The 142,154-nt window shown below is 52.0% G+C and overlaps 1 protein-coding gene across 1 annotated transcript; it reads left to right on the top strand.

Moving 5' to 3' along the window:
* The first annotated feature begins 44,438 nt into the window (after positions 1–44,438).
* On the top strand, positions 44,439–116,810 carry CHST15 (carbohydrate sulfotransferase 15). The gene is made up of 8 exons (XM_069459914.1): positions 44,439–44,513; positions 86,701–87,767; positions 88,541–88,880; positions 90,593–90,739; positions 93,970–94,126; positions 108,880–109,036; positions 112,381–112,528; positions 114,291–116,810. The coding sequence occupies exons 2-8, from the start codon at positions 87,222–87,224 to the stop codon at positions 114,476–114,478; spliced, it is 1,683 nt and encodes a 560-aa protein (XP_069316015.1). The 5' UTR covers positions 44,439–44,513; positions 86,701–87,221; the 3' UTR covers positions 114,479–116,810.
* Positions 116,811–142,154: the final 25,344 nt, after the last annotated feature.

Raw genomic sequence — 142,154 nt, 5'->3', positions numbered from 1 at the left:
CCAGACGCAGTTGGTTCCTGCTAGGTTCTTCCTGGGCCAGCCAGGGAGCCGAAGCCATTTTCCAGCCTCTCTGAGCCTCTGTCCCGGCTGTGAGGTGGGATCAGTGGTCCCTATTTAACAGGCTCCCTGTAAAAATTGGATGAGAAAAGTACACGTAATTCCAGTGTAGCTGGGCCCCCTTGAGCCTGGTGTCTGCACGCTGGCCCCTGGAAAACACACAAGAACACAAGTTAGACTCCACGAGTGTCGAGGAGGATGTCTGCGAGGATCTCTTGGGGAAACACAGGACAAAGGTGACCCAGCAGGATGCAGCAAATTCCCGCCTGGGCGTTTCTCTTCTCGTACAGGTCCCCCTCCCTGGTCCTGCCTCCCAGCCCTGCGCTAGTCCCGGCGTGAGGCCGTCCTCTCTCTGACGCACCTCCCAGCCACCTGCCAGTGAAGGACAGCCATCTCGCCCTCTCTTCGTCTCTCCCATTGGCATTTCCTCCAAAAGTTTGATTTCTGAGCTGCACTAACAAAGGATCCCTTTTCCTCGCTGGCTGAGGAAGGGGTTCCTGGAAGCACCTGTGATTCTGTTTTATTTCTCTGCGGTCACATACGTGGGATTTCTCAATGCTGCATGGCCCCCTGCAGCTGTTGGATCCATAGTGGCTCCCGTGGCAGCTGTCACTGCGGCTGCTACTGTCTTTGTGGTTCCCAGGGTGAGTGGCCCCTTCCATCCCTGGGGAAAGGGACCCTCCAGAGGTACAAGGGCTGCCATGGAGTCTGATGGCTGCACAGAGGAGTGGCTTTCGGGGCCCAGCTGCCCTTGGCTTGGAGTCTTCCCTCTGGGTTTGCATGCAGTTTCTGCACCTGACCCACAGATTTATTCTGGGCCTGGGTCTTCCTTGTACCCAAATAGTCCAGCAGGAAGTCGGGCTCATTATGCTTGAATTATAGGTTTTCATTCAAGTTCATTATGGAGAGTATGTTGATGTCAAGTGGGACTTCGAGCTGGTCACACCTCTGCCTAGAGTCTTCACTGGCTCCCCAGCACTGTCAAGACAAAGGCCTGGCTCTTCAGAATGGAGTCCAGCACGCTGGTGGTCTGGGCCCCACTTGTCTCTTGGCCGTCCCTGCACTGCCACCTCAAGCCCTTTGCATGTGCTGTTCTCACTGCGTGCAACAGTCTGACCACCCTCCCTTTCTCTCTCCCCGGCCAGCTCTGGCTCACCCCCACAGTCGGATTATTCATTCTCAGCTTCATGCGGCTCTGCCCGGGGACGGGAGGCCTCTCTTGTCTTCCAGACCCCATCGGAACACTTCTTGGCCCAGCTCAGAATCACCTGCTTTCTTCACTGGAGGCCCCGACCCCCCAGCCCCACTCTGAGCTCCGTGAGGGCAGGGACTGCCCCTCTCTCGCCACCATTGCGTCCTCAGTAACCGCTGTGTGGTTGGCACTCACTAAAGGTTCGAATGAAGGAACAAGTTTTTTCGTTGTTCAAATTCCATTCTTTTAGCCAAGAAAGTCTGAGTTCTGGTTCAAGAGGATTCCCTACATAGTCCTCTTTTAAGTGCTGTTACCTCTGGCTTTGAATAACATTTTAAAAATAATAAACACTTTGTTTTTGGTTCTTGCTTCAACATAAAATATGGTTTGTCAAATTTCTGGAATCCTACTTGGGTCCAGTCTCTGTACAAAGTAAAACTTCTCGGTCAGATCAATTATTTGTTCATCGTGAAAAAAATCCATATCCAGCGTTTGGTTAAATTAGACAACGCCTCCCATCCCCTGTCCCCCTGCCTTGGATCCAGATCAGAAGAGCCACTGCTGGAGGCCCCTGAGGGGCCCCACACAGCCCCGCCCCGGAGCAGGTGGGAGGGAGGCCTGTGCCGGTCCATTTTCTCTTTTCTTTTTCAGATGATTTAATGCTCTGGGGAAAATGCTTTGAAAAGAACCCTCCTCCCGCCAGCCCTTCAGCAGGTTAGTTTAGCTTAGTAATTAGCAATCACAATATGAGCTAGGATAATTATCCCCAAAAGTCAAAAGAAAAACACAGATGTTTTTAAAGCTGCATGGTAGAGATTTTGCCTTTCGATTGTGATAATTTAGCATGCAAAATGAATTACATGCCGGCTTTTCCTGGGACTTAATTTCCAAGGTAGGTTAAGGAAAACCCTGCTGTTTACAGAAAGAACAGTCTTGGATTGTGTTGTGTGCCGTGTGTGTGTTGGGGGGTGGGCGGCAAACACACATGACAATTTTCAAAGTCTAGCAAGAAGCAAGGGAGGTTGGATTGAATAAATTAATGAGTTTTTTTTTTTTTGATCCTGGGATTTGAGTTAAAGCTTTCTCATAATTGAAAATTGTGGGATGCTCCTCTGTACTGAAATACAAAACTACAGGTGTGTGCTGGTGTGGCTGTGAGGTTCCCCGCAGAGATTGAGAGTGAAGTGGGTTGGGACAACAGAATGGATCCCCCCCCCCCAGCTCTGAGAAGGCCCAGGGCTGCTCTCTCTGGGATGCGCACGGTTCCTGGGGCTGCCCGACAGCTCCTTCACCGTGCTTACCCCACAGTTGTAACTGCGCGAGGGTGCTCATCGGAAGGACCCTCAGCAAAACTGCATTCCTGGAACTGAATAGGACAGATTGTTGGGGAAATAGAAGAGGCTTAGTGAATGGGGCCCCTGGGAAGGATGGGTCGACTCTCATTCCACATGGGGTCCTTTCCAGGGCTCCATCCTGTGCTGCCCTACAAGGCCCTCGGGAAGTTTAATTTCCCTGAGGACATGGGCGTGAGCTTCAGGTCTGCTACTGACTCACTTGGCTTTTGGGAGTAGACTAGGTCCTCTCTCAGGGCCTTAGTTCACTCAACTGTAAAATGGGTGCTAATTTTGATCCAAGTTCTTCAAACTTGTCCTGCAGAGTTCTAGTTCTGAGAGACGTTACTAGACATTGCATGAAAAACAAAAGGATCCAGTGGACAACATCCTTCCCTTGGTGCAGTGGGGCTGAACGCCCCCTACCCCTGGGGACATTTGGCAAAATCTGGAGACATTTTTTTGGTTGTCATAGGTGGGAGGTGCTGCCGGCGTCTAGTGGGTAGAGGCCAGGGATGCTGCTGAACATTCTACAAAGCCCAGGACAGGGCCCACGACAAAGAATTATCCAGTCCCAAAGTCAGTAGTGCTGAGATGGGGAAATGCCGCCCTAAGGTCTTAGGACTATTGGAATATTAAAGACTATGAGCAGGGCTGCAGTAGAGTGTCATTTAACTTTTAAGCCAGAATTCTGGACATTTATTTGCAGGCAGATTCCTTTTTGTTTTCCCACCCAGCCTGGGATTAATGTTCCTAAGAGCAGATGCCAGGAAATACTGAACCAGACGTTGTCTATGGTTTGCTCCAGCTCTGACCATCTTGGACACTATAGCCAGGGAACAGAAACCCCAAGAACGATCCAGGGGCTTGGGTGCAGTGCATCTTCCAGAGAAAGCATTCAGAAATTGCCAGGGAAGTTTGATCAAAGCTGGTCTTAGCGTAGGTTCCCTCACGCAGAGCCTGAAACACAGATACTTATTCGATTGGTTTATTAGAAAAGAGCTCTCAGGAGGAAAGTGACAGGCGGGGAAGGAGCTAATGTGGCCTCTGCTGGAGACGTGCTTCTGCCTGATGTCTGGGGGATTTCGGGGTGCTCAGAGGCATGAGTGGATTACAGTGTTGGAGTCACCTTGAGGCCAGTCTATCTTCCCCTCCATGGGGTCCGTCCAACTTTGGCTTTGGCCTGGGGAAGGGCATGGCCTCCCAGGTAAAGCTTCAACACTCTGGAGTTGGGGAAGGCTGTGAGTTATCAGACAACCCTCACAGCTTGCAGGGACTGACTGCGAGGGCAGGTAGAGGGGACCCGGGTGAGGTACCAACAGCTACCACTACTATGTAACATGGTGTACAAGTGCTCAGGACTCTCAAAAGCAGGGAGCCCCACCGGCTGGAGGAAAAGAGTTGTCTGCACTTAAACCACCTCCTTGGTTGGTAAACACTGTCCCATTTTGCTAGGATTGGGGAGAGACTTGGTGGGTTAACTCCACTATCATGTCTCTGAGTCTGTTCCTGTCTGAAACTTACTAAGAACAGTTGAGAGGTATGTACAGTGGATATTTGTTTCTCTTCTTTTAGCCAATGTTTGGGCCTTTAAAATTTCTCTCCCCAAGCTTTCTGAGATGCTATTGCTGCTGAAAATTGTGGGAGCCTTCAGGGGTCAGAAGGCTGACAGGGAAGATGTTAGAGGGGAAAACCAGCCACTGGCAACATCAGCCACTTGCTGGGCACCTGCATAGGTCAGGCCCCAAGCCAGGGGCTGTCTCAGAAGAGGAGCCTCAGTTCTGAGTGGTCCAAGATCACACAACTCATAGGTGCCAGAGAATCAGTACTACTGGTCTTCTGTTTGCACCATTCCCCATGTGAGCCATGTGCCCTCTTCAAAGTGGCAGGGTGGGGCTGATGGTGAAATAAACAAGGGTGAGATATGCAAGTACATGATGGAATTATTTAATTAGCCTCACATTTGAAAACAGGTGGCTTCAAATTGAATGCCAGGAGAACATTCTGGCTCACATATCCCACTCTTCTTCCCAGCCCGGAACCCCATGTTACCGCCGCGCACCATTTCATGGGTGTTAGCTGCTGCCACCTCCACCCGCTCACAGCCACGGCAAGGTGCAGGCACTTCCCGGGCAGACTTGAGAGACAGGCTCCCCTTGTGGGAGGACCTTGAACTTGGAGTCAAAGATTCTGCTACCACGGAATTTCTAATAGCAGCATTATATCCCTTCCTGTGGACTTACTTGAATTTTCATGAGGAGTAATTTATTGTTAGATGTTTGGGCTATTTTTTCCAGATTTTCCAATATTGTAAGTAAGAACACAATGAATATCTTTGTATATTCAGCTCTGTTTACATCTTGACAAATTCCCTCCGGATAAAGTCTTTAAAATAATTACAGGGTCAAATTTACCCACATCTTAAAAGCTTCTTCCAAATACTGCCAGGTTGCCTTTTGGAAAGACTGTGGCACTTTAAACCCCGACATTAATGTGTGTGGGGGGCATTTCTTTGCTTCCTCACCTGGACTAGGTATTATCTTTGCCAATATGCTAGGAAGAAACTAACATCCTAGTGTTTTAATTCGCCTTTATTTGTTTACTGGTGTTAAAAAAACAAAATGTCAACACATTTAAAGATCTGATTGGCTTTTGTTAATATTCGCAGTTCACAAATCCGACAGCATCTCACCCAAAAATTTAGAAAAGGTGCTGCTCTGAGCTGAGCAGCGTGGTGGACGTTGTAGGCAGGGAAGGGCTGAAGAAGCAGAAACAGGGAAGGAGGAACAGATGCAAAGTGACCTCCTCGCAGGGTTGAAGCAGAGGGACTTCTCACGCCAGCTAAAACTGGCCTGTCTGGGGACTTGGCGCTCATCTCTCTCCCGATTTCCTGGACGGCCAGAACAACCACTTTTGGTGACGTGGAACTCGAGCGTGAGCAACTCCATTTTGGTTTGGTCTTTTGGGCCCAGTGCAGGAGCTGGGTCCAAACCAGTGGGCTCCCATAAATATTATTAGCAGTCGTGGGACTGACATTTGTCCCCTGTGCTCCGTGAGCATTTGTATCTCTTCTTTGGTGGCTTCCTACTTGCAGCCTCAGCCCACGCTGCCCCTTGTCGTCTGTCTTACAGGCGTCCTGCACATATCGAGGACATTGACCCTTCCTGAGAGTGCTCTGCCCACATGTTCAAGTTTATTGCTTGTCCCGCTTTCATTTGACTGGATTCTGGTTTTGAAACTTCAGCCTCCCAGGTAGCCATGGTTCCCCAGGAAGTAGCCACTGGCGGAAACGCTGGTTTAAGGAACTATCTCCTAGCCCACCCCACCCCCGCTTTTAAAAATTGAAGCTCAGCTAGAACTGGAGAGTTCAGTGGGGAAGAAGTTCAAGAGGTCGGAGCATATCCTGTTCCCCGTTTCACAAATCATGCTGCTAATTGCCCAATTTAGAGTGATTTGGTGGCAGCGCTTGGCGGCAGGATGCGATTGCCTCACACGCAGGACAGCTGAGGATGTTTTCATTCTGCTGGGTGGTGTGTACAGGAAGTCCCACGGTGGCCTCCGGGCCCCGAACGCTGGTCTTGGAGCCTGGAAGACCCAGGTGTGAGTTCCGGCCCCACTGCTGACTAAGCTATGTGCAGCCTCGCCTTGTCATTTAACCCCTCTGAGCTTTCCGTGTCTGAGCGGGGCTGTGCGCATGCCCCGCAGCGCAGGCGGGACAAGGACGCGGTTGGCGGTTGGCGGTTGGCAGATGTGCACCAGTCCTGCTGATGTGTGATCTGAGGCGTGGGGAAGGACTCCCCGGAGGCCCCCAAAGTTATGAAGTGTGGTAGGGTAAATCTTTATTCTTGCCCTCACTCTGTCTGCTGTGATTCAATTTCCTCACTCCATCTATAAAATATAATTGTTTTGCACAGTGCTGAACGGAATGTGGCCACTGTGTCCCTCGGGCTGTTTGGGTTCTCTCGGAACAGAACTCTGGGTCGTGCACTTCCCAGGAATTCCCGCTGTCTGCAGAGTCGCAGGAAAGGACCCTGCAAGTCCCCACTTTGCAATCGCGCCTCCTACGGGAAATAGAAATGCAACAGGGGCCTCCGCTACTGAACACATCTGAATCGCAGCTGGCCTTGTCCTAACAGCAGGGCTCACAGTTGCTGGCGCTTCTGGGGGCCAGGCCCTGTGCTGAGGCCACTGAGGCGGACGCCACACTTGTGCAACTGTCCACCTGGAGGCCCCACTGGTTCTCCTGCTGAGGGACCCCTGGGAGAGGACACACAACACACACACACATTCACACAGGCTCACATAAACACACTCAGACACACACTCTTACACACTTACACAGATACACAGGCACCGCCAAACACACACAGATACATGCACACATGGACACACAATCACACACTTAAGCAAACTCTCCTGTACACTCTTAATACACAGATTCACACACATTCTCATATATAAATACATTCACACTCACACAGGCACACACAGACACACCCATACAGTCTTACACAGTCACATAGATACCCACACAAACTCTCACACACAGACACACAGACACACATAGACACACACAGTGACACACTCACACAGTGGCATCAGAACCTGTCAGTTCTACGCCCTTGCACATGACCTGGTACCTGGGCCGTCACACATGAAGGACACACACAGACTGGGGCCCATTCAGAGGAGGGGGACAGAGTGGCCCTGTGCCTCTGAGGAGACTACGAGGACTCTGTGTGTCAGCTGGGAGAAGAGATGACTCAGCAGGGCCACCGAATGCTCTTCCAATGGCTCATGAACATTCCTGTGGACGATGGGTCATTCTGGGAGGCCCAGAGACCTGGCGAGTGCAGGCTGGAGGAGGGGCGACTTAAAGGAGCAGATCTGGGCTCAGAAAGGACTGTAATTATTTGTTAGCCAAATATGTATTGAGCACCTGTTATGGTTTGAATATGTGTCCCCTCCAAACTCATGTTGAAACTTGACCCCAAGGTGGCAATATGGAAAGATGGGGCCTTTGAGACCCACGATGGGGTGGTGGGGGCTCTGCACTCGGCAGTGGACTCGTCTGTCGTGGTGGGTGGATTGGTGGGTTACCGTGGGAGTGGGACTGCGGCTGTCTAGGAGAGAGACGGGAGCCAGCACGCTCAGCCCCTCGCCACGCGATGCCCTGCACCGCCTCAGGGCTTGCCCACAGTGTGAAGGCTCTCACCAGATACAGCCCCTCGACCTTGGACTTCTCAGCCTCCATAACTGTGAGAAAGAAATTCCTTGTCTTTACACATTACCCAGCTTCAGGTATTCTGCCGTAAGCAAGCGAAAACAGGCAAAGGCAGCGCCCGTCTGTGCCCGGCACTGGGATGAAGTGAAGAGGACGTGGTGACTCCTTCCTGAGGTTCACGTTCTTCCAGAGGGGAGACTCAGGATGGCTCAGTCACGGTCTCTGCGAGGCTGCCGGGCTGTGCAGGGGCTGAGCTGAGGGCGGTGCCTGAGGGCCCACCAGCGGGAGTGAGCTCCCTGTCACTGGCTATGTCCAAGCAGGGCTGGGCAGCCGGTTGACAAGGGTGCTGGGGAGGGGCTTCGAGGCTCTGGTGGAGGGTTGGATGAGACACCCCGTAAGGTCCTGCTCATCCCTGACTCACAGGTGGCTGATGTTTTAGGTTTCACGTTGGGTGGTTCTCACAGAAGAGAGATCACAAAGAGGAAGTAACCACGGCTCCCTCCTCTCTGTACCCCCGACCCCTCTTCCTCAAGTGGTTTTATGTGAGCACATCACTAGTAGCAGCGTCAGGGAATAAAGAGTGGTCCTGCAGCCCAGGGAATCACTGCCTTTTCAAAAAAAAATTAAAAAGGCACAACACACCTCATGCGTCAGCAGACGATCAGTGCAGTTGGGAGGGCCAAGGGACAGAGAGGCGAAGGGGGAAGAACTCTGCTCTCAAATTGTTTGCTGTGCTTTTAGGCAAGTCGCTTACCCTCTCTGGGGCTCTGCTATGATTTGAGGGGGTTGTTTTGGTTTTATAGCCACTCTAGCCCCGAAGGTCTACGAGTAACCCTGTACTGAGGGAGCCCTCAAAGGGTGGGTGGGCGGACACGCCCTGCAGCCGCTGCCCGGCCAAGATCAAACGTCTAGGCAGGAATGTTTTTGGAGTGCTGCTATTTATGCCTTTCTGGGTTTCTAAGCAAAACCCCAGAAGCAGAAACCACTTACTTCTCAGCACCCAGAGGTTTCTATCCAAGGCTGATATATGCTAACCAAAGACAGCTGCATCAGAACCGAGATCTTTCCTTAACCGCTCCTCTGTAAACCTCCATGCTGGACACACCATGTGCCTGCTGCAAAGCTTGGACTTTAAATAGACATTCTCAGGCCCTCTGATTTCAGCTGAGACAAAATCTACAAGCGGCCAAAAGTAAATGGGGAAATTAAAAGCTTTCAGAAACTTACATTTTAAAAATTGCAAAGAGCATGCAGCGAGTTTTATGAAATAGCTCAGTGTTACTAACTTGTCTCCAACCTTCCAGTCCTTGCACTAAATTGATGCTGGCAACACACCACCAATCAGGCATGAACTTTGAATTTTGTCTCCAAAGGTCATAAAGTAGGTTGAGATCCACTCCTTCAGCCAGTCCTCACGCCAGGTGACCTGGCAGGGCCAGCTGTACAGGTGGGCACAGGGCCTTGTGCTTAGAAGGGCCCCCTGCTTGGTTTAATGTTTGCCGTCACAATCTCAAAAGTCTTAATAATTTTTGAACAAGTGGTTTCACTATAATATAATGCATATTGAACTTTAAAGCCAAAGAAAGGTGTCAAAATGTATAAGATGAAAACAGAAACATAAGGAGAACTTGAGAAATCCACATTCATAGATTAATACACCTCTATCGATCAAACAGACAACAAAAGTAGTACAGATATTGAATTAAGTTTGATTTATGGAAGAATATATAAATACAGCTGATATATATTTATAATATTTTTAAGAATGTATGGATGTTTATAAGAATTTATATTGTAGTAAAATCTTGAATAAAGTCTCAGCAAATACCAAAGTATTAACATCATAGTAACTCCATCTCTCAGCACAAGTAATTAATTAAAACTCAACAGTAGAAAATAAAAAGTATGTTTGGAAGTTGTTATGGTGTGAATGTTTGTGTCCCTCCCCAAATTTGTATGTTGAAATCCTCACCCCCACGGTGATGGTTTTAGGAGGTGGGGCCTTTGGGAGGTGATTTGGTTATGATACACAGCAGGACCCTCATGAATGGGATTCGTGTGCCCTTATAAGGGGCCTGAGAGAGATCGTCTCACACCTCCAACAGGTGAGGACACAGCAAGATGGTGCCATATACAAGTCAGAAAGCAGGCACTCATCAGACACTGACCTTGCCAGCACCATGATCTTGGACCTCCCAGCCTCCAGAACAGTGAGAAATAAACTTCTATTGTTCATAAGCCATCCAGTTTATGGGATTTTGTTATGGCAACCCAAAACTTCTGGACTAAAACAGAATTTTTAAAATGATGCCAAATAACTCATGAATTAAAGAGAAAATCACCATGGGAATTACAAAATATTTAGAACTGAACAAGAATAAAAGAAAAGTACAAGCAAAACTTGTGAGATGTGTCAAAAGCAGCACTGGGAGGAAAATGCATAGCCTTACCTACAAAGGAGTTAAGGGTCCAACTCAAGTGTCTAGGAAAACTTTGAAGTAAACCTAAAAAAAAAGGAAGAAGCAATGATAAGTATAAAAGCAGAAAAAATAGAAAACAAAATGATCAATTGTTATACTTGAGAAATATATGAACAAATTCTGGACTTTATTAAGATTTTTTATTGGCACAAATAATTTCTTCAGAAGTCATATCCCACGCATGGTTATTTGCTGCGTGGCTGTCTTCCCAGTAAGAATTCCACGTTCGTTTCATTCACCATTTTATCCTCACAGTCTGGATCTTGACCAACATTCATTAAATATTTGCAGATTGAATGAGTGAAAGGAGTCCTGGCCCTGCCACTTACTCTGTGCCTTTGAACAAGTCACTTAACTCATCTGAGCCTCTCTTTCCTCATCTGTCAAGTGGGGAGAACAAAGCCTCCCTCCCAGGGCCGTCGTGAGAAACCGTGTGGTAACAAATGATAAGTCCCGCAGTTCCTGGCCCCAGGGGAATAGTCCATCCATGGCGGAAGGTGCAACTATGAGATGTGGAATTGGCTGAGACACTGGGGAGTGACATGCCTGCCCAGTGGCCACCCCTCCGACGCCGCCGCCACACACTCCCCCAGCTCTCTGCAGGGCTGCATTTCACTCTGCCACCAAGGCACAAAAAAGGCAAGCTTGAGAGGGGCAGGAAAGTCTGGCAAAAGAAAATTGCAGGGGGCTCAACCAAGTGACCAGCTGTGAAGAGGAGCCAGTGCCCCTGTCCCTGCCTCGGCTGCCTGCCTCCTTCCACTGGAATTCTGTCCCCTAGCTCACTGCATGGTCCCCTCCTTTTATCACACGTGTCTTGACTCAGTTGCTACCTTGTGCACTGGCCATTTGCCTGTTTGCCCTAAGATCTTTCCTCCACTCTTCTCTGTCGTGCTGTGTATCACATGGTGGCTTCTGCAAAAAGTTTGCATTTCCCTGGAGAAAATGTATTTTCCAGCCTTGCTTGCCTTTGGTTTCTGGTTGGGTTCAGCCAACAGGAAGTGCCAGTGGCAGATTGGATGGCAGGAAGAAGGGAGATGCCAGGGTGTCTCCATCCCCCGCCTGCTCCATGCTTCAGGTGCCATCTCCAGCAGCTGCTCCATCTCCTCTGGGCTCCAGATCCTGCTGGGCAGCCCTTCCCTCCGCCACATCCCCTCCCGGGCTCGGGAACCCATCCCCCTTGGTCTCTCCTGTTATTTCGCATCCCTGGGTAGCCACACCGTCTCCTTTGTCCCTTCTGCCCTTCCAACACCTTTGGAGCTAGTTCTCAAGATTTTAATATCTCTTGAACCGCCTGGTCGGGATCCACTTTCTTAATTGGAGACTGACTGATGCTCCTTCTCAGAGAAGCCATCCGTCACTGTCCTGGGCAAAGTAGCTCCTGGCTCTCTGCATCTTCTTAGCTGTTTGGTGCTCTTTTTAGCACTGACTGGTACCCGCGGTGCTGGATTCTGTGTGATCATTTCTGTGTCTATCGTCTTTCTCTTGCAGTAAGAGCTCCTCGAGGGCGCCAATGTTGTCTCATTCACTGCCATATCCCCAGCACCGTGCAGAGTGCTTGGCACATAGTAGGTGCTTGATGGATGTTTATGGCCTGTCACTGGGTGCCACTAATCTACTGTGTGGCCACTAACCTAATGTCTGTCCCAAGATCTCATCTTCTCACTTGTCAGTAAGAATTGGGCTTAATGTTAAATATCTAGGGTTAAATGTCTGGGATTCTGTGACTTTGCTTTATAATTACTATTATAATTCAGCCAACTTGGAAACAACTCAAAATTTCTAATTTCCTTGTCCAGAGTTGTCAGCCCAGCTAATAAAAGTTAGAAATCACTAACTCCTTAGAGTGCTTTGTTCTGCTGGAAGGCCATTTGTCCTGGGAAGCCATTGCTCTATATTAAGTGCTCAAGTGTGTGTACTCATTAGGAAGAAATGGAACAGAGAAGCCATCACTCAGCCTCAGCAATGACCTGACAACACAGGCAGCTTGCACCATCCATTCCAAATACCAATAAATACGTAATTAAGGCTTTGGAGGCCGGCACAACTCAGCCAAGTTCATTGGAACCTGCCCTTCTAAGCTGTCTCTAGCAACACATGGGAAAGGCTGGAGCCTTTGTGTTTTGAACTTGAAGGCAGACACATACTGAGCGGTTATTTCCACATGGACACACCACGAGCATTAGCATTCTTTTGAAATATGCATTGAGTACTTAGTATTTGATTGGCTTCTCTCACCCCATTGCCACTGTCACTGCTCAGAGCCCCACTGCTTCTGGTCTGGACCCCTCCCCAGCTTCCTACCGTGTCTCTTGCTTCCAGAATGCCCCCTCCTCTGTCCCATCCCCCGCAATCCACCTTCCACACCGCCAAGAGAATGGTCTTTTTCAAACGCTGAGAGGACTGAGTCACTTACCACTTATTACCCTGAGATGAGTCCCTGGCTTTCTGGATAGTCTCCAGGCTCCTCGGCGTGGCATTCAAGGTTACTTAGGACTGGCTCCCGACAACCTCTGCAGCCTGAACTTTAACCAGCCCCCAATATATGCTGTAAACCCCACTTTCCTTGTGGTCTCCCCTTTCTACCCGCTGCCTTACCCCTCAGTGTCTTCGCTCATGCGCCTCCTGTCTCCTACAATACCCTTTTTTTCCTTCTTCATCTGTTGCTAACTCACACCTTTCTGTCCCTCAATTTTTCAATAAAATATCTGGCATCCTGGAGATTTGAAGAACATACTACCAAGTGTAAGAAACAAAGTATATCAACACAGCCAAGGCTCTTTGTGTATCTCTTCCTAGTCCTCTCTCTCCCTTACTTCCTCCAGGTAACCACCACGCTAAATTTGGTGTTTTATTCTTTCATGAAGATGTTTATACATGGATGTAGGTCTGCACCTCTAAGCTATATGCACTGTTGCTTTAAGTGTTCTAAAATGTTATATAAACGATATCATGCTCTATGTATCCTAAACATAACTTGTTGTTTTGGCCCAACATCATGTTTTTGAGTTGTTCCGTCTTGATGCACGACCCTACTTTGTTCGTTTTCAGTACTGTGCAGTATTTCAGCGAGTGTGTGTGTTCGCGTGAGCGAGTGCGTTTGTTTTCTGGAGAGACATTTAGGTCGTTTCCTTGTTTCAGCTATTACAAACCTTAGTGCTGTGCACACCACTAAGCACATCTCCTTGTGCACGTGGGCAAGAGGTCTTCAGAGGGTCATGCAGAAGCACCATGGCAAGTCCTAGGGCCGGCACACCTTCAGTTTTACTGGATATTGCCAAATAGTCTGTCAAAATAGAGCAGTCGATATGCTCACCATAGTACGTAAAGAAAATTCCCCTCAGTCTACATGGTTGCCTAGACTTTCTATTGATAGATTTGAAAATTTTGATGGCAAATGGATGTGGAATAGGATCCCACTGTAGTTTGATATGGCATTTCTCTGATTATAAGTGGGCTGGGAAATGCCTGTGCATAACTTTTGTTCATATTTCTGTTTTTTCCTCTAATGACTTTTTGGATAATAATTTTTTATTGTATGTTTTTAGAGATGGGGGTCTCACTTTTGCCCAGGCCAGCTTTGAACTCCTGGGCAAGTTCTTTCTGCGTCCCAAGTAGGCAGGACTACAGGCTTTTGCCACCTTACCTGGCAATAATCTTTTTTTTTTTTTTTTTCTGATACATGTTGCAAATATTTTTCCTCTGTTTGTGGTTTGCCTTTTTCTGTCTATGGTATCTTTGACTGACAAAAGATTTGTTTTTAATTTAGTTAAATTGTTCTATTTTTTCTTTGATGGTTTATGCTTTTTGTCTTTTTCCTCCCATATACTCTGAGGTAGGGAACCAATTTATTTTTCATGTGGATAACCAATTTTCCCAGCACCACTTATCAAAGTGTCAATCCTTTTACTTCTAATTAGTCGACTTTCTCTGTTGAATAAAAGCAATAATCTTAGACATTCTTGCCTTGTTCATAATTTTGAAAGGAATGGTTTTAGTGCTTTATTATCAAATATGATGTTCATGTAGTTATTTTTAATTTATCTCCCCATCTGATTAAGTAAATTACTATCTTTTTCTAGATAACTAGGAATTTTTATTATGAATGAGAGTTAAATTTTATCTAATGCCTTTTTCTGCCGTTAATGAGATACTAATTTTTCTTCAATCTCTTTATAGTGAAATTATCAACAATATGCTAGTAATACATTTTCATTTTCCTAAGATAAACCAATTTGATGATGATGTATTATTATTTTATAGGCATTGATAGATTTGGGTTGTTGATATCCTGTTAGGATTCTTGTATGTATGCTTGTGAGAGGTGGTGGCCAGGGACTTCTCCCTTCCATACTGTCCGTATCTGGTTTTATTATCAAGGTTATACTTCCTGCAGACCTCACACAATGGTCTTCCTTTTTCTAGTCTGTGGAAGAGTTTATATGAGATTGGAATTAGATGTTTGGTAGAACTCTCCTGTGAAGCCATCTGGGCCTGGCAGTTATTGGTGGGTACTGATTCCATTTATTTAATGGTCATAGAACCACTCAGGTTTTCTATTTCCTCTTGCGTCAGTTTTGGTGAGTGAATTCAGTAGGACATTAGGACATAAGAATAAGCTCAGGGCTCTTATCCTACAGGAAGCCTCTGTGACTCTCCCCTTCCCATAATGGACTAAGTGATCTTCCTATTAACTCCTACATAATACTGTCATTCATCCATTCAAGCAATATTTATTGACTGTCTACTATATGCAGGTGCTAGGCAAACAAGACAGGTGAAAATCCCTGTTCTTACAGAATTTATACCCTAGTAAGGGGAGGCAGTCAATAAACAATATAAATGAATTAATTATATGACACACTGAAGGAAAAAAACAGCAAAGAAGAGGTTCAAGGAGTGCCAAGGCAGGAAGGGCTGCAAGCTTTAATATAGCAGTCAGGGACGTCATTGTGTACATTCCTCCATCTCGGAAATATTTATACAGTACCTACCATGGGCTAGGTACTAGGGCTACAGTGGAGAACTCCCTAGGTAATATTCTTGCTTTTGTGGAGTTTATATTCTAGTGGGGGACATAGGTACATGTACATAGGTGCATACATAGGCAAATAGTCCAGTAAATAGAAATTATAGCTACTGATGAAAGAAATCTATAGGTGCTTTGATAGCAATAACAGAGGAAGCTGGTATTAAATAGATGTTCAGGGAAGACCATTTGCAGGAGTGGCCTTGAGGCTGAGACTTGAAACCGGGAAGGAGCCATGTCAACATAATCTGTTCACCTCTTGTCACATCCCTGAGACTCTGAGCTCCTGGAGGGAAGAAATCATGAATCATTCATTTCTGCATTTCCAGCATGGCACCAGGCCTGGCACGTTATAGATGCTCAAACAAATGTTTGTTTACCTGTTAGGTAGAAGAAATCAAGACTAAGCGTTGAAAAACATTTGAAAGTTGCCATTAGCTGGCTGGAAGAAACAACATTTATAATGCAACTAGCTGACATCTACTCAATAAACACTAACAAGCAGCCCAGCACAGAGAGGTGGGTGTGTGGCTGGGAGCAGGTCAGTGTCACCCAGCCTGGGTGTGCCACGTCCCATGGGATGGAAGGCTGGATGTGGTATTAGAGCCGGCCTGGGTCCTTCCCTGCCCAGGGCCTTGGAGACAGATTTGAATAGTGACCAAACTCCAGTGGAGGGCAGCTCCGGGGGACGGTCAGCTGGGCTCCTTGACGACAGCAGGACACGGACAGCCCTGTTGGGAAGACAGCCACTGCAGATGTCACAGAGCACCCGAACCCTGCTTCCAACTCATCCCACGGCACTGGGGACGTGCCACTGGCCATCTGGTTGCAGCGTTTAAATTGCAGAAACATTTGCTACCTTGTCTCAGGGAGTTTGATAGGACTAATAGGTTGATTTACACTCTGCAAGGGAGGAAACAGGTTCTCCACTGAGATGTGTCATCAAAACAGTGACAGCATTTGAAATGAACTGGGCGGGCCCATGTTTCTTCATTTCCTAGCTGAGTCCAAGGGATATTTTTGCCCATTTGCTTCCGCAGCCCTCCTTAGACGGTCAGAAATGTGCTTATGTGCTCGGGCGTTTGCGTTGTCTGACTAATGCCTCAAGGGGGAAGTCAACGTGTACAGGAGCCAGAAAAACAAACTTTTAAAATACCTAAATAATAGCAGGGCCTTGTTTGAATATTTACCTACACTTTGTAAGTAAGGGTTCTTAAGACCTTACAGCCTGCTAATTTCTTCCAGATATTATCAGTAAGTATTACATATATTGAAAATAACAAACCTCTCCTCTACTAAAAGAAAAAGCAAAAAGGAATCTCCAACTACTATGTGCTGCTGGCTGTGGGGTCACTAGACCCCCCTCCCACCGCGCCTGCCCCCACCCCACAGCCAAGAGATCCAACGTTGGGGACTGCAGGTGACCACCTGCCCCTGACTCTGCTTTCTGCCCAGGCTGGCTCCGTCTGGGTATTTCACACTGGAACAATGCTTTTGTTTTTTCTCCTGAGATGACAAATTATGGGATTAAACTGACTGGTGGTTTGGGACGTATGCAAATGGTAAAAATATATAAAAGTACCCAAGCAGCTTTAAATGGTGCCATTACCTTCAAAACCAAGCCAGGCACGTAGCAGGAGCTCGATAAACATTTGTGCAGTGAATGAATGAAAATGTCAAACCCCTGAACCATGGGGCAGGAAAAATGATCACACGGTAGCTGACTTCTTAAATTCTCTATTTTAGCTTGTTCTCGCTTTAAGAAAAGTGCACGTGCTCATGTTAATTTTTAATATCTGGGAACTTCCAAGTCTCAGCCTGAGGCTAACTAGAAATATCAGTGACTGGAGAAATCTGGCAAAATGACAGGAGAAAAAGTTGTCTGAAGGGAAGTCCCAAGATGCTGAATGAAACGCTACCAATGATGCTATTTCAAAAGACTTTTCCTTCATTTTTTGAGCTCTTTGGCTTCCTTCTTTATTTTCTCATTTCATTGCTCATTCGTGGCTCCCAGAGTCTCATCGCCCCTTGTTATTTCCTATTTTCTGGGTTCATTTCCATCCTCTGGGGAGTGCACTGCTCTACACATTCCTGGCGGGGACCCGAGACACCAGGAGCACAAGGGAGGCAGAAGAAGAGTGAGCGGGAGACAGGGAAGCTGAGCAGGGCAAGGCGAGTGGGAAGAGGAGCTTTCTACCTGTCCGTCCTCTTGTCCCACGCTGGGGTCCCCTGGGCCTGTCCCTACAGCATCAGCCCCCCAGCCCCCACACAATGGGGCAGCAGCTGAGAGCATGTGACCGGCCTGGTGTCTGATGTGCTGGCCATGAGCCCTGGGTGACTGTGCCTTTGCACCATCCCAAAGCGTTGGGACCCTCTGCATGCCTGGGTGGCTGCCTCAGTTTCCCTGCTCGGCAAACCAGGTCTCAACCTGGTCCTGAAATCTGTCCTGAGCTGGGGTCTTCTTGGCTGGCTCCCTGGCCCCCAGGCTTCCCTCCTGCTGAGGTAGCTGCCTCTCTCGTAGCACCACAGAGGAATTATTTTCCAAAGTCCCTTTACACTTCCCTGTGACTCCAGTGGGAGAATCTAGAGTTCTGAGGTTCCTGCGTGTCTCAGACCCAAGCCCATCATGTGTGGGGTGGGCAGGGAGAAGAGAATGGCATTTGGAGACCTTGGCTTTAGTCCTGGCCCTGCTATTCCTGCGTATGTGTGTGTGGGGTTGGGGGCACTGTGTTAGATGCCCAACCTCTCTGGGGCTCTCAGGTGGCACACCCGTAAAGCCACTGCTCTGTTGACGGCCCACTTCCCCGGGCTGCTATGAGGGTGGCCTGTCTGGGGACAGCACTGGGGCTGCACCCAGCCTTTCCCTGCCCCATCCCCCACCCCGACAGCCAGGGCCGGCCAGCCCTGCCCCTCCAGCTCAGAATCTGCAGCTTAGCTTCACATAGACGCTCTTGAACAGTCTAGTTTCATGGCCTGCCTTTGCAGACCAAGAGTCAGTCTTCATAAAAAGAGCCAAGCCTGGGAAATGGCCGCCCAGCCCTTGGAGAGAAGCCAGGCAAGGCCTTCAGGTGGGTCTGTTGCTGGGACGATGGCTGTCTCCTTCCTGGCGTGTGCCCCAGCATGCAGGCCTGGCCCCCAGTGACGTGGGCCTCTTTCTTTCATGGGATATCGAACAGATTCTCATGGATGGGACTCCCTGGAGGAAACAGGCAGGAAAGGCCTGGGTGCATCTAGGATTTGCAGGGGATCAAAGTTGCAGCAAGAATCATAGCTGGAAACCCCTTGTTACATGAATGACCCCCTGGAGACGGGAGCAGTGGCTTCGCGGGAAGCTTTTAACATCCTGCGCTATGGCCACAGATGTCTCAGGGATCCGCCTGGGGAGAAGGGAGGCTCGTCAACTGCACATGGCCCTGTGCAGCGGAGTCAGCTCCCCAGGTGGGACTCGGTATTGACAGGTGGAGCCTCTGGCCAATCTGCTGGGAGAGGGGAGGGGATGCGGCTCCCTCCCCAGGCTGCCCCTGCCCGGCTGTGCCCCACACAGGCTGTGCCTCCCCTCCGGAGTTACTTGGGAGTGGAAAAAAATCATTTGAGGGTTAAAAGGGAAAATAATCGGAAATGTGTGCAAAACAAGGCTAGTTAACACGTGTGAACATGGAGAAGGAAGAGCTTGTTTCTCCGGCTTTCCTCGGCCTGTGCTGGATCCTGGATCTTTGGTCTTTTGTCACCACAAATGACCCTCAGTCCCTCTGACCACTCCTGCCATTCTAGGACCAGGGGTCTCTGGGTAGCCTGTGCTTCTCCTGTGGTGGAGTTCCAGGGCCAAGGGCTCTAGGGCCAGGTGGCTGGATCTGGCCTGGGAAGGCTCGGATCTTTTAGAATGGGAGCAAAATGAAAAATTCAGAGAACAGGACACTTAGAAAACAGCTGCAGAGGTGTCTTGTGCTTGCCTGGATATGGGGCAAAGGTGAGGGAAGGGACCTCTGGCAGGCTGGGTGGACTTTGGCCTCTGTCCTAGGACATCGAGCTATAGCAATGGGGGCTGGTCCCAGCTGTGCCACTTGCTAGCTGTTATGCACTAAAATCTTGTGTCCCCCACTGCCCCCAAATTCGTATGTTGAAGCCCTAACCCCCATCATGATCATATTTGGAGATGGGGCCTTTGGGAGGTGATTAGGGTTAGATGAGGTCGTGAGGGTGGGGTCCTCATGGTAGGATTAGTGCCCTTATAAAAAGAGACACCAGAGAGCTTGCTCTCTCTCTCTTCCATGTGAGGACACAGTGAGACAGTGTCCATCTGTGAGCCAGGAAGACAGCCCTCACCAAAAAGCAACAAAGCTGACACCCTGACCTAGGGCTTGTAGCCTCCAGAACTGTGAGAAATACGTGTTTGCTATTGAAGCCACCCAGTCTATGGTATTTTGTTATGACAGCTCAAGCTGACTGGCCTTCATTGATCTCTGAAATCTCTCTGAATTTTAGATGGCATGTTTTAGAGAAGAAGATGCAGTGTACTTTTATATTTGGGTTTGCTCAGAACAGAGAACCACACTCCCTTCCTTTTGGGGAAGCTTTTCTTTCCAGTTACTTGGCTTAGAGGGGTACAATGAAACAGAAATTCTGTTATGAGAATCGACGGCTTCTGAACACTTCACAACATTGGCGCTAGAGCAGGGACTTGGTAAACACAGTGTTCCTGGCAGAGCTGTTCTCTCCCCACTGCCCCCTGCCCATCTACTGCCACAAGGGGTCTGTGGCCAGGAGGCAGAGAGCTGGAGCAGGAGCCTGGGGAGACCAGGGCCAGCGTTCTCCTGCGCTCAGGAGGTGCCCGGTGAACACTGGGTGGGTGGAACGGCGGTGGAGGGGGAGAGCTTGGAGTCCAGTCTTGGCTGTGCATCCAACCCACCCTGGAAGGCTGCTCCGGGACTCCACTTCCTCATCTTCCACCAGAGGGTGGAACAAGGCGACCTCTCAACCTCCTTCCATGGGCTCAAAAACTTCCGCCTGCTGTATCTCCTGCCGTCCCCAAGTGCTCGGGCTGGTGTCCACGCGGGTGCCCAGGAGGGGCATCCTCAGGAACTCTGGCAGGAAGGCCTAGGCCACGGGCATTGCAGGGCTCCGGCGAGAGCCCAGGGAGCTCACCGCCGTGGAGCGTGATCCGATGCATCTGCAAGCTCTGGTTCCACGTGTGCTCAGCTCAGCCGGTGAAGGAAGACAGGGCTTTGTAGCTAGGAGGTCATTCCGCTAAACTCAAAATAAGAATAGATTTCGTGTCTGGCAAGAATACCCTATTAAAGAGTAATTTTTTTCCTGTTATAGATCCATTAGGAAATTAAAAATCTAGGCTGTGACTTTAAAATATGGAATGGAATTTTCTTCAGAGCCCCCTAGGTAATTTTTTTTTCCTTGTTAAATGCAGAAATCTAATGAATCTAAATCTTCTCCTTGAGGATAACGTTCCCAGAGGCAACTGCTATGCCTTGACTACTCACTGACTTGCAGCTAGGATCATATTTTCAAAAAACGTTAACATAAATCTGACAGTGTTTGCCCTAGGCTGGAACTGAAAGCTGTGGCTTCTAGGTATTCAGAAATATGTACTGTGTGCCAGGACACACTGGGTGCTGAGCAGGGCAGGGAAGGGGAGGGGAGGGGAGACAGGTGGACTCACAGATGGCCAAGATGCACTCTGGCCTCAACAGCTCACAGCTCAATTTGGGAGGCATAGACCCAAGAGAAACAGGACAGAGGTGGTTTGGTGAATGAGCATATCAACCAGAGCAAGTTAGAGTACAGTCCGGGCAAGTTGGTGTACAATGAGGACAAGTTAGTATACAACCAGGGAAGTTAGTTAGTGTACGACCAAGACTAGTGTGTAACCAGGACAAGTTAGTTGCATACTAACAGGATGAGTTAGTATATAACCAGGGAAGTTAGTGTACAACCAGGAAAGTTAGTATACAACCAAGACTAGTGTACAACCAGGACAAGTTAGTGTACAACTAGGACAATTTGGTGTACAATTAGGACAAGTTAGTATACAACCAGGGAAGTTAGCATGTAACCAGGGAAGTTAGTCTACAGCCAGGAAAAGTTAGTATACAAACAGGACTAGTATACAACCGGGACAAGTCAGTGTACAACCAGGAAATTAGTGTACATGTGAATATTCTAATACTCCACTAAGTCAGAAATCAGACTTTCAGCAAACCTGGAAGTGCAGAAAAAAGTCAAGTCAGGCTCTGCGAAGCCCAGCACTTGATTTTGTGGGAAGAGCAGACCCAGCCCCTCCCTTGGCATCCGTGCTTCACCCGGGGCCCGGGAGAGAAGCAGGAGCACATCAGTAGTCATGAGCTGTGTCAGGGACAGCAGAGAAAAGACCCACTCCGAGGCCTGCGGCCTGGGGCTCAGGGCCTGACACGCCAGCACAGATGGAGCAGGCGTCTCGTGTTAGTTCATGTCCCTGGAAAAGACCTTGAATCATTAAGAAAACCATAGTCATTTACTGGTGTAAGAATCCAAGAAATGCATAAAACGTTTTATTGAGGTTTTTGACCAAAGTGTCAAGTTGAAATTTGAAAAATGTGTGTCCTGAGGGTGAGTATCGCTGGCCTGGGATATTTGATTCGTTTGGCACATTCTCCAGCCATGCTGGGGGAAGCATGAGTGTGTGTGTGTTTGCCGAGTATTGAAAAAGTGCCAAGGGGATGTCAACCACGGGCGTAAACGGTCAGGTAGGGTTTTAGAGAGAACGGGAACGTGGGCTGACGCCGGTGGTGGGGACAGGGCATGTAAGTGGGAAGGCATGAGCAAATGAACATACAGTATTGATCCCCCAAATCATATAACAGTTTTCTCAAACTATTTTTGCACAACCTGGTTGCATGTAAGCCTTAGTAACAAAAAGACATCTCCTTGGCAAATATCCCAACAGTGCCATTGGAGGTTTAGGAGTGTTCCACAGAAATAGTAGATGTACCTCTTGAACAGGTGTTAGGAGACCAAGGTCTGGTTCCGTATCTGCCCCTGACTAGCTGGGTGACTTGGTATAATGTCCTCTCTGGGTCTCATTTTCTATGAAACCTGTAAAATGAAGGAGTTTGACTAGACACCAGGGGATCATAGCCAGAGTTTGTAAGAGAATCACTTAGGATTTTAAGATGTGCACACCCAGACCATACCCCAGATCTACTGAATCAGGATACCCGGGCTGGAGCTCAAGGGATCTGGATGTCAAAAGGCTCCACACGTGATCTTAGTCACGCACCAAAGGTGGGAACCGGCTGTGTTAGGTAACGTTACTCCTGTACCAATGCCCCGAATTTCACTGTTTGATCAACATGATCAAAGTTTGTTCCCATTCGTGTGACAACCTATACAAATGTGCCAGCAGCCAGACAGGCTCCAAGTGGTGATTTGGTGACCCCAATCCCTTCTGCCTTGTGTCTCTGTCATCTTCAATGTCATCTTCAGCCACCTCTGTGGTCTCACGGGAAGCCATTTCCATTCTGGTGAGCAGGAAGGGGAACGGGCGTGGAAGATACTGTTGGAACGTCTCAAGGGGCCAGGCCTGGAAGTGGCGTGTGTCACTCCCACTTACACCCGGCTGATGAGAACACAGCCGCAGGCCACACCTGCTGTGAGGTCGGCTGGGAAGGTCACCACAGAAAGCCAAGGAAGCGGGTTAGGATAACAGCTGGCAGCCTCTGCCACAGTGCTGGTACGAAGAACTTCTCAGTCTTCTCGGTGGCAATGTTCCGGAACATTATCCCGTTTTGCCACCACAGTCCTCTGTAAGAACCTCTATGCAGAGCCTGGCATTCCGGTGTTTATCTGCCATTATCCACCCCAGCTGGGACTCTCCCTGAAGCAAGGGCTACACCTGATTCATCATTCTTTCTGTTCCCCAAAGCACCCAGCCAGGATTTTCCACAGATTATAAACTCACATGTTAACTGGGTGAATGAGGCTGGGGCCCTGGTCTGCAGACCGAGGTTCTACCACGGCTCTGTCTTATACCAAATGGTGGGGACCACCCCAAGCCTTGGTTTCAGTAAAATCGGGCAACAACAGAACCAACCTCATTAAGTTGTTGGAAGGATTAACGAGATAATGATTACGAAGTGCTGAGCACAACATCTGGGTGAACAAATGCACCTCTGTGCGTCTTTGCGTGGGTTCATGCCATCTTGAGACGGTCTCAGCAGAGATCATATCAACAACCAGTGGGACGGGGACAGATCAGCTCCATTTTGCATTTGCAAATGGCCTGGAAGTTTGGCACCACGGAAAATAACATCTAGAATGGTCCATATTTTATCCAGGGGGTCCAGCTGACTCTCATGAAGTCCCAGCAGGATGAGGGACAATGTAATTGTCACTATAATTTCTTACATCTATACGGTGCTTTGTGGTACTCATGGGTCTTTTCCATCTATTGTCCCAGCTCAGGGTTTAGCAAACTTAGTAAATATTTTAGGCATTGCAGGGCATATAGTGTCTGTCACCGCGGCACAGCTCTGCTGTTTAGCACCAAAGTCGCCACAGACAGTATGTGAACAAATGGGAAAGGCCCCATTCTGACGAAACTTCCTTTACAAAGACAGGTGGCAGGTGTAATTTGGCCTGATCGCAGCTCCCCGGAAAGTTCAAGCTTAGTGATGTTGGTGCCATGTGGCTCTTCTTGCTGTGGCTGATTGGACGGGGGGTGATAGAACCCAAAGCCAGCCAAGCCTTTGGCCAGTGACCACTCAAATTCTTTCCCTTGAGAACTGAAAATACAAAGTAAGCCCCAAGGGTCAGCCCGCATTGCACACCTGGGGCCCTTCGCTTCTCAGCACCTGGCTCTTGGCGGGCACCGTGTGTGTGTGTGTGTGTGTGTGTGTGCGCGCGCATCAAGGGAAGGGAGGGCCCAAGCAACCTGCAGACTGGGCAGCGCCTGGGGGACATTAACCCTGCAAGGTCTACACACTGGGGCAGAGCAAAGGGACAGAAGGGGGAGAACAGGAAAAGAGAGAGAGAGACAGAAGAGACAGAGACAGAGACGGGATTGGTGGGGGGAGGGGAGGTGGGGTGACTGCCAGCGCTGCCTGAATTCTGCTGACCCTTACAACAAGCTTCTAAGCTTTCTGAGCTTTCTGGTGTGGATTTCCTTTCCAGGACAAGGCAATGGTGTGGCAAGAATTAGGACTCAGGCTTCCTAAACTCTGTCCCTCAGCCCTTTCCTGCTAATCGACAATTCATAACCTATTTGTCTTTTACCCCAGTAGTGCCCGTATCTCCTCCATGGCGGAAACGGAAACCAGCTTTTCTGACAGCATTCCCGAGTCCTGACCTCTGTGCCTTCCACACGCTCCCCACACCTGACGCCTCCCTGGACACCAGCCCCTCCCGGGCTGCCCCTTCCACCTGCGCGTGAGGAAGCAGCGCTCCGCCCCCACCCGTGGGTGGGGCTCATTCCAGAGCCCGTCCATACACACCACACACACACCACACACACCATACACACCACACACACCACACACACCCCATACACACCACACACCACACATGCCACACACACACCATACACACCACACACACCCCACACACACCATACACACCCCACACACGCCACACACACCCCATACACACCACACACCACACATGCCACACATGCCACACATGCCACACACACACCATACACACCACACACCCCACACACCCCACACACACCACACATGCCCCACACACGCCACACACACACCATACACACCACACACCCCACACACACCACACACACCACACACACACCACACATGCCCCACACACGCCACACACACCCCACACACACCACACATGCCCCACACACGCCACACACACCATACACACACCATACACACCACACACGCCACACACACCCCACACACACCATACACACCACACATGCCACACACACCCCACACACACCATACACACCACACACGCCACACACACCCCATACACACCATGCACACCACACACGCCACACACACCCCACACACACCATGCACACCACACACGCCACACACAACACACAAACCCTACACACACCACACACACCACACACAAGACACAAACCCTACACACACCACACACACCACACACACCCCCCACACACCCCACACACACCACACACACACACCCCATTTCCTGTTTCCTTCGCTGTCAGCACTGTCAGGCCTGCCCTCTGGGCCTCCTCTCCACACCAGGCATCCTAAACACAAGGCTTGTGAAGAATTCAGCAGATTCCGGCATGTTCCGTTCCCCCTCATTTCCTCCTATTGTTCGGGGGAATGTGTTTGATGCACGTGGGTTTGTGGGAGGAAATGGCTGAGAGTGGCTGCTTGCCGGGTTTATTTTATCAGTGATGTGGAAGGTGGCTTCCACCTCTAATTTCTGGGGAAGAAACAGAGGGGAGGCAATCCCAGGCCCTCTGCTCCCGGGCGCCTTTAATGAATTTAACACACATTTGCAGAACACGCACCGCGTGGGAGCACTTTGCCAGGCACGAGAATGTGCTTGGGGGAAAACAAAGGAAACTAAGAGGGCCCTGGACCCGCGTCCTGGAGGGGCTGACTATCCGTGGCCGGGGGTGGGGGGTTGGTTACGGGAAACAACTGCCATTTGCCGGCACTTGTGGTATGCCCGGGACAGGACAGTGCCAACCAAACCTCTTCTCCTTGCAGCCTGGGAGGTAGGTGCCATTTGATCCCTAGTTTAGAGATGAAGAAATTGAGGCTCTGACAGGAGGTGACATAGCCATTAAGTAGGAAAGCTAAGACTCGAACCCAGGTCTGCCATGACCGGGTCACCAGCCCAGGCTGACTTTGGGAATAAACAAAACTAGCAGAAGAAACATGCACAGCCAGTTATGACTTCAGCTGGTGCACGGATGGATTCACGGTCTATGTTTTGGGGGGAGCCTTGGAGCCCGCGATTCAAATTCACTCCGCCTCCCAGAGATGCTGACAGATAGCACTGCAGAGACCACGCGCCCGTTTACGCAGGCCAGACTCTGTCCCAAACCCCGTGTGTGGACTGTCTTCCTTAGTCCCATCAATCAGAGGGAGAGAGGGAGGGAGGAAGGGAAGTGGGGAGAAAGAGAGAGAAGAGGAGAATCATTCCCACTCTGCAGATTCTCCAGTAATGTGGACGTGGCTTGGGCGGGAGGGGAAATTCTTTGTGGATGAGCGATCTCTGCAGCGGGGCCAGATCCCGCCTTCTCACCTGCTCTGGAAGATGCTGTTCTAGCAATTGCTGCCTCCTTCTCCCGCACCAAGGTTTTCCTTCCTCACGGTTCATGCCATCCGTATCCAAACATGCCGTACATTCTCCTCGTGAAACAAACTCATCTTGTGACCCCACATCCCTTCTGTCTAATCCCACCCAGCCCCCTCACGGTGGACTCCCTGAGGACACTGTGCTCACTGCCTCCGGCTCCTCTCCCCCATCCTCTCCCTTCCTCCTTCCCGGACGTACTTTTCCTCTTTGCATTTGCTGCTTGCATGCCACGCGTTTGACTTATTCTGGAAGGCAATTTCTCTGCACAGGGATTCAGGCTGGTATGTTCGCGATTGTAACCTCAGTGCCTAGGGCAGCGATGGTGAGGACAGGGCCAGATAAACATGCCTAGATGAAGGAGTGGATTACAAGACACTTTCACCTACGCCAATGAGTTATTTCATCAGACCTCCACAACTGACGTCCTTCTTAGTCGGTTTCGTTTTGCAGAGGAGGGGACAGAGGCACAGGGGGTTGATGAACTTCCCCAAGGTCCCTGGGCCAGGGTGAGGGGAGATGCAACCTCCGACTGCTGTGTCTGACTCCTGGCTCAGTGCTCCATCCTTTACCCAAGGCTGCCTCCAGCAAAGGGCCCCCCTCTGTTTCTAGGCCTGCTTTGCTGATGGGCCAGGAATGAGGGGGAGGCCCCTGCACTGAGCCCAGCACCCAGCGCCCCTCCCCCACCGGGGCTGAGCGTCCGTGACCTTCCGAACCTCCCTGGTCCAGCAAAACATCGGCTGCTTGATGCGTTGGTTAAGATATTACATGTGGGGGTGTCATTAATGCAAAGGCAATTAGGTCTTCGATATTTCTTATTCTGCCTGCCAGTAGGAATTAATAGAAAACCTTTCAATCAGCGACAACTGCAGAACGATTTCTGGCCCAAAGATGATCAATACCACCTAGCAAAGCGCTCCCGGCCTTTGGGAGGTGGTTTGCTCCCGCTGCTTTTTAAACCAGAGTGGAACGTCCATTTCCATTTCCTTTAGAAGCACCTGCCTGCATCCCTCAGGTAGGGACATGGTCGTCCATACGGCTGTCTCTGTCCATCCCTGTGTAGTGCTCCGGGTGCTAGGAGAGCTCACAGAAGACCCTGCCCTGTGGCAGAAGGCAGCGATATTTGCGTTATGTGGCATGTCAGCCACTGCCTCCCCTGAGCCACCCCACCAGAGCTGGTGGCCCCGTGATGAGGATCTAAGAATGTGAAACCCTGAGTCTGCCCCTAGGTGGTGTGTCCTGGGCGACCCAAAGGACCCGGCAGCCTCTGAGGAGCACCGCTGGGGCAGTTGGTGGCATCTTCCCTCCCCTCTGCCATGCAGGCCCAGTCCCAGGGCCGGCCCCTGCCTCAGTTTCTCTGCCACCACAGGGACTGCAGTCCTGCCTGCTTGGCAAGGTACCTGACTTCCTGTCCACTTCTCGCCGGCGTCTCCCGGGTGGTGCCCGTGGGAGGGGGTGAGGAAAAAGAGTTTCCTGTTGGGTCCTGCTTCTCTATCTCCTTGTCCCCAACCCCCTTTTCCTGTGTTCGCACCATGTCCTGCTCCTAAGCAGGCAGGAATTATGAGGGGCTCTTGAATAATGGCCACCCATGGCATGGGAAGATTTTTCATATGCCAATAGGCACAGCTGATCTCAGACCTCCATGTGTACAGCAGGGTAAGGGAGACTAGGTCAATCAGGTCATGGAGGAGATGTAGAGAATGTTCTAGAACAAAGGCACCTTTTGTATCAGCTTCTTGGATATGAGGATTTACCGAATCCAATGTCATTTCTGCACTTTCAGGCTTTACCATCTGCTCGTGGAAACTCCAGAGTGTGAATGCCCAATACCTTGGGTTCCTCCCAGCATCGCCGAATAGGCTGCCGTCTTGGAGACGCTGTGAGAATTTGAAAGCTGATGGAAAATGACCACATAAGCATAAGGGCGAGGGACACACAAGCCTCAAAAGGTCTGAAGTCGGAGGTGAACAGTGAGGGTGTCTCTGTGGCTGGCTGGGCCTGTGGGCGCCGGTGAAACTGGGCGCTCAAAGCCCCGGGTTTTGATATGGTGGGTTCAGGAGGGGCGCAGCTTAGCTGGGCCCACATGGAGAGTGTTGCATTGGAGTCCCACGGGTGAGTCTCAGTGGGCCTCATTTGGCAGATGACTGAGGAACAACGTATTTAAGCAGAACCCAACGATGTCATATTTAATCTATGAAAGATGATAAAATTTTAGGAGGCTAAAAAGCCTGGTGAGAAACCCTCATTTCTAATGACAGACAAGCATTTCCGGCTCTGCCAGCCCTTCTCTCCCCTCACGTCACCCTCCTTCCTCCTCGTCTTAATTCCCTGCTTTCAATTCCTCCGGGGAGCCCAGCTCCTCCCTCTCCCTGACATGGCTGTAACCCTGACGACAAAGAGGGCTGCCCTGCCATGCTACTGTCGGGGAAACTGAGGTAAGAGAAGTAAAGAGGCCACCTCAAGGTCATCAGCTGGGAAATGACAGCGCGAAGACCTAAGCCCAAGGAGGTGTGATTCCATGTGCTTTCCCCAGTAGGGACTCCTAGGAGATTTGGATGGACTCTGCGCCAATGTCCCTACGTTCCCTGAGCATGCGCCATCCTTGTACTGCACAGGTAATGAGCATTTAGGATGCATTAGGCGGCGGCCTCAGGCAGTGGGGCTCATCTGAGTAGCTTGTAGGAGACGAAATGCCCTAATTTTGTGATCTATTCCTTGGAGTCCCCACACTGACATTTCTTGGGCTTTAGGTCTGAGATTTCCTCCTTTGTTTATTAGCAAGGGGAATAAGGAGGTGATGGCTGTGATTATGTGGTTGTGTTTTCAATTAAGCGTGCTTTCTAATGACTATGTGTTGACACAGTCAGACACGGCCTTGCCTGTGGGTGGAGAGACAATGCCTGTTGTGCCTCTGGGGAGTTTTAGTTGTACCAGCACGACACCACCAGTGGGAGCTGCATTGCTTTAGGTATCTGATGTCCTTCTAGGTTGTGGCACAGTCTCTGTGGCTGGATGGACTGACTGCTCCATGGGTGGGTTCCCATGCCTGGGGAAGGCTCTTTGCAAGGGTGGGGGTGGCATGGACTGGTGGGCCCCCAGCTCCTACCAGAGTCCAGTCCTTCCTGCTCCTGGCTCCAAAAGCCTCCTTCTGACAAGATTGTTTCCTTTACAGTAGCCTTGTGGGTTTTTTTTTTTTTTCCCTTTAGAGATGGGGTCTTGCTATGTTGCCCAGGCTGGTCTCAAATTCCTGGTCTCAAGAAATCCTCTTGCCTCGGTCTCCCAAAGTGCTGGGATTACAGGTATGAGCCACCATGCCCAGCAGCCTTGTGTGTTTTGACCAGGCAGTGGCCATCATCCATTCATTTATACATCTGTCCGTCTACCTACCCACCCACCAGCATGCACGGTCTATTCCCCATTGCCGATAGGATAAGGCCCAGACTCCTGGTATACAGATTTAGGATTATTTTTGCTCTAAGTAACAGAAGGCCTCAACTCAAACTGGTCTAAGCCATGAGGACGTTTGTCATCTCACAGCCCAAAAGCCCAGGGCAGGGCATGCTCTAGCAGGATGTCAGATGTCTGACTCCACTGCTCCCCGATCCTGAGCATTGGCTGCACCCTCAGGCTGGAGGTGAGAGGGCTGCAGCCCCTCTGAGCATCACAGCCAGACACACACATGACAAGGATGAAGAGGGCCCCTCTCTTCCTCTGTCTCCTTCCTGCAGATGGTGGGGTGGGCGGGGCAGGAGATGGCCTATGGCTGTGGATTTTCTAATCCCCAGGAGAAGCCATGGGTCGATCACGAAGACTGAATTCAAACCCAGCTGGCTGTCTCGGCGGGTCTTAAATCAGGCCAGGCTGAGTGGAAAAAGACAAACAAACAACCAGCTTCAGTGGGTTTCTGCAGTCTGCGTGACCGGCCAGCTAGGTGCCGTTGTGCCAACAAGCCCCTGCCCATGGACAGCACAGAGTCTCTCTTCTCCCCAGAGCTTGGCCGCACACAGCCAGTCACCAAAGGACAGACTCCAAACTGCTCCCCTCTCCGGCCTCTCCCTCCCCCTCCCTGGGGCTTTCAAACAGGCTTCTCGCTTGTTACCTTTGCTGCGCTTCTCATTTTGCCCAGGAAGGAAGACGGTCAGCATAACAGCTCCCTTGTGCTGAATGTGTCACCCTGCAGAGGCTGCCAGAGCCGCCTGCGAGCTCCTGTCTCTGCCCTTGCTCCAGCGCCCGCACCAGTTGCCCTCTGCCCCCTTCCCTAAACAGAGGTGGTGGCAGCAGGGGACGCGTGGGCTCTGATGGCAGAGTCCCTGAGGTCAGACCAAAGCCTTCGTATTGAGTGTGGAGGCAGGCGAGCAGGACTGTGCCCGACCCATCCTTCTTTAGTTTTCTTTCCAAGGAAAAAGAAAAGGCTCCGTCACAAAGGTGTTCCGCTACTGCAGTTGAGGGAAAACGTCTGGAGGCGTCTGCTCTGGAGGGAGAATGCAGGAGGGAGATATTTCTGGGCACAACTTGCCACGTGCCCGGGCACCCCGCCCCACCTCCCCCTCGAGACTCTTCTGCATAAAAGGAAGGTCAGAAAGTGGAGCATAATTTAGGTATTCACTCCAGGAATCCCACCAGGCACCTACTGTGTGCTGGTACCTGTGCCGAGCTCTGGCTGGGGACACCAAAGTAGACAAGGAGGGGCCCAGCAGTGATGAGGCATGTGGGCTTGGACAGACTGCCCTTAGCAGCAGGGCCACTAAGCAAGACACTTAGCCTCTCCGAACCTCAGTTTCCTGGTCTGCAAAATGGGAACACTACCTCAGAGGGTGACTGTCAGGATTAGAGGAGATACAGTACGTGTAAGGCATTTAGACAGTAGTGAAGGAATGATAGAAAATGATGATGGTGACGATGGCATCACAGGACACCGTGGAAGTGCAGGCTGGAAACGTGCGCTTAGCTGGGGCTCCCAGAGGCAGTGGCTCTCGAGCTGTGGTTCACCAGTCGGGGGTGGGGTGAGGCTTCTGCTAGTCACTCACAGCCCTCAAATCTCAGCAGTTTAACACATACAGTTTATTTCCTGTCCACACACAGAGACTCAACATCCACGTGTCCTTGCGGTGACGCAGGGATGGAGGCTGCTTTGGCCTTGGGGGTCCATCATTGCATCCCCAGGGGAGATAACACTTGGGAAGCTCTCACCTGCTCTTCTGCACCTCAGTTGGAAACGACACCGGCCATCCTACTCCAGTCCCTTGGCCAGAGCTCACCACATGGGCCCCTACTGTGGGGGAGTAGAGGGCAGGGAAAGCAGGAGCACTCATGGATACCCCACAGACAATAAATGTGGGCTGCACAGAAGGTGGGGGTGGGGGAGCTGGGACAGGAAGGTGTTTGGGAGCCATGAGCAGCTCACAGTGCTTGCAGGATGAGAGCAGGGGGCTGGGCGCTGGGGAGGGTGAGCCAGCGGGCAGGGGGGGCTGGAGGACATGGACTGCAGTGGAGACGGCCATTGGGAGGGGCAAGGCTGGGCCAAGGAGGCCCCTCGGGGAGGCTGCTGCAGGGGTGTGGGCAAGGGGGACAGAGGCCTGACCTGGGGCTGTGGCACTGGAGCAGGCGTGGAGGGGACAGATCCACAAGCTGTCAAGTCTGGGACGGGGCAAATCCCAGACCCCTCCCTCGGGGGACTGTCATTCACTGAGCTGGGGATCAGGGAGGCTGGGCAGCTCTGTGGGAAGATGAGGGGTTCGGGTAGGGGTCTGGGCCTTGCAGGGCCCGCAGAGACCTGGGCTGCAGAGTCATTCACCCGGTGACACAGGCGCACCCTGCAGGGCACCTGTGTGGGCTCAGCCACCCTCCTGCCTCTGACCCCAGGCACAGAGGCGAGGCCGACTGAGTGAAAGCCCTGCCTGTCGTCCTGGCATCTGAAGCTCTGCAGCTGCTGACCACTCCCCAGTCTGGGCAGGAATAACCCCAGGAAGGGCTGGGGTGGGGGCCGCAACTCGTGCTGATTACGGCAAGTGGAAGTGTGTTTTCAACACAGCGCGGGGCCGGCACATGACATAAATATCATGCTTTGCAATTGTTGAGGTAATTGAAACATGATTAACCCCCCGGGGTCTCCGGTGTTTGGGATTTGGAATCCAATATAGTATAAACTGCTCTGTTCTGAGACTGGCTCTCTCAGCCCCTCCTCTGCAGACAGGAGCTGTTCTCCTAAGCATCGTAAAAAGCCTCGTGCATTATTGAACGGTGGAGGTAGCCTGCAGTCCTCCGCAGGCTTCACCGCCGCACCCTGGTGTTCATTTCAAAGGCTCCTTTCAAGCCAACACAGACCCACGCGGTCAGCCTCCAGGAAGGAGCCCCCCCCCCCCGGCCCTGAACATGAACTGTCACCTCTCACTTCTGGGAAGAACTGGGTTATCTGGAGATGAACGAGAGGTGAGCGCCTTACAAATCCGTCCCTGTCTCCAGCACATTCTAGCCATTTGACAGACAGGTAGAGGGAGGTTGCAGGGGGTTAAGTCATTTGCCTGGTTCACCAAGCAAACCCATCCTAGGGTGAAAACAGAAACTGAAAATTCTGTGCCGGCGTATGTAAATCCTGCTGCCCCATTGCAGGGAGGAGACAAGCCCTGCTAGAAGGCTGAGGAGGACGCCACCCCCGAATAATCCCACCGGAAAGCGGCGGGCCTGAGAAATACAGCCGTGCTCGCCGGAGCCACTCTGCCCCGTGGAAAGGCCCGAGTGCCTTTTATTAAACAGAGCACTATTCAACAATAAATATTTCTCATGCAAGGCCAGAGAAGTTACCACAATTGGCTCTTTCCCAGCATGATTGAGTCAGCAGGAAGTTAGCCAAGGTGCAGAAAACTTGTGTTCTGCGGTTTTGGTGTGTTGATATTTTTTAAATCCTGAGCTGGAAAGGCTACAGACTGACAACACACGTGGATGCTCTGCCCTCGTGGGTCCCAATCCCGGGAAACACCAGGGTGTGCTGGAGATGACACCGGAGTCCCCTTCTCCACCATCCACGATTATCCCCCTGGAACCCCCACCGTGAGCCCCACGTGTGGAGCGCCGGTCCCTTCCCATCAGGAAACAGGCAGGGATGCTGGGATGGAAGGGTGGGTGGCTTGGCATTACAGGGATTTGGGAAGGGGGCAAAGGCAAGACTCGCTCAACTATGAGTTTCCTTTTCTATAAGGTGGGTGGAATAACATGCATTATTATTCGGGGCTGCTGTGAGATTAAGATTTGCTAAGCGCAGAGGCTTTTTTGGGGAAGGCGTTAGACTTGGATGATTGAAATCCTTCCCTTGTCAGTTCTGACTTATCAGCTCTGAGTCCCCGCAAGAGGCTTCCCTCTTCTGAACCTGTTGCTCCACTTGTCAGATGAGGTAGAACTGGACTGATAGGAAAGTGTTTGTGAATTGCAAAGCCCCAGAGATACGCCAGGCGTTCTTATTTTGGGTGTGTCGTTACTGCAGCGCTTTGCCTGGGGCAGGTCCTGCTCAGCCAGGGGATCTTTATTTATTTGTGTTAGGCTTTTGGACGAGATAGTTAGGGCTTAACAGAAGAGGACTAGTCTGTCCGTGTCTTCACATAATTAATACTCCAAATAAGAATTACGTGGCCGTTTCTATGAATATTTGATCCCTAACTCTTCAATTACCAGCTCAGTTCTCTGAATTAAAAGAAGAAATAATTGTTTTTACGGCTACCCCTGCTGGAGAGGCAGCTGCAGACCCTGCTCACAGCCTGAGAAGCAATGACTGAGTTTGGTCGGCGAGAGGACAAGGTGACGCAGACCTCGGTGTCCGTGGTTCCCGAAACGAGAGAGGTCTGTCCGCTCGGCTCCTTTTGAGGCATATACTGAAGGAATCGGCTTCCGAGCTCTGAGTTTCTTGGAGGCAGGTGGGAAGAGCTGCTTGAAGGCTGGTTTCTGCACCCCCTGACGGGAAGGGACTGGCGCTGTACAGCCAGGGCGCACAGCGGGGAATCATGGGGGGGTGGTCAGTGGATGGTAGGGAGGGGGACTCCGGGCGTCATCTCCAGCACACCAGCGTGGGCACCTGGGGAGGCAGACAAGGACCCGGGCTCGGAGTGTGACCAGGCCCTGCCTCTGTAGCTCCGCGCACAGCCAGGTCCTCCTGCCACCGGGCAGGGCCTAGGGGCCTCCTCGGTCCTGGAGGTGTCCTTCTCGAATTCCTGGCTTCTCAGGGGTCCTGGACTCCTCCCTCCTAGAATCCCCCCACCCCACGCCAGCCAGAGGCCAGACACACACTAAAGGGGTGCAGGGGAGCTGCCCCCAACCAGGGTCTCCGACTATAATGACTTCTGAGAAATTTACGTTGCCTGGGCATCCATTTTGCATACAAATTTAACTTTCTCACACCAGAAGCAGGGCTTAGACAGCCTTGACAGGGTTTCCAGTTCTCCACCTTTTCCCAGTTCCTCAGTGTGGCTGATCCAGACACCTGCCTTATACGACCCCCTCCTGGTCACCCCCTGCCTATGGGACGGCTGGACACAACCTGCCTGCCTGACCTCTGACTCCCACGTCCCGCATGGGCTGCCCAGACACGCCACAGTGACCCTCTCTGAGCCATAGCTGACCCCAGGGAGCTCGCACCTGCCTGCTTCAAGCCCACCGTGAGAAGCCCCCACTGGAAACCTGCTTGGGGGACACCCTGGGCCCCAGGAAAGGCTCCGGCCCACAGGTCCCTCACTTTCTCCCTTGCCCCCGATTGTGATTGAGCCTGCATGTCCCAGATGGCCCCCTTGTCCACTTGGCCCCGCCAGGCATGTTACCCTCTTCTCTCCGGGATCTGTAAGGAGTAAAAACCTGCTTCTGTTGTGTCACGTGTTTGTAGAGTTGCCTCCTCCGAGTCTCACCTGACCCACACCGGAGCCTAATGTCTTTCCCGGCCAGGGCTCTCCAGGAGAGGGGCTATCTTGGCGGGAACACACTGGACACAGGTCAGAGGAGAGCCGCAAGGGCGTCTGCCAGATGAACAATTCCCATGAGAGGGACCCCTGGTCACAGGTCAGACACTTAGGCAGTAGGCTGTCCACCAGGACAAGGACATACCCGTGGAGGCACACCCACCGTACACAGCCACGGCCACCTCCCCCAGAGCCCTGTCAGCGCAGGGCCATTCACAGCCACTCTTCTAGGAGAGAGCTCAAGACCAAACTGGAAGAAAATTCAACACCAGCTTTGGAGCCTTTTCAAATATTGTTCCAAGCGAGGAGTCATTGCAAAGCTGGGTTTAGAACCAGGTGGCCCGGGCAGCAGGGCTGGTACCAAGGTGGTGTCTGTCATGAGCGCCCCTCTGACCTCTGCTTTGTCCTGGTCTCGGCTCCATCACCTGGCCACCTGCTGCCATGACAGAGCCTGGGGAGGCCAGGGAGAAAAAAGAGAAAACAAAAAACAACAACCTCTCTGAGAATTGTAATCACAGCATTGTCATCTGAAAATGCTTCCCGTCCTTGTGCTATGCTGCCGGAGTGTAAGTGTGCAGATCTGGAGCGAGGTGGCCGCTGGCCCCTCAGGCTCCCGGAGGAGGTCGCTGGGGGTTGGAAGTGGGCCTCGGAGAAGAGGGTCAGGTGCCAAGGTCAGGGGTCTCGGAGGCTGTCGTTAGCCCACCCTTTCCTCGCTGATGCAGAGCCTCCCTGGATGCTTCGGGCTGCTCCTGTTCACTGTCTGGCCCCTTCTGCTCCGCACCCCTCCCTGCGCACACAGGCATGTGCCCACAGTCACAGACAGGCACCGCAGGGCTGGCAGGGGCCTCAGAGCTCACCTGGACCACAGGGGCTTGTGGGAGACCAAGAACCGGGCATGAAAGACCACCAAGCCACGGACTGACAAAGTAATTCCTTTGTCGGCCTTCCTAAAATCAGAAGTATTTAAAGAAAACTGATGAGTCTTCTTAAAAATTATCTCCTTTAGCAAGCCCAGTGGGCCCTAGACCTTCAATTCTGACACTCACTAATCTCCCTGTTACCAAGGAGAAAGTATTCATCAGCACTGGCTGGAATTGAATGACTTTGTTTTCTTTTAATTATATTTATTTTGTGATAATTTTTGTATGGTAAATGATAGTGGTTTTTCCACTTGTGATAAAAACGTAAATTGTCCTTTAAAAATACATCTTTAGGCTGGGCGTGGTGGCTCACGCCTGTAATCCTAGCACTCTGGGAGGCCGAAGTGGGCGGATCGTTTGAGCTCAGGAGTTCGAGACCAGCCTGAGCAAGAGCGAGACCCCATCTCTACTAAAAATATAAAAGAAATTATATGGACAGCTAAAATATATATATAGAAAAAATTAGCCGGGCATGGTGGTGCATGCCTGTAGTCCCAGCTACTCGGGAGGCTGAGACAGGAGGATCACTTGAGCCCAGGAGTTTGAGGTTGCTGTGAGCTAGGCTGACACCACGGCACTCACTCTAGCCTGGGCAACAGAGTGAGACTCTGTCTCAAAAAATAAAATAAAATAAAATAAAAATAAAAAAAATAGAAAAAATTAGCCGGGCATGGTGGTGCATGCCTGTAGTCCCAGCTACTCGGGAGGCTGAGACAGGAGGATCCCTTGAGCTCAGGAGTCTGAGGTTGCTGTGAGCTAGGCTGATGCCACGGCACTCACTCTAGCCTGGGCAACAAAGTGAGACTCTGTCTCAAAAATAAAATAAAATAAAATAAAAATACATCTTTAGAGCCTCTATTATTATGGACATTCCAAACGTAGACTGGAAATAGAGATGGGTGCCCAGCACCCCACCCTCCAGCTCCACCACCATGGGGCCCACGGCCCCACGCGTCCCACACCCCGCACAACTTCATCTGTGTATGTGTCAGGGTGTCAGTTGCTTCTACGTGGGTGCATTGAAAGAACATGGTAAGTAAATCATCACACGGGGAGTCCCTTGATAAAGCCAACTCCTGAGTGTGGCCTGGCGTGGCTGTGGCTGGGGAAAGCTCACCCAGGCCACTTATTAGGTGTGGGAGAACCTGCATCCTGAGAGGAGGGGACCACCTGCCCTGAGCTGGGCTCCTGCCCCAGCCCTGGCATAGGCACAGCACCTGGTTCTTCTCTGTCTGTATCCTTTCACACTCCCAAGGGTGGTGTGGGAGTTCTGGAGGCTTGGGTGGTGTTCCTGTAGCCTGCTGAGGAAATACTTGCTGAAGAATTGTGACAAGCCAGCTGGTTAAACTTCCTAATGCCGATGGTGAAATAGGCTGAATTTTAATTGCTCCTGGTGATGGTTAATTTTATGTGTCAACTTGACTGGGCCATGGGGTGCCCAGATATTTGTTCAACATTATGCCTGGTGTGTCTGCCAGGGTGTTTGTGGATGAGATTAACATTTGCATCTGTAGACTGGATATAGCAGATACAAAACTGGATACAAGCCCTCCCCAAGTGGATAGACTTCATCCAATCTGCTGAAGGCCTGAACACAACAAAATATTGAGTAAGAAAGAATTCTCTCTTTCTCTCTCTCACTGTCTAACTGTTTTCCACCTGGGACATTGGTCTCCTGCGTTCAGGGTTGGACTTGGGCTGAGACTTACACCATTGGCTCTCTTGGGTCTGCCCCTTCTTAGCTACCATAATTGCATGATCCAATTTCTTATAATAAATATGCACACATATACATAAATATTTCCCATTGGTTCTGTTTCTCTAGCAAATTGTGCCCTTTGCCCTATCACCTGCATCACCTTTGCCCCGGTGACATGTCTGTGAATATGCTAGGTTACATGGGAAAAGCGACTTGGCAAATGTAATTAAGGTTACTAATCAGCTGGCCTTTACAGAGGGAGATTATCCTGGACTATCCTTGGTGGGCTCAATGTCATCCCACGAGCCCTTAAATGCAGGCCTAAAAGGAAGGCAGAGGGATTTGAAGAGTGAGAAGGACTTGAAATGCTGTTGCTGTTTTGAAAGTGGAGGGGCCGTGTGAGAAGAAATGTGGGTGGTCTCTAAGACTAGAGAGTGAACACAAGCTGACACTCGGTCTGCAAAAACCTGAACTTGGATTCTTCCCCAGGACCTGCCGATTAGAGCCAGCCTGACTGACACCTTGACTGTACTCTTGTCGGGCCCAGACTTCTGACCCACAGGCTGTGAGATAGAAAATGGGTGCTGTTTTAAGTCACTAAGTTTGGGGTAATTTGTAACTCAGCAACAGTTACAAATCACCCCGATAGAAGGCTGATCCTGAGAGTGAGCAAATCCCTTTCTGTTCAATTCTGATGACACATGAGAGAGACGACAGTCCCAGAGATAATCCAGTTCCACTTTTCATGTCACAAGGAGGGCGTGAGGTCCAGAGTGGGGTCACAGACAACGAAGAGTGGGGCTGAGGTCAGATCCAGAGGGGTTGCAGCCCATGTGCCGAGCGCCCCAGTGCGCCTAGCAAGGTTCTGGTGGGGGCAGTGGGCACGCCCTTGGGTGGGATGCTCCCACCCTCCCAGCCCCGCATCCGCACCCACAACCACACCCACACTGGCTTTAATTTCATCAAAGTAACTTGTAAGGAGCCAATCCCCGTCCAAGAGCAGAGACCCTGGAAATGGACACCCGTGTTTCGTGATGCCCTCGTCACAGAACTCATCTTTCAGAACCACCATGTCCGTTGCCCCTGAGGCACCGTGGGAAGCCCTGTGAATGAAGCTGACCGGTGTGTGGGAGCCGGGGGAGGGAGATGGGCCCAGGGAACAGAAGAGGCAGGACCACAGCCGCAGGGCCTTGGACCCTGCCTGGCAACGTGGACTTGGACTCAACTCACCTTGCTGGTGCAGTGGAGGTGCTGGGGATGGGTGTCAGAGGGGTTTAATTATGGGCCTGACAGAAGCAGACCTGTGCTTTGGAAGGGTCCTGGCTATGCATGTATAATAGAACAACGGGTTAGTGGACGTCAGGAGAGGAGGTAGGGGAAGTAGCAGAAGGAAGCAACAACCGAGGGAGACGTGCAAACTAGCAGGTCTCAACTGTCAATGGGCAGTGGGGAGCCTGTTAAACATGCAGATTCCCAGGCCCCTCCCCAGACACTCCCGAGGCACTGAAGTACTGGGGCCCAGGAATCTGCATTTTTGAAACTCCTTAGGTGCTTCTAAGATGAGCCAGGCTCAGGAAGAGGATGGTGGCTCACTGCAGCTGGGGTAAGGGAGCACCGAGGGCAAAGACCACACTGGGGCCTCTCAGGCAGGCACCTGGGCAGGTGCAGGATGGACAATCACGGGTCTGGGTTGGACCCGGCAGCAGAGTTGGGCTGGGAAGGGTGCAGATCCCAGTGAGCCCCTCATAGCATCTGCCTGGGGGTGTTCATGCCTGTTCTCCTCCTGAGCGCCGCTTGGTAACATTTCACTGCATTAAATGCTCAACCTGGAAAATGAAATTTATTTAGAAGGCTCAGGTATTTCACATCTAGGGCAGGTGATGTTGCTCTAAATTTACCGAGTCAACAGCTCATTTCTGCTGCTGAATGGGTTGTAGATCTTGTGACAGAAGCAAGTAAGTGAAAACGCTACCAGCTGTAAACTTTATCTTATTGGCGAAATGTCTATTATGCAGCTAAAAACATCTAGTTAATAGGTACTGTCCTTCAACAATTGGTAGCAACAGAGTCTTAGGCGGTGATAACAATGACATTATGTCTCTTTCATCACCTGTAGGTTCTTTGTACTGTCAGTTACTGGCCGTACATTCCTTCTTGGCCTCAGCGACTATAGGATAAACATGTACCATTCTGATGATGCCAACACCACTAATGTCACTGGGGTCCACATCTTATTTTCCTTCAGAGCTTCTGTCTATGCCTTAGGATCCCTACTCTTCATCACTGAGGAGGACATTTGATTTGGGGATATAGTGAAAATCCTATGAAGCTAAGTCTGATAATCAAGTGCTAATCAAGCCAGGTGATTGCAACTGAGTTGGTCGCCAAATATTCACTGGGCTCTGAGCTAGGCACTGGGAATGCAGGAACGTGCATGACCCCCTTCCTCTGCAACAGAATTCTGAAAACTTAAAGCTGCAGCAGCATTTCTGGAACAAGGGAACTCCCCTGGGCACCCTGGTAGAGCAGACAGCTCTCATATGAACACACAAGTCTGAATGTTCCTTTAAAACTAGCCATATGCCTTTCTTTGCCGAAGGTTTGATGCAGAGTCGCAGTCTGCTGATTTTAGGAACCGTTAGTTGTTATTATCCTAAATCCTGTAGAGGTTTTGGATCGGGTGTAGGAAATTTTCACAAGAACCCAAATTTCACGTCGATTTGTGATGGATTAGCATACCAAAATTGGCTTAAAGTGCACTTAATGGATGCATTACTGCAGAAGGGAGCTGCCTAACCAGAGTATTTCTAAATTTATGAAATTGAAATGCACTTCAGGTTACCGCGCAGTCTAAATTTGTCAAAGTCACAGAGTGGGAGGCAGGTCGTTGCTGGTGGCAGAGGAGGTAGAATCTAAAGGCAGCACTGCCAAAACGAATTTGAGAGCCTTTGCCATGACCCTGGAGGCTCCCTCACACCCAGGTGCAGCCCTTTCCGGTGGCAGAAGCAGAACCTGGGTCTCCCGAGCCTCAGTGTTTGCTGAGCTCCTAGCACATATAAGGCCGTGTTCAGACAAGCTGTGTCCATCCTTTCCCCTGCCCCACTGTACTCTCCTAATGGGTTTGCCCACCGTCAACCTGAATTCATTGGCACTAGCACACACTAATGATTCGGGGGTGGCCTTTGGTCTTTCCCTAAGTGTTTGGTTTCTGAGCCTCAGTCTCCTTACCTGAAAAATGGGGATAAGTAATATTGGCCTTGCAGGCTGTTGTGAGGGTCAAATGATGTAGCATGGGAAGGTGCTTAGCAGAGTGCCTGTCACATGGTGAGGCTTTGCAGGTCCCCCTCCTCAGGAAGGACCAAGTCTCAGTCATCACAGTGGTTCCAACATTCAGCCCAGTGTGTGGCACATAGCAGGTGTTCAGACAATGTCTGCCGAATGAATGAATGAGTGAATGAATGTGATTTTAAGGATCAGGGTAGGTCCCTGACCTTCTGGTTTTCTGATGTCCTCGCATTGTCTCTTAGAGAATCTTTATTCAAGTTATATGTGTTCCCTGATTCAATTAATCAGTTAACAAACATTTATTATGTGACTACGATGGGCAAAACTACTTTCCATAATGATGATTACTAATAATAACTAATATTTTGAACTCTCACTATGTCCCAAGAATTGTGGTTAGTGTTTTTCAAACATTCTGTCTTTAATCTTCACACCAGCCCACTGAGGCAATGTATCAGTGAGCTACAGACACAATAATGCTGTGTAACAAAACTTTGACATTCAGTGGCTTACAATGACCGTTTTACCTACCTTCCTCATGTGTCTGTAGGTCAGCTGAAGTGGCCCTGAGGCCTGCTGTGGGTGGGGTGACGTGGCTCCAGGTTGCAAGTTGAGTTTAGTCTGCTCCATGTGTGTTCCTTCCGCAGCCTCTCTGGAAGAGGCAGCTACTCAGGACATGCTCTTTTCGTGGGGGACCAACCAGAGCACAAGAAAGCAAGCCCAGCCCTGCAAGCACACTTCATCCTCTGAGCCAGTTACATTCGCCAGTATCTCATTGTCTAGGGCAAGTCCAAAGTCAAGGAATGGGGAAGAACAATCCACGCACTATGCGGCTGTGACAGGGGTACGGATGTGCAGTATCACCACAGAATGAAGAATTGAGATCAATAATTCAACCCACCACTAGTAGGTACTACCGTAAGCCTCAAACACAGAAGTGACTTGCCCAAGATTACTCAGATAGTGGGTGACACATAGGATTTGAACCCAGGCGATGTATTAATAACTCCACAATAATGCAGGCCTAGAGTACACACACAGGAAGGGGGTATTTGTCTTCTTAAATTATCTACATTTTTTTTTCACTCACGAGTTGCCAGTGCCATGTGGGCACCAAACTCTTTCATGGTTACACATCCCTCTGTCCATCCATCCACCCATTCACACAGGCCCTGCATTCGGGTGTTCTCTCCACTCTCCAGAATAACAAGCCCAAGTGCAATTCTTGGGTAATTTTTGGAAATTAATGTTGAGGGGAAAAAATCACCCTCCAGTTAATCTCAGGCACGTGTATAAATACCTTCGGAAAGTCCCTGGTGGAATTCGTATCAAAGCAGCACCGTGATTTTACTTAAAAACAATTTGCTCCATGTCAACCGTGATTTCTGACACCTGAATTTGAAAGTGGTCTGGGTGGGCCCAGCGCCATCTCCATAACAGAGTCATGTGTTTACTCGGAGGGAGGGGAGGAAAGACGGCAGTACGTGTGGCCGTGGAATAATCCCACCCTTACAGGAGGGGATTTCCTCCTTGGCGTTTCCGTAGAACCTTCCTTGTGTTTGTTTAAACCCGTTGCACACTCTGGTCTGACAGCTGCTTGGCCCAGGGCCTTCCTTGCAGACGCGTGTACAACCAAGCCTCTTTAACAGCAACCTGCACTGTGTCTCTTGCTGCAATTACTCCAGTATATAAACCTCTCTGAAAGGCAGGCTTTTCTTGGGAGCTAATAAATAAGCCCCAAAGCCACAACATGTGTAAGACCTTGAAAAATGGCATCATCATCTATTGGGAATTGTGAAACCTGCAAAAAGCAGCTCATTGTATTTTCAGAAAAAGGTTTTTGTTTAAAAAAATAATAAAGAACAAAAATCACCAAGTGGAGTCTATATGGAAAAAGCAATCTAGTCTGAGATTCTGAGGCTGGTCTCCTTGCTGCGTTAATCTTTCTTTGCAGATTTTATGTAAGAGGCATTATTTGCAGGAAAACAAAACAGGGTTTTAAAGAACTCCTCTCTCATCCCAGTTTCCCATGTGCAGTTATAATCCTCCGATTGTGACCTCTGCATTAGTTGCCATGGATGCTGAGCAGAAGTTTACGACCTCAGGGTGAGTTTGTGGCTTCTGAGGGTGAGATGAAGCTTTAAGCAGTAAAGAGAAAAGGGGGGGGGGAAGGCACTGTCAGGAATCGCCCTTCACACGCGTGCGCTGGTACTCTACAATCTGCAAACACGTTCAGCTCCACTTCTGGTTGCTTTGAGGAACAGGGTGCGGGACTCTGGCCATGGGAACGTGGGCAGTCAAAAGACTGCGGATTCTTTTGTCCCCTGACCTTAGTTTCTTGAGAGGCTGGGCTTGGTGCTCCAAGCGCCCCTTCAGCGAGCCTTCCAGAATTCCAAGTGTCTTTTCTTTAGCTGATGGCATTTTCAGCCCAGAGTCCAGGGAGCCACTGGTGCCGCTTCCTTGCCCTGGGCTGCCCAGGTGGTTCCCTGGAGCAGCCGCCTCTGGGCCACTGCGGCAGGCAGTGGCGCTCCGGTCCCGCTAAACCTTCCCTCCCCGCAGAAGCAAACACACTGGGCCGAGGAGTCCAGGCTAATCTTCGCGGGATGCAAAAATACAACAGAGGGCGCCGAACCCACAAGCGCCATGGCCTTGAATATTAATGTATGGGCTGGCTTCAGACCGCCAAGTTCCTTAAAAATGTCTCTGGCTAGGTGTCACTGCCAGACTTCAGAGGTTTCGGTTTACTTCTTATTTGGAATCACCGCATCACACAAACCGTGTTTACTTGGAGGGGGAGGGGGCGGGACCAAACCCACCGCTCGGCGCACACGCCTAGATCTCACATTCCAGACTCGAGCTGATGTGTGTCAGCGCGACATGGGGCGGGGGGAGGGTTCTCTTCGGATATTTCATTCGCCATCTGCACGTCACTCCCAAACTTTTCCTCCCTGCGCTCGGAGAGTCAGGTTGATGCGCCCTGGATGCGGGGCTCGAGGCGCGGGGCTGGGCGCGCTCCCGCGGAGCTGGAGCCGCAGAGCCTCCCGGGCTGGACTCGGGCTTCTCAGGTACAAGTTGGGTGCCAGGCGCCGGGGTGGGGGCGGCGAGGAGGGGTGGCGGTCTGGCTGCGGGCTCGGGGCTGCGGCGCCCCTCTGCGGGTTCCGGCCGGGCAGCGGCGGCGGCGGCCCGGCTGGGCGATGGGAGTCCGGGCGGCGGAGGCTGCGCGCAGCCTCACTCCCCGCGGCGCTCCCGGCGCGGTGGTGGCGGCGGCGGCCCAGGCAGACAATGAACTTGCGAGCGCGCCGAGCCGAGGCAGGTTTGGGCCCCGCACCCCTCTACCCGGCCTCTGCGAGGTTTCTGAGAGCCTCGGCGGAAGGCGTCCCTTCGCCATGGGTCCTGGTCGCTCTCCCAGCGACCTGCGCGCTTAGGGACCCCGCGGAAGGGCTGCCCGGCGGCGGCGCCAGGGCTCGCACGCCCCTTCTCTAGCCCGAGAGAATACGGCCAGAGCTCGGGGACGGGGGACCGGCGGTGGCGTGGTGGCGCTGTGGACAGCTCGGAGGCCGGCAGGAGGGGGGGCGCACGTCGCGGGGCACGCATTGGCTGGCTGTCCCGGAGAACGACCCCAGGAGTCGGAATCGGACAGACGGACCGACAGACCAGCGCCTTCGCGGTGTGAGCGCGCTCTGGGCGGCGGTGGGAGACTGGGATTTCCCCGGCCGTGCGCTCCGTTCCCCCCGCTCCGCCGCACTTCGGGGAAGTTTCCAGGCGTGGCCCGGGGCAGGTAGGTGGGCATCACCACTCTGTCCGGGCTCTGGCTCGGAGCCGCCTCCAGAACCCTGACTTTAGCTCCGCGGCCGCTCTAGGCGTGGAGGAGGGGGCTCTCTGGCGCAGACGCCCGTGGGACCCGGCTCCCGGAGGGGAGCCCGCGGGGCAGGCCTGGGAAGAGACCGGGGCGCGGCTGAGCCCCGAGCGGTCTGAACTTTTGCTCCCCGCCCCCTCCTCCCCGCCCTGCCCCCGCCCCCGCCCCTGTCCCTTCCCTGCGCCCCGCCGCGTCTCCGGAGGCGGCGTGACTCGGGAGTTGCCGGCGCTTCCCGGTGGCTGCGGCGGCGTCCCCGGCCGGCCTGGGCGCGGCGAGCCCAGCGAGGCAGGTCTGCGCTGCGCGGTGGGCGGCGGTGGTGAGCCGGGGCTCCGGGCGGCCGAGCTGTGGGGAGCAGGGTGGCGGCGGCCCCGGCGCGGGGGCGACGCCGGCGATCGTGATGGAGCGCGAGTCTGTTGGGTTGTGTGTGCCGGTGGAGAGGACGCGGTGGCGGCTGTGGGTGGCTGGGTGGGAGGTTGTGGCGCAATTGGCCCCCCTGGAGCCCTCTGCGATCGTGGGATGGAGGCGCCGGGCGGAGGGAGCCTCGCCTTTGGGGGGAATGAATGAAGAGCGGTGGAAGCGCCTTCCAGACTTCTCTGGGCGAACCGATTGGCCGGCGGGCGCGCGTGTGTGTGCGTGTTTAGGATTCCGAGCCGCCTGGGTCCTGGGCACCGCGGCTTGACCGCCCCGTCGCGATCCGGGTGCCCACTTTGCCAGCCCGCCCTGCGCCCGGTCGGTCGGCGGGCTGGAGCGGCGGGAGTGGACGCGGAAGGCTGGGGCTCGGTTTCGGGCTGCCGGCATAGGGAGATTCTCCAAGGGGGGCGACCAGCCTAGGGGCTGAGGCCGGCTACTCGGGCCCCATCCTGGTTCTCTGGTCTCCTGGAGGGCGCAGAGCCTCTGTGACAGCTGGGCTCCTTCGCTGTATTCATGTTGGGTGAATTGATGGTACCGAGTTCTCAGGGCTGAAGTATGGCTCCGGGAAGCCCTGAGAAGGGACGTGGCGAGCCGCTCAGTGGTGCTGAGCGGAGGGGTTGCTCTGGTTCTGGGCTCCCCGGCAGTGCCCGTCCTCTCTGTCAGCTGCAGTTCCTGAGTGGGTCGGGACGCCTCGGTGGATTGTGGTGGCCACCCAGTGCTGGAGCAAAGAGGCCGCCAGAGGGAATCTGCACCCCCTGAGGGGCCCAGGGGAAACCGAAGCCTAGAGATTTGCTCAAAGTTTCTCTTGGACGCTCTCATCCCATTCTCCATCCCGGCCTTTCCTACTCCCCTGCCTCCAACTATTGCAAAATCAGGACCCCTCCCTTCCAGAGCATGGCACTTGTTAATTTTATAAACTGTATGTTGAGCTGGGATCTCTGGGTTGATACATAAAGACATACAGATCACATATTATTTTGTTCCAAATAGCACAAGAATAAAAAGGCCTTCTAATTAGGTGGTTTTTACTAAACAAGTTTTTCTCCCCCAAACTCCTGAAAAACTGGCAGGAAGATTTTATTTCCCGCCACCTCCTAGATGGGCACACTGAGCTCGGAGGTGAGGTGGCTTGTCATGGTCTCCCCATCAGCACTTGGGGAGGTGGAGCTGCAGGTCTGGGCTTCCCTCCGAAGCCCAGCTCCCCAGGAGAGCCGTCCAGGGGCCCTCTGTAGGAAGTCCAGCAGTGTCCTTGCATCTTTTCCCTCTTGGGTATTGCGTGACCGCAGCGAGCCGGCTCGTGGGTGAAGCATGCAGGATTAATTAATTCAGGATATTGTACGTTGGATGGGGAGGCAGGTCTGCTAACAGTGGATCACATGCATGCCCTGCTTTTTTCTTCGATGATTTGAGCTCACTGTGTCTGAACCACTGTCCTGGCCAGGGACACAGCACTGTCACTGTGGCTGCTGTGAGGGCGGCTGTTTCCTTCCACACTCTTCTCATCCCATGTTGCTGCTGCCCCTGGCCAGGAAAGGTGAGATGTCAGAAGAGGTGTTTGGTTTTTCACATGCCTGGGAGAGAGACAATTAATCCCTGTGTCAGGAAAAAGCAATGTTTGCAGGAAAGGTTGGGAGAGGTTGGGAAGCAGACTTTGCTTATTTGGTGTCTTGAGAAAGAGCGGAGAAAAAACTCTGGGCCCCAGGAGCCTCAGGCCCTTTGACCTGTATGAGGGGAACTGTAGATTAGTGCTGGGTTGTGCTGGTCCGAGCCCTTTAGAGTTTGACTGGACGGTGCCTTGCTGGTGGAGGGGGCTGGGGAGAAGAGGGCAACCCTGGGGCTGTTTGAACAGGTGAGTGAATGCCCACCCGCAGGGGGTGACCTCACTCAGCTCCTGACAGTCGAAGGGAAAAGCAGAGTTGACAGGTCTTGTGAATTTTCGAGAGAGAATTCTCAAGCCTGGATATGTAAGTGTGGGCTCAAATTCTGAAAGTATGGTAGAGGGTTAGGGGTGAGTGTCCTTCCAGGAGGTCTGAAGCTTGACACCTGTCCCCATGTGTACATATTAGGAAGGGTGTCACACCATCATAGAGCCATGACATGTGACAGGATGCAGGAATCACAGCCTTGTGGGCCAAGGGACTAAGAGTGGATGGGTGCCCATCGTGGTGAGACCCCTTCAGATGCCGTGTGTTATGCATTCATTCAGTAGCTATTGTATTTAACACAGTGACAGCTGCCACACACAAGAACCCCAGAATCTTTTCCGTAGGGCCACAGTGTTTTGTTATGAAAATAGAATAAAAACTTTGAGTGTAATTTAAAGGTAAACATAAATAGAAAAACAAAATTTGTTGACTTCTATTCATTTAATCCATGTTTTTAGATTAAATCGTCACTATTAATTGTAACAAGAACATCAACAAGTAAGATTTTATATATGCTTCATGCAGCCCCAGGGTCAAAACTAGAGTGAGTTAAATAGAACTTTCATGGCAATTAATGTGTTAATGAATTCCCATCATGTGTGAAGTCAGATTCTGCATAAAACTGTTCATATAGTCCCACTCCCCTGATAGATCCCACAGTTGAATCTCTGAGATGGTAGGGTGGGGACAGGACAGACAGGGTCCCAGCTCTCATGGGAGGGGGACAGACAGAGTCATCTGCACCAGACAGACAAATGGTCTATAAGCTGCCCTGAGTGGTGGGAGGCAGTAAGGCAAAGCAAGGCACCGGGAGGGCTGGGTTGAGGGGGAGGGGCGAGGAGCCTCCTTTTCCAGTTGTGGACCTTGAGGTTCAGAGCAATGCAGTGACTTGCCCAAGATCACACAGCTGGTAAGTGGAAAGTCAGTGGGTCTCTGATCTCCAGCTCTTGGGCCAGCTCCTTCCCCTCCACCACGCCAGGCTGGGGCCTTTTAGAAACGCCCAGATGAATGGAGGCTCCCTGCAGTTGTCAGCTCTCACTTTTCCTGTCTACACGTCCAGGCCCTGTCCCATCCCCGGGGCCTCAGCAGACCTAGGATCGCAGAGATGCCATTTGGAGCCCATTTGTATGAGAGAGGAGTTGTCTTAAATTCTAAAAGCAGAAACTATTTTTCAAAGTAAAAGTAGTAGCAGACTTGGGAGTGTCATTGATCAGGGCAGTCAGTCAGCGGACTTGTCTTTAGTAGCATGTGACTGAGAAGTGACTCAGTTACTGGTGAGAACAATGCAGCCTAGCTGTCCTCTGGTCTGTAGAGTGGGATGCTCAGGTGTGATACTAAGTGACTTCAAAGGGTAACTTTGTTGGTGCTGTGAATGAAAACACACATTCTCGCTTAGCTGGCCGAGCATTGGGAGGCTGTTTCCACTTGCACAATGTCGTTCTTTATTGGCCTCTGTCATTAGGGTCTGATTTCTTTACTGCGACAGCTTCTCCTTTCAAATAAAGCACTGGGACAAAATGATTTGGTGTCGACCTATGTCTCCACGGCATGAGCTGAGGCATAAAGGGAGCAGTTATCTAGTTAGTGTGTCCAGTTAGTTATCTGGTTAGTAGTTAATGTCCAGGAAGAAAAGTGAAGGTTTTGTGTTCATTTGGACCAATGTAGAATTTTTAATTTGAAGTGTGGGAGCCAGGGAGGGAGACAGTTGATTATAACAGCTGTCATGTGTCATGTCCCTACAGGCTTGCAGCTGGCCCTGTGGCAGGCAGGTCACACAGGCATATCTCCTCATGTTCCTTAAGGGCCAGGAGGCTGTTGGAGATGACACACCCCCAAGCTCGTACCATCCGGATGTGCAGGAGGAAGCATCAGAGAATGACAGTGGTGGCAGGAGCTCAGAAAGGGGGTGGGGGAGCATAGCGATTGTGGCTCCAGCAGGCGAAGGCAGGCGTGAATCAGCAAGTGGTTCAGTTGGGGGGGGGTGGCAAGTGGGAAGCAGCTTCTCCTCTATGCTGGTTTCAAAGGGATGTGGAGGATAGGAGACCATCGCCAGCAGCTCTCTGCAGCATTTATGCGTCCCCCAGGTGCAGCCTCGAGCCAGGTGCATGGGGGCAGAGAGTCAGCACTCAGCATGAGCGCAGCACTCAGAGCAGTGGGCGAGGCAGAACTTGTGCAAGTCAGGATTACATAACGCTGCTGACAGGAGCCTTCGCGGGGCCTCAGGAAAGTGCAGCAGGAGCTTTGGGGTTGGACTGTTCTGGGAGACTTCACCCCCACGCCTGAGAGCTCGTGTCCTATAAAAGAGTTAATACCTGCTAGGTGCTTGGAACAGCGCCAGGCACACAGTAATTGCTCAATAATTATTGGCTCTTGTGGTATCCTTTAGCTCTAGCGGTCATAGCCGGAGATGTCTCCATATTCTATTCCAGCATGTTCTACCTCAAAGAGCATAAGCCTGGAGTCCTTGGAAGCCTTGGATTCTGGCTGGGTTTCTGTAGGTGGGTTGCTTCACCTCTCTGGGCTCTGTCTCCTCCTCTGTGGAAGGAGCGTACTGAGTAAACAGCTGCCCTCCAAGACCCTTGAGCTGACCTTGTGGGCAGGCTGTGGATCAGTTTGATGCAATTAAGCAGAGAGTGGAGACCTGGCAGCTCTAGGTGCAAATGTGCTGGCATGGTTTGCTTTTGGATGTCACATCTTGAGCCTCCCTCCAAGCTTGAAAGAGTCCTGGGGTGGGTGTGGGGGGCCTCCTGGCTGGGGCAGGCTCTCCCTGACACCTATTTTACATTTCTAGAACTCATCCTGGTCCAGGCTTTTAGGTCTCTGAAGAAAGTGAGGCTGGCAAATCCTCAAAAGCAGAGGGTATCATGATAATGGAAACTTGGACACTTTCCAGAATTGAGTTTGTGCTGAAAGTATTGAAACAGCCCAGGCACCCAGGTGCCTGGAAAATACCCCAACATGGGCAAATAATTAGATGCAGGCCAGGCACACTTACGCTTTTCCTGCACTGTGCTGGATCCTGGTGGCTTAACATCTTCTCTTGAAATGGAACATGCTCCTGCTGGACCATTGTGCCCCTGTGGCCAAAAAGACAGTGGTGTGGCTGCTGGTGGGAGGATGTGCCGAGAGAGGTGGCGATTCCACCCCTTCCAGGTTCTGTCCTGCATTTCTGTGTCTTTGTACACAGCTGCCGCAAGGGACTGGGCCCATGGCACCTTTGCTAGGTGGTCAGAACCTGCACTACAGAGTCTGAGGGGTCTGAGGAGATGTGAGATGTGTCATTATCTCACCCCTCGTTGAAAGGGATCTGGGCAGCTTGTCCACTCTTTCATGACCTCTGTTTGCTCACTGGCACTGATGGAAGGAAGTTCACCAGCACCTTCACACTGCCGGGCAGCAGAATATTTGGCACTCATGACAGATGTTCTTTTCCCACAAGTGTCGGATCCCTTAGGCACTTGGAAGGGCAGCGCAGGTCGTGGGCTGAGCCTTGGCTCCATGCTGACTTGGGTTCAAGTCCCTGCTGTGCTTTGTTCCATTACTGTGATCCCGGACAAGTGGCTTAATCTTGTGCCTCGGTTTCCTCATCTGTAAAGTGGGGTTAATGATCTCTACCTTGTCGGGTGGCTTGAGTATTAGAAACAGTATAATTTTGAGTTCAGGGAAGCTCTGCAAATGGAAGCATTCTTTTCTGGCCAAGTTCTCAACCTGTGGAGAGATGGGCCAGGAGGAGGACAGGTGGAGATCACATGTGATGCTCGGTCCTGCCTGAGCTGATGTCAGAGAACGTGGCTGAGCTAGTGGGTGAGGGAGCGGAGAACTAGGCAGTGAGGTGGACTCCCCCCACCTCCCCCCAGTCACCTGCAGAGTCGGAAAATGGCAGCCTGTCCTGTGGCTGCAGCCAGCGGAGGGAAGTTCCTCTCCTGTGGCGGGAGGCAGGGCCCGGCTATGCATGTCCACACTCCTGGGATGGTGTAGAGGCCACCAGGTGTAGACACCAGGAGATTACCTGGGTGGAGCTCCCTCCGTGTGGAAGAAAACACCCGGAATGGGCAAGCAGAGTCGCCCATAACAGGGAATATGAAGTGTTGAGCTTGGTGCCTGGCCCATGTCAGGGGTTGGCACATGGCGGCTGTTAGGTGTGCAGTTGGTGGGGGCATGTCAGCTAGGTGGAGTTTTCTGCTGTAGGAAATAATTTGGCTTTAATTCAAGAAGAATGCCTCCTTCTCCCTCCTTGGCAGAGCGTGGGAGTGATTAGCCAAATTGGGATAATGACTAGCCCTGGACACCAAGGCTAGTCCACCGTGAACACAGTTCACAAGGAGCCGAGGTAGCGGTTGACTCCTAGCCTGGGCCTGGGGAACATCTTCCAGCTCCTCTCCCCTGGCCCCTGGCGTGGCCTGCACTTCTACAGACTGTGCTCTGCCTTCGCAGAGAGGCCCCTGGCCAGCCGGCCTGGACTGGGCTGCACTTGGGTCCCCGGCCACTGGAGTGGGGGGCCTCCCACATCCACCTGCCGTGCCCCTCCATCGCACCCCTGCCCTGCCACTGTGGCTGCCTTCCTTCAGGGAGCCTTTGCCAGTCACTCTTGCCACCCTCCTCCCCTCCATGTGCCTTTCTACCCCGACCCAGGTGTAGCCTTTGTCCTCTGAGCTGCTGCAGCCCCACTCTGTTGCACTGAACCTGCTGCCCGCCGTTCACTGTGCTCCAGTGACATGGGCCTGGGTCCTGGGGGCTCACGGCGCGTTCTCATAGCTGGACCCACACATAGTTATGAGTGACTGCCATTTGTAGAATTAATGCATCAGTTAAAAATTATTCTTGCAAAGGCTACTTTGTCCTGGAGAGTTTATGTGGGCCTCTGAGTGTGCACCCAGAAGACAGAAAGGAACCGGAAGTTTAGTAGCATGGCACAGGAGAGTCAACAGTTGTCATTAAATTTTCAAAGGAGTCAAGATTTCTCGGATTTACTGGCATCAGGTTTTTGGGCTATTAAAGGGTAGTGCTGTGGTTTTTTTGTCTTGAGAGTCGTGGGGAACAGTGTTACAGGAGCTTGGCTGGTGTTGCAGGAATCCGAGCAGGAGCCGTCTACCGGGGCAAGAAGAGTGGGGGCCGTCAGCGGGCCTCATAGCTGGTATAAATAGCTTGGCTTTAAGTTCCATGCGCCTTTGTTTGGAATGTAAATATTTGCATTAAAAATATAAAGTATGTCCTGGCGTGTATTTTTAGGGACTATAATTGCCAAACCCCAAATCAGACTATTGGTCTACAGAGGATTAATTTTCTCTGATTTGTGAACCTGTTTATGTAAAGAGTCTTCCAAATGTACACACACCGAGCCATGTTTGCTTTGTGCACACGAGGATTGCCGGGATCACAGAAAGCAGCGTTGCCCTGGGGAGTCTGGGCCGAGGGGGGTGTTTGTCTACATGCACTCTGATCACTCGCCGGGTGGTTGCAGCAGTGCCGGGGGTCGGGGGTGGCGAGGGTTGGGGGGAGGAGTTTCGCCGAGGTCCCTGCGCGTGGGGTCTCTAGGGCCTGGCTTCTCTGTCCTCGGTTTCCTGGACACCCAGGTGGGGGTTTGGCTGCAGCTGGCTGACCTCTGTGTCTTGTAACCAGATGCCGATCGTAGAGTTGCTTTAGGAAGATGTTGCGAACAGGGTTCTTGTGCCCTTTCTGTGGTCTGATGGAGGCAGCAGGAAGTTCTCGTTTCTGGTGGAAAGTTGAGCTGGGAGGTCCTCTGTGTGATGTTTCCCTCCAGTAGATTCTTGGGGCAGTTTAGCTTTGTAATTTTTTCTGTGAAGATCCACGCAGACTTGTCAAACCCTCTCTTTACTGCTGTTCTGATAGAGAGGGGCAGGTAGAGAGAGGCCGGGTCGGCGGGAGCTGGGCGGGCCTCCTGCCCTGGCACTGGGAGGTTGTTCTTGAGGCTCCCTGGGCAGCCCTCCATGGAACCTTCCTGGCCCGGAGGCTCAGATGGAGAAAGCTGTGGACGTGGGGGTGAGCTGGCCTGCTGGGGAGGGCCAAGTCCAGGCTGGCCCCCAGGCCCCCACAACCTCCCTCTCGTCACAGGATGAAGGGCAAGTGAGAAGAGGGTCCTGGCCAGGGACACTCAGGGGGCCCCTGGCTCCCAGCTCTGGCTTCCTGCGAGGCTGGTACTGAGGCCTCCTTGGTCCTTGCTTCCCAGCCAGCCTGTGGCCCCTGCCCTTGGGCGGGGACACGACCCCACATCCCACTGAACACTGAAGCCTTAGGACCAGGAAGGACTCTTTGGGACAGCAGGGTCCCTTCCATCGATCCTTTCCCGTCTCATCTTGCAAAGGGCGTGGCATCCTGAGTAGTGGAAAACCGTCTTTCTGCTTGGGAACTTTTCCTTCCTTGGGGTCCTTATCCAAAGAAACCTTGTGTGTGCTTAGAAACGGTGAGCCTCAGGGAGGACCGTCTTCTTGTGTGTTCTGGGTGTCGTTGAATTCTGCAGACCCACGGTTGCCTTTCCCGTGGTCCCCTCGAGCCTGGCCCACAGTGCTGTGACCCTCCCTCATCATCTGTCACAGTTTCTAATAAAGACAATACTCTCCAGAAAGGCCCCGTCCAACACCACAGCAGGCCAATCATTCAAGTGTGTGACACTGAAATCCAGAGGAAATAGTTGCTTAGAGGACACTCTGCACTTGCCTAAGAAAGTTACCAGCAAGAATAAATGAGGGGAAAAGGAGGCTCCGACTAATGAGAATGGTATCAGGCTGACGTTTAGTGTTGTCCTAATTTTGAAAAGCTATTTGCACCCACTCGATGGCTGTGTCTGTGAGAAATTAGCTGGGGAAGAAGTACAGAGGAGAAAACTGGGGTCATAGTGAACCTGAGCTCCTCCTCAGAACTATCTTCCAGGCCAAAAAAGGAACATCATCTGCTTGCTGCTCCACACTGGAAGATCCATGGATCCTTTGCGTTGTACATGATTAGGCTCCGAAGAAAAATGATGTATTAAAAATAAGATGAAGCTTCAGTTGCCATTTGAGTGGCAGAAAATAAATTTGTTTTTGGCAGTTAAAACTGCAACAAATCAATAGAAAGTGGCCGGCCTGCCCACTTCTGAGTCAGCAGTTATTTGGTTTATGGAAGGGTGAAAAGATTTGCCCACTGAAAATCACCTCAGGATCTCAGAGGAAGCTGCAGAACTGTTTAGGGGGACCCGGTACATACATGCATGTGTGCATATCTTACAACGGTCTCATCTGGTTTATTTAAAAAATCATGAAACAGACTTCTTTTAAAACCCATTCGACCCATTCTTTTTAAAACAGCATTACTGAGATAAAATTCACATACCATACAAATCACCCATGTAAATAAAGTATGCGATTCATTGTTTTTCAGTATATTCACAGACGTGTACAACCACCACCACAGCCAATTTTAGAACATTTCATTATCTCAAAAAGAAACCATGTCCCCTTTAGCCGTCACCCCCATCTCCTCATTCCCCCATCTCTACCCCGTAGCCCTAGGCAACCACAAATCTGCCTTCTTCTCACCCAGACTCTTCTACTCTGGAAAGAGTCATGGGGAATGTGGCCTTTTGTGACTGGCTTCTTTCACTTTGTGTAATGTTTTCATGGTTCACCTGCCTTGTGTGACAGCACGCGTCAGAACTTAATTCCTTTGTAGGGCTGCGTAGTATTCCACTGAGTGGACAGGCCACCGTTTCCTTTCTCCATTTGTCCACTGAGAGACATTTGGGTGGTCTGCACCCTCAGCTCTTGTGGCTAATGCTGCCACAAACATTTGTGTGCAAGTTTTTTGTGTGTGGATACATGTTTCCCATTTCTAGGGTTATATTTTATGAGATGTTTTTCATTTTTCCTCATAATCAGAATCATTTGTTTTTCTACACGCTCCTTCCCTGGTCCTAGAGAAGGCGTGATTCTCAGAGGGGTCCTGACCTCTTGCTGACCCTGGCTGAGACACTGAGTTGTCTGAGTGTTAGAGCTGGAAAGGCCTGCAGGCGGACATGGTTCAGCTTTGTGGTATAGATGGGGAAACTGAGGCCCAGAGAGGCCACACATAGAGTCAGGATTGAATCCAGGTTTTTGGAGTCACAATCTGATTACTCTGAATGTTCTCCCTAAACTCTTAGTGAACCTACTGGCCTGGGGCAATAATAAAGGCCAGTGGAGGTGGACAGATGGTGGCCGGCCCGCCAGGGGCACTGTTCTACCCTCTTCTGATCTGACAGAGGCCCAGAAGGCCTCGGCCTCCACCAGCTGTTAAACAACTGCAACTTGTGGCGCCAGCATCTTTCTGGTTCTTCCTCCCCTGCAGCAACAGGAGGCCGACCACTTATCCGGGGAATAATTAAATTAGGAACCAATTCGGAGAATGAAATTTTATCTGATCTGGCCGAGCCCATAAACTAGGGGCTGTGATTGTGACTCTAGGATACATTATGAAGTTGTTTTTTAAAGACTTATGCTAGGCTAAAGCACCGAAAGAAATATGTGGAGGCCAGGCTGGGAGAGCTCCCGGGCTGGGGGTGTGGTCCCAGGGGGTTGGCTTTGTCCTCAGACTGGTCCTTCCAGCGCTTTGTTCCCAGGTCCCATTTGAGCTCTGATGAGAGAGATAGACGTGTTTTGTGGCTGGAATGTTCTCTATGCTTAGGAAAGTTCTTTGGTTAAATCCTCATGGCTGTTATTAATACCATTGACATCCTAGAGCACCTTTACAACGGCAATAAGAAGTAAACTTGGCAGGAGGCTCAGTGGCTCTAAATCAGGGGTGCCGCTTTGGAGCCCCACGGAGCTTTGGGAAGAAATGCACATGCGCCCGTCCTACACCGGATCTGTGGGTGTGGGCGCTGGGCACCGGCGTGCGTGCACGCGTGTGTATGTGCGTGTGTCTGCCTAAGTGGACCCGCAGTCCTGAAGCTCTTTAGCTAAGAAGCACAGGTGGAACTAAGCAGTGATTGTCATCATTCTTCTCAGGGGACTTTTCAGCTCTTCCATAGCGAAGATGAGGGACAGGTAACCAGCACGGTGACCTCGGGAATGAGCCTCGCTTGTCCTCGGTCTGTGTTGTCTTTGGGTGTCATGTCCAGATTCCGTGGTGTAACTGGCACACATTTTCCCTCCCTCTGCAGCAACGGTGGGATTTGGGATGTTTTCCTTCTCTCTGGGAGTGACCCCACCCTCATCCCCACAGTGGCCCCGGCCAAGGAGGCTCCTTTGACAGCTGGTCCCTGCAGAACCGCCTCCTTTCTGTCTCTGCCGCTGGAGGCTCATCTGTCCCTCAGAACAGGTGTGTCTTATTCGGGTTGTATCCCCAGGGCCCAGCCCGTGGGAAGGAGTGACTGGGTGGATGGTTGACCGATGGCCGGACAGACAGACAGTAAAAGGAAGGCAGGCAAGTGTGGGCAAGGGCACACTGGGTAACTGAAAACCATGACCCGTGGTGTGGGGATGGCAAGGGTCTTGCAGAAGGTCTGGTTTTATAGCTGGGGAAACCGAGGCCTGCAGAAGTCAGTGGTTTTCCCTGATCCTTCAATATCGCTAATGAGGAACACTGACCCTCCACTTCTCCAACACTTCTGACTCCAGCTCTGCACATCCTTGGGAGAGTCACCCTCCTGGGAAGAGAACTCTTTGTTGAGGACCTTGTGTGTGCCCCATGCTGTCCTTGGGGACACAGCAGTGAACTACAGACGGGGCCTCTGTGCTCACAGAGTGTGTGTTCTCATGGGGAGAGGACGGCAGTGGACAAGTTCACAGATGTCAGAGAACAGAAAGTCTAAAGGCCCGTGATGGTGTGACTGGCTGCGAGATCAGGGAAGGCCTTGCCAAGCAGGTGACATCTCAGCTGATCCTTGAATGACAAAAAGCTGCCACTGCCTGAGGTGTGGAAAGAGGGAACACCCAATGCCAAGACCCCAGGTGCGGAACCAGTTGGTGGGATGGGATTCCTTTATGCTCAGGAGAAAGATTCTTAGTTTGTAGCACACTCGGGTCGATTCTCTTCTGTTCTGCCTCCTCCAGATTGTCATTTGCGGTTTCGCCTTCTCACTGTTCCGCCTCCGGGTGAAGAACACCTGTCGGAGGCTGGTTGGCCAGCAGCTGCTGCAGAGTTTCAGAAAACAGGGCTAGCGAGAAACAAAGAAGAACCCCAGCGTCCTTGTCCTCTCATTTAGGGTCTGGCTTAGGAGAAGTTATTTTTATGTAAGCAGATGCTTGAGGGGGAAGTTTTGGGGTGTGCAGCTGAGACCACACTCACAAAAACAAGACTGAAATAGAGCTGCGGAATCCCAAAGGTGAGCATGGGCTGGTAAGTTGAATTTGGTGACAATTTCAAGCAGTCCAGTTCCCGAAGAAGGGACACCTTGGAGAGGGACTTCCCTCTGCTGCAGTTCTCTCTCCCTTCTAGGTAGTGGACCCTCTGCTGCCCCCTGCCCCAGGTCCTGCCATCACGTGGGTAGCCGTGGTCTCCATCGGGCAGCACGCTGGCCGCCCCGGTCCTCCGTCAGGATGCTGTGGACCTCGTGCACACCTGGGCTGCTCCACCCAACATGTAGTCAGTCCACGTTAATGACGGGCCAATGTAGTCTTCCCTTATGGAAACCACACCCAAAGCACCAGCCGGCTAACCTGACACACAGTAGGGCCTCAACCGATTGTTTTCATCAGTTATTTTCATAAACTTTAATTCTCTCTCTGGTCCTCCCTGGATATCCTTAAGGGTGTCACATTACAAAGTTTTCCCAATAAATATTTATGAGTAGTTGTAGCAATAATATACATCTTTTATTTTATGTCAGTTATGATTAATTTTTAAACTGTGTACAAAACATAAATTTCCCTGCTTTTTAGTAAATGGAGAGATATAAGAAATAATTTTTTTTTCTGAATAGTTTGCAGATGTTCATTCAGCCTGTCTCCCCCAGTCATGTGAGGCCACACTGCCTGGAAGCTGTGACTATATTGACATTGCTCAGAGTCCCCTTAATCTCAGTACTCCTAGATGCTGCTTCATATTTTATTTTTTTTTATTTTGAAATAATTTTAGACTCACAAGAAGTTGCAAAAGTAGTATAGAGTTCCTGTGTGCCCTTCACCCAGCTTCCCACGGTGATAACATCTTACACAACCCTGGGACGTTGTCCAAGCCAGGAAATCGACACTGGTACAACACCGTTAACTAAGTCACAGACATCGTGGATCTGGATTTATTACATATCCGTAAAATGCTCCATAAAATTATGGATCCCTAATTTTATTAAACCTAGGGACCCACTGCGCCTTGGAAGCATTTTAGACTTTCATAAACCTTAATCTTGTTCATCTTTCAGATTATTTTGGAATCCCTTCCAGTTGGCAGCCAATTAAAGTTAGTTTCCATCAGGTCAACAAGTACTGGAAGATGCATTTCATACGTTCCATGAGCCCTCATGGTGCTTTGTGGGTGCATCACCCCTGGCGTGTGCCCACAGGTAACCTTCTTCCCCAGATCTGAGAGAGTCTTGGAGATAAGGAAAGCAGTTTGGTGTAATAGAACATCGGGCAGGGACTGGCGAACTTGCGTTCTGATGATAGCAACCCACCTGTATCGAGTACTTTGTATGTACAAGCCTCTATCTACTTTATTTCATTTGATATTCTCAGCAACCTTTGAGGCAGGCACAATTAACATCCCCATTTTACAGAGGCAAACACTGAGTTCAGAAGGGCTCACCCTGCCCAAGTTCCTGCAGCCCAGTGGTAGAGGCAGGACTTGAACCCAGGCTCCCTCCTTGGCTCATGTCTGCGCATCTCTGGCCCCAGATCTCATTGACTGCTCTGTGTCCTGGGGCTGCTCACCTGACTTCTCTGAGCCTCCAAGATCTGTCCCGTCCCTTCCATTTCTGTGGGAAGTTGGTTTTATTGGTGCAAACAGTTGTACCTAGAGAGCTAGAAACACTCAAAAATCCAAGCAAAATTTCTACCTTGCCCCTTGTAGGTGCTTTTAAGGTTGGGAAAATTTCTGTAGCCTAATTTGGTTTGATGGGAGCCTCAATTCCAGTTGAATTATGCTCTGGTGTATTTTAATTAAAGCGTCTACAAACTGATTTCTTAAAGAGGCGAAATCCCCATGCAGCGAGCTGTACCTGCGTCCCCCTCCAGCAGCTCTGAGTCGAGTGAGGCTCGTAACAACCAGAGGACGGCTCAGTCTAGGCCTCATGGGCGGCATTAATTGTGAGATGCCACCGGAACGAGATGCAAGGGCATTATCAGCATATACTTAATTGATTTTGCATTCTCCGCAAAGGAAGGTTAAAATTAAGCTTGTTTGTAAATGGTGTTTAAACAGCGCAGGCTTGGGGCCGCGTCGTAGAAACTAACAGAGCAGGCACTGGTGGCTGGGCTCGATTTCCTCTTCAGGTGCTGGCCTGAGCAGATCACTCAATGAAGGCAAAGATTTTCCCCTCTAAAGGGGCGGAAAGAGCCTAAGCCTCTGCTCGTAAATCTCACAGACAAGCCCTCCGCTCGAGTGCCTCTGGGACGGCCTGGACTCGGGGGATGCGTGTGGAATCGCATTAGCGTGATAAATTAAAGGGCCCCATATTTTTTAAGTCATCAGGCAGCCGCATTAGAGAAGATGCTGTTATAGAGCAGAGTTCTGATAAACAGGCTCATGGAAAGGGCTTTCGCTAACCTCACTCCGGGTCTAGGATGGAACATTCTGACTCTCATTCTGGAATTCTCCTGGAACTGTCTCTGCTCAAACCAATGGGGAGCTTGAATTTGAGGCGGAATGCCATTTTCCAAGTGTTTGCTTGTTTTCTTTTTTTAGCTGTAGCATATACCAGGAACAAGAAAAGCCCTCTGGATGGGTTCTCTCTTTCCTTTTAATCCTCCTGATACTATAACTTTTTAGGTATTTCTGGGACTGGCTATATCCTTTGCAGGGCCCAGTGCAATGTGAAAATGCTTATTAAAATGATTAAGACTTTTCAAAAGGGGAGTGGCTGAGCACTAAACCAAGTGTAGGGAGCTCTGCGTGAGGGGCCCTGTGTGACTGCCCACGGGTCCACGCCCACAGAGCAGGCTCTGGGGTCTTGTAAGATGCTGATCCTCGGTTTGATTTATAGCAACTTGTGTGAAAGTGGATTGTAAATGCCCCCAGGGCACGGGCTGCAAGCCCAATCACCTTGGTGTGCTCCCAGGAGCCTGGCAGGGGGCCTGACCCCAGCACATGCTTAGGAAATACTTGCTGAGCTGAATCAATGCGTTGGGGGGGTTGGCCTGGCCTGCTGGTGGGATTTCATGTGGCTTTCTCAGGTTCCACGCATCGGGAATCTGGAACAGTCTACCTCTGGGCTCTTCAGAATGGACAGGGACAAGGACCAAAGTTCTCTAATGAAACTCATTGTTTTGACAGCTCAGCATTGAGAAGAGAAAATCTAAATACGATTTTGTGTGTGTGTGTGTGTGTGTGTGTGTGTGTAAACCTCAAATCCTGGTGATTTTTCACTGTCAAATGTAAAAAGTTGACACACAATGATTGTCTGGTATCTCCAGATGATTAGCGTGCATTTCTGTCTGTGGCTTCATGTCACTGTCCCAAGATGGGGAGGCCCCTCTCTGGCTTTTGTCTCTGATGTCCTCTGCTTGGGCTCTGCCCCTCCCAGCTGAGTGGAGAGCTCCCAGCTCCCGGAGAGAGCCTGGGGTTCCGGGGCCACCGTAGGTCCCTCTAGTCATTCTGGATCACGGAGAAGGCCAACTGGCAGAGTCGGAGGAGGGGGCGTGGGGCACAGTGCGTCTTGGTGAGGGAACGGGATCCGATCCAGCGCAGGGACCATCCCTCCCTTGGAGCAAGTGGCTACGGGCCTGGGAAGGGACGCACTCCTTTGTGCTGTCTTTGTTCTCTCCCAGCACAGAGCCCAGACTTGTCTGTGGGGCAGGTTCCCTTTCCTCGGAGCAGCCAGCACAGGAGGGGAGGGGAGCGGGCGCCCAGGGCTGGCTGCCAGAGAGAGGAAGCTTTCGGCAAAGAAGAGCCTGGACTTTTCAGGCTTTAAATTGGAATTGGGGTTCTTGAATGAGGATTAAAGTTACTTTTTTATTGGGAAGGAGTGTAGGGAATTGATACTGTGCTCAGAATGCATTAGGAGAGCGGCAGAGACAGATCTCCCCGGAGCAGCGTCTCGGGGGAGTGACTGTGTACTGCCACTAGATTTTCCTCCTTTGTCCTCGGTTTGTGCAGAGGTCACTGGAGATGTGAGCTCAAAGGGAGCCAGGACGCTGTGCTCTCCTTTCATTGTCACACGCTGATGGGTCTGAATGGGGCTGTGCCACTTGAAGAAAGGAAGAAACGGTCTTTTGTACGTCCTGGCTGGGGCGGGAAGGCCGGGCAGGAAGTGGCTGTGCTGGAGGCCGCAGTGGCTCCTGCAGCGCCTCCGTGTGTGAAGGGAGCTCTGTGCCCCACCTGGGCTGTCTGGAACTGGCTCCCCCACCACGGGACGCTCAGCGGGGACTTAGTACACAACAAATGTAGCACCTTCATGTCCAAGCGACAGCGGGCTTTATTTATTTTCCCTGTTAAGGTAGCCACAATCAATGTTTTGAAAAGGAAAATAGTAGAACCCCCCAGCCACCAACAATATTTGTCTGACCTGATGTGGGAGTCTGAGATAACTTGAACAGTAAGTCTGGTTTAAAACTATTGGGGAAAAAGATTTTGATACATGCACACACACACACACACACGCACACACACACATACATGCACATGCACAGACAGAGAAAAGGAAAGAAACATGAAAAGATGAATGCGCCAAAACAAGCTCTCTTCTCTGCAAAACATCATTAACTCCACGGGGGCGGGGAGCTCATCGGTCTTGTTCACCCGCTATACCCTGTGCCTGCACAGGTACACTCAGAGGGATCTGCTAATGAATGAATGAATTAGGTACAAGATTCATTTCAGGGCCTGTGAGTTGGTGTTCCTGGGTAGTGGCTTCGTATGGAAACTGTAAAGATATAAGGACATCATACTGCCATGTTTGATACGTCATGGTCAGCGCTTCACATAGCTGAGTCCGTCTCCCCTCCGGCCCTGAGAGGCAGGTGGCATGATACCTGTTTATAGAGGGGTCAGAGAGATTGGGTGACTTGTTCAGGGTCACCCAGCTAGCAGTGGCTGGGCCAGTGTTCGATCTGAGGACTTCCTATGCTACAGGAAACATGGGGGGTGGGGAGAGTGGAGAGAAATACCATTTTTGGACAGCCAGGTGTTTGGGATGGCTTGGTGTCTCCACTCGGTGAGCCCTAACTGCAGAGGGACACTGACAAGGAAAGAAGCCCTGACTGCTGGGCGTCAGTGGGGAACGAGACACAGCCAGGCCCTGCCTTACAGAGGTTTGGAGGTTTGGGTCTAGGGGGTGGACCAGGTGGGAACACTCAGTCAAGGGACCATTTAGCTTCAGCTGTGGTGCGAGCCACAGAGGAGAGACGTGGGAGTGGGGAGTGGTCTTCTCGTCAGCCTGTGGATGCAGCGATCCCAGCCCGAGGAGGGTACCAGGTGTGTTGGTAGCTCCAGGTCATGATGGAGGAAGCTTGGAGGACAGCTGGGGTGCCAAGGATGCTCCGCGCCCAGGTTGCAGGGAGTGAGGAGCGGCAGAGTCTACAGGTGTTGTGTAAGCAATGGTGTCGGTCTCCGTGAACATCAGCGCGGAGGGAGGTGACACAAATCCCCAGTGAAGTGCCTGGACCCATGGTTCTCTCTTTAAGAATGTGCTGGAATCCTTGTTCCTGGAGACTGGATTGATGTCCACAGCCAGCCTACCCTCCCCACCCCACCTGCCACCTGAATCTCAGCCCCTGCAGTCGGGTGACACGCGCCTCCTGCCCAAGGCCTTGAGAGTTCCGTGGACTTAACTGATTTCTTGCTCTACCCAATTTGAGAGATCTGAGAAATTCTCTGCAAGCAACTTGCAGAGTGGAAGTTTCTAATGGCAATAGTGCTAGGATTTGGAGTCTTTCTGCCCTGGGGCACTGGCCCTGCAGGTGCAAAGTGGAAGTTGGTGGGTAGAGGGCACGTTGCCCTCTGCACGGGCAGCAGGACGCCTGGGCTTGCTGTGACCACACACGCTTCTGCCCTGAGAAAGTCTTCTATGGAGGGAGACCATGTGGGAGACATCTCTTTCAAAGCCCTCCTCTCAGACCTGTCCCCTGCCCTGTATGCCCAGCTGGTAGCTGCCTCCAAGCTGAGCAGACCTGGGGTGTGGCCAGGGGGTGTGGCCAGGGGGGGTCCTGGCTGAGTCCACCCGGGAGGAGCCATTAAGACCCTGGAAACCCAACAAACCTGGCAACTCGAGGTCATTAACTGTCTGACTGCAAGCCGTGAGTTGTAAAATAAGCCCTAAGTGGTTACGAGCTCTTTTAAGCATTTTAAAATGCGAGAACCGAGGAGGCTTTGGTTTGGCGCCTCTGAAAGGAAATGGGCGTCGTCTGATATTTGCATCCACGGTCAAGGCCGGCTGCGCGGCTCACTGCGCTCCTGCCCAGTGACCTGTGTGCCCTTTGCCTCTCCCTGGGTTTCTGATGGGGCAGAAACTCATCACCACTTATCTAACTTTCTCTTTTTATGAATGTTTAAAAATTGGAGTATAACATACATACATTAAAGAGCATGCACCCTAAGTATGTGGCTTGATGGATTCTTACAAACAGAACTCACCCGTGCAGCCAGCACCCAGCTCAGGTGTAGGACCAGCACCCCCAGCCCCCACCCATGGGAAGCCAGCCACATTCTGACTTCCACAGTCTAGACTGGTTTTGCCTGGGTTTTGTGCTTTATATAACTGGAATCGTGCTGTCTGTTCTTTTTGGAATCTGTTTTTTTTTTTTTTCTGCTCAGCACTACATTTGTGAGATTCTTCCTTGGTGTCACTTGTTCATTTTCACAGCTGAATTGCATTTATCCATCCTACTGTGGGCAGACAGTTTGGGGCCCTACAAACAGCACAATGTGTGTTCTAGTTCATGTCTTTTGATAACCATATGTTATGGTCTGAGACTCGAGAAATGACCACCTAAAGACCGAACTGAGCCAAATCAGGAGTCTTTATTAGCTGGCCAGCGACTACCCTCTGCACGGCCAAAGGCGGCACAGAGAGCAGCAGTGAGCCTTTGAAACAGAAAGTTTTTATATTGTAAGTTTGTGGGTGGAAAATTACTAAGGTTGAGCAAGCATGTGTACAAAAAGTCTTGAGTGAGCATTATATCATTTTCTTATCTTTGGTGTAACAGGATCTGGGCAGTTTGGGCTCTGGGCCATATTTTGTTTACATAAAACATGGGGGTTGCAATCCCTTCATGCAAAGCGTGAGGGCTGTAATCATTTTACGCAGAACATGGGCGTTGTAGTCATTTAGGAATTTCTGTGCTGGGGGTACTATCTTGAGTAAGCAGGAGCAAGCAGGTTGACAGAAGCAGAATGGCAGATTAATGATTTTTCGGCGCGAAACTCACACTCTAACACATGTGGATGCATTTCTGCTGGTCTTTGGGAGTGAGTTCGCCCAGCTTCAGTAGATGACGCCAGTTTTCCGAGAGAGAGTGCCAGTTTGCAATTCCCACCAGCATTGTATGAATCTCCTGAAAGATGAAATAAGAGCCTTCAGAAAAAGTAAGGTGAGACCTGACTCCCCCTTTGTCCCCTGCCCAAGTTCTCAAAAGGAAAAGACCCCGGGGAATAACCCGGACTCTTCTTCGGGTTGAACTAGGACCTAGAAGAGAGAAGGCCCCTATGATGCCCCAGAAAGATGCCCCTGTCCCTACTGGGGCTCTGTGCCCCATGGTCACATTGCACTGGAAGTCAGTCTCTGTCTGAACTTGGGGCTGGGGGTTGGTTGTTCTCTGAGAAGAGCCTAGAATCCAGCATTTTAGTCGCCTTGCTTTTGGGTATCTGCTTGCAGTGAATTAAAGCCTCCAGGCTGGAGTTTGAGATGAGCGTGGCTGACCTGGTAGCGGCCTGAGGTTCTCTCTCCTGGGAAGGGGCCCTGGGGCTGCCACCATCTAGTGGCTCAGTCAAGAAAGATCTTTATTTGCAGATCAACCTAGTCTCAGAACCAACCCCTTCTGCACAGACCAGCTGGGCCTTCCCGTCCCATGTTCTAGGTGGGGAAAGAATTTTCCTGCCCCAGAGATGCTGTTCACGGTGACTAGGGGTCGGGGTCCGGAGTGGTGGGAAGAGGCAGCTGGCATTACGCGCATCCCTGTGGGTTCACAAGCATTCTGAGCGCAGGGGTGCCGGGCTCTCTGTCCGGGCAGGAGGCTGGAGAAGAGGGCTCCGTACTGCCCCTGAGCCGCAGAGCCCCGACAGCGGGGTGTGCCCTGCCCTGGCCCTGCCAATTCCCAGCTCACAACAGCGGCGGTGGCTGCATGAGGGAGACTCGGAAGGAAAGAAAATCTGTGGCTGAGCTTCAGTCACCCCGGCTTACTGTTCACCCGCTGCCCCTGCCCCCGGTAGATTCAGGAAATCTGGGCCAGGGCCTGGAAGCTGTTTTTAGCGGGCACCTTAGGGGAGCCTCACATCAATTTGGGGCAGCGGTGACTTCCCAGTGCCTTCTGCGGGGAGGCTGGGTAAGGGAACGGAGGAAACAAGGGACAGACCTTGTGCTCAAGGAGCTCCCGGCCCCGGCAGCCCTGAGCAGGAGAACGTTCTGCAGAGCTGGGCATGCTCCGTCCCTGTGCCGTCCGACTTGGCAGCCCCGGCCACCGTGGCCACACGGGCACTTGAAATGGACAGGGATGACTGAGGACCTGAAATTTTAAATCTCATTTAATTTTAACTAATTTAAGTTTAAAACACAGATAATTCAGTTATTAGAAAACTTTTAAGAAAGTTTGGAGCAACTTGGGCACATAATTCCTTTCCTGCCTGTAAGTTTTATGAAATCTAGATACAGATCAGGAACTTCTGATGAACATTTAGCTTCCAAATTGAGATGTGCTGTAAGTTTAAAACATACACTGGATTTTGAAGACTTAGCATGAAAAAAAATGCAAGATTTTTGTGAATGACTATTATACTGACTACACATTGAAGTGACATTATTTTGGATATATTGGATTGAATAAAATATATGAGAATGCACTTCACCTGGAACATTCAAACTTAGGAATGTTTTTGCCGGACGGTGTTGCTCTAAGGATTCCCCCTTCCTTGCGAGAATTTGCCCCAGAGCGCAGGCATTGGAGGGGCTGAGGGGCCTCTGCTGCCCACCATGGTGTCGCTCACCTGGGAGCAGGGTTTCCTGCTTTGTGCACACCTGGCCCTGCAGATGGCCCCCAGGCCACCCGCGATGGCTCTGTTGGGCCCTGGCCAGCCGGTCCAGCTCCTTGGGTACTTTGCCCAAAGAGGAAAACTGGCACTTCCCTCCAGGTGGTGTGTTTAGAAATGAGTATTTTCCTTAATGTGCCAGGCTAGGAAGGAAGACCTGAGCACGTCTCAGCCAGAGCTACGCCACAGTCTCCCGTGGGTGGGACACGGCCAGCCGCTGCTGAGGGTGAGAACTCTGCCTTTCAATTCAATTCAATTCAATTTTCTGCCCTGGTGGGGTAGTGAGTGCCTACAAATACTAAGCTACAGGAATGTGGCCCAGGAAGCCAATGGGGTTTCAGTTCTTCCTCCTGCCTTGGCCCTGCTGTTTCTGGAGGAGCAGTGGGAGTCCCAGAGGGAGTCCTGTGGAGGCTGCAGCGGGCGGGGACGTGCAGGTGAGCACCTGAGAGCGTCAGCAGACCCTCTCGTGCAGCTTCCAGTTGAATCCGCAGCCTATCTGACTGACACGTGATCCGTCTTCTTTGCCGTACTCTGGATGTTGCCCCCGGCAGCCTGCGAGCTCCAGCCGGGCAAGGGGTTCACCGCGCTACACTGGGGCCTGACACATAGTAGGGGTTTCATGATCTTTGGCAAATGGGTTGATTTGGAGCCTGCTGTCTTAATCTGAGGGTCAGATACGGCCCTCATGCTGACCTCCCCGCAGTACCCCCCCACTGGGTGGCATGTGTGTTTTTCTCGAGAGAGATTCCCAGAGGGGCTTGTGGCTTGGGAGTGGTCAGGAACCTCAGAACTATGTTATGCTTTATTCTAACTCCCTAAGTGCAGGTTTTTCTTTTTTTCCAGAAACTTCCTTGGACAACACTATAACTGCTATACATTGCAAAGAGAAATCTTTTCATTTCTATGGAGTTTTTCTCTTCTTTACAAAGCACAGACACAACCATCCTGGGTGGGGCCCTTTGTCCAAAGTCCTACAGCTAAAAGAAGGCACACCTGGACCTTAGATTCAGAGGCACTCCCATCTTGGGGTGACTTCTTCAGCTTTATTACAAGCCACATGTAACGCCACCTAATGTGAAAATCCTGGTTTGGTCGGGCCTGGGGGACAGGGAATGTTAAGTGCGAGAGAAATCTGTGTTCCCTCCTCAAAGGATGAGCTGGCTGGCTGGGAAGGCCAGGCCTCAGGCTGGCCTCTGTGCCCAGTGTCCCTTGGCAGGAGCTCACAGAGGAGCACTGGTCCTGCTTTGTGGGTCTCCTGATTAAAGTCAGTGCCTCAAACATTTACAACCTGACACCATAAACTCTGACTCCCCAGCCCTCTGCAGCCGCCCCAGCCCCTAGGCCCTGCATGCTAATTTGTGGTTTTCCTGCTGTGTCACCCCTCGGTGCTCACTGACCTTGATGACCTTGAGACTTGATAGAGACCCTGGACTCCTCCTCCCCGCCAAGGCCCAGCCCGATGATCCTGCAATGTTATTCCCTCGGGGGTTGCCTCTGCCCATATCCATCCCTGCCACACAGCACCGATGGGGAGGGAGCCCCCCAGCAGCGGGGACGTCAAGACTCTTGCATCTCCTGGCTGAATTTATGGTCTGTGTGGCATTGCTTTGTACTGGAGCTGAACCTGAGAATTCAGTTGAACCCGATTTTCTCTGAATTCTGCAGTGTTACCGGATGTAACTCCGATGGGATGTTGGTTTGTGGGAGTTTGAGGCTTTGCCTAGTGAGTCCCGCAGCACAGACACCGCCCCCGTGGGAGAGACCTCTGGGGAGCAACGCTGAGCCCGTGGGTGTCTATGCAGCGACAAGCGACCACCCTCTTCACTCTGAGAGGCAAGTTCTCACCCTGCCCGGGCCTGTCCCGTTCACATCTGACCTTAGTTCAGCCCAGAGAGAGACACGTTCAGGTGTGTTCTGGTACTTTCTTCCTAGCTCGGATGATCTCCTGTGCTTTCTTTATGCACTTGGGGCCCAAAATACCATAAGGCTGAGCATTCTAAAGTAAAAATGATTCTGTTTTGATTGTTTGAATTTGTGTTTCGTGTTAAAATAGAACATTTTACAGTTATTCACGAGACAAGGTCTTTTAAAACAACTGTTTCCTCTGTCTTTCTGGTATATGCTTTTAAAATTTAAGAGCAAGGACATTAAGGCAGGTGATGAAAGCAGAATTTTGAATAAGAGCATAGTGATGCTTTTTACAACAGACATAGAAGACATTAAAATGCATGCGTTTTGATTGTCTTTATCCGGATTTGAATAGGAAGGACTAGTTAGGACAGGAAAGTCGTTCATTTCTGATGCCTTTCAGCAAGCCAGCCTTCTAGAAGAGGCCAGAATGAAACAGAGAACTGTGTGACACAGACCAGACCAGGCACTGCCATGCCCGTCAGCTAACCGTGAACCAGAGAGCAGGTGGCAGTAGAGTGATAGTGTGGTGACGGTTACCATAATTAGATGGCTCCCACCTGTGCAGCCCTCTCGGGGTGCCGCCTCCTTGCTCCACACTTTCCGTGGAGTATCTCCGTCCCCCCTTTGGCTCCATTAGACGAGATGTTACCACTGTCGAGCCCACTTTTCAGATGAGGAACGGAGATGGGCTCAGTGTCAGGCCCTGGAGCCCTGACGAGAACCCTGGCTCCCGCGATGACCCGTGTCCTTGTGTCCACCGCTCTGCTCCCGAGGGGTCAGCACATAAACCACTGCAGTGTGGGGGCTGGGCTTCTCCATCCCCTTGGCTCTGCCTCTGCCCCCCAGAGAGGTGCGAACTTGAGGCAGCTAGTCCTGGAATTAGCCATATGCTCATTTTTTGCTTCAGTTATTTCACTAATTGAGCAAAGGTTCTGGGAGTTTTGACATTAAGTATCTGGATAATTGCCTCACTGTATCATTTTCACTTTACTTGCTTAGACATAGCCTATAATGAAATTTGAAAACCTGGCTCTACTTGGGGGAAATAATACTAACTTCTGCTTTTAACTGCGTTTCCCCAAAGCACTCGATGGCTCAGGCTTCAAGGCATAAGCACGTAAAATTCTCCAACTGCCTGTTTATCGGATGTGAAAGTCAATCCTAATTTGGGACAGAGTGCTCGACCCTGATCCTTATCTGGGAAATGAGGGCTTTAAACAAGAGAGTCTCTCAAGGGCCTCCTTTTCGATTTGAGGTTCAGTTCTGGCAGCTTCCATGCCCAGCTGGGTCGTAAGTCTTAGGAAGCAGGACAGAAGTGTGCCCAGAGTAAGTCCAGAAGGTGCCAGTGATTTCAATGAATCATGTGAATGTAGATGACCAGCCAGAAAATATCCATAGGAGATAAATATCTAAGAGCTTCATGCTACCTCTGAAAAATGTCCCTAATCTTTTCTTTGTGATCGAAGATAATTTGAAGGGGGTTTAAAGTATGCTGTTTGTGGGTGTCCTGGTGTCCTTGGCATACGTGTAGGATTCGGAGTCTGGGGTGCCGTTGTCTTGTCACTTGGGTCGGGGGCTGGGCGCCCAGCGCAGCTTTAAGTCCAGCCAGTGACTCTGGAATGTGCAAACAGCCCCGCTGAGCCTGCAGTGCGTGCTGACACGGTCCTGCTCACACCAGAAGGCCCTACACGGCCTCCGAAAGCTGTGACTGGGTTGGGGTTCGGTCGTGGGGGGAACAGGGAGACGATAGCCCAGGGAATGAGGCACTTGGCAGCCCACGTCAGGGTGGCTCCCTCCTCAAGAGGAAATGTCTCTCTTTTTTAAATTGTGGAGTGAATACTTTTGGCCATTCCTAGGGAAAAGCGTCTTTGGGATTTGTTCATAATTGTTCATTTTTATGCAAGGTTTTGGGTGTGAAAGCCTCAGAAAAATGGAGTCAACCAAAGATTTTCCAGTGATGTCATCAACTGGGTTGTCATCGGAAGGTGAAAATAATCTCAGTTTAGGAACATTTAGAAAAAGATCATCGCAAATTGCTTTGTGACAGTGTAAACTTGTTTTTTTTTCCAGCCAGTTTCATAAGAGGAGAAGTGGGTTAGGTCCCAAAATAGATGCAGAAGCAGCGACACAACTTGTCCTAGCGGTTGTGCCGTCCCAGACCTCATGTGTAGCCAAAGAGGTTTGAGAAACATCGGCCTCTTTCATCCTGTTTCTTCCCCAGCGGGCTGATGCTCAGAACGCTTCCAGCCCAACACTCTATAATGTGATGAATAATTTTTTAACACAAAAACTAGTCCACCATCCATGAAAACCAGTAACTTTCTCAAATTAATTAAATGGAGGTGCTCATTTAATTACGTAGGTAAATGGTATTTTTTTTTCTGGAGTGCAGAAGAGGGGGACAGTAGCTGAGAGACAAAAAAAAAAAAAAAAAAAACAAGACAGAGAATTTGGGTTTTTAGTTGACTCTGAATACTTGATGTTTTTGAAACATTTCCAAATTTCCTCTACAGGAAAGGAATGAAAATGATCCAAAGGGAGGAGGGATTTTTTTCTCCCTTCTTTTGTCCTGAGCTGAGTACCTGGGATTTTGTGGCATGTGCTGAAAAATTATGTCGACTGAGTGAATTCACAAATTCGCCTGAAAGGGTTATGAGAACTGAGAATGGGTCAAAATAAAACAAAACAAAACAGAAAAAACTAAACTTCCGGCCACAGATAAGAATCGTATAATTTACTAAGACATATCATTTTGGTGTGTTTTGTTAAGCGTGAAAGCTAATTTGGAAAATGCAGGAAGGTGCTGTTGAGGTTGGCAGGCATAAGATACCGTAAGGAGACCCTGGAATCACAGAATCACCCCTGTTTCTGCTCCCTGCAGACCTCGAGGAGGCGGGGAGTGGCTCTCTGTGGGTGTCAGGAACCCTTAAGGCCAGTGGAGCCCAGGGCCAGCCCTCGGAGCAGCCCCGTAGCAGAGTCCAGGGACAGCAAGATGCCTGAGAGACGCGGAGAAATGGGTTTTCAGTGACACAGAGACTAATCCTAGAGAGGCAGAATTTTAAAACCTGCCAAATTTTAAATACCAAAAAAAGAAAAAAAAGAAAGAAAATTATTGGAAGTTCTCTGTTTATGACTGTGCTACATTTTTATGTTACTTGCCTTTCTTTATAATTTTCTTCCACCAGGAAATTTTTGTAAAAGTCAACAGAAGAGACTGTCTTGCCTTCGCAGAGCTGACGGTCTGGTGGTCAAGGCAGATGCTCGTCAGACACACACAGAGGTGGAGAGTGGGAGGGGCTGGAGGAAGAAGGGTGGCCCGGCGTGGTCTGGGGGTTCAGGGAGGGGCCCCTCGGCTGAGGTCTAACAGGGCAGCAGGAGTGATCTAGCAAGATCTAGCAGGATCTAGCAGGGCCAGCGGTGTTAGGGAAATTGGGAGTCAGCCAAGGAGGCTGGGGGAGTTAGAGAGACGGACACACAGAAACAGGGACAGTGGGATGAAGACAAGGAGTGAAGATGGTACTGCAAGGGAGGGTCAAATGTCCCCATTTACAGCCAGCAACTGAAAAGGGGCTCAGAGGTTGGGCGACCTGCTGAAAGTCACCGAGTGGGTGCATTTGTTCCATTATCTATCGGCGTCCCCTGCGCTATAAGCCCCACAAAGCCAGGATGTGCCGGCTCTGCTCACCCTAACTCCCCGTGGACTCCAAGTCCAGTGCTCGCGTGCTGCCTGTGGAAGGATGGGGAAGGCATCACGTAGGCACTCGGATTATGTCGAGGGAAATTCGTCCTGACTCTGAGCTGACTTGAGGGCTGAACAACTTCGTGCTTTGACCAAATATTTATTTTTCTGAAACAGAGACCAGAGCAGTTCTTGATAGGAAGTCAGCTATGAGGACTTTTTTTAAGTCAATTTTTTTTTTAATTTGAGACTTTTTTTTTTTTTAGCCTTGGAGGAAATCTGCTCTCTGCAAACAAGTCCCAACCTTCATAATGAGGCCTGAATGCTTTCCAGATCTTTATGAAAAAGATTCCACTCTTCTGTGGTTAATTCAAAGAGGTTACTAATTTCTCATACCAGAGATCATTTGCTCTGTGGGAGAGGGTTGTGCCTGAGCCAAGATCCACTTATTTTTTGAACAAGTTTTTTTATTAACTTGTTTACATAGAACTGAGGACACAAAACAGCTCTTGAAGCTCAGCTGTCTGATTTTGTCCGCTTTTTCACTTCCCCCCATTCCCCTCTGCTCTACCTCGCCACGCAAGGAGCCTTTCCCTGCCGCCTTTCTCTGCAGACCTAGCGGCCGCCGGTTCCTGGACAAGATGAGCAAAACAGCGGCCGTTTAAGGCGTGTCTCAGCTGTGCCTGGGAGAGACATCTTGGAGAACATACCTTTGTTATAATATTTATTGAATTTTCACCTTTGCAGCTTCAAATACTGAAATTTGGAGAGCTTTTTTTTTTTTTTTTTTTTTAAATCATACCCCACCAACACTTTTTTTAGTTTGTCTCTGCTTAATGGAGGAAAGAAAAATTTCTTTTTGATAGACTGAGTGTATTCATGGTCAGTGTCTTGGGTGATACGTCTATAAATAAATACTTGTTTGACCTATTTTACAGATTCCAGATTTGAGCGGGGCTGTCAGAAACTGGGTCTGTTTTCTAAAAGTCTAAAGGAGGTCGAAAAGGAGAAGGAGGGTCTGAAACGACCACTTTTAAATTCGTTTCTCCTCCTAAAAGCAGCTCTTGCTTCCAGGTGTCCTGGGGGGACTGGCGTCTTCATCGCCCGGCCCAGCTGCTCCAGGCTGTCCGGTTCAGGCCTTGGGAGCCACAGCCTCACACCTTCCCTTCTTCCCACCTTCAGTACTCGGCCACCGGTCCGGACGTGGCTGGGTCTTCATACCCCAGGCCAAGTCCCTGCCGCTGAGCTGAGGTCCTGCTGCAGAGACAGGAGGGAAAAGAGAGGGGACTGAGGACGGTGCTGGTGGTCGTGGCTGCCCCTTGGTGGGCACCATGGAAGCACGTTGCGCGCATGGTCCCACTTAACCCCACGGCGCTCTGTGCAGTAGGCACGTTGTCCGCGTGGGCAGCGGCACAAAGTGAGGCACAGACGTGTGAAGCAGTTTGCCCAAGGGCACACAGCCAGTGAGGGGTGGGTACAAACCAGACGTGTGTGTGTGTGTGTGTGTGTGCATGCACGTGTGCACCTGGGTCCCCACCATGTTCCTCTTGTCACAGGGATACGTGCCCGTTCTTGCACCGCCCGGTGGCTGTATGGAACAAGATCCTGGGCCGCCTCTGTCAAAGGCTCTTTGGGCATCGGTGGACACTCACAAACCTGTGTCCTCCAGGGTCACATTGTCCCTTTTGCTCTCGGACCCGGCGTTCTTTTGGTCTCTGCGTGTTTATAAAGGCGTGTGCCCACCCCAGGGAATTCTCTGGGCTGCTCCGGGTTTCCCGTCGCCGTGGCAGGGAAGGCAGGGAAAATGTCCTTCCCGGGCTCACTTCCAGGTGTGTCATTCGGAGTTAAATAGGAAGTGGATTTTTTTTTTAAACAACAATTGAGCATTACTGTATGTCTGGAGGAAAGATGTCATTAATTCAAAGATAACTTGAGAAATGAGGGGAGAAACTGAAGCTTAGACGTAGCCTCCCACTTGGTGCTCTGCACGCAGCCCTGCAGCCCGGCCCGCCTTGCCTGTGCAGTCCTCACACACCTCTGCACACCCCTGGGGTCCCCCCACCCGGGCTGGGTCGGTGCTGGAGGTATTCTCACCTCTTGCCACGCTGCGTAAGGGCTGGGTCTGTCGGGGGCAGACAGTGATGTTAACTGACCGCAGCTGATGCCGGGAGAAATCCCACTTCACCTTATCCTAAAACCCTTCACAGGACGTTGGCATTTAGTTAGGTCACTTGATCTTTCCATCAAAAAGAAATAAATCCCAGTGAAGTGTTTTCAGGCGGTTCTTCTTGTTCAAGGGTTAACTAGATTCTTATTTTGCTTATCTTTAGAAATAAAACAATGTTTAAAACTATTCAGATCAGCAAGGCCATCTGGTGGGGAGCTCGCAGCTGCTCCCCTTTCAATTGTGCTGCCTCTAATTTATTCATTCTAGGGTGCCGTTGTGCATCTGCAAAATCATTATTCGCAGTTGGTTTTGAATGTGTGAGCTGTGTGTCTATGCGAGACCTTTCTTCTCCACGCGCCCCAAGGGACATCTGGGCTGGGCATCCTCCACTGTTCCGCAGCCTTTCCGCTCTTTCCGAAGTCGGGCCAAAGCAGGCAGGAGGGCTCCGAGGACCCGAGGGCTGCACAGAGCTGCCCTGCCCCTTTGGCCCTGATGGATAATCTGTGTGTTGGCTGTGGCTACTTCTTTCATTCATTGTCTCATTTGTGTTGAGGAAAGATTGTTGGAAGGTAACTGGAATGTACCACTCATCTTTGTGGTCTAGCAGTGCAAGAGTCAAAATGACCCCAGTCTGAAGTGTGTCACTTTTTCCTGGTAGTTAGGGTTTGATGTTTCAGAGGTTTGAGCCCTCAAAATGATGCCAGAAGAATAATAACACGGTTTATTAAATACTGTGGGTCCCTGAGATCATCAGACACACATAGTGATGCTGAGCCTTCCACGTCTACTTTGAGGGGAGAATGAGGGTCTAAGTGGTGAACGGTGGGGGGGGGGTTGCCTGCCGTCACGTGGGTGGTTGAAAGGTGTGGCTGGAGCCCAGCCTAGCCCACCCCAGGTGTGCTCTCGCTCCTGTACGCGGCCAGTCCTGTGGGGAGCAGGTGTACAGCATTACATTCTCTGGGCCACAGTTTCCCCAAAATGTGGATAATAATTGTACTTTCCTCTTAGATTATCGCAATGTTTAAAAAGGATAATCCATGTAAACCCCGGCCTGGGGTGTGGACACAAGGGAGCCCTCACTAAATGTTACCTGGTGTCAATCTTATTGTTACTAAGTAGCAAGAGCTCTGTTCTGAATATTTGTTGGAAATGCCTTATCCTTTCCGGAGTTTGTTCCTTTATTCCTTTACTCGTTAATTTAAAACTATGTTTTTGTGCACCCACCCTGCGCAATGGCCACCGTGCCATTCAGGGCTAAGCACCACTGACCCTGTCTTTTGGGTGAGCGAACCGTCTGGTTCACCCCCTGGCCTGTCTGCTCTCCCAGCCCTGGGGTCTGAGCAGGTTCCTCCAGGGCTTCCGGTAACAGCTTCACTTGCCTGGTGCAGGAGCAGAGTCACAGGCTTTGTAGCCAAACTGACCTGTGGTTGGATTTTGGCCTCGCCACCGGCCTCCTGTGACTTGGGGCATGTTTTTAAACCTGATGTGCCTCAGTTTCCCACATCCAGCTTCGGGGATCTCAGTGCTGACCTCAGAGAGTACCAGCGAGGAGGGACCCAGCCCGGTTCTCTGCATGTGGCAGACACGGGGCTGGCATTCATTTCCTTCTTCTTTCCCATCCCTGGGGTCACTTAGTCCCGGGGCTGCCTGGAAATGTTTTACGGTTAGGTGACCAGCATTGCTTTGTTCCCTCGTGCCACTTGGGCAGGCGGGTTTCATGGCAAACCACACATGCTCCCCTGGAGTGGGTTCTACCTTGTTGGAAAAGCAGAGTCAGGAGATACACAAGCTTGAGCAGGAAATCTAGTATCTCCACCGATTGGATTTACTACTGGAAATAATAAAATGAGCACTCTGAAATAGTTTTTCTCACCACTTGGTTTCAGAAAAAAATTATCAATTGTGTAATGAAGACCTTTAAAATCTTTTATGCTCATTGGAATCATTGGGTGATAACTGCAGCGTGAATAAATTTGAAGTCTCTTGTCCACCCTGCCCCTTTGCTGAGAAAATCTAATTATTTTGTGCATTTCAGAGAGACTGGGACATCTGGCTGTGTTTGGCCCATATCTTGGGCGTTGCGTAAGGGAGCTGGGGCGGGTTGCCCTAGTGGAGAGCGAGCTCCCACAGAGAACGCGAGAAAGACCCCGGTCGCCCTCCTGCCTCCCACAACGCAGACTCTGGTTCAGTGAATCTGCCGTTGTTAGGGTGTTTTCAGGCTTCCTGGAGCGGAGCTGGCTCCTCTGCAGATTCTCCGGGGCTGGTGGGCTTTGGGGCTGTCCTTGCAGTAGGATATCCAGTCCTGAGGGTGGGTGCTTTTCTGGTGCCTCTGGAGGTTTTGTTCTGAAGTTAGATGGGACATTTCCAGAGAACCTGGGCTGTGCATTTTTTTGTGTTTGGAGCCCCAGCAAATGCACACCCTGCACAAAGTAGGTGTTTAATAAACATGTACTAAAGTGTACAGGTCACTAATCAGGAGAAAACACCGTGCATCTTTTGGATTAATTATCCAGCTAATAAATCATGTATCGCATCACTATTCAATGTTTGCTGCAAAACCACTGGCTCTGAGCAGCCCTGGAAGACATAACAGATGGTGGTAATGGGTCTTTATTAGGGAGAAATCAACTTCAAACCACACACCCATGAGTGTTAGGGCTGAAAGGGGAGTTCCAAATCCATATTTTCCGTACGGAGAAACTGAGGCCCAGAGAGGTGAAGTGACTTTGCCCAGGGTTACCAGCCACGTCAGTGGTCAAGTCTGGCCTGAGGGCACGTTGGGGGAATCTCAGCTCAGGGGCCTCACCCAGTAGCTCCCTGCCTTGCTGGGACGGTGCCTCTTTGCTGCTCTGAAGTTTCAAAGTGCAAACTGTCATGGAAGCCACCACCTGGTGCCCGGCCCACAGTGTGTGCAGTCGTGCAGAGCCCAGGCTTGGCCCTTTGCTGTGCAAGAATGAAACAGGGCTGTCTTCTGTGCGTGGGGCCAGTTCTGTTCCTCTCCGTGGTCTCAGCTGCAAGGGTGAGCTCCCCTGCCCCTCCCCCCTCCCCTCGCTTTCTGTCCTCCTTTCTCCCTGCCCCCACACTTGGCACCAGGCCGGCCTCTGGACACCTCTGTTCCCTGGTCCCTTGTCTCTGTGCTGGTGCTGTACCTGTTGCCCATCTTGCTTCCTGGCTGGAGGAGACAAGGCTGAGTGATGAATCCAGGCAGTTTCAGACTCAGTGCCCCAGGCTGACAAGGCGCTCAAAGGAGATTTGAAGAAGGTAGCTGAGTTTCATCCCATCCTCCTCCTCCTGGCATTCTTCCCTCACCTTCTTGTCCTGCGTCTTTGTGTGGCACTGCAAATCTGCTCTTTAGGAAGGGATTCCTGAAGGGATCGAAGGCAGGAAGAACACCCGGAGCCTGGGAGAGCTGCTGGACCGTCCGAGGCCAGGCAGGGTGATGGGGCGGAGGTCAGCATGGGCTCCGCTGTGGCGGGGCGGGGGAAGACCGCGCATCGGGTCCCCTGGATCTCTTGCCCTACCCTTCCGTGATGAGCTGCGCATCACTGGGAGCGTGAACTAAAATCTTAAGCTCTTCCCCAGCTGACTGAATGGAGCCCCTCTTGGCCAAGGGAACTCCAGAAATACCCTAAAGCTGAGTTATGGCCGTGAGTAGGGAGGTCACATTCCTCATCATGCCCCCTCCCTTCTCGTAGACATCCTTTATGCTCATTAACAGCCTGAGGCTGTACAAGATAATCCCCCGCAGGCCCTCAGTTTACATAACAAATCACTGCCTCTGGGAATATGTCTGGTGGCTTGTCTCTGATTAACAGACTTCCTTATCTTAACTTACAACATTCTAAGCCTTTAGACAAACTTCATTTCTTTAACCAATTACAAATCAAATCAAAATTAAGACCACCTATAACCTGTAAGCTCACGCTTCAAGATGTCTCACCTTTTTGGGCCAAACCAATGTATGCCTTCCATGTATTGATTTATGACTTTCTGTGTAATTTCTGTCTCCCTGAAATGTATAAAACCAGTCACCGAGCCATAGCCAGTCCACTTGCTCAAGGCTTCTTGGGCGTGGCACTGGGCCATGGTCCTCAAATTTGGCTCAGAATAAACCTCTTTATATCATTTTACAAGTTTGGCTTCCTTTCCATTGGCAGGAGGTACAGAACCACATTGTGCCTCAGTTTCCTCTCTGTAAAAGGCAGGCTGGAGGAGCAGGTACCTGCAGGTTTGCACTGTTCGGTTGATGGTTTTGACCTGAGCTCTGACGGTGCCCATCACTGAGGTGTTCGAATTTTTCATACTGTGAATGACTCCGCAGTAGAAATCCCCAGGGATCCCCCGTGAGTCTCCTTCTCCTGTCTCTCACCTCCCATCTACAAGGAAGCAGCTGGTTTACCCCACACCTTGGGGATGTGCACATTTCTGGAAAATTGGCCCTCCCTGTTAAGCAGTGAAGTAAGTTCTGGACTGGCATGGCCTTCAGAAGGGGCTACGCTTTTCCAGAGTTGACCCAGAGCTGTACCAAGCTCTCCGGAGCTACCGGCTCTGCTTGCTAAGGTGCCTGAATGATGGGGGTGGGCTCTCTGCCTTTCATATCTTGTTTCTACTGTAAAACTTGGGTGTTACTTCCTGCACCTGTGAGCCTGCCTTGAGCTGCCACCTGCTCTTCCCATTCATTGCCTCACATTAGTCGCAGACAGGAACGTTGGACACCTGTGCCTGGAATTCTATGTACAAGGAAAGCACGTGGCCTCGGAGTAAGACCCGAGGGCCTCTCCAGCAGTAATGTAGGGCACATTTCACTCACTGAGGCTTGCTGTGTGTCCGATGCTGCAGTAAGTACTTGCGCATATTATCTCCTTCCTCTTCACATGCATGCTTGACAACTGAGATAGTTTGAGTCCCATTTTGCAGATGAGGAAACCAAGTCACACAATGGTTAAGTTTGTTGCCTGAGATCACAAAGCTGGTACAGTGTTGAGTCAGATTGAATGCAGATCTGCCTGGCTCCAAAGCCACATGTAATGTCGTATTTTGACTGCTTGGAACCGTTTTTGCTGCTATATCCCATCTTTCTACCAAGCAGTGGGCTTGGGATGCAAGAGGAACTAGCTGCATATTGCAGAGATTTAATCTCAGGAAAATGCCTGTTTCTTTTGGATATGGTTTATGGAATGAAATAGTAACTTAAGAATGTACCTTCTGTGCTATATATAAAGCATGCAAGGTAGTTGTTATTAATCAAAATAATGTTGATGACGAACTTAAGAGACAGTCAAATGTGCTTTAAAAATAACTTAAAAGACCTGCCTGAGTTTTGTATGCATTCATAGCAGGCCAGCCAGGAAGACCCTGCAGATCATGGTTTAAGAATACCTGTTTTAGACAAAGCACGGATGAAATGTCCCAGGCATCAGGAAAGATGAAATCTGGCAAGGAAACCACAAGGATCAGATTACAGGAAGGCCTTGCTCAGGGAGAGGAAGGAAGGAAGAAATTGTAGGAACTCCAAAAAGAGGCAGGGAGGAAGGCCTCTTCACCAAGAGGTGGGGGGAGTGGGGCGGGGTGACTAAAACAAGACAGCCATGCTTATCATAACACACATTGTGCCAGAAAATAACCTGGCATGTGACATTTGGGGCAGTTGTGTCTTGATTTGGGAACAGCTGCCATCTGGGTTTCCAGCATTGTGTTGACATATCTGTTGCTGGTGTTAGCCAAGGGATTCTTTAAGGAGAAGACTTTGATTCGATTGATTCAGCTGGATCTTTGGATGGATTGCTTTGGCCTGAATAGCTCGTGGTTCTCTTAACTCATAGGAACACACTTTGGGGAACTCCTAAACCTCTGGTTACACCGGTTTAACTGAGTAACTGTTCAGACCCTGTAGAACAGTGTAAAATATCAATTAGCCTTTGTCACATAATGAACCACACCCAAGCTCAGTGACTTAAAACAGCGACCCTTTATTATTTCTCCTGTGTCTGTGGAACTGGCTGGGGGTCAGCTGGGTATTGGCCGCTCCGGGTGGGCTCAGCCAGGTGTCTCTGCGCCCCCTGTTTGCCATCCACCTCCTGGCCCAGCCCCGTCCTTCCCATGGCCATGTCGAGGGTGCGTGAGAGCAGGAGGACACCCATGGCATTGGGACTGGCACGTGCTCACTGCGGCCTCTGTACGTTGGCCAAAGCTAGTCACCCAACTCAAACCGAAGGGTGGAGAAATATTCCATTTATTTCACTGAAGGATCTACACGGTCATTCATGTGACAAAAAGCATGACTAGAGGGAGGAATACTAAATTGGAACCAATAATGCAATCTATCATGACTAGTAGGAAACTACTCGTTAACAAATACCTACCGTGGGCCAGGACTATATATATGAATGCCAGCTAACATTTATGGAGCGCGACTGTGGGCCAGACACTCCTTTAAGCACGTCACATGAATTAGTTCAGTTGATGCACAGCAGTGCTGTGATATAGGTCCTATGCTTATTCCTAAGTTACAGCCAAGGAAACGGAGAAGGGAGGTTTAATGTCTTGTTCAAGGTCAAACCTGGGCAACCTGGCTTCAGCGTTCAGGCCCTTAACTCCAATGCTGTATGTCATCTGTTGCCGACAGGGACTTCTTTTGAGAATACAGAGGCCCAGATAACTTAAGTGACTTGTGGTCACTAGCTGGACATAAATTTGGAACCTGGACCTGTGTGACTGCTGTCTTTTCCACTATGCAATGGGCCGGTGAGTGGTAATCGGGGGGGTGTAGCTTTATTCTAGTTATAGACTTTGATGTGATCAAAAGTGTCAAACTCCAGGTAGAAAATTGAAACTAATAATTTGTTGTTTGTACAGAACTCTCCAGTCTTGTTAGCTTTCGTCTCAGTCTCAGCAATAATCTTACGATGTCTTTGAGCTAAATTTGAAAAATGTTCGTTCCTCCACTTGTTGATTAATAGTCCTTGAAAAAAATGTATTTCCATATACGTAGCTCAAAGAGAAATGTCAGCAGTTAGACATGCTAATCAGAAAAAGGCATTGTGTTTTAGTAAAGGTTAATTAAGACCCATCGAATTTTTTCCCTAAAAACATAAAAGTAAAATAATATAATTAGCTATTTTTTTTCTCTCTCTCCCCAGAGGGCAGATGTAAATGTTCTACCTAAATGAAGCTATTTATTTAAATCCATCCAGATTCTTTTGAAGTTTCATACATCTTTCTTCTGCTATATCAGCTTATAGCTATAATAATTTAATAAGTTTTTCCTAGGGTGAAATTGGATGCCCTTTATCGATCCTACACCAAGGGGGCATTCAATTACTTAATCTAAAGTGGTATTTCTGGGTCTCTCAATTACAATTTTGTTATAAATGGCTTGTTAATGATGCTTGGGGTGCATAGGTTAATAGGGGCCATGCGAGCAAGGGCTGGGTAATTGAACACTTTCTATTTTGGGACCAGCTATCTGATCTCTCACAGCGGTACCAGGTTCCCACAGTTATGCTCTGCGTTTAGGGCTCAGAATTGAGCCCGGGCTGGGGAGCAGTCTAACTGAAGTGTATACCTGAGTGCTTTGGTTTAACACATGAATGGAAGTGCCAAGGGTCCTGTCCAATCTCAGTCGACTGGCACCAAAATGTGGACATTCCAGACAAGTGAAATGCGAGGGGCATTCATTACTTATTTTCGAAGGAAGAACAACTTGAGTGTTAGGTTTCCGAATGACTGTTCTTGGGATAATTTGTGGCCTACGGAAAAGGCACATTAAGGAACATAAGAGCAGTCCATTTGCCTTTCAATACAGTCACATCAGTGTGATTTTTTCTTCACTGAGTTATGTTATTTCATCGGTATACATGTCATAAAGGTCCTTTTGAAAGAACATAAAAGAATACACAGTGTGGCTCCCTTTTTGCACCTGGGCAGATCTCAACCCTGACTGGCCTTCTAGACCCTACAGAGCCTCCTCTTCCATCAGGTTCCTACCCTGCACTGCCCCCCAGCCCCCCAATGCCACAGTCCCGGGGTCTGCGCTCCCAGCAGCCCCACAGCCTGTGACTCCCCCCCCCCCCAAGCCTCTCTCCACATGGCCTTCCCTCCCCTGGTCTCCAGCGACTGGCTGCCTTCTAGTTGTTCAGGTTTCCACCCCGAATGTCCCTTCTGAAATGAAGTCTGCCCTGTTCACCCAATTTCCCCTTCCTCTAAGGCACTAGTTCTCACCAGGGGTGATGGATTTTGCCCCTGGGGGACATTTACCATGTCTGGAGACATTTTTGGTTGTCACATCTCAGGGGAGAGGTGCTACTGGCATCTGGACGTGGAGCCTGGGGATGTGCTAAACGTCCTACAGTCCACGCGACAGCCCCTGACAGCTAAGGATGCGCCAACCCCAGCACCGCACTGCTGCGTGGGAAGCCCTGTTCTGATGGTTTTACTGTTTGCTCCCTTTTTCTTTTCTTCGTGGCCTTTATGAGTATCTGAGATTATCTTATCCTTCAGGACTTCTTTGTGGCCTCTTGCCCTGCATCCCCCAACCCTGGCGCAACAGAAGCTCCAGTGGGGAGAGGCCCCCCTCTCTGGGTCACCCCTGCCCCAGCCCGGCCGGTCAGGGGCGGGCTTGTCTGGAGCGTGATGCACTGGCCCTCGGGTACCCATAAGCTGTTCACCTGGTCACAAGGTGGTTCTTTTTGCCCAACTTTACCGAGGTGTGTTTTATATACCATAGTGGCTCCATGTTTGGTACAACCTGTAAATGTAAGACAGTTTTATATTTTTTCTTAAAGAAGCACCCCCAGGGGTGCTTTCCAGCACCAACAAATTCTCCCACTTTCCGGGCACCAACTGACTCTCCCACCATCCAATTCAAGTCTGACACTACCCGAGTTAGCATCAGACCCCATGGCTTTGAGGGCTCAGTCCCAAAAGACTCCTTCACATCAGATGCCAGTCACAAGGATTGGCTCCCAAGTTACCCCCACTCTGTCCAAGTTGGCTACAAAGGCAGGGGTTTCCCGCCACCCCCTCCTTAGGTTCGATTATGAACTAGAACGGCCCACGGAAGTCAGGAAAGTGCCGTACTTAAACGCCCTCCCCGCACTTCCGCGTGTCCACCAAGGTGGAAGCTCCCAGACCCTGTCCTCAGGGGACTGATTACATCAGTGGCCACGGGTGACTGACCTAACCTCCAGCCCCTCCCCCCCACCTAGAGTTGAGGAGGACACTGAAAGTTTCAAGATTCTAATCAAGGTTTGGTCTTTCTAGTGACCAGGTCCCCTCCTGAAGCTATCTGGGGGCCACCACCAGTCACCTCCTTAGCATAGACTCAGGTGTGGTTGAAAGGGGCTTGTGAATAACAAAAGATGCTCCTCTCACCCCATCACTCAGGAAATTCTAAGGATTTTAGAAGCTACGTGCCAGTAACTGAGCATGAAGACCAAATATACATGGATACATTTTTTTACAACACAGACCCATCTTACATTGGCTTCAGCCCCCCTTCCCCAACCGGGACATGCCCAGCACACAGTCAACCTTCAAAAAGTATTGTTGAACAAACGAAGGACTGAATGAATGGTGGGAGATGAGAAAACACTGTCTCTGAGTGTTTTCCTGAGGCTCTGCGGCATCTTGCTTGTCTCCCCAGTTCTTTCTGTTTAGGAAGTGAGAGTCAGAGAGGCTGGTCTGGTGGGAGGGGCAGCTGCTCGGTAGACAGGGGCTCTGGCCCACCCTGTGCGAAGCGCCAAATTCATCTCTTCTCTTTTGGGACTGTCAGCTCCTCGACTCTCCAGGCTTATTTATTTACTTTGCTTCCAGTAAGATAACTTTGCTCTTGTTTAGGAATGTTTTGCACATTCTGTTGTGTCCGGATTATGTACATTCTTGTCTTGGAGCTTCAGGGGCCATGTTTTGTTTTGCTTTTTTAAAAGAATCTAATTAGACCTTCTGCAGCAGAAAGACACAAGGGTGCGAACTCCCTCCCTGCTGAGCCGCTGGTTGGAGTCTCATTTTTAACCCTGGCTCGGCCCTGTCTGGCCCTGTCTTCCACATGCGAAAAAATGTTTTCTTGGCCTTAGTGATGGAGTTTCCAAGTAGGGGATCTTGCCCTTTTGTTTCTTTAGTTTGAAAGAATTGTTTATACCAAGGGATGGGGCAGGGGTGGTTGAGCAAGCTTGAAGGGGAGGTTTGAGCCTTGAGTGTCCCTGCAGCTGCCCTCGGGGAGGTGGGGGGCAGGGCCTGGGATGTGTGGCCTGGATTCCCAGAGCCCTCCCCTCCCACGCCCCCTTCTCTGCTCCTGTCCCAGATCCCCTAGGGCCTCTGCTGGACTCATAGCGTGCGCTGACCAGCCTTTCCCAATATGGTTCCTTGAGACCTTAGTGCGATTCCTTGGCCAATTATATTTTGCCAACTTTGTGTATTATATTCCTGTCTCGTGGATTGACAGGGCTTTATTAGCATTTTATAATCCCTGAAAAGCCCCTCTGTAAAGAATTCTGTGTGTTTTGTCCATCCCACCTTTTCTTCAAATAATTTAAGCATGGAGCACTTACAACAAGAAGCCAAACATTTTGTGGGTGGAAAACATTTTCGGAAACACTGCTTGGCTATTTCTTGGCCACCATATTTTGAGAAAACATAGGCTTTTCAGTCCAAGGAAAGTGAACATTTCTTCTGGTGAGTTCTGATTGTTCAACCCTTCGGCCAATATATGGAGGCCCTAATGTAGGGTTAGTTAATACCACCTTTCTGAGGATGGTAAAGATTGTTTGAGGGGTGTGTATGAAGAGTTGCAGGTGAGTCTACTGCACTTGGGTAATTCTAAATCACTGAGGAATAATAATGTGGTATAGGCTCTCCTATGTTTGATCCCGTTTCAAATATTCTTGATGTTCACTGACCAATTAAAAATCATAATAGTCATAGTCATCGATGATGCTATTATTATCAATGTTATCTACCTTTTACGGGATGCTAAATAAGTGTCAGGCATTATGCAAGCTCTTTACATGTATTAACGAATTCAGTACTTCTTACAGACTTAGTAGGGAGGTACTCTTATTATCCTAATTTTACTGGTTAGGAAACCAAGGCTCAGAGAGGTCATGTGGCTTGCTCAAGGTCACACAGCCAGTTAGTGGTGGTCTACCACTGCCAGAAACTAAGTAGTTTTCCTCTTTTGCTCATCCGAAGCTCTTTTTATGACATCTACGAAGCAGTGTCATTTGGACAATACATTTTATAACCACAGGATTCTATTAATGGATTTTTAAGAATCGTATCTTCTCCAGAATGATGAAAGTGAAAAATTATTTTGGGGTCTGAAGTGCTGTGTTACTCAGAGGAATACCATACCTTGGATTTAATTGCTTAATAATGTATAGTCAAATGGTTTTTTATATGATACACTCTATGATGCAGAGAATCATTCATTATTTCTAAATTTTCATTAGCTTTTGCTTCCTAATCCAATACTAAAGGTTAGCTCTAGGTAAGAGACTACTGATGCTACTGGGAAGAAAACACATTTTCTCTGCCTGCTGCCACCCTAGCCTTCCTCCTTAGTATTCTTTAGATTTTTCATTGACTGAAAAGCACTGATATTTCAATTCATCCCTCAAATTCATAGTCATTTGACTGTGTGTGAATCTGAGAATGATTGCGAAATCCTGGGATTTGGGGATCTGATAACTTAGATGTATCAAGGCAGGGGTGTTAGAGGATGTGTGGCTTGTCATGGAGCTGGTGGTGCTCGTGTTTTGGGGGCCACATTTGGTGGCGTAGATTGAGCCCCAAAGCCAAGCATAAGAACCTGAAGCCTCTCCTTTTATCCTGTATGATTTCCTATGACTTGCTTGTGACCAAGCAGGCTTTGCTGAAACTTACAAGTGCAAAAGAGAAAGTGACCACCTATTTCTCCTTGGAAGATGATCCCTGGGTTATTGCTAGTACCACATAACCATTACCACCATGTAATAAACCTTACTTTCTTTTTGTTTAGGAAATCTAAGATTTTTAAGAGTTTGCTCCCCATGAAGAAGAAACATTCCAAAGGAACTCAGGATGTAAAAGTAGAGACCTTTACAGGCGTCTCCATGGATGGCATGCCAATCCATCTGTCAAAGAGAAGACCATGATATCTTCTAATCTCATGTGTGTTTCCATGTTCTCCGGCGATAATTCTTCTACTTTTCTTTGTGCCATGGGAAAAACCTGAAGGGCAGGCAGAATTGCTTCTGAACTTGTGAGCTGCTCTGTGGCTGCAGTGGCTCTTCTAGAACATGACAATTGGAGATCACTTCCTTTTGTTGTCTTTCAGAGCTGAAGCAAAGACTGTCCTTCCTCATTCTCTAGTGCTTTGGTGTCTGCTCATTGTTACATTTGTTTCTGTTGCTTGTGCCTTTCAGCCACCTTATGTAATCTCAAGACATCCTTAAAGTTTTCCAGCGCAGCTTGTAGGCATCTGAACTCCTGGGGGGGGTTCACCCACAGCTCAGTAAGCCAGCAGTCCCGGGCACTACCATGAGACACTGCATTAATTGCTGCATACAGTTGTTACCCGAGGACGCACACAAACAGCAGGTGGGCTGCCGAGGAGGCCCCCATCACGGTCACCAGGCGTGCCCTACGTGCAGAGGAGAAAACAAAATTCTGTTTCATGTGGACAATAAGCAGATGAACTTGCTCGCTGTTCTCGAAGTGAGGACTGAAGGGAATGAGAGCTGGGGTGGGTTTTTGCGGTTTAAGAAGGGGAAGCGATGTAGTCTCCTTTTTGGACTAATAATAATGACCTTGGTGACGGCTTCTTACATCCTTTCTGGGGCCCACCAAGAGCTTCTGATCTCATCACCTTTCCATTATGGAGGCTTGCCCAGCAACCCCAGCTTGATGGACAGCGAAAACCCAAGCGACATGAAAGAGCATCATCACCAACCCTCTGTAAATAACCTTTCATACGTGAAGGACTATCCAAGCATTAAATTAATTATCAACAGCATCACAGCCAGGATCGAGTTCACAACCAGACGGCTCCCAGACTTAGAAGACCTCAAGAAGCAGGAGTTGCATGTGAGTAGACTTGTGCTAATCTTGATTGATTGTCTGATTTTTAAAATGGCATCCTTTTCTATCACCATCATTGGGAACACAGATTTTTAGAAATGCTTCCTTTTCTATCACCACCATCTTTGGGAACACAGAATAAAAACGACTGAAAACTTCTCAGATATATCAAGAAGAATTTGACAGCCTCATGCATCGGAATGTAGTGAGACAGCACTGTCTGCTTATGCTATGGAACACCAAGGAGGAAGTCTGCTGTCCTGGATGGCGCGGCTAAAAATGTTTAAGGGCTACCCCCTCTCATCATTGCATTCCAGAACTTCTTGCTTGAAATGTGGTCATGGTGGTTAAAGTTGCTTTTGTAGATCATTATTATTTCAGATTTAAAAGTTGGGTTCAATTTGATTTCCTGTTTCTATTCTGTCCTAATCAGCATTTTTGTCTCTAGTGGCAATTTAAATATACAGCTAGTAAGACGATTCCAACTGTTTCATTTAATTAGATTGCCATGTCTGTATAAATATAGGACAGGTAAATTATGGTAGAATGGATTTTGATTACACTTTTATCTTCATCCCCTCCCCCCATTTTTTTTTTTTTTTAATTTTGGGAAAAGGAAAGCACAGTCATTGGCTGTCTACCAAGTTTTGCTTTATTTTATTTTTAAATCGTCAAATAATAGTTCACATTTGAACACTGCAGTCAGTATTAGGGCATGTTCACACTGTGGTTGGAATGTGTCTTTGCTAATTTTTTTGCATGTCTCCTTTTCATCGCAGATGTTTTCAGTCATCCCCAATAAGTTCCTCCCAAACAGTAAGAGCCCCTGCTGGTACGAGGAGTTCTCGGGGCGGAACACCACCGACCCCTACCTGACCAACTCCTACGTGCTCTACTCCAAGCGCTTCCGCTCCACCTTCGACGCGCTGCGCAAGGGCTTCTGGGGCCACCTGGCGCACGCGCACGGCAAGCACTTCCGCCTGCGCTGCCTGCCGCGCTTCTACATCATCGGGCAGCCCAAGTGCGGGACCACCGACCTCTACGACCGCCTGCGGCTGCACCCCGAGGTCAAGTTCTCCGCCATCAAGGAGCCGCACTGGTGGACCCGGAAGCGGTTTGGTGAGTGCTGGTCCGAGTGCTCCCGGCTCGATGCATTCGTTTCCTCACTTGTTCTCTGATTCATTTGTTCCCTCGGCACACGCAGGGCTGGGGGTCCCAGGGAAGCAGGGCTGGGGAGGTGAGAGGACACTGATGCGGAAAGATCCGACAGGGGCTGGCATCTGGTTTCCAACCATCCAGTGAGCACAGATTGAGTGCCAGCTGTGTGCAGGGGGGGTGGATGGGTGCACAACTGGCAGCTCTTCTTGTCCTGAGAGGCTGGGCACGTGACCCCAGGCATGAGCAGGCAGGTGGCAGAGCTGGAAAAGTGTGGCCTGGGGTCCTGGCTCCCAGCTCTGTGCTGTTCAGGCTGCAGCCCCCACACGTGGAGGAGACCAGCTGCTTCCGGCTTCAGCCTCTCTGACCTGCCCCGTCTGCCCCATGGGTTCCATATGAAAACTACAGGGAGACAAGTCTGGAGACCTGCTCTCAGCAGCCCCTGCCCCATGGCTGACCTTGAGAAACTGCCTGTCCCTCCCTGCTCCGGCCCAGCCCCAGGCACCCTGCAGCCCTCGGGTCACTGTTTCCTCTCTCTGACCTTTTTCCTTCTGCCAGGAGACGTTTGGTCACTGGAGCTAAGGGGTGATACATGCCTGTGTCAGCCATACTCCGAGCAGCCACCAGGGCATTTTCCACGTAAAGGGCCCAAGTTGCCTAGGAGAGAAGCTTTCCTTAAACCAACTCTTAATGTGCTTCTTGACAAATGTTTGATTTCATCCTGTTGATGTTCATCCTGGAGTGCAGGAAAGTGTAAATGTTTCTTTTGTGGTTTAGCAGCGGCCACTGTAGGAGCCAAGGTTTCATGTCCGTGTGCATTTGCCGGATGTGTCTGAGCACACTCCCCTACAGAGGGTGGGTGTTCTCCCCCGACGGCTCATGGTGATTTCCCCTTAATGGAAACCAGCTTCCCCTTGGCAGGGAGGAGGGAAGAACAGAGGTGTGCCTCTGGAAACCGGTCGTTAGCGTCACCTTGAACCTCTTGTTATTTTGCCGTGGATGTTCTCTTTTCAATTTCTGTGGACTTTAGTAGCTGTGGTGTTGGGCACTGTCTTTACAATGTTTGCAAGTGAAATTTTTTCATTTTTGAGGCATTAGGCGAATTTAGGGTGTGTGTGGCTGATGCCAGAATCCATGTCTGTCCAGGGGATGATCAATTCTCCTTATTGTTTGGACAGATGGACAGTCTGCTTGATCGAATAGTCAGGGGAGGAAACATAAGAAGGCTGCTGGTTGGGCCCTGATGCTGCCTATGCCCATGTGGCCTGCCCTTTTCCCCCTCTTCCTGTTTGACACAATGCATGCATCCTGGATGTCCTTACTGTCCAGCCATTTTAGAGTCCCACCTGGAGCACATGTTGACCAGCCCCAAACTCTCTGGCCTTCCAAGCAGACAGTAGCTCTTGAATATGTGTGCTGTCCTTTAAGCTGCCACTACCAAGCTTAGTGGTGGTGTCTTTCAGCGCATATAGGTTGCGTGGATTGAAAGAGACCAGCTAGTCCTCAGAGGCCCCCATCCCCACTTGCCCTTCCTGCAGCTTACCTGGGCTGAGCCTTTTGCTGCTGCAGCTGGGCCCCTTGGGTCTTTCCGTCTCTCTCTGGTGACTCTCCAGGAGGCCACCACCCCAAGAGTGGCAAGTTTGTCCTCAGTGATTCCTGCTGCTTGATTCTCATAGGAATTGTTCGCCTGAGAGATGGGCTGCGAGACCGCTACCCTGTGGAGGATTATCTGGACCTCTTCGACCTGGCTGCACACCAGATCCATCAAGGACTGCAGGCCAGCTCTGCGAAGGAGGAGGGCAAGATGAATAAAATCATTATCGGTAAGGCTTCTGCGTGGCTCTCTGGAGGGCTGGCACCCTCCCTGGGGTCCCAACTCATGCTCTGGGCCAGGCCCAGCTTTGCTTCACCTGCAGAACATTCGCATGGTAGCTGCAGACTTCTGATAAGCCTCCACTTCCCCACCTGGCCATCACTCTTATCCCTACGTAAGACGTTCGCCTCACTTGTACCATTATTATAAAGCAGAAATTGTTTAGTTGACTTTCTAATTAATTCCCTGGAGACTCAAGGACAGACAGCTGATGGCTTTTTAAAAGTTGCCATTTTTAAATTTAAATTAAGCAGGCATATTTGACTTCTTTTCCTGATCTATGGATCTGAGTAGGTCTGGATGGGGAATCATAAATGCGGTTAACTGATTAGTCATTGATTTACTACTTGGGGCTTTTGTAATCCTCGGCCGCTGGGACTACACAGTGGCAGCTTCTCCTGAAATAGACACAGCCCTAACACATTGTCTAGGACTAATTGCTGCTTTAAAGCATAGCCCTTGTCAACCTGATGCCTTTGGGCATTCAAAATGAGGTTGTTTGATTATAATCATTTGTTTTAAATATTTACAAGCATGTTTTATAAACATTCACCCTTTTTAAAAACTTCTTTTATTGGGTATATTTAAGGTGTACAGCATGATGTTTTGATACAGATACACAAAGTGAAATGATTGCTGTAGTCAAGCAAATTAGCATATCCATGTCCTCCCACTTACCTTTTTTTTTGGCAGTACCTGAAATCTACTCTTCTGGCACATTTCCAGTGTAAGATACATTAGTAACTATAGTTCTCATGCTGTGTATTACATCTTTAGACTTACTCCTCTGACATAACTCTTTTTATTGGATTCAGCTGAAGAGACATTTATCCACTTATGCCCTTTGTAAGAGAGAAATTTAATCACATATTTTGCTTAAATTGTTTACCTGAGGCAGTGATCTGTTTTTTAATTTTCCTAGATCTGTTATGTTTTGATTCTCCAAATTAAATGAATCTGTTAGCTACCAAGAGGAATTGTTAATCAGCCCTTTGAAAGATGACTTTTAACTTATAACTCTCACGTCCAAGGAGACAGGCTTATGTGCCTATGCCCTGATTTATTTATTCTCTTTTTTCTATATCAAGTCACTGAGAGTCACCTCCAGTATGAGTTGGCTATTAGCTAATCCTTTGCAAACTTGGGGTCCAAACTCCCCGGAATCACAAGTCTAATGTCTATTTCACTGTGACTCCCATGCTGTATGCCTCTGGGAAACTCTCATCCACTTATGAGAGAGCTGAAAATATGTATCCTTGGGCCAGGAAATGGAGACTAAGATAGTGAATAAAAAGGAAAGCCTTAGTTTAATTTTCTAATTTTACTTACTTCTAGATTTAAAAAAGAACAAAAAATAAAATTACCATGCTGCTATTTACTTAAAGCAGAGTTTGGTGAATTTTATGATAGCCTCTTGGTGTGACAGGCAGGGTGGAGAGGCAGACGAGGAGCCGTCATCTAGCCCTGCCTGTGCCACCGGCCAGCTCTGTGCGTGCAACAAGTCATTCTTCCTGTTTCTGGACTCAGTCTGTACGTCTGTAAAATGGGATTGTTGAATTGAACCAGGTTGGTTCCAGGCTACTCCCAGCACTGAGATGTGATTCTACCCTACCTCAGCTCCTCTGGGTAGATCCTGGGCAGAGGCATGAGGGTCTTTCATCATCTTGGGCCCCGAGGTCAGAGAAGGCCTTTCCTCGGCAGTCTGTGCTAAAGCTAGATTTACACCAGAGGTTCAGGACTCATGTGGCCTGAACTTGAGGGCTGACCTTGGGGCTGGGGCTTTCGACATGTTGAAAGGCACCTGCCTCTGCTCCCAGGGCCCCCCTCGTGGTGCTGATTGCTTCTGGAGTTGTCTGTCTCCCCTCAGGTTGTAAAATCTGAGAGGGGAGGGGCCGTGCTGTTTCCCTCATATGTCCCAGTGCCTGGCACAATGCGGAGCACACATTAGACACCAAATGAATGCTTTCTGGATGCATGGATGGATGGTGCATGGATGGAAGGAAGATAGGTAGATGGACAAATGATTGTGTGGTTCTAGAACCAGTTCATTTTTGAGATTTGACAGAATTTATGCCAGTTTAGGTAGATAGTTCATTTGTCCTCTATATTCCTTTATTCATCGTGAGTAGAATTTTCTGAGGACTTCTGATTGATTTGTCTTTTGTGTGTCCCGGGGTATTATCTCTTAAAAAAAAAAAAAAAAAAAAATTCCAGAACAGAGGTGTTTGCTGGACGTGATTCCACATCCAGCAGGACAAACAGGGCCCTGCTCGCGTCCGCTTTGTGGGATGTGCTGGTCCTGACCAAAGAGACTCAGTCTTTGGGCTCAGACTTTCCCCGAATAAATGACTTTGCGATGTGTCCTGTAGTCCTAGACAAAATGCCAGCAAATTGAGGGTAGGACTGATTGATTTATCTTTCTAAATCTCTGAAGACTGTCCTAAAAAAAATAAAGCAGGGAATTGGTTCAATTACTTGAGAGTCTGTGTTGAAATGTCTGTGTCTTGGCCTCACCTCTGTCCTGGAACGTGTGTTGACCATTTTCATCCTTCAGTCGTGAGGGCCATGGTTAAATTAGGGGCGAGGACCCAGTTCCTGTTCACCCAGGCAGCACTGAGTGAGCACCAGCTGTGTGCAGAGCAGTGGCCGTGCAGGAGACAGAGCCGAGGCTGCGGTCCCGTGAGCCTCTGGCAAAGCCCTCTTCTCTCTCCTTCGGTCTCAGAGTGTGCGTCATGACTGGCCGTAATGGTTTCAGGGAAAGACAGATGCAAATTGCACCGCTTTCCTAACGAGGGTTAGCTTCCCCGAGCCACTCCTTTATCCCTGATGCTTTTTGAAGGAAACTAGTGCATTCTCAGTGGGCCCTTAAAATGCCACGGAGCTACGCACTGTGAGCAAAGCTGAACGTTGTCAGACTGGGGGCCAGACGCCAGTAAAGGTTGTATTGTTTGCTCGCCTTGGAGAGAAGAGCTCGAGGGGACATTCAGTGTTGCGTGGGTCGCCTGCATTTCCAGACAGAGCTTTCTAGGATCAGGGGGTGGCACCGTGGCAGGGGTGGCCATCAGTCGTCCTCTCCTTGGAGTCCCATCTGCCAGCGATGGCTGATCCGCTCGCCTGTCACAGTTGTTTAGGATGAAGGCACCGGGGCCAGCAGGGCTCACTCGCTGTTTCTGCTTCTAGGGGAGGCCAGCGCCTCCACGATGTGGGACAACAACGCCTGGACGTTCTTCTATGACAACAGCACGGACGGAGAGCCCCCGTTTCTGACCCAAGACTTCATCCACGCCTTTCAGCCAGACGCCAAACTGATCGTCATGCTCAGGGACCCCGTGGAGAGGTGAGCGGTTCTGCGTGCTGTATTTGGGGTGGAAAGGAAAGGAGCTTTTGAAGAACCGTGTTTCCTTCTCATCGCAAACAAGATTTTGCCTCTTTTTAAATAAAATAAACTTAACTTGCAATGTTACTGCTTTTTCTTATGTAAATATTATTCTTGGGGCAATCCTCTCGTGTTTAGACAAATTGTAGACTGTTTCCTTAGCCATCCTGACTCTGGTCTGTGGGCCTGCAGCCTCTGGCGGGCTTGGCCTGGGGACAGGGGATGGTTCCCTGGGTGCTCTCGGGGCTTGGGCAGCACCCTCAGCACCGGGGGCAGGGTTCCCCGTGTGGTTTCACTCCTGGACTCCCTGTCTCCCGACCGGCTGATGCCTTTACTCTTGACAGCCCTGAGTGTGTGACCTCCAGCTTTCCTTGGAAGACCGAAAGGAAGGACAGTGATGGACAGACCTGCTTTGCCTTTGAGATCAGGGTTGCCCAGTGTGGACGAGGGAAGCTACAGGTCTGAACAGCCAGCACGGGGTGGCCCGGCCAGCGCTGGGCCATGCTTGCGTCATTGACGATGCTGTGTGGATGGCAGAATCTCAGAAGTATTTAGTCCAGTGCTCCCTACAAGTTCCACGATGTCGGGGGGCGGTGGCAGGGGAGCAGTCTGCTCTGAGGTCCTGAGACAGGGAGTTTCCCACCAAGATGACCAAACTGGCTCAGGACAGCTCTCTTCTTCTTACTTTGAAACCAAGTCTGTCTTTTGGGAGCATCCACTTTTTGCTCCAATTTCTTATCTGTAAAGCCACACAGACCAAGTCTAACCCCTCCACAGTGGGAGAGCTCCCTGGATATTTACAGACAAGGCCCACAGTCCTTCGTGTCCTATTTTCCTTCGGGCTGTGTCTTGTTATGGGTTGAATTGTGCCCCCCAGCATGCTGTGCTGAAGTCCCAGTCCCCAGCGTGTGTGCCTGTGACCTTATCTGGATATAGGATCTTTGCAGATGCACGCAAATCGAAATGAGGTCATGCGGGGTTAGGGTAGACCCTCATTGCCCACCCTAAGACACAGGGAGCATGCCACATGAAGGGATTGGAGTGATGCTGTCGCAAGCCAAGGAGTGCCAGGAATTGCCGGCAGCCACCAGATGCTAGGAGAGGGGCCTGGGACAGATTCTCCCTCAGAGCCCCCGGAAGGAGCCAGCCATGCCCACACCTGGACTCCAGGCTCGTAGCTACCAGACTGTGCGAGAACAGGCTGTTGCTGTGCCCCGCCAGCGTGCGGCGGCTTGTTCCCGCGGCCCCGGAGACTCACGCACCTCTGATTCCCTCCTCAGACGGCACCGTCCTGGCCCCAGACCTCTGCCAATTGTAACGATAAGGCGTGTTTGTTGTGGACATTTTGGGAAATATGTTGGAAAACTATTTTCAAAAACACCTGTAATCTCCCACTCAGATAATTGCTATTGATATTTTGGTGTATTTCCTTCCAGACTTCTTTTCTGTGCAGGCGTGTGTGTGTGTGTGTGTGTGTGTGTGTGAGTGTGTGTGAATACACAGTCTTACCTCTTGCTTCTTTCGCTTAGCATTGCTGCCCCCACAGGACATGCTTTAGAGTCGGCCGTGGCCACACTTCTGCACTGATCCCCACCTCCCTCTCGTGGAGGCCCCTGCATGGAGCCTGCTGCTCTGAGTGTCCTCCGGTCAGAGGAGAGCTGGCTCAGCCCCAGCCTCGGCCCCCTGAGCTCGAGCACATGGTGGCTCTCCTGGTGCCACACCATCCCGCAGGTGCCAGGTGTGGTTTCACTCTCTGCTCTCTGCATGTCTTCCAGCCTCAGGAATCCATCGCGCTGGTTCCAAGGCAGCCACTGACCTTGCTGTCCCTTGCCACGTCCTCCTGCTCCTACATGTTCTACACACTTTGGAGGCAGGGACTTGGCCCTTTTCCTCATGGTGGACTTGGTCTGAGAGCAGTTGACACACCAGTCTGGCTCTCATGATGACACAACTGCCAGCCTTGAAGGCTGCTGATGGAACCGACCCCTGGCTGCCCGCAGAGGTGTTTTCACAGCTGCTCTGCCTCCCTCCCCACCGCCACCCAGCTGCAGCTCCCAGGGTGGGGACATTCCCTCCAGAGTGCGCTCTCTGCTCACTGAACGTTTTCCTTTGCTTCTCCGTAGTCTCTCATTCTGGGGAAGGTCACAGTGAACCGCAGGGGGCCGAGACAGAGTGAAATAGCAGCGTGTTGTAGCTCTGTGGACCAGTCTGTCGGGACTGGGTTCAGCGTGGGCCAGTCCCGCTCTGGGCCCTGGGAAGACAGGAGCTCCCGGGCTGGTCAGACAGTCGTGGCCGTGGTTTGTCATGGTCCTGCAGATTCAGCAAGAGCAGAATGGGAGGGAGGGGAGTGGGAGTGGAGAGGTTCAGAAAGGCTTAAACTGGAGGAGCTGATGCCAACTGGGTTTTGAAGGATGAATAAGAGTTTACTGAGTAAACACGGAAGGTGGGTCAAGGGGAAGAAGCATTCTGAGCAGAGAGAGCAGTGAGTACAAAAATAAAAAGCACATGTCCTCTTGGAGGTAGAGCCAGCTTTCCTAAGTGTGCCTCTTCCTGGGGTTCTGGTTCTGCCTCTGAGGAGCCAGCACCGTAAAGGTGAGCCCTTGAACAGGGAGGACAGCAGCGCCGTCCCGGTGCAGACAGCTCCGCCAGAACGAGACCTGCCTACCGCATCTCTCAGACCCCGGCCGCAGTCGCCGTCTGGAAGGAGGCTCACGGGGCAGTACTTGGTCTTCCCTTTTTTTTAAGAACAAATGCTCTGTTTGTACTAGGAACTGAAAGTGAAGGTTTCTTGCTCCTTGGTCTTCAATCTAGCAGAAATGGTCCATCAGGTCAGCTGTTCACGAGCCCCTGCCGTGTGCCGGGCCCTGTGCTGGGTGCTGAGCATACGTACAGCCGGGAACGATGGCGGTGACAGGTGCCTGCTCTCTGGGAGTGGCACTTTATCAGAGAAGCAGGACTTTGGCTTTGTCCTGACAAATGTCCTGGTGCTGAGGAGGAGAAGGGCAGGACGCCGTGGCAGCAGCATGCTCCAGGGCACCAACCCAGTGCTTGCATTGCCTGCTGCGTTATCTACTGCTGACAAGTTACCACAAAACTTAGCAGCTTAAAACAGCTTCTGGAGGTTAGGAACCTGGGGCGTCTTCTACTTCAGGGCTCTCACGGGCTGCAGTCTAGGTGCCAGCCAGGGCTGGGGTCTCATCCAAAGGCTAGAGTGGAGAGGGATCTGCCTCCAAGCTCACACAGTTGTGGGCTCAAGAGCTGTTGGCACGAGGGCCTCAGGTCTCGCTGGCTTTAGGTGAGAGGCTGCCCTCAATACCTTGCCACGAGGTCTGTCCAGCACGGCTGCTGGCTTCATCCAGGCCAGCGAGGGGGAGAGTCTCCTAGCAGACCGGAAGCCACCATCTCTTGTAACCTAGTCACAGGCATGACATCTGTCACATTTGCCATATTCTGTTAGAAGCACGTCACTAGGTCTAGCCACACTCAAGTGGAAGAGACTACAGGGTGTGAATACCAAGAATTGGGGATCCTTGTGGGCCACCCCCATTCTCCACCTGGACACTGGGGCTGCCTGCCAGAGAACAGTGGCTTCCAGTTTCATGCAGCCCCTGTACAGAGGGAGTGTGTATTTATGTGCACATTTTGTGTGTGGGTTACTGACAGCAATAGCTGTTTCATCACTTAAACATTTATAAAAATATGTAACAATAGGAATTCCCTTCTTCTCTGAAACCCTTGACTCATGGTCTGTGTGAAATGCCTGGCTCATTACCCATCCCAGCCAGAAAGGGGATAAACGTTGCTGTGTGTTTGGGTCGCTCTGGAAGAAACAAACACTCCTGGCCCAAGTTCCCTGGGTCCTGGGGCATTGGCCCACGTGGTGGTTCCGTGGCCTCGCTTGTCTGCAAGTGGGCCATCCCTGGGGTTGCGCACGGCCAGTTGGATTGGACCAAATTGTTCTTTTCCTTCTACCAATTGGCTTGAGGGGGGAAAAAGACCCACTTTGATTTCTAGTTTTAGGTTCATGCTTACCCTTTATTTCTATAATTGATCAAAGGTTGAGGGTTTGAAAATGTTGGAATTGTAGCCAAAGTCAAATCACTTTTAAGTTTCCAGAGAAGGCTATAAATGGTTAAGTCCATTTTTTTCTGGAGGAAAACAGGAATAATGGAAAGAAGTGGATGGAATGGTTCATATGGTGGGAGAGGCTAGCCAAGAATTCACGTTCCAAGTTTCTCTCTGTAGGAAAGCACAACAATTTTAGAGTAAATTGATGCGTTCCTACACTAAATTGGCCTAGTTAATTAAAAAAAAAAGCCACCACTTAGAAGCAGTATTTCTCTGTATTTAATCCCATTTGTAAGTGGTAAAGACTATTCTTTTCAAATGCATCTCACATCAGCCTCCTGCCTCTTCCGGGGGATAGTGGGCGGAGTTGGCCTCTTAGTCCCGAGGCCATTATAGCCCCCGTTAGATGCGAGACCTGCTGCTGGCCCCTCCAGCCCGGTCGCATTCCTCATTCAGTCCAGGGGCATTTGGAGTGGGGTCACGCACCATCTGTTAAGGATTTTACAGCGTCTGTCTTTTGGTTTTAATTCTGTGTGGAGTCTCAGTGCAGTGCCCAGAAACGACCACCGCAGGGATGGTGGGTTTTCACGCTCACGATGCTGAGTCCAGGGGGAGGGCGAAGAGTTAGAGCTCGATTTTGACCGGAACCCCTCGAGCCTTGGAACCTGGGTAGTTGTTTTCTTCATCTGCTTATATAAGCTGATTTTTTAACAACCCCTGGACTGGTTAAATAATTCATCCATTTATGCCAATAAACTAGGAAGGGAACAAGGCTTTTAATGAAATGCATCCATTTCTGTACAGTCGCTCACTGGGACACGGGGCCGTGATGGGGCCAAACGTTTGGCCGGGAGTCCTGGTGTTATTGATTGCGCTCTGTCTGCAGGGTGCCTGGCGGGGCACGAAGGTGGTGAGCTGCTGCCGCCTGCTGAGTGTATGGGGCGTGTGCCAGGGTCAGGGTGACAGTGGCACAGCCTCGGGGGTCCCTGTGGTCTGCATTGGAACCCCAGCTCTGCTACTCACTGGCTCTGTGACCTAGGACAAGTAGTTTAACCTCTCTGTGCTACATTTCGTCATCAGTAAAATAGGAGAAAATAGTCCTATCTGAAAGGTTGTGAGAATTAAATGACTTAATATATGCAGTAATGTCTTTAAACAGTGCTAGACAAATGGAAAACATCATAAATTAGCTACTATTATTATGTGTTAGTAGCAGCTAATAATAATAACCAAACTGATCCCTCATTCATTCACTCACTAAATACAGCCATGCACTGCACGATGAAGGTTCCGTCAACCATGGACCACCCATGTGAGCGTGGTCCCGTAAGGTTAGAACACCGTATTTTTACTGCACCTTTTCTATGTTTAGATCCACAAACACTGAGCACTGTGTCACAGCTGCCTACAGCGTTCCGTGCGGTCACATGCAGGGGCACAGGTGTGTGGCCTGGGGCAGCAGTGGGCGGCCCAGGTGTGCAGGGGGCTACACCATCTAGGCTTGTGTAAGCGCACTCTGTGCTGTTTGCACAAGGCCGTTGCCTAAGGACGCGTTTCTCAGAACGTATCCCCGTTGTTAAGTGACACATGGCTGTATTTATTGGACACCCTTGATGTGTGAGATGCCGTGCGTACACAGGAGAGCAGAATCCAGCCCGTTGTTCGCATGGAGCCTCTGTCTAGTCGAGGGGTGGGGACAGGCCTCAGTGAAATGATCTGGTGTTAATTGCGCTCTGGCTCCGGCCTGGCTCTGTGCTAAGCCCTTCTCGGGCATTGCCCTATTGCAAGCAGGTGAGGGGGCTGCCGTGATGTGTTCACAGTGAGGCATGTGGGCTCGGTGGGGTTAGATCACCTACGCAAAGCCACACAGTAAGTTGCTGGCTGGGATTTGATCCCACGCAGGTCTGACCCAGGAGCCAAGCATCTCACCGGTCAAGGTGGGTTCCTGGCATGCACACCTAGGGATGGCCAGCTGTGGGCCGGAGGTGTAGGGAGCGATTTTGAGGATAAGCCCTGGGCGGGGTGGTGGGGGCAGGGCAGGCAGAGGAGGGGTGGGCTGTGCTGTGTGGTAAGGGAGGTCTCAGCCGGCCCTCTGGGAGCTCTGGAGCTGCGGTGGCCCTTTAGGGTTGTCCCAGGTGAGGGAGCTCCTGTCCATCCACCCGAGGCTAGATGAGGTCTGCCTGGGAGGCAGGTCTTTCAGCCGCACGCAGTTCCTGGGAGGGAGTGGGCTGTGATTCATCGGTGGGATAACGCCCTGGTTTTGCAAAGCTCTGTACGCAGTATGGACCCCAGTCTCTGGGTGCCTAAGCCTGGGCTCACCTCATCTGCTTCCTGCAGCATCAGAGAGAGCAAGGGGCCCACCCCCAGGCAAGAACCAGCACGCCCAGAGGGAGCTGAGCTGCATTTATGCTCTGGAATTGCCATAGACCTTTGACTTTAGGCGGAATCTCTCCTGCTGCTCAGGCTGTGGCTGCGCTGAAAACCCTTCTCCAAACAGCGGGACTTCTCCAAGCCCCTGGAAGCACCAGTTGAAAGCTGTCGACATGTTCTCAGGCAGGAGAGGACAGTCTGGCACTGGAAATGTCACGCGATATTTTCTCTACGACAGATTTGCACGAGGATTAAAAAGCAGGCTGCTCCTCAGCATTGAGGACTTTAGTGTTAGTATAAACTATCCCAAAGGGAAATCCGGAGAACTCCTCTGTGGGTCAGGGACGGAATGGGAAGAAAGGCTGTCGGAGTATAAAGGTTGTGACAACGGCCACAAATCAATTTCTCCTCCTTCCTCTCCCTCCAGCTCTCACTCTCTTTGCTTTTCCAAAGACTGTGGAAGGTGAAGAATTGCAAGGAGTCGTCTTGTGACTACATGCGGAAGTTACAAGTCTTGAGGAAGACTGTAGCGGTGTCTTTAGTGAAGCTGCCTGGCAATTTCCTGGGGAACTCAGGCGTTTTGTGTCTCAGAAGCCGCCTGCTTAGGTGGACACACCTTGACATGGGCCAGAGCAGGGGACGAGGTCACTTTCATCAGGTAGAGCTGTTGAGCCACCTGAGGGCCAGGGGTCAGCCTCAGACTGCAGCCGGGCAGGGAGCGGGCAGCACCCAGGCCAGAAGGACAGCCCGGGCCTTGTGGAGGTTTTCTCTGTAGACCACTCAGGAGTCGCCACCTGGTGAGGGACCACGTCTTGTTATTGGTAGGAGAAAACCATCAAGCTGAAAACTCCCATGTGTTTAACACTGTTTATTTTTTTGGGAAAGGTTTGCAAAGCCATTGGCAGTCCTGTGTATTCCCACATGGATTGTTTGGAAAGGGCGGTTCCTCGGGAGGAACGCCCTAGGGGAAAAGGGCCTCCTTGTTTCTGTGTCTGTGGATTATAAGGTGAGCTGTGTGCCTCAGGATGGACTCTGGGGCCACAGGCAGAGCTTGGGGACCTGGCTGCTCAGTGAGGTCGGCTCTGCCAAAGGAGAGGGAGAAGCCCATGTCGCGTCCAGGCCAGCCCTGGGGTGCAGTGGCCGACATTCTACAGCGAGGGTCCCATACCCTGGGGCCTGGGCCTGGCTGTGTAACCAGGGGTAGCTGGCCAATCCTCAGTGTGCCTTCACTGTCTCACCCTTAGAGACATTTGCCATCGGGATCACTGGGAATCACGAGAAAGTGCTTTGTGAACCATGAGGGACTCGGAGCTGTCGAGGTTGCATGGTGTTGCCTCCAGAGGTTCTGCCTTCCAGTCCGAGAAATTTACCGAGGCCCTGGGATTGGAAGCTCTGGAAGGTGGACTGGGAACCCGTCTTGTGCTCAGGAACCTGGGGCCTGGTGGGAAAGCAAAGACGCCTGCCCAAGTGGCCCCAGCGAACAGGAAGCTTTGCATTCACTTGGATGTTTCCAAACGTGGATGTTCTTGTCTGGCGGAAGATGGGCCTCTGCAGCGTCCATGCTGTGCTCGGCCGGAGCGGACCCTGCACGTCCCTGCGTGTCTCCCTGAGTCAGCGCGCCTGGCTGGTCCCGTCTCCTTGAGCCTCGTGGTGAGATGTTCCTGATCTGTGATTCAGTGGGACAAAAAGGCTCCTTCCCAGCTACATCAAATGACCTTGTTTTCCTGGTAGGAAAAGTACGTATCATCAGTATTAACGGCCCCACATCAGAGGTCGGGAAGTTATTGATCAGTGATTTAAATTTGGATGCCGGCAAATGGAATAATGAGGCCAGGGGCTCTGGTTTCGTTTTTGTAACCACATTTATCATGACTCTCCTGTGGCCACAGGACTGTGAATTGGAAGACATGAGTGTGTCCCTTCTCGGGGGCTCCTGGCTGAGGAAGTGTGACTGTTCACGTGAGTGTCACTGAGAAGCTGACGGGGGCACTCGGAGAGCTCCGGGAGGTGTGGCCGGCGTCCCTGGAGAGCCAGGCTAGCAGCTTCAGCATCGGCTGAACCTTTTCTCAAAGCACGGCTCTCTGAGAAGTCCGTGCACGGAGCAGTGACTGGAGGAAATGTCACAGCCAAGGCCATCGAGTGCCTGCCCTTGTCTAATTGAACCTGAGACTGACGCTTGTGATCTCATGTGCCTTTTAAGCTTGGTGATCGTAGTGACTTCTGACATGAGCCCCTCTGGGAGCTGACATGTTAAAACCAACAGCCACTTATTGTTGTGATGAAAATGTTCTGGAACGAGGGAGCAGTGATGGTTGCACAACTTTGTGCATCTACTAAAAACTACTGAATTGTTCACTTTAAAGGGGCGAATTTTATGGTATGTGGATTATATCAATATAAAAACAATATGAACAAAAAGGAGGAGAAACCCATTGTAGAGAGAGGTTTCCCCAAACTAGTGACACTGGCGCTAGAACCTGCGGAGTTCTGCATGTGGCAGGCAGGCCAGTTAATAAGCAAGTCACCACGTAGGAACCAAAACCGCTAAACGCTAATGCGCTATCACAGTAACCAGTGCACGTTCGCTAAGTGATAAAAGATCAACGACGTGCTCTGGCTTTATCGTGGATACCTGAATATCCATTTGTTGTTGCTGTCACTTTTCTAGGTGTCCACGCGATGTTATAAACACATTTGCGTTTCCCGACTGTGGCAGCGAAGCTCCTCATGTTTATCCTGAACGTTTGTGCGTGCTCTGGTACACTTAGTAATTGTTCGCCAGTCTGCTGTGACTCATTAAGAAGTTCTGTGACAGGATTGACTGTTGCTTCCAAGTCACTGCACACCTAAAACAATAACATCAAAATAAACAAAACCCAAAAACTGTCCGTGCAAATGGCGAGCCCCTGTCCTGGCTAGCCACCCATTTGTCTCCTCTAGGGGGAAGGGGCACACCTGCCGTGCCAGTGGGCTCTGGGGTCAGGCAGACCTGGGTTTGTTTGGGTGCCAGCCCTGGAGCTCCTGGGCTGTGTGCCCGTGGGCTTAAGCTCTCTGCATGTCAGTGCTCTGCCCCGTGAGATGGGGTCCATGCATCCCATGTGGGGCTGTGGAGACAAAACCCGAGCACACATGCAGTACCCAGCACGGGGCCTGGTGCTGGCCGCCCTCTGTGACCACCAGCCTCCATGCCAGGGATGGAAACTGGGGAAACTGCAGGAGTTGAACCTGGAGAGCAGTCACAGAGCCTGGCCTGGAGGAGGCTCCCATGGCGTAATCGCTGCTCCTGCTCTGACAGTGACCGGCGTGCCGACCTCTGTGCACGCTGGCTCAGAGCAGCACCCTGTAAATGTCATTGAGTGAATTCAGTAGTGGTCTTGGGGTAACCAGATTTTACATGGCAGAGCCTTGAGGCTCACTGCTGGCCACCCCTTTGTCCCTGTGGGGAGAGATGTGGTCACTTTCAGAGGCGCCAGGTTGAGGGAGCCTCCTCCCCTCAACACACACACATCCCGTCCCACTGCCCCTCAGGGGGCCCAGGACCCCTGCGTGCCCCAGGAAAGAGGCTGAGCAGCACCCCACAGGCCACACCAGCAGCCTCTAAAATAACCACAGCACAGAAGGCCTGGAACGGATCTGGACTTATATTTGGAATTGCCGTTGGAAACAGTCCTGGCCAAATGTAACACCCATCTGTTCGGGGTGGTTTGAGAGTAAGAAAATGAGGTTCAGCAGGAGCGGCCTGGGCAGCCCTGCAACTCAGGGCTGGGAGGGTGTCAGGCCCCCGACCCTGTGCTACCCCGGAGCCCTCCTCCCCTCCAGCCCAGGCTGCTCCTGCAGCCCAGGCCGGCCACTGCACTGCCCTGACTGGAGAAATTTCTCCCTGTATGAAACCAGTCTTTCTTCCTGAACCTTCTACCCACTGGTCTGTCCTTCAGGGCTGTGGGACACGTCCCCAGGGGGAGCAGCTCCTTTCCCTTCACCACTTGGCGCCCAGCACTGAAGGCAAGCGTCCTTGCAGGCCCTGAGCCGCCGGTCACTTTGCTCTACCCTCCCATGTTCTTGATGCCATGCCTCTGTTAATGCATCCTGAGGTGGCATGAGCATCTCTGCAGTTCTGCGATGATTGATCACGAGCTCTTGTGTTCTCCATGTTGGTCTCTTTCCCTGACTTCATCATCGCACAGTTGATCTGACGCACCATAAGGTGGGCATTGAGGTTTGTCTCTGCATTTCAGCTGCTACCTTGTGTGCCTGCTCCAGCTTTTGGAGGTCCATCGGATACTTATTCTCGATGCATTTGCTGTCCTTGTCAACATTTTCCGAGTGGCTTTAACCCATTGAAGTGGCTTTCACTCATTCAAGGTTATTGACTTACTTTTTCCCCAGAGAGTAGCTGTGGGGAAAGGTACAGCATTGCTTATTGAACATGTTCTTAGGAGGCCTCAGCCTGATGCTCCCACCCAGACAGTGGTCCTCCCTCTTGTTTCCTTGCGGGAAACCTGGCCACACGGCCACAGTCCTGCACACGTGGGCCACTGTTGCGGGATCCCAGAGAGTTGTCAACAAAAGTAACTCCTTAGTCTTCCTTGGAATTGGGGTTTAGAATCTGTGTTGGTTCCTAGGGCTGTTGTAATAAATTACTACAAACTTAGCTGCTTAAAGGAAATTTATTTCGGAGGCCAGAAATCTGAAAGTGAGATGTGTGCGGGGTTGGTTCCCTCTGGTGGCCCGGAGGGCGAATCTGTCCCAGGCCTCTCTCCTGGCTGCCAGTGGCTTCCAGCAGTCCCTGGTGTTCCTTGGGTGCAGAAGCATGACTCTGTCTCTGGCTCTGTCTGCATATGGTGTTCTTGGGTGTCTGTGTCCCCTCATGTTTTTGTAAGGACTCCAGCCGCTGGATTTAGGACCCACCCTAAATCAGAACGTCTCATCTCAAGATCCTGGATTTAATTACATCTGCAGAGACCCTATTTCCAAAGAATATCACATTCACAGGTACCAAAGATTAAGCCTTAGACATATCTTTTTGGTGGCCACTATTCAGCCAACTATGGAATCCACGTGGGAGGTGGTGGCCATTTGTTATGGCGACTCGGTTCCTGTTCGGGTGTTTGTGACAGGCCAGGGCGTGAAGGACTTCCCTGCATGATCCTAGCGTTGGGGCTCCAGGGAGTCCCAGAGCTCACCACCGATTCTGTGGCCAGATCTACGATGCTTGGAGGTGACCGAGGAGCCAAAGATGTCTCTTTTCATCCTGCCGAGGAAGGAACCTGGCCCAGCTCTGAAAAGCTATGAACGTGGCTCACAGGAAGTGGGGGTGTGACTTCATGTCAGCGCACCCCCGACCGATGCAAGTCGGTAGTCTCACCTGGTAGGAGTGAGGTCCCTGGTTGGGACACTGGACGTGTCCCAGTTTTCTTGCAGGGATTATTCCTTGATGTATACAGAATTGTGTAGAATCAGCAGATTCTTCATAAAGTGACTTTGTATTTAAAATTGAGGCAGGCTTAGGTGCTTTTGTTTTATGTATAAGCCAGATATCTATTAGAAATATTACTACCATAAAGAAAAATCTCAAAAATCTCAAAAATCTCAGTATGGAAACCTTGAGCCAATGATTGTGTTTTTATGAGGTAATTTATGTGATAGAATTCCAGTTCCACGAAGCAATTTGGAGAGTTCTGCGCACATCTTTGGAAAGAACTCTGGGCTTGGACTTATTAAATATAGGATTTGATGACAGTTTCATAAGCATCTGTTACTTCTCATTGATGTAGCGTCTTGGGCTGAGCCATCACACTGATAGGACTGACAGGACACCCCATCGAGGTGCCGCGGGAACCCTTCAGTGCATAGAGCCGAGCTGCTCTTGAGGGTTCATGCACGTCTCACTTGGGCATTTATGGATCGGCCATTTAGGTTATTCTAACCATGACTGACCCTGCAGTGACAGGTACCATGTTTCAGTCTTGACGCATCTTCCGATTTCGAAGATGGAAAACAGCACAGGCGGTGTTGGGGACACCAGTAAAGGGGAATGTGGTGGTCATGGGGAGTGTGCTCAGAGGAGCGTGGGCCTGGGGGAGCCCACCCTCGAGCTGCTGAGCATCTTTGGTGATTAGTCTTTAGGCAGGTCCTTGGGACAGTGGCTGACCAGGCTGAGATAGACAAAGCAGTCCTGTTCTGGCGTGCGTTTGGGTTCTAGGCAATCTGTGGGCAGATCCTGAACATCTCAAGACTTCTAGGAGGCGTCCTCTGTGGACCCTGGCCGTGGATAAATTCTAAAGGGCCGTGGTAAAGACATCTTATGTGCCAAGGGCAAGGAGGATACAGAGGTGGATAAGATCTGGCCTGTCCCTAAGAAGGGACGCTCCTGGTATTATGACTGTGATTAGAGGAGAGGGCAGTGGAGAAGGAGCATTTGCAGCCCCGTGCAATAGGGTGCACAGTTCCTGCAGGACAGTGTGTGGCTGAGTCTTGGGGACAGAAGCACTGGGTGGGTCTGGCAGGTCTCACAGTTGTTAAAACTCCCACGTATGTGGGTACATAGCGTCACTGGCAAGAGGGGAGCCAGGTGGGAGGTGAGGGGACAGGAAGTGCGGAGCTGAGAGAAGAGAGAAGTCTGACTCCTTGGGGGCACCGGGGCGTGATTTCCAGGAGCCCAGTTTCACCCCAGCAGGAGGTGCAGCCGATGCAGCTGGGGGCTGTGAGTGTGGGGGACGCTGAGCACAGCTGTGGGGTCACAAGCAGGTGTGTGTGCAAGAAGAGAGAGTAGGGAGAAATGTCTAAATGCACAGAGTTTTTTTTTAAAAACCAAAAAAAGGAAATACTCTCTCTGCAAGCAGAAACAGGGAGAAGAAAGAGTAGGAAACTCACAAATTGGAAGTTCTGTTAAAGAAAAACCTATTCTGACATTTGTTAAAACGGTAACGCAGACTTTATCTGAGACTATTATGATGGGTATAGGGACTGCTGCGATGGAGTGTGTGGCAGAGACTGGGCTCAACTCCAAACGCAACAAGGGAAAAAGTGAGGATTTTGTAGCCGAGGAGTGGGGTGAGGGGCTGGTGGACGGAAAATTACTAAGGGAAACCTCAAGGGTAAGTGGGTGGGGGGAGGATTCTGGCTAAAGCGACCTAACGGGATTCCTGCTGAAGATAGGCCGGGTGACCAGACACCACCTGGGGATGGTGGACAACGGGAACCCATCAGACGTGGAACATTAGTTGTCAAGGGTGGGGGATTCTGGCTAAACCAACTTAGCGGTGCAGATTTTAACAAATTTAGGTTAAAGATCTGATTAGCTTTTTATTAGCACAAATCACGAATGGGGCGGCACCCATGCTTGCAGTGGGGAGGTGGGCTGTGTAAACAGGGGACAAAGAGTGGATTGGTCCTTTCAGAGTGACTTTCCTGGTAGGGTTGAGCGACTCGCTCTGGTTTGGTTTGGCCTGGTCTGCCGGGGCTGGTGGGGGGCTCAGTCTGAAGCAGCAGCGTCCCATACATGTCGCTCCCCAGCGGGGTTCTTGCTCAATGGGGGGATGCAGAGATGGGCACGGAAGTCCCAAAGTCAAGGCCTCGTTGGGAAGAGGATGCAGAGGCCCCAGAGTCTTGGGAAGGAAGACTGGCGGTTCGTGTGCGGCAACACGCTTACATCCGTGTGGTGGTGTCTGTGTGAGCAGGTGCGAGTCTGTGGGGAAACACGAAAGGCTGCAGGTGTTCACGTGCCTATGTGGGGATGCTTTTACATTGTGTTAAAAAATAGGCCCCCTCCGATCTGGAAGGACACATTTCATAATTTTTTTAAAGCGTCAGGAACGTCTGTGAGAAGGGTCAGGGATTTCAGGTGGAATTGTAACACGGCGAGAGCAACAGATGCTCTTGTTTTTGTTCCCTCCAATAGAGGAGAGAGGAACAGGAAGGTGCATAAAATTTTCATGGCTTCCCTTTGCTACTGCACAATGTTTGTGATCTGTTGTTTTGAAGCTTCACTGTTACTGTGAAAACAGAGCCAGCGCCTGAGAGGACCAGAAAGAGCAGCATAAAAACTGCTGGTCCTTTGGGGCCAGTGTAGACATGTCCGGCCCAGAGAGCGTGGAAGGCCACGTGAGGGGCGGGGCTGCGGGGACAGGGAGATGGCCCGACTTCAAGGAAAGGAGGAGAAAGTGCTTTGATGAGCAAAACTAGATAATGTCATTGTGCATGGATTTTCATTGTCATCCACATGGCGCGATGGCGCATGCATGGGTGGTAAAAATATCCATTTATTTTATTCACAGGTTGTACTCAGACTATCTCTACTTTGCAAGTTCGAATAAATCGGCAGACGACTTCCATGAGAAAGTGACAGAAGCGCTGCAGCTGTTTGAGAACTGCATGCTCGATTACTCCCTGCGCGCCTGCGTCTACAACAACACCCTCAACAACGCCATGCCCGTGCGTACCGCCCAGCGTGTTATCATGCAAGTGGCGTTGTGGGTTGGGGTTTAGCACAGAAGCTTTTTAATGTGCAAATGCTGTTCCCCATTATTCACGGATGTAAAAACTGAAAACGATGGCTCTTTGGCTGGCTCCCTGCCTTCCTCCCTGCTGGTCACCCCACCTCCTGTCTCCTCCCTCAGCGGGAGAACGAGGGTGCATTTAGGAAGATTAGCATTTAGTGAGGCTCTAAAAACACACCCAGCAATTAGTGTCGGCAGACATGAAGACACCCAGCTCTCAGATTGTCTTAAGAGCATCCTCTCTAGCCGTGGTGGATTGCTTTGTTGGCTTAAAAAATTACTCACCAGTAACTTTCAAGGCTTCTTTGACAGGATCTCAATTAAAGAATATTTTCTGTTGTTCCCACTATCTTTGCTTTCCCTTTAGGACTATATATGTAAATTCCTAGCCTTTTTTAATGCAAATATTAATGGTGAATTCAGCACCTTTTAGCTGGGGGCTGGTTTTCCAGGCTGGGCTCCCTGCGTTGGGTTGTCGGTTGTCCGATCGTCTCAGGGCTTGTGCAGCTGGACGCCTCCTCCTCTTGCAGCCAAGCTGCTGCTGCCGTTACGAGCCTGGCTCTGCCCCACCTGCCACGTGGCAAGGCACGAGCGGACCCGCTGTGCAGTCCCGAGCGTCCGGGGCGGTGGGGCTCAGGTCAGGAGGCTTTGCTCCCCGCTTCCTTGTCACCAAGGCTGTGGTATCTGGGAGGCAGTGTGCAGAGGCAGCAGGTGGGACTCCAGGCTGTGCTGCTGGACTCCGTGGTTGGGCAGGGAAGGTGTGACAGGGACAGAGATAACCACAGAACCCGGCTGCAGTGCCGGGCAGGAGCGGGGTCCGGATTCAGACAGTGGGGTGGGTTCAGTCCCCAGCTGGGGCGTTCACTGGCTGTGTGACTCTGGGCAATGGTCTTGGCCTCTCTGAGACCAGTTGCTTTGTCATAAAATGGGGGGAATGGCACCACTTTGCTGGGCTGTTACAAGTATTAGAGATGGATGGCTCTGTCGCACAGCCCTGTGTTCATCTGTCCCACTGTGTTCTGTGCGTGGTGCTGGGTCGTGGGGCCACAGCAGTGCCGGCACGAGCATGGTCCTTGCTGTCCTGCACAGCCAGCAGGGAGAGTGGATGAGGCTGGGCAGCGGGCAGGGGACGCCCGAGAACAGGGCATCAGGCGGGTCCCCAGGAGGGTGGATGTCTGTGCCGAGTCCTAGAGGAAGAGCGGGTCAGGGAACAAGAGCAGCGTGTGCAGAGGCTGAGCGGCCAGCACCGGGACCACCTGCCATGCAGAGCCCGGGAGCATGTGCAGGAGACAGGGCGTGAGGAGGGGCTCGGGTGCCTGGCCAGTGGGGCTGCGTCCCCGGGGATGTGGTGAGCCTCGGGGTGAGTCTAGGCCTCGTCACGAGAGAAATGGGACCCCACGGGAGGGTCTTGAAAAGAAATCTCTTTTCCCACCCGTTGCTGGGTTCATGGCTGAGGCACCTATAAAAAAAGACAGATTAATAAGAGAAAAGCCTACAATTTATTTCATATAAGTTTGACACGGCACGGAGCCTTCATAAGGAAGCAAACACCTGAAGAAACAGGGAAACCTGTGCATTTCTGTGCTAGTTTTGATGAAGAGGACAGTCGTGCAGAGAGGCGAGATTGAGATCTGCTGGCATCAGCTTGGGGGAGCGGAGCTGGGCTGCTCAGACCCTTCTCTGTGTCGCTGCTAAGACCTCCTCCTCCTCCGGGTGTAGGGAGGGCACCTCCCGAACGAGGGTTTTATGTCCTGCCTCGGGGGAAGTGGGGAGGTGAGAGTGACCTTCCTGCTTCTGCGGTTTTCTCCAATGCCACGGTGCCATGTTTGGGGGCAGCGGGTCCGGAACCCCATCCACGGTTATGGCAGGTCTGCACTTTAGAAAGACGCCTGGGGCCGCCGACCGAGGGGATGGGACCGGGGCAGGGGGCTGTCTCCTAGAGACAGGACAGTGGTGGGACGGAAGGTGTGGTAAGAGACTGGTGGCTGAGTCAGGGTACTAGCAGAGGGTAGGAGAGCATTGGAACTTTCTGGAAACAGAGGAAGACAGGAAGGGACTTGTGGACAGAGTGGGGGAGGCCTGGGGGATGAAGGGGGAAATCCGGACGTACACGTGTTCTGGCTCACACGCCCCGAGCAGCGTGCGGTCCTTACGCTCCTGCTCTGGCTCGTCGTGGTTTGTGCCTGGCGGAGGGTCATCCACGCGGGGCCTGCTGGGGGAAGAGCCCGAGTCACCGTTGAGACATGATTCGTGTTCTGTACACACCGGTGCCCACTCTGTGCGCAGCATTGTGTTCAGTGCTGGAAGAAACCAGCAGGGCTCTTTCCTCCTCTAACCTGGGCAAACCCAGACCTGCCACCACCTTCAGGGAACACCTTGCGAGCAGGTGGGCTGCCCTGACCATTCCTCAGGCCCCACCTGACTTGCTCCCACTCGGGGCTCAGGGCCCGGGCCGTCCTGCTGTGCCGGCCAAGCCACACAAAAGTACACTTTGCCCAAGATGCTTGTGTCCTCTGTGATGGTGGCCATAGGGCCACCTGAGAGCATCACCGAGGGTGACAGCAGCACAGGCAGGGATTCATGCCCCGAGGTGGCTTTGGCCGGCATCGACGCTCTCGTGTAATCAGCCAGTATTTATAAATACAAGCAAAGAAAGGACAGTCCTGAATATTAGTAAAGGGTGTGATCTGAAGTCCTGAACAATTGTAACTGCAAGTAAAAGTTTGTAGCATCGTCAGGAGAATGTCTGTGGGCAAATGCAAAGAGCTGGCTGAGGGACCTTATCCACTTTAGCGAGGAAACGACGATGCAGATTTGTCACCTGGGGGTGAAGGGCACAGGCCTCCTCTGGGGCTGAATCTTCGAGGAAATGTCCGAGGAAAATCAGGAGGAAGCAAAGGAGAGTGCTGTCCAGCCGTCACAGGGGCCTCATTTGGGACAGGAAGGGCCTCCAAGGCTCGTCTGAGGCCGGTGCCCTTGACTGAGGGAGGGACAGGAGGAGGACGGCTGCAGACAGGAGCGTGGCCCAGCCCTGGCTGGCCCGGCGATCGGTTTGCCTGGCCGCCCTTCTCTGCCAGGTGCCTCCTGGTAGACAGGGTGGGGGCACTAGGTGGAGCCTGCTGGGGCAGGGAGGGGGTGCTGAATGCCAGTCGGGGGGTGGATGGGATGTGATGGCTTCAGCCATCATGTGGTGGTTTGTAACAAAATACTGCAGCACTTGTGGGAAGCGCCTTAGGGTGTTGGAATTACTCCTCCGGTAACGCCTGTCTGTGGTCCTAGGTGCGGCTGCAGGTCGGGCTGTATGCGGTGTACCTCCTGGACTGGCTCACTGTTTTTAACAAGGAACAGTTTCTCATTCTGCGCCTGGAAGATCACGCAACCAACGTCAAGTACACCATGCACAAGGTCTTCCAGTTTCTGAACCTAGGTACGAGCGTCATCCTCAGACCCATGGGCAGAGTGTGAGCTCCGTGGACGTGGCTCTGCTGGGAGCTCTGCGCCAAACGCAGACTCGGCGAACTGGGAGGGGTGGGCAGAGCGGGGAGGCCTGTTCAGTGCCATTATGGAGCACCAGCTGTACACAGGTTGTTGTGCGTGGGATTCCGGTGAGGGACTCCCTGGGTGCACCCAAAGGTGGCTCCCCTCTGAGAGTTTGTGGTCTAGGGAAGGGAGAGGAGGAAGCCACAGCTCACCTGACAAAGTGACAGGTAGGGCAACATGGGGAAGGTTAGCATCGTCACAAAAGGTACATGCTGACGATTTGAGACCCAAGCTGCAGAAGGGGACAGGGAAGCCTCCATGGAAGGAAAGGGCGTGAGAGCTGAGCTTTGAAGGACCAACGTGGTGTCGGTGGGTGGCTGGAACAGGACACAGGTTGGATCAGGGAACAGACAGGCCGTTGCATCGTCTCAGGTGCTGTTGGGGATCCCTGGGGTCAAAGCCTTTTGGGTGGGTTTTGGCTTCTGGGCCTCTGGGGAGAGGGTGCCTGCCCTCAGCCTCAGGATTCCAGCCCCAACAGTCCCAAGAGGCACTTGGTGACAGCAGGCCACAGTGCTGGCCATGGCAGTGGCTGGCAGAGGTCTGCACACAGGCAGGGAGTGCTGGCCGTGTGGTGGGGCTGGAGTGGGGTCGGAATGAGCCGAGTTCCTTCCCAGGACACCTCCTGCGGCCCTGTCTAATGATCCTGCCTAGAAATGTTGTTAATTGAATCTTTCTTGAAATATATTTCTTCCCACTGGGACTGGGAACCCTTTCATCGTTTGGTCTTGTTTCTCCTTTTTCTTGGAGAGCTGGTCATGTGATGAGGTGTGACTGTTTCTTCCCCTTCCAAGGCCTATACTGCCTAGGCCCATTTCTCTTTGATTTGGCCACATGTTGACTTTGTACCACTTTGAGCTTGTCTTTTGTCCCCTAAGATGACAGTAAGGCTAATTCTGTATCTCACAGGACCCTGGGACACCGGGACAGGCTTTTCCTATGTATGGGCTGAGGACTTAGGCCATATCCTAAGAGCCCCAGGGTAAAGAGGCCTGAGCAGCGACTGGTTGGGTTGAGCTGTGAGGCCGTGGGCCAGACGGCTGGAGTGTGGAGGTGGCAGCGCCCTCTGGCTTGTTCCAGGGTCTCTCCTCACTGGTATCTTTGCTACAGGTGGAGGTACAGCCAGTGTGATCTCTGGGCAAAGGTGGCCTCCTCCCTACCAGCCTCCCCATGGCCACTTCATAGCAAGACACTTGGGGTGCAATATGGCCAGGCATGGGGCCCTTTGCATCAGCAGCCTGGAGTAGAAATGACTGGGGCGGAATTTCCAGTGGGCTGACTAGCACAAAATCCTGAGCCCACGGACTCTGCCTGGCGGGGGCACAGTCACCCAGGGACAGGCTGACGGCTGGGATGGCAGGGCAGGTAGAAGCGAATCCTCAAGGAGAGCCTCAGGTGAATGCTGCACGTCACAGAATACCAGCCGGGCTCCCCGAGGGTGGGCGTCAACGCCCGCCACAGAATGTCTTTGCCATCTCATAGTGGTACTTCCACTGCCCTCCCTCAGCTCTCCAGCCAGAGAACTGTAATGCGCAAACACATTCTTCTTCAAGGCAGCTCCTGTCTGCACATGAAGCGTAGCTGGGACTCTCACGGAGTCCCTTTTACGGCCCGCCATGCACCCTGCCTCACAGATTCTCCTCTCATTGCAGGGCCCTTGAGTGACAAGCAGGAGGCCTTGATGACCAAGAGCCCGGCCTCTAACGCACGGCGGCCAGAGGACCGTAACCTGGGGCCCATGTGGCTGGTCACGCGGAAGATCCTGCAGGACTTCTACGGGCCTTTCAATGCGCGGCTGGCGCAGGTCCTTGCCGACGAGGCGTTCGCCTGGAAGACGTGAGAGCTTGCGCGCTCGCGCTGGGCCAACCAGTGCCGCCATTGCCAGGATTTTAAAACCTCTCTTCGTGGGGAACCATTTCGCTCATGGCGTGGAAAACCCTGGGACTCCCTCTCCCTCCCTGGGGACACACTGATGAGAACCATTTCAGAGTTTCCTTTGTGGCGGTCTGTTGAACAGCGATCACCCTCCCTGAGCTCCTCCCTCTCGGGCCAGTGGGAGCCGCTGCCTCAAGGATTCAGCTCTGCTTGGAGAGGCCTGGAGGTCAGGGCGAGGTGGCTGGCACCGCACGGGTGTGGAGAGGGCGCCCGGGGAAGGCAGCCCGGCCCTGCCACCTCCGCCTTGGGAGAGCCTGAGTCTGGGATCCGAGGAAGCCCACCAGGGCCTGAGCAGAACTTACACTTCACATTCACTTTTTTGGTTTTTTCTAGAGATGAGGTCTCGCTCTGTTGCCTAGGCTGGAGTGCGGTGGCCGTTCCCAGGTGCAATCACGTCATATTCACTTTCAGAACACTATTTTGTCGCTACTGCTAACCTCATCAGGACGGGCAACGGCAGCTCTTTCAAGAATAGAGGCTCTTCCGTGTCTTTCCCTTTTACTCCAAAGTCAGCCCTGCAGTCTCTTCAGATATAAACCCCGTTAACTTCACTGTTTCCAAGAGCAAAAACATAAGCCAGTTTTGGCAGCACCTTCACCTCTTTGGCCTCCTCCCCTTCTGTCCTTGTAGACTTGACTTAGGCTTAATGCATCTAAAACAAACCACTTTCCACATTTGACTAGCCCAAGCTCTTTTCTGCCTCTTTAGACATTTTCTCAAGAAATTGAGTTTATAATTGAAGGGAAATTTTTGCTCTTAATGCAAGAATGTGCAACCTCAAGGAATTGAACATTTTGTGGAAAAATCTAGGTAACTCAAGCGCTCATCCTGTGTCTGAGGTCATCGGAGAACTGCAGGGTTTTACATTTTTAGTTCTGGCTGGCTGCGGGCTCGGTCTCGCCCCTTCCCACTGGAGTGAGTTTATTATCCGCACTGTCCACCATGTGTGGTCACAGTTCCTTAACCAGTTATGGAACTACAAGATACACGTGTCCTGATTTGGAAACACAACGCACGAGCTGAACTCAGGCTGAGCATGCTATGTTGAGATTTGGAACGAGATTGCCAGGAGCCATGCTCTTATTGGAATGTTCCAGGCCATGTGGTGGCTTGGCGTATGGATGGATGGGCTGAAGGGCTTGTCATTTCTTGGCAGTCCTGGGGAAGGTTGACAAGAATGCTTGCACCCGTGTGGCACACAGCCCCAGGTGGGGCCCGGAGGAAGCTTTGCACCTGAGTGTTGTCAAGAGAAGCTTCCTGGTGACCACAGTCCTCAGGTCAAGCTCTCGTCCACCAAAGTCAGAAAGTGCAGCGCCCACACCCCAGTGGGACCTGCGCGAGGGAGACAGGCTGGGCTTTAGCGGCCGGGGGATCTGCATTTGCTCAGCCATCCGACCCCAGTGCCATCGTCTTCCTGCCGGTGGAGGCGGGACGGACACACAGCCCGTGTGAGGCCCTCAGCACTGGCACGGCCGCGGGTATTTCTGCCTCTGAAGGAGCTGTGTGTCCTGAGCTCCCACTTGCAGGGACAATCCCGGCCTTTCTCTGCAGCCGGCACTGGGCGCAGCAGCCAGCAGGGAAATCTGGCCTGAGCACAAGGATGCTTTAGGGAGCTGTCAGTGCAGTGTGAGTGTATTTATTTGCCGTCAGAGTGTGCGTGTGCGGGTGCGGGTGCATCCTGAGTGGGTTCCCTTCAGCTCTGTGCCGACGCGCCTCCGCTCCGGACACAACCCTTTTATACGTTAATTTCTCTGCCAGTTACCTTGTCATTTCCAGTACGTATTTCACTCTGCCACACCAACCATTCCTACAGCAAGGGGTCTCTCTCACGCCCTCCTATGCATGTGAACAACATGTAGTGTAATTCTGCTTCTTACAGAAGTACGACTGAGGTATGATTTCCAATATTATTTGGTTTATTATGCGGATCGTTTTTATATACGCAGGCCCCTCCTTCGTGCCAACCGATGCCATCAGACGGTTTCCTCTCGAGGGCCTTTCTGCAGAGGGCACACCTGTTGCCTTGGCTTTCCCTTAGTGGAGGCCCGGCTCTTGGTGACAGGCGGCACAGGCGCCGTTCCCGGCGGCGGTTCTCAAGCCTGTCACTCAAAACCAAAGCAAAATGGAGCATTTCTCACGACCTGGTATTGAAATGAATTTGTGTTCTCAAAAGCTGTATATCAGATTGTATTAAATCGTACTCCCTTAGTCGTGTAAGGTATGTTAAGTGAATTGCAGTTGTGTTGTACCTTTATTAATATTTAACATAATTAAAGATGGACCCACGTGGCTGGTACCTGCAGAACGTGTGCGTGGATGAGTCACAGAAGTCCGTGTCCTACCTGCACGAGTCGTGCACACTCTGTTGAAGGGGACTTAATGACATGGTGGCCCGTGAGAGGTGAGCTGTGATCATGCAGTAACAGGCAGAAGAAAAGTCAAGAGCAGACAGAGAAGGACTCAGACGTCACCAGGGACTCCCTGTGCGTCCCACTGTGCGTGTGAGTCGGGTGGGGGTGGGGTAGTCAGGCCTAGCGCTGTCTTCAGACCTTTGAATTTGAAACTTGGGACCGCAGGCCTCATTCCTGTGGCCAGCCTGGCCCCTGTCGTGTCTGGGTGCGTGTCATTATCACTGGGCACTCTGTCCCCTGGCTGCCACTCAGGCTAGGGCAAGCCTGAGGCTGGGGCGCCGTGACGGGACACCGCAGACTAGGTGGCTCCGCAGCGATTTGTTTCCTCAGGTCTGGGGGTCACGGGGCCCAGATGAAGGCACCAGGGGGTCGTTTTCTGCAGGGGCCTCTGTCCTTTTCTGGCTGATGGCTGTCCTCTCCCCGTGTCCTCACTCGGCCGCTCCTCTGTGCACACGCACGCCCCGGTGCCTCTTCCCCTGCAGCACCCTGATGGCCTCATTTTAACTTCACCTCTGCAAAGGCCGCTCCCCAAACAGTCGCAGGCCGAGGTACGGGGGGTTGGGATTTCAACACGTGAATGTGGGGGACGCAGTTCAGCCCGTACAGAGGGGTTGTCTCAGGCTTGGGGCTCTGGAAGCCTGGGCCATCCTGGGCACAGTGTGGACCTGGCTTGGTCCCCAGTTCTGAGAAGACCCCCTGGGGGACTCTCTCCCCAGCACTGCCTCCCGCAGGAGCGTGTTGGAGGTGGGGCTGGTGGGGTCCAGGCCTGGAAGTGGGGAGACCCCTTCTCCTCACCACAGGGCCAGGAACGGCTTTGCCCCGTGGGGAGCGAGCCTGTGCAGAGGAGGAGGAGGAGAGGAGGAGGAGGAGGGCAGATGGGGCGTGTCCGTGGGGCAGGCTGGGGGCACAGCTCCCGCTCCCCGGAGCCCTCCTGAAACCCCAAGCGTGTGGCTGCCCACTCCCCGCTGAGGAGCCGTCCTCCAGGGATTCTGGAGGAACGTGTACCTCCCCCTCGGAATGACCCTGCTCAGGAAACAGCAAAAGCCATGCTCCGGGGGAGAAATTCCGGGCGTCACACGGTGGGGAGAGAGGTGTTGCACTCAGGCAGGTATTTTCCTGTTGCCCCAAGAATCCCCCTCCAGCAGCCCCCCTGCCCTGGGCGGGGCAGGTCTCCCGGAGCCTGGCGGGAACAAGTGGCTTTGATGAATGGGATTTTCCCAGAAGGTCACCTGGCAAGGCTCCCGGCGGGAGGGAACGGGTCCTGCGGGTAGACACCAAGGCAGCGCGAGCCGCCACCTGCTCTAGGAGCTCTGTGGGTTTCTGGCGGCTGCTTTCACAAATTTCCCCAAACTTCATGGCTTAAAGCAGCACAAGTTCATTACCTCACAGTTCTGGAGGTCACAAGGCTGACATCAGTCTCCCTGGGCTGAAGTCAGGTTGTGAGCAGGGCGGGTTCCTCCTGGAAGCTCCAGGGGACGATGTTCCTCACCTTTCCCAGCTCCCAGAGGCCGTCTGCTTTCGTGGCTCGTGGTTCTTCTCTCCATCTTCCACGTGAGGCATCTTCAAGTCTCTGACTGTCTCCCTCTGCTTTCAATGTCACACGGCCTTCTCTGACTCTCCCCCTCCTGCCTCTTGCAAGGACCCTCGTGGTGACACCGGGCCCCCCAGATAATCCAGGGTCATCTCCCATATCAAGATGAGATCTGCAAAGTCCCTTTTGCCAGGGAAGGGAACATACGTACGGGTTCTGGGGATTACAGCGTGGACGTCTTTGGAGGCCGTTATCCAGCCAGCCATAGCAGGTGGTCCAGTGAGCTGCATCCCAAGCAAGGGGTGGCGTGGGCACCCCTTTGCCGGTCCCCTGCGGCCCTACCGTAGAGGGCCACGCAGGTCCGCGTGGGCAGGTGGCTGCCCGGCAGAGGGCCCAGCTTCTGGACGCATTTGTTCTGGGATGGGGCATCTCCCTGCCCAGGCAGGGCCTTGTTCCTGGAGTAGGTGGGACAGGACGAGATGAGGCGAGGCCAGGCCACAGACAACCCTTCTGAATTGACAGCGCATGGAAAACCCGGGGTCCTGTCCCCAGCAGCCTGTCTGCATTCTGGGGGTCCAGACCCCCTCCCTCCCTTCAGCCCCATTTCAAATGCCCTCAGCAAAGGGCAGTAGTGTCTGGGGTCATCTGGGCCCGGGGTTTCTGCAGACCTGCCCATCGAGGGTCTAGGTGGTGACTGGGGCTTCTAGGGGGAAACAAAGGGAAATGAACATGACCTTGTTCTGCCAAAAGGCTCCCTGAGCTGGTGTTCTCCCGCCCTGGGCTGGCCAGCGCAAGTCGCCTGAGCCTCCCACTGGAAGGCAGCCTTCGGGGGCGGGCTGTGGTGGGCCAGCTGCAGTGAGACCAGAGTCACATCACCAGTGGACTGCCCTGCCCACTGGGCACGGCCCTGTCCGATGGTCTCAAGGCACCAAGGGCACATCTACTTTGCACGAGGCACTGGGCCAGGCATTGGCGTGGGGGCGGGGGTGTTCATTTGCTCATTCATTGATTCCTTCGCTGGTTCTCAGCAAGTGCGGGAGGAGCACCGACCACGTGCCTGGGACTGGAGGTGCCCAGGACAGCAGACCACGTCCCCGCCCACTGGAGCTGGAGTCTAGTGTCGCAGGCAGATACTGATCAGGGAATTACTCAGAGCATTTCAGAATGGCAGCAGCCATGAGGGGAAGTACTGGGGATGGTGACACATTCCTGGTGAGACCTCCAGCCCTCCCAGCGCTGCACTCTCTGTGTCACCTCCCCATCTGCCTCAGGGACCAAGCCCGGCGGGGGGGGGGGGGCGGGGGGGCCTGGGCGGGAACTGCTGGCCCCGCTTCCCCCAGCAGCGTGGCCCTGCCGCAGCCCCTACCTGCCAGGTCACCCCAGGCCTCCTGCCCCGATCCACACGGAAGCCACCGCCCCACAGCCCTCAGCCATCCGCAGAAGCCTGCTTCACCGTGTCACTCGGGCTCCAGGTGGCTGCAGTTTTCCATCAAGGGCTGGATAGTAAATATGTTAGACTTTGCAGGCCCAAGAGGCAACATAGAAGATATTAGGTACTAAAAAATTTTCTACAAATATTTACTGATGAAATTCAAAATACAATAATTCAGTACAATTTTTTGTAACACAGATCTGCTTACAAGAAGAAAGGCATTCTTTTAGGGGGGTGGTAATGGATAATATTTCGCTTAATTGGGGTTCAAAGTCATGCGCCCTGCCAAGCCAATGGCTGCTCGCCCGGCAGGGCGATGCTCCACTGCATCCCTTGGTCCCCGAGACCCCTCTCTCCCGTGGGTTCCAGGACACCACACTCCTCGCTGGTCCTCCCCTGCCTCCACGGCCGCGCCTGCTCTCCCTTCTGACCGTGCGGTGTTGGGGCGCCCTGGGCTCCCCCCCAGCTCTCCCTGTAACTGGTCTCACCAGCCACGGCCTTGTCTGCAGCCTCCACGCCAGTGAGTCCCGGCCCCAGCCCCGCCCCAGGCTGGGGCACCACGGGGGCAGCCGGCGACATCTCCAACCAAAGTGACTCAGAGCTCTTGGGTTCTTCCCCTTCCTCCGGGTACCCCCCCCCACGGGGTTCCATCGCAGTCACAGTGCCCAGCCTGCGTAGGTCACACCCTCAACTCCCCCCCACACCTCACCTGCTCGCCCTGTTCCTTCTCAGGAAGGCTCTGCCCCGTGGCTGCTTCCCTCAGGTCAACCTCAATGTCCCTCCCAGCCCAACCACTGTGACCAAACAGCCACCCCTGGCTCTTCCCAACCCCCTCTCTCGTGGTCCTCTGCCCCCACCTCACAGGACGCACCCCTCTGCTGGCTCTGCACCCACATCCTCACCACCCCTGCCCTCCCCCCGTGTTGATCATAGTTTTTATTTTCTGTATTTTGTGATACTTTGACATCTTGGCAACCTGCTGAGCTGGGAGGACTGTGCCTCCCCGGCTAGCTAATCCCGAGAGAGCTCTCCCTTGAGCGCATTTGTGTGCAACCAGCGGCCCAAGCCCAGCCTCCACCATCTCCCCAGCCGAGCCCTTAGCCCTTACGCGGCAGGTACCACCCCCCAACTCAGCCCAACTGCTCTACTTCGCCCATTTCTCCTGCAAACTGCAGCAAAGGCTCTTGCTCACACTCGCTGGCTCTTGGCTCCCTCTGTCTGCTGACGGACCCGGTGCCCCCAGCGGGGCCCTGCGTGACCATGCATGGCCCTGTGTGGCTGGCGTGCTGCCACCTCTTGGGAACTGTGAAGAACAAACCATCTTTTCAAGGGCAGTGGTCTCCAATCTGCTGGCCTCACCACACCTGATCATGAAACCTGCGTTTTAATAGCCCCCTACAATGGCGGGAGCCCTGCCAGGCCCTCTGGCCCCCCACTGCCGCTCCTCCCAATAGTCCCTCAACCGTGTCATTCTCCTCCTTGGAACTCTCCCCAACCTCCCTGCCCCCTGAGGAGGGGCTGCAAAGACCCACTCACAGCCCTAAAGGCCCCTGTTCACCCTGCCCTGCTGACCTCCCTGCCATGTCCCAGCTCACCACACCCTTCCTACACCGGGCCAGTGTCCTTGCGGGGCCCCACCTGGGACACCCTTCCCAGACCTTTGCCACGCCGGTGCCTTCACCTTGTTGCAGCTCCTTCCCTGGCCACTTACCCAAATGGCACCTCTCCTGCATGCTCCAGCCTCACCCGCTTAGTTGCATTGAGAGCACTTGGGCATAAGTGTCATCCGAGAACGTATCATTTCTGTGTTTGCCACTGCCTCATCATGCCTCTGCCCACTGGGACATCAGGGCCACGAAGTGGGGACTCTGCTCACGGCTGCAGCCTCAGAGCCCAGATCAGTGACTGCACGTAGTGGTCACTCAGCAAACTTAGATGGAGGCAATGGACACGTGGTGCTGCTCTGAGAGTGTGAACCAGGGAGGGGTGACCTCACTTTAGGGGTCAGGCTCGATTTCCTGAGAAAGTGACAGGGAGACCCTAGGAGAACTCAGGCCCTGTGCAAATATCAGAACCACCAGCAGAGGTTGTAGGGTGCATGGGGCTGCCACCCAGAGGGCTGCAGGAAAGAGGTGGCATTTGAGCTGAGTCCCAAAGACTGGCAGGGTCTAGAAGGGTAGGCAGGCATCCGGGGAGTGGGGAAGCCACAAGAGCAGGGAAGGTCTGGATGTCTCCAGAAAGGAGGGGATAACTCACGAACACCCTGGACTTTGCAGGCAGGGAGACCCCAGCTATAATCCCGGCTCTACCACCATCACCTGTGTGACCTTAGGCAGGGGATTTGATGCTACTGAGCCTGATTTCTAATCTGCAGAATGGGGTTGTTCCGGGACTCCTGGGGCCCTTATGAAGATATTCAGGGGTCATGCATGTAAAACCCTTAGCACAGCATCTGGACCCTGGGGGTGGGGGCAAGGGGAACCTCAGCAGTACTGGGCCCACAGGACATGACTGTTGTGGCAGAAGGAGGTGAAGCCACCCACGTAAGTGGGCACTAGGTCAGAGAGGGTTTGGGTGAACTAGTGGTGTGTTGAGCTTCCCACACTGACGTTGTCTGAGCAGTGGGATTATTGGTCAGAGCAGGGCTTTAGGTCAGTAATTTGGGGCAGGACGTAAGAGCCTGGAGGTGGGGAGGCCCAGGCTGGGGGCTGTTATGGTCCAGGTGAGTGGTCACAGGGGTTAGGAGTGGGATGGGCAAGTGAGGGGCATTTCAGAGGCACTGCACCAGTGACAGTGGCGTCAATAATGATGGCACCACCACAACCAAAGAGCGGCTGACTTCTGTAGAGAGCCCGCGTCTGTGCATGCTTATATGTCATTTCCCGTTTTATAGAGGAGGAGCTGGGGCTCAGGAAGCTAAGGTGACTCCTCTAAGTTACAAATGCTGGAACTAGTGTTGGAGCCCACCAAATCTCACTTTCAACCTATGCACGTGAATAACTGAAGGATGCGTCAGGCAATGGGGGAGGTCAAATGTAAGGTCAAGGGCAAAATGGTCAAATGAAAGGATGAGGCTTGGAGCTGGTGTCCAGCCTGAGGGTGGAGGGGGGACATTTACCATAGTTGGGGCAGAGCTGGGTTGGGTCCATGTTCTTGCAACATCTGTGATTTTAGAGTTAGTTGGGCAAGTTGGATAGATGCAGAAATCCTACTTAACCACATAGACATTCTTAAGGTACTTAAAGTACAATACATTTGTTGTCTGTCTTTTGACACGAGGCCAAAGCCTCTCTGAGCATGAGTATTTATTTTCCCCACATTATTTCCCTCATCTGTATTGGGACTTTCCAAAGCTTTCAAGCTGGTTTTCAGAGAGCAGGTCTCTTTTTGTGCTCATATTTCATCAGTTTACCTTGGTAGTTCTCAGAGGGTGGTCTAGGGGTCCTAGGGGACTCTTATGACCCTTTCAGGGAACCTAAAGTCTAAACTATTATTTTTTTTGAGACAAGGTCTCACTCTGTCCACCCAGGCTGGAGTGTAGTGGTGTCATCATAGCTCACAGCAACCTCAAACTCCTGGGCTCAAGCGATCCTCCTGCCTCAGCCTCCCGAGTAGCTGGGACTACAGGCATCTGCCACCACTCCCAGCTGATTTTTCTATTTTAGTAGAGCTGGGGTCTCGCTTTTGTTCAGGCTGGTCTCGAACTCCTGGCCTCAAGCAATCCTCTTGCCTCGGCCTCCCAGAGTGCTAGGATTACAGGCGTGAGCCACTGTGCCCGGCCCCAAACTATTTTCATGATCATACTAAGATGTCATTCGCCCTGACACTCATTTTCTCAAGAATGCACAAGGAAGGATTTCCAGAGGCCCTGGCCCTCTCTGACAGCTAATGGAATGTGTGCTGGTGCATTCCTGCGCTTTAAAAGTCTCTCATCTTAGTTTCTAATATGGTAAATGACAATAGATGTAAACCACATGAACAAAAGCTAATTGGGATCTTCAGTAATTCTTAAGAGTATAAAGGAGTCTTAAAACTAAACAATTTGAAAACTGCTAGATAGTATAATATTTAATTAAATCATGCATTCATAACATCAAGAACAGCTGGCATAAAAAAGGCTCGGCAACAAATGTAATGACTTGTGGTAAATACAAAAATCACCTGGAGGGCATTTTGCCAAATAGCCAAAAGCCAGGAGAGCCAAGCTGGACGTGCCCCGAGCATTAGCCGGATTGTTTAGGGGACATGGACACAACTGTCCACTGGGGAGGCCGGAGAAAAGGCCATCTATGGTAAAAGTGATGAAAACAGTCACAAGGCGCCAGCAATTACTGAACACATGGTGAGCACCAGGCCCTGTGCTAAGGGCATCCACGTGTGTCTCATTTGACCCTCACGATGAGCTCGGGAGGTTTTATCTGTGTTCTGTTTCCACCGTTATAAAGGAGGGAGAACGGAGGCTCGGAAAGGCCTGCTCCCCTACCTAGTGAGGCGCAGAGTTGCTGCTTGATCTCAGTGATCTCCAGGCCTGGGGTCCTGACCTCAGCTTCTCAACTCGGAGTCCCTGGAAAGAGTTTCCAAGGAGGCAGGTGGAGCTGTGTGTACTTGGTGACTTCCGGACAAAGTTTGGGGCTGGAGGCCAGGTAAGGCCCATGCAGGTGGTGAGGGTTGAGGTGGTCCCAGCCAGACAGAAGCTTCAGGGTCATCCCCTCCTGGAAGCAGCAGAAGTGACAGGACGGCAGGGCGTCCCCCTGCCCTGCATCCCACTCTGCCCAGCCTTCCAGGGGCCGCTGGGACAGGACCTCCACCCCAGCCTCGACTGCCCCTTCACTGCCCCCTTCTGAGTCGGCACCTCCTGGGCTCAGGCAGCTGGGCTGGGTGTGCTGCTGGCCCTGGGGAGGAAAGAACCCCTGATTTGGGGGAGACTGAGCAGAGGGCAGTGGTCCCTGGACCCTTCCAACCCACAGACCAAGGAGTTCCCCAAGCTGCCCTGGAGACAGCCAGTTCTGAGGTCAGCAAGGGGCCAGCAGCTCCCGCCGCTGGGGGTTCGAGTCACAGTGGAGGAATGGGGCGTGGCCGCTCTCCGCCCTGGCGTGGCCTCCAGACCACGGAGGGCAGCTGGAGCGCAGGGCTGTGGCCATGGAGACCGCTGGCTTACTCCCACCTCCACATGAGATAATCCGGAGAACTCCTGCCATGTTCTGTACTTTCAACATAATGGAATTCAGGAAAATTCCCAAGCCGAGCCAGCCCACAATTCTAAAGGCAGAGACCCAGGCAGCCTGCAAGGCCCTGGGTACGGGCACTCTTCCTGTTCCCTCTCCCCTCCGCCCCCGCTAGGCTCCACGTCCTCTGCCTCCTGCCTTCGCCCACCGCTACACTTCCAGCTGGGTCAGCCTCTTACCCCACCCCAAGGACAAGTCCTAGCGCCACCGCCTCCCCCATGCCCACCCTGAGACACCCAGCAGTGGAGCGATGTTCCTGAGACGGAGGTGGCAGGCGCCTGGCGACAGAACTGGACTAGGGGCCAGGGAAAGAGCCCGACGACCTTAGCCAAGCGATTTAACCTCTCCGAGCCTCAGTTTCCCCCACCTCTGAACGGGGTGGGAGTCTGGAGGATTTCAAGGGACCCTTTAGGATCTGCCTATCTCTTTACTGCCTTTGGAAAACCCGCCACTTTCCCCAAGCTGCTTAAATTCTTCCGGCGTTTTGCAGATGACGTGTGCGGAGAAGGGCTGGGCCCGGCCCCTGCCCACATCCCCGGGTTTGCTGACCTGCTCGCGGGTGGCCGGGACGCACCGAAAGGCAGCCCTGCGCTGACCCCTTGTGGCTACCGCGGGCACTGCAGCCTGGAGGCCCCTCGCACCTGCCTTCCTGTCCCCACCGCCCGCGGGCTCACCTCTCACCTGGCTGGGAGCTCCCCGAGGCCGGGTGACTGCAGCAAGAGCGCGTCCGAGGGCAGGAGGACTAGGGCCCAGCTCGGCCAGTCAGGAGCGTGGTTCTGAAGGCGCCCAGAGGCGGGGAAGGGGCGTGGGTGGCAGCCCCCAGAGGTGAGCCCACCTGCTCCGTGGTCCCCGGGCTTTTTCCATGGCCCAGTAGCCGCACAAGCCAGGCACGATCAGGCGACTAGGAAAGGGACGCTGAGGAGCGCTCTCCTCTCTGGGTCCAGGGCTCCGTCCTCTCCGTCCCTGGTGGCAGAACACAGCTGCCTCTGGGCTGAGCCGGGACACGCCCGGCCGCTCTGGAAGTGGTCATGGTCCAGACACCTCCCACCTCGCTCCCCACACAGCCCTTCCACCCTGGGACTATCTCCCCTTCCCAGCCCTCTCCCTGGACCCGACAAACACCCTGTTCCCGAGGCGACCCTACTGTGGCCTTGCGCACCCGCTCGGGACTGTGGATGGTGGAGGAGGGCTCTCAGGGAGCCATCGCCCGCCCCAGGGGGGCTTGGAAGTGGGGGCATCAGCGATGAGGGAGCCTGGGCAGGAAGGAGGTCCTACGGGCAGACCCATCAGGGCTCTCTCTTTCCCCAGCCTTCCCCTGCCTCTGCCTTCTCTGCCTCTCAGCACTGTCTCCTCCCTGACTCTCCTCTCTCTTCCGGGCAGAGTGGCCCCCCTGGCTGCGGGCCCCACCTCCGTAACCCTTGGCTCTGCGGCCTGTAGCCCTACCTTGGCAGGCTCTGCCCACCAGTCCCGTCCCTAGATGGGGAGGCGGGTTGGGCAGGCCCAGGGGGCTTTCCCGTGTTGTGTGAGCACCTGTCTAGAGCCTCATTTAGACACGCTGAGGTCTGGGATTGCCGCGTTGGCACCAGGTATGTATCCTGCTTGGCCCCGGTCTAATGGGACAGACCCGACCTTCCCCTTCCCTGTCCCATTTGCCTTTGAGTCCTCTCTGCTCTCTCCTCTCTTTCTTCCCTTTCTCCCTCCTCCCCACCCCCCTGCCGTCCCCCCTACAGCAGGAGAGATTTGCTGTGCTGTGCTGGGTTTGGGGTTGGGGTTCTGCATAAGATTGGCACTTGAACACTCTTTTATTTGTGTTGTAGTAATTACCTTGAATGTTACAGCATGTGCCACTTACTACTGTCCAATACAGTTTAGGACTTTTATTTCTTCCACACACTGCTAAGGCCTGAGAACACTTTGTTGTTCCCACTCTTCTGTCGTTGTGACATCGAGCATTTTAACCCCTCCTATATTCTGAATCCCATAAGGCATCATTTTTGATGTTTTGTATAGTTAATATTTGTTTATAAATATAAATTTTATGTTTACTCTTAACTTCTTCATGTATTCCAAGTTTTTTCATCTGGGTTCCTTTGCCTTTGAAGAATTCCCACTGGCGTTTATTTCAGCCTGGGTCTCTCTGATGTGCTGTCCTTAAAGACCTACATTTCCTCTTCGTTTTTGCAGGCTGCTGTTCCTTCCAGCCCTTTGAACACATCATTCTATTGAAAAGTCAATTGTAGCCTTATTGCTGCTCCACTGGAGGTTCTGTGTCTTTTCTCTCTGGCTGTTTTCAAGATTTCCTATTTGTCTTTGCTTTTCACCAGTTGAACTATAACAAGGTATGATTTGTATTTCTCTTGCCTAGAGTATGGAGTGATTTTAAACTTGTGCATTGATGTCTTCCCTCTGTTTTGGAAAAATGTCAGCTATTAGTTCTTCAAATATTTCTTCTCCCCAGTGTGTCTTTTCTCACTCTTTGGGGCTGCAATTACACATAAGTTCCTTTATGCTCTTTTCTGCATTTTCTATCTTTTTTTTTTCTTCTGTGCCTCAGTCTGAATTTTCCTATATTGATCTATCTTCCAGTTCACTGAATTCCAGATCACTCTTTCATCAAGGGCAGCACGCGGTTCACGAGGGATCTGCCCCCACAAACCAAGCACCTCCCGTTGGGCCTCACCTCCCACACTGGGGATCAGGTTTCAATATGAGGTTTGGAGGAGTCAAATACCCAAACTGTCACATGAATGATGGGTAGTGATGTCAGGACGATCCCCATTTTAGAGATGAGACGACTGAATACGAGGGAGTGAACTAACTTGCCCACGGTCACACTGCTTCCAGACTGCAGGTCCACACTCTGGTCTGCCTGACACCAGGTTCTTCCCATTGTCACCTTCTGCCTCGAACTGTACCTAGAACCATGCTGGTTGCTAGGACATCACAGAAATGGAAAGCTCCCTCTGGCAGCTGTGTGGAGCTAGTGTGAATCCACCAGCTGCCACAATAACACTGCACAACAAACAACCCCCAAACCTCAGTGCCACATTATTAACAATGTCACACCATTAATGCTGACCCACGAGTCTGTGGGCCAGTGACTTAGGCTGGGCTCTGCTGGGCAGTTCTTCTGGCTGTGGCTGGGCTCACCCACACGTCTGCCACTCAGCTGTGGGTTGGCTGGTCTGGGATGGGTGCAGTGGGACAACCGGGGTACGCTGGCTCTCCTCCACAGGGCTCACCCCAGCAGGCTGTCCTGGGCATGCTCTCACGGCTAGTGACAAGGAGCGAGAGAGTCAGGGAAAAGTGCAAGTGCTTTTTGCAGCCTCTGCTTGCATCATGTTTGCTCACATCCTGTTGGCCAAACCAAGTCATACGGGCTCAAGGGATGGGGCCGAAGCCACACCCACAGTGGGAGGGCACTGAAAGTCTCAGGGGCAGTGTTAGGAAAGGTGAGGAACAGGGCGCCGATGCCTTCGATCTATTACGGGGAGGAGAAGACACACCCCATCTAGTTGACCAGGAAGGCAGACAGGTCAGAACCCACTTCTGCCACCCCAGCAGGACGACATGTGAAAAATTAACTGGTGGCTCCTTCCAGCCCCACAAAATCCTTTAAATGGGGTGCTAGTTAGGAAGCCCACATTGTACAGGGACAAGTCACAAATAAAACAAAATCTAAAGGTGGTAAATTCCTGGCTTTTAACTTCAAGAGCCTTGGTCTAGGAATGAACAAAGATTCAGAAAGATGCAACTATTTTTTCCTTCATCAGCAGTAACTTCCCTCTTGACTAAGCAAACTAGAAGGCCAGGAGCAGTGCTCCTCCCGGGAGCAGAGGGGAGACACACGCAGCAGAACTCCAGCAGGAAACGTGGGCTCCTGATCTAGCACCTGGCACGCCAGCTTCCCCGAGTGCATCAGCAAAGGGCCAGAAACAGAAGGAAACAAAAAAACCCGTGAGAGATGACAAGGCTGGGTGGACTCAAAAGCAACACAGTTCAAAGCTTGCCAAAAACCCAGCAGGAAAGTCCCAGGGCCTCACTGCCCTGCACTCTCCACAGCGACCTTGCACTTCAGGGAGCTAAATTAGAGCACCGCTGCTCCCAAATTAGGAATTTATAAGCAACACTGGGCTTACAAGAATCAAAAGCATATTCATTCCCGCCCCAGTAGAGTACGCTGAATCCAGACACAGCCATACAGAGAGTGAACGAGATAAATCTCTGAGACAGGGAGAGAATGAAGTCCATTATTCCTCGAGGAGGCTGTGCCCCTTGGGGGTTAATACAGTTGGGTTCACTGCTTCCACCCAGGGGCTAGGGTGGCCTTAGGGTGACCAACTCATTTTGGTTTACCCAAGACTTCTGTGATTTGAGCTCCAGGAGTCTGGCATTCCAGAAAGCTCTGGCAGTCCCAGTCCCTCTGGCAGGCCTGGTGGGCCAGGACGCCAGACTAGCACGAAAGTGGGGGCCACATGGAGTCTGGAGGCTCCCACCCTCAGGTCTCCCTACAGACCCCCATGGCTGGCCGGCGGCACAAGCCTGGTCCCTGAAAATCACAGAGTGAGCACCTGTGGTTTGTTGCCTGCCTGCCATGCTCCAGCCCCACACCTGGAGGAAGGTCTGGCCCTGGGTGTCTCCGAGGAACAAGAGCTTAGGGACAGCTCCACTGAGCGCAGAGCGGCAGGGCAGAGGGGCGGGTCCGCAGCCTCCTCCTGGGGCCCCTGCCGGTGCAGCGCCTGCAGCACCTGGAGCACCCACCTCCATGCGCACCACGGTGGCTCCAGAGTGTCCAGATGCAGGGTAGGGGGATGGGGTGGCGGTGGGGTGCAGAAGACACCCCCCTTCCTTCCCCTGGGGGTGCCTGCTGCTTCCTGGGCTGGGAGTCAGAGAGCAGTTATTAAAACATTTAAAAATAGCACACAAAGATTTGCCCACCCATCCCAGTGGCGATGACGAAGCGCCCCTCCGTGCCTCCAGTGTGGCCATCCCCGGGGGACCGGCCCCCACTGGTGAGCAGCCTGAGGTCGGCCCGGAGGAGCCGCTGAGTCTGGAAGGACAGGGGAGGGGTGGGCATTTGCACTGTCCTATGCTGCAGATCCGCCCTCGTTGGCGTGTGAGAGAGGTGTGGGGTTGACGGGGGACGTCCCTTCCCCTGGAGAACTTTCGCTCGTATCTCTTTTGAGAGGTTCCACAGCTTAAAAAGAAGTTTCAAGTCATTTATCATTCATAAATCAAATTCATAATCAATACTTAATATACTGCAGTCAATTTTTAAAAACACACAGGACCAGGTAGAGCTGTTCCTCAGGTATTGTCCGTCTTCTAGAATAAAACTCTCGGGCCAGAGGGGGAGGGGGGAAAAGAGTTAAACCTGTGACAGTGTGTGTAAGGATGTGAGTGTGTGTGTGTGTGTGTGAGTGAGTGTCTTCTAGGCTGAGGCCCCAGGTTGGGCCCTGCAGGGTGCAGGGAGGACATTCTTTTTCAGCAGGGGCCATCTGTGTCCCCAGCCTCCCCATGAGGTGCTGGCAGAGGAGCAGGTGGCTGCAGGGGACGGCAGAGGCCTGCGGGAGCTCAGGCCTGGGTGGGGGAGATGGGCGAGGTCTCCCTGGGAAAGCAGGGAGGTGGGGACCATGGAGTGGCGACGGCCTGGCACTTGCTTAGACAGAGGCCGGGGCAGGGAAATGAGCAGGGATAGTTGTGGGCGGAAAGTGTCTGCCTAAAATAATCAAAAGGGTCAGAATCTGGTTTAAAGAGAGTTTACCCAAGTGCCAAGTTTGAGAACAGCTGCCCAGGAAGCACAGATTCCAAAGAATGGAGGTCAGCGTCCCAACACGTGGGAGTCGGTGGTGGTTTGTGCAGATAAGGTTTGGGAAGCTTGACAGAATTGCAGCGTCTCTGTGAGGCTTGACGCGCAGTTGCTGCACTCTGATTAGTCGAGGCGGCAGGCCTTTTTCTTCTTGGGAAAGGCATGTTTAACCTTCCGTGCCCACGATGCTACGAGTCCTGGGGCCCCTGAACGCTTTGAATCTGGCTAGTGTGGCTGAGGGACTCGGTCTTAAATTTCACTTTATTTTAATAAATTAAAATTTAAATAGCGATGTGTGGCCAGTGGCTCAGTGTGGGTAGTGCAGTTCTGGAATCCTCCAGTGAGAGGCGGCCCTGCACGAGCAAGGCGGTGGTGGTGACGGTGGAAGAGACCACGTTTGGGATCGATTTGGGATGTGGCCAGAGGGGGTGCTGACGATGGGATTTAGGTGTGAGGGAAAGAGGACAGGAAGTGGTGTCTCCGTTTGGGCTGAGTCACAGAGACAGGGCAGGCTCAGAGGGCAGTGGCGTGGGAGGAAGCGGCATTTCCGTCTTAGCTGCACGAGTCCGGAGCGCAGGAGAGGTCTGGTCTGCAGGGAGAATGGGAGACAACTGCAGGTGGATGCATTTTACCCTCAGGAGTGGACAAGACCAAGAAGGAGAGCGTGTACCTGGAGCTGAGGAGCGCCTGAGGCGTCACCAAAGCACAGCTAGAGGTGACCGGATGATGTTTGCTATTATGTGGTGGACGGAGGCTGGATTCCCAAATTAAGTCCAGTTATAGAAAAATCCCTGATTTGCCACCTGCTTTGTGGCCTGGGAAATTCATTCTTGCCATAGACACCGGCCCACGGCAGGTGTGAGCCCAGGGTCCTGGCCAAGGGAAAGCAAAATTACACTTTCTGCTGCAGATGCTCAGATAGGAACTGGAAGACTGGCAGGAGGCTGGGACTTCATTGGTGGTTGAGTTTGGGTCATTAAAAGGTGCAAATCAGCTGGTCTCTGATCCTCTACAACTATCCTGTGGGAGCAGAGAGTATGTTTGTAGTAAATGCTAAAGAGCTTTGAAAAACACCTAGTGTGACTCAAGGAAGCTCACAGAGGGGAAACATCATCTCTCCATTAAACAAGCAAAGACTGTCCCTAATTGCCGAGTGTTTCAGGGAAGCCCCGAGTCAAACGTTTTAGGTGCTGGAGGTCTCGAGTGTCAAATTCCACACTTGCCTTTGCCGCTGGCACCCGAGCCACAGCCCGCATCAAATGTTCCCTGTTAACTACCTGCTGGCGGGAGGGGAAGGGGAGCTAATTTCTAAAGTAGAGCCACTTTCGAATTTTCCATGTGAACCTGAGTGGACCCCAACAGACTGGGGTGGGGGTGACCTGGAGCCCAGAGCTTTTACCCCTGCCCCTGAGCACTCTTCTCCCTGCCCCCAGCTGTGACAAAAATACGCACGCACACACTTTACACAATTCATGCAGTGACTTCATTGACAGGCAGAATGTAAGCTAAAGGTTCTCAGTTCAAATACACGGTTAGAATGAATGACAAACGTACAAGCAGCGTCCTCCCGCTGACACTGTGGATTGTGACGCCCAGTTTACCAGCTTGGGCTTAAAAGGGGCATCTGAGAAGCCGACAGAGACCACCTTTGCCTGCGGAGGCTGACTGGGTTTCCTGTTCCCTGGCAGGGCCAGCAGAGGGCAGCCCGCACCTGGGAATGTGCTGGAGATGGCTCCGTTCCACCTGGGACTCGGCGCTTCCCAGGAGGAGCCCCAATGACGCCTGAGTGCTGACTGCTCCCCACTGACCCCGGCCAGGACCCAGTCTTCTCCTGTCAGAAAATCTCTGGAGTTCTCAAGTCCTCCGGGTCCCCCTTCCCTTCCTACGAGGCCCTGTCCTGTTCCAGTAGCTGGTCCTGGCCGACCTGTCTCTTGGGGCCTGGGGATCCGGGGGCTCTGGCTGGGAGAGGGGATGGTTTGTGAGAGGGCGTCTAGGGCCAGCTCACTTGGCCACTGCAGTGCCTGGGCCTCTTAACCAGCGCCAGGCCTACTGCACCCACCTGGCAGCCCTGCCACCCCCCCTGCTCCAGCCCCTCGTTCTACCTCGACGGCTGGCCTCAATGCCTGGCTCTGCCATTTAGTAGCATTATGACCCTGGTTTCTCCACACCTCAGTTTTGCTATCTGCAAAATGGGACTGGATGAGTTAATACTTGAGACGTGCTTAGAAGGCCTAATATGTAATCTGGAAGATATGTACAGATACAAATCTATGAAATTTTTTAAAACTGTGGAACACTTTTTTTTTCTATTTTAAATTTCAGTGGCCCCCCCATCTGCTGGAAGGTCAGGAGGGGGCGGCCAGAGCCCAGGCTGACCCACAGCTGCGCTGGCTTTGTCAGGCCAGGGGCAGAGCAGGCAACACTTGGCCCCTCCCGGATCGATGGCTTCTCCATCCAGCGCATTATGCTGCATTTTCTTTGAAGGAGATTTTAAACCATGAAGCACTGGTCCCAAATGTGCTGAGGAAGGCGAGAGGACTGAGTTTTCTTGTTTCTTTTAAATGCTTAGAGGTTGAGTTTCAGTCCCAGACTTTGGAAAAGGAAACCCTGAAATTATATACAGGTCTGGATCATTCCAGAAGCGCCCAGTGATATGCAAGCCCGTTGAGAGCTCCCAGGAGCCATGAAGCCTCCCCCACGGCTGTCCCTGGTGGCTGGGCACAGGCAGTGGGCACTCCGCCCGGGCATGGGGGACAGAGGGAGGCTGAGGTCCCGAGGCAGACACGCTGTCCTCTGTTTGGGTCACAGCACAGGAAACCGGACCCTGAGCCCTTTAGTGCACAAGGCTCCTTTGTGGGGCACAATCCCCCGGCCAGGGCTTGCGGCCGGGGTCCTGCGCAGACCCCGCCCCGCCCCACCCCACCCATCAGAGGCAGCCCATTCGTTTCAACAAAAACCCCTGGAAGCAGCTCATGTTTCCCTCTCTGCTTAAACAGCAAGGGCTGGCCTCGGCTGCATCTGACCATATTTCAAAAGGCTTTTTATTCTGGAATGATCCTAGGGTGTGTGCACTGTGTGAATTCCAGGGCAAACTCTTTTTGTTTTCATCATCCCCACTCTGTTTGGTTTCCTCTGACTTATATAATCAGTTGAAATATTAATTACAAAAAGATGGCCGGGCACACAGAGCTGGAGGGGATCTGGTCTATCCATCAACAGAGGAGGAAATGGGAGCGGGAGTGACGTGGCCTGGTGGCCAGCCCCTGGCAGGGCCTCCGAGCCCATCCTGGATCCCTGCTTCTAGGGCTTTCTTTGGTCTCGTTGCTGACTTGCATTTCTGATGCCGATTTCCGTGCAAGTGGCAAAGCCCTAAAATGACCCGTGGACTCAGGAGGTGTCTGAATAGTGTGGAAGCCCAAAGGGAGCCTGCACCTTCTTGGAAAGGAAGCTGGAGCAGGGAGGAGCCCCCAGCTGGCTGTGGGTGTGGGGTGTGGGGAGAGGGCGCATTCCTCCCTTCCCTGCTTGGGTCATTCATCGGGTACGAACGCCTGGGTCCATGACCTCCTGGGGTGATGGGTGACACCCGGACTCCGTCACTGTAGGGGCTGCCTTCAGATTAGAAAGGGAAAGGGTGCCAGTAGCGGAGGAGGCTTGTGGGGGTGGCTTGCGGGAGACAGGCAGCTGCAGGAGTCGTGTCACTGGGGTCAGTGCAGGTTCTGAGGCCGCGGGTCCTCTGGCCGCTCACACTCGTTTCCCCCTCTCCAAACACAGGGGACGATGCTAAAACTCGAGGCACAGGCTTGTGACGATACAATGAAGGCTGTGAGAGTGACTTACACCAGCAGAGGGTGCCGAGGGGGACTGTGGCCTGCTCTGAGCAGTGGCCACCTGCTGCCTGGGGACGGGGAGCCCAGAGCGGCCCTGCAGATGTCCTGGGGGAGTCTGAGAGCTGCAGCCGAACTGCCCTAAAAACTTGCTGGGTGACTTTGGGCAAAACTTGATTTTCTGGGTCTCTGCCTCATCCTCTCACGGAGCTCTTGCCCACCTGTCGGCGCGAGTGAGGAGCGGAGGTCATGGGCTCTGTGCACAGGGAGCCATCTTCTGCTGGTCCACCTGGGAGAACGTGCCTCCAGGTGGGAGGGGGCGGAGCCCCTTGCCGGTGTGAGCCGGCAGGTGGACTGAGAAGGCCCTTCCAGCTCTTGATTCACGTTTCCCTGGAAACCTGCTCTTGATGGAGAGCCTGACCCTCCCAGGCCCCGCCTCCAGGGCTGAGGGGTTTGTGGCAGAATCATAACCAGCTGGGCGGGCCTGCCCTTTCCCCAAACTCTGGGTATCCAAATGGGCTTCCCGACTGGGGCTCTTTAGGGTTGGCTGGGAACAGAATCCAGGGTTCTGAGCACAGAAGCGTCCAGATCCCGGGTGAGCTGGCGCCTGGCCCCTTCTGATGTGCAAGGAGAATGGACCCTCCACGTGCTGAGCTGTTTGCTGAGAGCGCGAGGAACCAGGTGCCAGGTGTGGGCAGAAGCCCGCCAATACCCAGGGCCTCTCCCGAGGTCTATGCTAATCTGAGCAACACAGCCCGGGAGGCCCAGCATAGACCCGGAACCTGCGGCTCCCCGTGAACCTGTGGCTCCCGGCATTTCCTTCCGTCTGTTCAGACCAGGCTGTGAAGGCCAGAATCCCTGACCCAGGGCCTACAGTAGCCACGGCCCAGAGGCCTGGGACGCATCCGGCCCCAAAACCGAGCGGCCCCACTGGACCGGGTCTCGGAGGCTGGCTCTGAGCTGTGAGTTGGTGGTGACAGTGCCAGGGCTCCACATCTGGCTAGTCTCGGGCTTCTCCTGTCCTCTGGCCTCCTGCCCCTCCCCCTGTTCCTTTTCCTCCCCTCCAAGTCCACGCCCACCGGGAGCAGGGGCCGCCTCTCACTCTGGGCAAGTCCAGCCTCCAGGGAGGGGACCACATGCCCTCCAGCGCATGCCCGTGAGGGTTTTATTGGGTGGTGTCTCTGAGGTTGAGTTTGGGGCGCCCATGATTTTTTCGAATTTAGAAAGCAAATGTGTAGGGGGAGGAAGGAGGAGCTGCCAGAGGGCACCGGCTGGTGCCTCTCACTGTCTCTGGTGGAAATTAAGGAAGAAGAGTTCTAGTTTGAGCCCTAGTTTGAGTCCTTCCCCTCAGGGCTACAGTTGCTCACCTGTGATCATTAGTCAAAGTGGCTGCAAAGTTCCTCCGCTGCAAAGGGCTTTGGTTTGGGGCGAGTTGGAGCCGCCCATCTTCTTGGGGGTTGGATGACGTCAGAGGAGCCCAGGTGTCCCAGGCCAGGGCCTCACCCTTCCCGGAAGGCCTGCAGGCTGCTGTCCACCAGAGGAGCTCCAGGTGTGTGTTTACTATTGCTTTGCTTATACGGTTTCATTTGAAAACAGGATTCTGAGGCTCTAAATCGTTTGAAAATCTTTGGATCCAGTGTTCAGAGGATTCTCCTGGCTCTAACATTTGATGATTCTGCAAGAAGCTCTTGTGCCAGGGCAACCAGCTGCCCCAGTTTGCCCAGGACTGAGGGGTTCTGGATGTGGGACTTCCGGTGCTAAAACTGGGAATGTCCTAGTGAAGCCAGGCCAGTTGGTCACCCTCTCACATTCTCACTCGAGTGGCTTGTATTTGGAGCCATGCTTGAGTGGGGAAGGGAAAGACACACCGCTTCGAAAGCCCCCTCAGGGCCTGTGTGCCAGGAGAAGTGGGCTCGGTAACCCGGCCCATCAGTGACACTGGGGCGGGGGCAAGCTCCTCCCCACTTGGCTTGAAAAAGCGGAGTTTACTTTAATTTTCAAATCACAGAGCACCAGTCCCCAGGCAGGAGAGGAAGCCAGTGGGGCCCGGGTTGGTGCAACTGATGGCAGCTGAGGGGAAAGAGGAGTTTTAAAGAGGAGAAGAATTTCACACTGAATCTCTTAATCTGTTTTACAGACTCATAAAATCTTAATATAGCCCCGAGATTGTCATGTTTACAGACAGCACAGCAAAGGCAGTGGCTTGGAGTGTGACCAGAGAGCTTGCAGAACAAATGCACCAGGGAGAGGCTTGGATGAAAATAACCAAGCAACCTCCCAGCAGGGGAGGGCAGGGCGGCGGGGCCCCAGCCTGGTTCTCCCACCGTGTGCAGAGGCTGAGAGCGAGCTCTAGTCTGAAGCTGCAGTTACCCTGCTCTTATCTAAGAGGCCTTGGTCCTCCAGGTGGAGGAGAATGGAGCCTGGGCCTGGCGAAGAGCCCCTCCTCCGGGAGCAGGGTGCTCTTTCTCCTGGAGGATGGAAAGCTGTCACATCTGTGATGGTGTGTGACCTCGGTGTTAGCTCTAGCCCAGGGGGCACACTTGTGATGGATTTGGGAACTGCTGCAGGTCACTGAGAAGCCAGTGGGGCCAAGTGGGCTGCAGGCACTCAGAGGACAGGCAGTTCCCGGGGGGCTTCCTGGAGGAGGGGCCCCAGGCCAGGCTCCAAACCATCTGGAAAGGCGGAGGGCTTTGGGGCGGGGGGACGGCAGGAGCAAAGGCAGCGAGGCCAGGTAGGCGCAGCACCAGCAAGGGCAGCAGAGGCAGGCCCTGGAGAGGGCTGGTCTTGGGGAGAGGTGTGAAAGCCTTATCCTGGCTTGGGAGGAGAAATACGGCAAAACACCAAAACCCTGGTCGCCATAGAGGAGCTCACAGTCCAGACCACCTGGGAGAGACGAGCTTGGAAACAAAGGAAGGTACAGGAGTGGCCCCTGTCTGTGTCCAAGGCTGGCCTGAGCCAGGGAGGCCGAATGTTCACACAGGGTTGGGGTGAGCCCTGCTGAAGGGCGGAACTCTCCAATCTCTTCCTTTTCTCCGAGTCCTTCCACCAACCCCAGGACGCTGGGAATCCCAGTGCCTATGTGTTAACATAACAGCTTTTTAATTTTTTCCCGTTATGGACTTTAAAGAAGTAATTTCCAAACATTGGTCTATGTGGAAAAAATGAGGAAAGAATCAGGTTTTCCCTGGTCTAAGGCAAAATGTGAAAAACAAAGAAAATGCAATGAGTTTTTCATAAAGCTGAGTGTATTCAATTTAAAGAAGTAACTGTTACACAGAGATTATGCTGTTCTATATTTTTTGCTGTTGAAACTGGCTTTTTATAATGGAATCATGGTCCCTGAATTAACTTAAAATTAAAAGGACTGCTTCCTGAAATGCTCAAGCCTGGGAACCACCATTTAGAGCACCGATTGTCTCCCTGTCTGGGATTATGTCAGTGGAACCTGGAACTTGGACAAATGGGCGTTAGCCATCGAGAAGACAGAAGAGGCTGGGTGGTGGGAACCCAGGGCTTAGCTGGTCACGCTGTAGACCCCAGCAGGCCCCAGCAGCAGACAAAGCCTTTAACAGGCAAACCCCACAGCCTCCCGGCCCGCCTCCTTGGCTCTGTTCCCATATCAAAATAGAAGAACCTCAAGTTTTTGCTATTTCTATATTCTTTTCCCCCCTTAACTTTTATGATGTTTGGGTTCTTTTCATATTGCTTGAATTTTTAAAAAATTGATTGATAATGTTTGTACATATTTATGGGGTACATGTGATATTTTGTTACATACATGGAAACTGAGTCCTCGGGGGTAAGTGATCACTTAGCACATTCAGTTCATAAACTGTCACGATAGAGGTTTAGTCAGACACTCTTGAAGTTCCTGCACAGCGTCATCTCATTTAATTCTTACACCCTTGTTCCCATTTCATAGATAAGAGAATTGAAGCTCGAGAGGTCAAGTCACCTGCCCAGCAGCAAACGGCAAAGGCACTTGAACCCGAGTGTTTCTAACTCCACATCCCTTGCGTCAGTCTATTCATCTACGTACTTGTGGCATGTTTAAATACCAATTTTCCGCCCTCCAACTGGTGAGTAATCAAACACCAAGAGGCAAGAACCGGCGGATTCACACAGAAAGGAGGGGGCGGGAGGGAGGGAGCGAGTAACAGGGACCATGTTCAGGGAAAGATCAGGCAGAGCCGTGTCCCCCCAGTGGAGAGGCTTGACGGAGTCCTGCACGAGCCGATGCATGTGCGTTAGGACACGGTGCACACGCCTGTGTCACGTCTGCCTTCGCCTTTGTTTTCTCTGGATCTGTCTGCGTTTAATATACATAACAAAATGCCTCCGTTGTGGTCTGTTTCTCATTTCAAGGAAAAAAAAAAAAAAAACAAGCCCAGGATTTAGAAACCCAGTGTAGAAAAAAAGCTTTTAACTCAGCAATTTTATTTTTAAAGAACCCAAAAACCAAGAGCCTGGCTTCGTCAAGCATGAGGTTGTCACACGTTCCCGGCCAGTTCTCTGTGGCGCAGTCCCCCACCCCCACCCCTGCGCTGCACCCCGGTCGTCATGGCCACCCCGCACGGCCCACCCTGGCCCGAGCTCCCAAGTGAGTATTTGCTGTGTGGATACGGAGGGAAGAGCTCTCCCTTTAGAGAGAATCCAATTATCTGACCTTTTATAACGAAGACCCATCTGGAGGATTTTGATCTTTCTCGCGGAACGAGAGGTTCTGGTGGCTGACTGTGCTCGCTCCCCTCTGTGATTACTCAGTCTCAGCTCTCGGAGGGGAACACAGAAGCTCGCTCTGAGATGCCACTGCAGTGCCCATGGGTCAAGTGCCCTACGGTCTTAGGGGAGGATACTGTGTCCCCGGCCGAGCCAGGGCTCTGCGCCTGACTTTCAGGGGACAAAAGGGCCCTCTTAGCCTTGGTTCTTTTGGCCCCATGAATATTGCTTTATAAAGATCTGCTGGGTCAGACCCTAGGCCTGCGCCACTTCCCACGGGCCGGTGGTGCTGTTTGCGTCGGGCCTGCCACCTTGCCCCTGCCACCCAGGCCCCTTCCAGGCACTTTCCCCCTGCGGAAGTGGCCCGCGTCTTGTTGTCTGCTGGGCCTTGGGGTGAGCAGGGCACGGCGGCTGTGGCCCAGGAAAGGCCGGGTTGAGATGAGAGATGCAGAGTTGGAGAGGGAGGGGACAGGCACGGTGCATGTTCTCAACGGTGATCTGACATCTTTCAGTTTTCCCACGCCCAGCTGGCTCCTAGGTCTGTCTGCCTCAGGGGTCTCGTCCTGGCCTCAGTTTCCCTCCCCTCAGCGTTTCCCTTATGGCCTCCCTTCTGGCTGAGGTGGAGCCGTTTGTGCCGCTGCTTCCAGCTCCACCCCTCCACCAGGGACAATGCCAGCCTCACCTCACGTCTCTTGAGCCGTCCTCAGGGAGCCCACGGGACAGTGAAAACACAGGTGATCTGTGCTCCGGCGTGGAGGCTAGAACAACAGCAGCAGCACAGAGGCTGGGGAGCGTGGGTGAGGGGCAGGGCCACCTCCCGGAGGATGCGATGCCACATTGAGCTGTGAAGGGCGAATGGGAATTACCTGGGTGCAGAAGGGAGGTGGGAGGAGTTCCAGGCAGAAGGAACACAGCCACATGGATTGGGGATTCTGAGTGTCTGGACAGAAAGTGCCTGCCAAAGATGGTGACAGGTAAGTCCAGAGAGATTTGGGGACCTGAGGACCTTGAAGGTCTCTCTATGTTACATTCAGGGGTTTGGACTACAGATGTGTCTGGAAGCACCCCTAAACTTGTGCAGTGCACAATCTGAATAACTGAGCAGGTGCCCGTACTCCACTAAGGGAAATGAGCTTTATCTTGAGGCAGTGGGCATCCTCCAAAGAGTTTTAAGCCGAAGAATGACATGGTTATAAATATGGGTTAGAACGATCCCGCTGGCTGCGGAGAGTGGGTTGGAGGACGAAAGAGGCAGGCAGGCAGCCAGGAGGAAGCCGTGGGGATGCAGGTGAGGCCTGACGGGGCTGCTGCAGGTGTGCTGGGGAGCACAGAGGGGGAGCAGTGCTGCACAGGGAGTGGGCGGACTCTGGAGGGTTTGGAGCCCGACAGCGGCAGCGCAAAGAATAAAGAAAATGCACAGGCCGTTGTAAACCCCTTCCGTGAATAACATCGGGGCTTGTAAAATTAGCTTCCGTTTGTCGTTGCTTACGCCCAGGAACTTTCCAGGATTTGTCTCCACAGTTTCAGTGGTGCTTGGAAAATTACTTTGCTTGTTGCTGGTAACATGTGTCCTTCAAGACATTCCTTTGTGTTGCTCTCTCTCCCGTGCTAATCCTCAATCCATTTTCTCTTTTATGACTCAAAGAGATGTTCCCGTCTCCCAGTGCCCATGTACCAACTTAGTGCTGGAAAACCTGAATGCTGGAGATGGGAAAATGTTCGTGTGCCCAGTGTGCCCAGGACCTGTGTGCCTGTGCCCCTCCCCTCCACCAGTGCATGCAGGGGGCTAAGTGGTCTCAGCTCTGCTCGGCACCTATAGCAGAGTTGGTAGGACCTGGGCCTGTGAGCTTCCCACCTGAGCTCAGCCCTGCACCTGCAGCACCCACAGGGACAAGTCCCTCCCCTCCTCTCTCTCTGCCAAGCCTGCCCTGAAACCAGTCCCTCCTGCTTGGTCATCTATTGACAGTTATGCTCTGCAAATAGGGAAGAATTTGGAATCCCTGAGGGCAATTCAAGAGGTAGGGGTGAGGCAGAGGGAGAAAGTGTGGAGGGAGAGAGGACCCAGTGAGACATGGGGAAGATGGAAAAGCTCGTGGCCAAGAAACACAATTCTAGAGGTGGTGTGGCCAAAGAGCTGCAAGGCCATCCCAGTGGGAATCTGTGTGGTTGCCATGGAGCCGCCTGGGAGCTGGCGTGGGCAGGCTGTGTGAATGACAGACTCAAACAAGCCGTGCTCAACACGGGGTGACGCACTTCTTGCTCTCGGCACAGGGCTGGGGTCGGCTCGTCTCCATGTAGTCACTCGGGGACCCAGGGTCCTTGCTCCCATCTCCACCGTGGTCTGCGCAGCGTGACGGGGAAGGCTGGAGCGCAGCACCTGGAACGTTTTCCCAGATGAGGCCTGGGAGTGGCTCTCTCGCTGCTTCTCCGTAAACAACTGTGCTGGGTATAGTTCACGTATCGCGAGTTTGCCCGTTTCAGGTGTACAATCCAGTGATTTTTGGTAACTTCACCACGCGTTGTAACCACCACCATAAGTCAGTCTCAGGGCGTTCCGTGCCCCAGTGAGACCCCTTGTGCCCCTGTCCTGCTGATCACCGTTCCTCTCCCAGGCAGCTACTGCTCTACCT

This window comes from Eulemur rufifrons, chromosome 28 (assembly GCF_041146395.1).
Source record: "Eulemur rufifrons isolate Redbay chromosome 28, OSU_ERuf_1, whole genome shotgun sequence".
Taxonomy (NCBI): Eukaryota; Metazoa; Chordata; class Mammalia; order Primates; family Lemuridae; genus Eulemur; species Eulemur rufifrons.
The sequence above is the reverse complement of the archived record's forward strand: the minus strand, read 5'-3'. Positions and strand labels throughout refer to the sequence as shown.

Coding starts and splice junctions, on each gene's coding strand:
- CHST15 (XM_069459914.1), top strand. CDS start 87,222: ATGAGACACTGCATTAATTGCTGCATACAGTTGTTACCCGAGGACGCA. Junction 88,881..90,592: donor GTGGACCCGGAAGCGGTTTG/GTGAGTGCTGGT, acceptor TGATTCTCATAG/GAATTGTTCGCCTGAGAGAT. Junction 112,529..114,290: donor CTTCCAGTTTCTGAACCTAG/GTACGAGCGTCA, acceptor CTCTCATTGCAG/GGCCCTTGAGTGACAAGCAG.